Source organism: Rhinoraja longicauda, chromosome 16 (genome assembly GCF_053455715.1).
Source record: "Rhinoraja longicauda isolate Sanriku21f chromosome 16, sRhiLon1.1, whole genome shotgun sequence".
NCBI classification, from domain to species: domain Eukaryota; kingdom Metazoa; phylum Chordata; class Chondrichthyes; order Rajiformes; family Arhynchobatidae; genus Rhinoraja; species Rhinoraja longicauda.
Genome location: NC_135968.1, coordinates 46,123,262 through 46,267,440, shown reverse-complemented (window position 1 = coordinate 46,267,440; position 144,179 = coordinate 46,123,262). Strand labels below are relative to the sequence as shown.

General features: G+C 44.2%; 2 protein-coding genes across 4 annotated transcripts; one reads left to right on the top strand and one right to left on the bottom strand.

Annotated features, from left to right (window-relative positions):
• Nucleotides 1-22,321: 22,321 nt before the first annotated feature.
• drd6b (dopamine receptor D6b) lies at nt 22,322-26,133 on the bottom strand. Of its 2 annotated transcripts, none has more exons than XM_078413737.1 (2): nt 25,658-26,133; nt 22,322-24,509 (listed from the first exon to the last, which is right to left on the bottom strand). In XM_078413737.1, exon 2 carries the CDS (start codon nt 24,314-24,316, stop codon nt 22,784-22,786), a length of 1,533 nt encoding a protein of 510 aa, XP_078269863.1. In that variant the 5' UTR covers nt 24,317-24,509; nt 25,658-26,133; the 3' UTR covers nt 22,322-22,783. The 2 variants fall into 2 exon arrangements, with proteins under 2 accessions (XP_078269863.1, XP_078269862.1); XM_078413736.1 differs by lacking the exon at nt 25,658-26,133 and adding an exon at nt 25,315-25,460.
• Nucleotides 26,134-59,653: 33,520 nt separating this feature from the next.
• Nucleotides 59,654-140,866, top strand: tbc1d12b (TBC1 domain family, member 12b). Of its 2 annotated transcripts, XM_078413734.1 has the most exons (14): nt 59,654-60,529; nt 90,694-90,817; nt 99,225-99,281; nt 107,587-107,702; nt 113,005-113,087; nt 113,968-114,085; nt 114,188-114,294; nt 117,168-117,248; nt 117,813-117,907; nt 120,290-120,361; nt 122,211-122,339; nt 124,433-124,542; nt 125,329-125,587; nt 139,035-140,866. In XM_078413734.1, exons 1-14 carry the CDS (start codon nt 59,856-59,858, stop codon nt 139,101-139,103), a joined length of 2,094 nt encoding a protein of 697 aa, XP_078269860.1. In that variant the 5' UTR covers nt 59,654-59,855; the 3' UTR covers nt 139,104-140,866. The 2 variants fall into 2 exon arrangements, with proteins under 2 accessions (XP_078269860.1, XP_078269861.1); XM_078413735.1 differs by lacking the exon at nt 99,225-99,281.
• The last annotated feature ends 3,313 nt before the right edge of the window (nt 140,867-144,179 follow it).

Below are 144,179 nucleotides of genomic sequence, written 5' to 3'. Positions count from 1 at the left end.
AATATGAAGGTAGTTGAGTGTGTAGTAACCAATGTGTCATGCCAATGATGAATCTTGAAGTGAGACAAGTGATAATTAATCATTAATGTATCTTGTTAGAATTCAGTAACATAATACCATTATACCTCTGCCTTTAATACCATTATACCATCCAAGCTCATCACCGAACAAGCGGGACTCAGCACTCATCTCTGCAACTGGATCCTCGACTTCCTGACCCTCAGACCCCAATCAGTGAGGATAGGGGACAAATCATCCTCCATGATAATCCTCAACACTAGTGCTCCACAAGGATGCGTTCTCAGCCCATTTCTATACTCCTTGTACACCCACCTCCAGATTCAGGGACATTCTTCCCAGATGTTATCAGGCAACTGAATCATCCTACCACAACCAGCGAGCAGTGTCGAACTACTATCTACCTCATTGGTGACCCTCGGACTATCCTTGATCGGACTTTGTTGGCTTTACCTCGCACTAAACGTTATTCCCTTATCGTGTATCTATACACTGTAAATGGCTCGATTGTAATCATGTTTTGTCTTTCTGCTGACTGGTTAGCACGCAACAAAAGCTTTTCACTGTACCTCGGTACACTTGACAATAAACTAAACTGAATAACAGAATCCCAAAAATTATTTTCCAATAAGATTGCAGAAATTCATTTTTTTGATAAAATCCTAACAAACATAAGAGCAAGCTTGGATAGTGTGGATGTGGATAAGATGATTCCATTAGTGGGAGATTCTAGGACTAGAGGTCATAGCCTTAGAATGAAAGGACATTCTTTTAGGAAGGGGATGAAGAGAAATTTCTTTAGTCAGAGGGTGGTGAATCTGTGGAATACTTTGCCACAGAGGGCTGTGGAGGCCAAGTCAGTGGATATTTTGAAGACAGAGATAGATAGATTTCTGATTACTACGGGTGTCAGAGGTTATGGGGAAAAGACATGAGAATGGGGTTAGGAGGGAGAGATAGATCAGCCATGATCGAATGGTGGAGTAGACTTGATGGGTCAAATGACCTAATTCTACTCTTCCCACTTATGACTTTATGACCTGAAACATCACCCATTCCTTTTCTCTAGAGATGTTGCTTGACCTGTTGAGATATTCGAGCTTTTGCATCTCAGCTGTGATCACTGGTTCCTTGGTTTAAGGTTGCTCATGGCACAGGCAAGATCAGGCCAGATGACCCAGCAACATCCAAATACAAAGAACCGTTCCCCTGAACAATCTCTTGTGTTCATGGCTGCCCCGTCTGCCACTGTCTGTACGGTGGCTGCCTTGGATTTATTCTTGGCAGTTTTTACTCTTTGACAATAGACAATAGACAATAGATAATAGACAATAGACAATAGACACAGGATGAGGCCACTTGTCCCTTCGAGCCAGCACCACCATTCTATGTGATCATGGCTGATCATCCACACACAATCAGTACCCCGTTCCTGCCTTCTCCCCATACCCTCTGACTCCGCTATCATTAAGATTATCAAACTCTCTCTTGAAAGCATCCAGAGAATCCCAGGGGTCAGGATGGCAATGATTTGGTTACCACTCAATGCATTTCCTCGTGGGAACATAACTTCTGTGTATAAATCGCCCTGCTACTGATTCTTATCCCATTTTGTGGATTTTTTTTAATAGGATCCAAATGGACCTTAGTGCTAGATGCAGCACAGCACGAGAGGGTACAATCTAATTTGAGGCATTTTAAGAAAATATACAAAAGAAAAGGTAAAAATTATTTTCTCACGACATTCTGTACAATCAATGTGATGATTCATTGTCTTATATGTTATGATGTAGTGAGTCCAAATCGAGCGATGTTATCAAAATACTTTATTCTTGGTAAAAACCGTGACAAAACGCAACGCACTTCCTCTGGACACACACTACTTAACTAGCTAATATAATCTAATCTAATCTCTCCAGTTTGGCGCCAGACACTCCTATACCTCGCGTTCCCGCACCACGTGCCCCTTTAGCCCAACCGAGGGTTCGAGACCCCCCCGCCAATCCGTATGTCCCTACATGACCCCCCCCCAGAACCCTCGAAACCATACCTCACGGGCGCCCGGACCTCCCTCCCGGAACGCGTACGGAGGGGGGAAACCGATACCGCCAATGTGACAGGAGGCGGGGAGGGCGACGCCGCTAGAGACGATGGAGGGGCCACGGGAGCGGGGGGTGTAGGTGACGGAGAGCGCTTGATCGGCAACGGCAGCCCGGGCCCAACCATAGGCGGCGGGGGGCCGAGAGGTGGCAAACAGGGCGCCGCTGGCGGGACCAGTGGGGCGGCCATAGGCCGGCCCCGGCGCGGAGGCTGGGCCACCGACACGGGGAGGTCCTGGTCCAAGTGGGCTGGCTTGAGCTGGGATGCCGAAACGAGCTCCTGGCGATTTCCCACCTGCAAGGTGAAGGTGACAGCCCCTCTTTTAAGCACCTGGAACGGGCCCTGATAAACCGGCCGAAGAGGGGGGCGGTGGGGATCTTTCCGAAGGAACTCGAAATCACAGCCCCGCAAGTCCGACGGAACGTGGACTTCCGTGCCTGGAGGTCGGGACTGGAGCCAGAGAACCCACCCGTGAACGGAGGGAGCCCAACACCGACGTGACGGGCGGCGGCAAGGCGGGGGCGGAAGGGAGAATGTCACCCGGCACCCGCAGGGGCGAACCGTAGACGAGCTCGGCCGAGGATGTGCCTAGCTCAGCCTTTGGGGCCGTACGAATGCCGAGGAGGACCCAAGGCAGCTGGTCAGCCCAATCGTGGCCGGTCAGTCGGGCACAGAGGGACGCCTTCAGCTGCCGATGGAAGCGCTCAACCATCCCGTTGGATTGGGGATGATAGGCGGTGGTCTGCTGTAAGCGAGACCCATACAGCTGTGCCAGCACGGCCCAGAGGGACGAGGTGAACTGGGCCCCCCGATCCGTGGTGATGATAGCCGGGACGCCGAAACGGGCCACCCAATGCAACGCCAGGGCCCGTGCACAGGAGGCCGCCGAGGTGTCCGACAACGGGAGCGCCTCCGGCCAATGCGTGAACCGATCAACCACCGTCAGCAGATGAGTATAAACCCTAGAATAGGGCAATGGACCCACCAAATCCACATGGATGTGGAAAAAACGGACGGGGGGAACCTCGAATCTCTGGTATGGGGGCTGAAGTCGCCCTGATGGACGGATGTGCCAGGCCATGAATGGCCTCAAAAACCTTACGCCGCAGGGCAGCAGGCACCACCGGGGGAGGGCGTGGAAGGGAAACGTCACACCACAACTTGGTACCTGTGGGGCCTCACGCCACCTGTTCCAAACGCAGTCCCGAGGCTGTGGAGGCGTACAACCCGGCAGTTCCTTCCAGGCGCTGAGCCTCTGCTAGCTCCTGGAAATCCACCTGTCCGCCTACGGAGGGAATGGCCGGCCGGGACAGGGCATCAGCAACGGCTTTAAGCCTACCCGCAATATGACGGACATCGGTGGTAAACTCCGAAATCAGGGTAAGGTGCCGCTGCTGGCGAGCCGACCACGGATCAGAAACCTTAACAAAAGCGAATGTCAGAGGTTTGTGATCCGTGTAGGCCACAAAAGAGCGGCCCTCCAAAAAATAACGGAAGTGGCGGACCGCTAAATAGAGGGCCAGGAGCTCCCTATCAAACGCACTATATTTGAGCTCGGCTCGCGAGAGCTGCTGGCTGAAAAACGCCAGGGGCTGCCAACGACCTTCGACCTGCTGCTCCAAAACCCCACCCACCGCCACGTCTGAGGCGTCCACCGTCAGAGCCGTGGGGGCGGAGGAGCGCGGGTGCACCAGCGAGGTGGCGTTGGCGCCAATCCGTATGTCCCTACAATGATTTATTTAATGCTTTTTGCAACTTTGCTTTGCAGCAGTTTGGGGAACATACAGATTGACCAAATATTGGCACTAATTCTACTTGGGCTGGGATAAGTAAAATGAGAGCAAGTTATTGGTATAAATCCCTTGGCCTTCACTTGTGCATAGGGGTGCCAACTTCCTCACTCCCAAATAAGGCATAAGATGACGCCACCGTCCCGCGCCCCACGTGACCTCACCCAGCCAGAGGCCACGTGCTTCCACTCCACCAATGGCGGCCGCCCGGGCCGGGAGGCGGGATGCAACACAACCTCCATTAGGCGGCGCCCAGGCCACCGGGCCCACACTGTCAATAGACAATAGGTGCAGGAGTAGGCCATTCATCCCTTCGAGCCAGCACCGCCATTTAATGTGATCATGGCTGATCATTCACAATCAGTACCCCGTTCCTGCCCTCTCCCCACACCCCCTGACTCCGCTATCATTAGGAGCTCTATCTAGCTCTCTCTTGAAAGCATCCAGAGAATTGGCCTCCACTGCCTTCTGAGGCAGAGAATTCCACAGATTTACAACTCTGAGTGAAAAAGTTTTTCATCATCTCCGTTCTAAATGGCCTACTCCTTATTCTTAAACTGTGGCCCCTGATTTTGGACTCCCCCAACATTGGGAACATGTTTCCTGCCTCAAGCATATCCAATCCCTTAATAATCTTACATGTTTCAATAAGATCCCTTCTCATCCTTCTAAATTCCAGTGTATACAAGCCTAGTCGCTTCAGACTTTCAACATACGACAGTCCCGCCATTCCGGGAATTAACCTAGTGAACCTATGCTGCACTCCCTCAATAGCAAGAATGTCCTTCATCAAATTTGGAGACCAAAATTGCACACAGTACTCCAGGTGCAGTCTCACTAGGGCCCTGTACAACTGCAGAAGGACCTCTTTGCTCCAATACTCAACTCCTCTTGTCATAAATGCCAACGTGCCATTAGCTTTCTTCACTGCCTGGTGTACCTGCATGCTAACTTTAAGTGACTGATGAACAAGGACACCCAGATCTCTTTGTACTTCCCCATTTCCAGCTTGACACCATTCAGATAATAATCTGCCTTCCTGTTCTTACCACCAAAGTAACCTCACATTTATCCACATTAAACTGCATCTGCCATGCATCTGCTCACTCACACAACCTGTCCAAGTCACCCTGCAACTTCACAGCATCTTCCTCACAGTTCACACTGCTGCCCAGCTTTGTGTCATCCACAAATTTGCTAATGTTCGTTTTAATCCCTTCATCCAAGTCATTAATGTATATTGTATATAGCTGCGGTCCCAGCACCGAGCCTTGCACTACCACACTAATCACCACCTGCCATTCTGAAAGGGACCCGTTAATCCCTACTCTTTGTTTCCTGTCCGCCAACCAATTTTCTATCCATGTCAGCACCCTACCCCCAATACCACGTGCTCTAATTTTGCCCACTAATCTTCTATGTGGGACCTTATCAGCTTTCTGAAAGTCCAAGTACACTACATCCACTGGCTCTCCCTTGTCCATTTTCCTAATTACATCCTCAAAAAATTACAGAAGATTAGTCAAGCATGATTTCCCCTTCGCAAATCCATGCTGACTCGGAACGATCCTGTTGCTGCTATCCAAATGCTCCGCAATTTCTTCTTTTATAATTGACACCAGCATCTTCCCCACCACTGATATCAGACCAACTGGTCTATAATTTCCCGTTTTCTCTCTCCCCCCTTTCTTAAAAAGTGGGATAACATTAGCTACCCTCCAATCCAAGGGAACTGATCCTGAATCTATAGAACATTGGAGAATTATCACCAATGCGTCCATGATTTCTAGAGCCACTCCCTTAAGTACCCTGGGATGCAGACCATCAGGCCCTGGGGATTTATCAGCCTTCAGTCCCATCAGTCTACCCAACACCATTTGCTGCCTAATGTGAATTTCCTTCAGTTCCTCCGTCACCCTAGGATCTCTGGCCACTAGAACATCTGGGAGATTGTTTGTGTCTTCCTTAGTGAAGATAGATCCAAAGTACCGGTTCAACTCATCTGCCATTTCCTTGTTCCCCATAATAAATTCCCCCGCTTCTGCCTTCAAGGGACCCACATTTGCCTTGACTATTTTATTCCTCTTTACATACCTAAAGAAGCCTTTACTATCCTCCTTTATATTATTGGCTAGCTTACCTTCGTACCTCATATTTTCTCCCCGTATTGCCTTTTTAGTTTTCTTCTGTTGCTCTTTAAAAGAGTCCCAATCCTCTGGCTTCCCACTCATCTTTGCTATGTTATACTTCTTCTCTTTTATTTTTATGCTGTCCTTGACTTCCCTTGTCAGCCACTGGTGCCTCTAACTCCCCTCAGAATCTTTCTTCCTCTTTGGAATGAGCTGATCCTGCACCTTCTGTATTATTCCCAGAAATACCTGCCATTGTTGTTCCATCATCTTCCCTGCTAGGGTCTCTTTCCAGTCAACTCTGGCCAGCTCCTCCCTCATGCCTCCATAGTCCCCCTTGCTCAACTGCAATACTGACACTTCTGATTTTCCCTTCTCCCTCTCAAATTGTAGATTAAAACTGATCATATTATGATTACCTCCTAATGGCTCTTTTACCTTCGAGTTCCCTTATCAAATCCGGTTCATTACACACTAATCCAGAATTGCCTTCACCCTGGTAGGCTCCAGTACAAGCTGCTCTAAGAATCCATCTCGGAGGCACTCCACAAACTTCCTTTCTTGGGGTTCATTACCAAGCTGATTTTCCCAGTCTACATGCATGTTGAAATCTCCCAAAACCACCGTAACATTACATTTGCGACATGCCAATTTTAGCTCCTGATTCAACTTGCACCCTATATCCAGGCTACTGTTTGGGGGCCTGTAGATAAGTCTCATTAGGGTCTTTTTACCCTTACAATTCCTCAGTTCTGTCCATACTGATTCTACATCTCCTGATTCTATGACACCCCTTTGAAGGGAGTGAATATCATTCCTTACCAACAGAGCGACCCCACCCCCTCAACCCATCTGTCTGTCTTTTTGATAGGTCGTATACCCCTGAATATTCAGCTCCCAGCCCTGGTCCTCTTGTAGCTCTTTTGCAACTTTTCCTGTAATCACTTCCCCTTTAACTCCATCTTTATACTCCTAATTTGTCAACCCCTCCCGCCCACTATTTAGTTTAAACCCACACGTGTAGCACTAGCAAACCTGCCTGCCAGAACACTGGTCCCCCTCTAATTAAGGTGTAACCCGTCCCTTTTGTGTAGGTCACCCCTACCCCAGAAGAGATCCCAATGGTCTATAAATCTAATCCCTGCTCCCTGTAAACCAGCATCTGCAGTTCCTTCCTACACAAGTTACATCAGTGTTAGACTGGTGGAGAAAGGCAGAATACAGCTTTTTCCTGTATTACAGTAATAACTACATTACCACAGAACCTAATTACTTATAAGACACTTTAATGCATTTTGAGATTTTAATGAATGCTCTTTTTTCATTCACAACAGATATTTGTTTAAAATTGAATCACAAGAGAATAGGTTCTGATTAGGACAGGAGCATGTTTAGTTTAGTTCAGTTTAGTTTAGAGATACAGCACGGAAACAGGCCCTTTCGGCCCACCGGGTCCGCGCCGACCAGCGATCCCGGCACACTTACACCATCCTACATCCACGAGGGACAATTTTTACATTTACCAAGCCAATTTGGAGTGTGGGAGGAAACCGAAGATCTCGGTGAAAACTCATGCAGGTCACGGGGAGAACGTACAAACTCCGTACACACAGCACCCGTAGTCAGGATGGAACCCGGGTCTCAGGCGCTGCATTCGCTGCAAGGCAGCAACTCTACCGCTGCGCCACCGTGACTGCCCCAGGTTCTCCAGGTTCAACAGGAACTTGTAAGAAACTCTTCATGAATATTGATAAGTTATATATCTATCTTATCTTATCTTATTTATATTACTAAAACTCTGTGTCCGTGTGTATGTGTGTCTGTGTGCAGCATAACTTTTGTCGCTCGCAGTCAAAACGGTACACCATAGCGCTACAATTTTTGCACCACCATACTCACCATTATCCTGGCCATATATTAAAACCACTCTCATTCAAATTGAAGCTACATTTTTAAATCTAGAGAGATTTTAAAGTTAAAAATGTTCATTTCTAACCCATTTCTTGAAGGTCTTCAGCGTGTGACGTCACAATGGCACCCGTGCGCCAATGAGATCAGCTCGCTCTCCACCCCCCCCCCCCCCCCCCCCGACCTTTCACTAATGCGCCCCCCCCCCCGACCTTTCACTAATGCGCCCCCCCGACCTTTCATTAATGCGACCCCCCCCCCCCGACCATTCACTAATACGCCCCCCCCACCCGGACCTTTCACTAATGCGCCCCCCCCCCCCCCGAACCTTTCACTAATGCGCCCCCCCCCGACCTTTCACTAATGCGCCCCCCCCGACCTTTCACTAATGCCCCCCCCCCCACCTTTCACTAATGCGCTCCCCCCCCCGACCTTTCACTAATGCGCCCCCCCCCGACCTTTCACTAATGCGCCCCCCCCCCGACCTTTCACTAATGCGCCCCCCCCCCCCGACCTTTCACTAATGCGCCCCCCCCCGACCTTTCACTAATGCGCCCCCGACCTTTCACTAATGCGCCCCCCCCCCGACCATTCACTAATACGCCCCCCCCACCCGGACCTTTCACTAATGCGCCCCCCCCCCCCCCCGACCTTTCACTAATACGCCCCCCCCCCCGGACCTTTCACTAATGCGCCTCTCCCACCCCGGACCGTTCACTAATGCGCCCCCCCCCCCCCCCTCCGAGCATCGCCGCCCGTCCCGGCATGCCTCGCGCCGGACATTCCTCAGGCCGGGCCGCGCTGCCCGCCGGGAGGTGTAGTCACATTCCCGCTAACCGCCGCCCGCGCGCCCGACTGACGGCAGCGCCGCGCTCAGTGCCTTCCTCTGCCCTTTCCTCTCCCCCCCCCTCACACGGTGGATCTTTAAGCGGCGTTGCCGGGCCCGCAGGAGGGGTGGGTCGAGTGGGTGGAGGGGAGGGTGGGGGGGAAGGTGGAGGGGAGGGTGGGGGGGAAGGAGGGGAGTGGGGGAGGAGAGGTGTGGGGAAGGGGGACAGTGGGTGTGGGGGGCAGGGGAGGGTGAGGAGGTTGGGTGAGAGAGAGTGGGGGGGAAGGGGACTGCGCGGCAAGGGAGAGTGGGGGTGGGGAAGAGGGGAGAAAGGGGAAGGGGTGGAGGGAGGAGAGGGGGGGGAGGAGGGCAGATTGGGGGTGGGGGAAGAGTGGGGTGCGGGCAAAGAGGTGGGGAGGAGGGCAGGGTGGGGAAAGGGAAGAGTGGGGGTGGGGAGGAGGGAAGATTGGGGTGTGGGGAGAGTGGTGGAGGTAGGGGAGGGAGGGAGGTGGGGGGGTGGGGTGGAGGCAGGGCCGGGGGGTAGGGGAGGGGAAAGTGAGGGTGGGGGCAGGGGAGGGGCAAGTGGGGGTGGGTAGGGGGGATGAAGTGGGTCAGTGGGGGATAAGGGGGGTTGAGGGTGCTACAATACAGGAGAGGCTTTGGGTCCAGGGCTCACTCAATCACACCCTCTTCCCTGTCCCCCCTCTACGAGGAATGGGCCCAACACTTGGTCTAGTAATTTATAAAATTCTGGAAATTTATCAGTGGAAATAATGTACAGATGCAAATGTTTAATTTTTGACATTTAAACTCATCAAAGCAGAACAGGTAAGTGGTTAAAAGAAAATATTTTCCCTAGTGTTTTATACCAGGTAAACTATTGAATATTCTAAACTTAACACAATGTTTAGAACATGACTGTTTTATTTTGACCATTCTCTCCTCCATTGCTTACTATAAAAAAAAACACAAAGTACATCAATGATTTGGATGAGAACATACATGGCAAGATCAGCAAGTTTGCAGATGATACAAAGTGGGTGTTTTTGCCAATAATGAAGATGGTTGTGAAAAATTGCAGCAGGATCTTGATCGATTGGCCAGGTAGGCTGAGGAATGGTTGATGGAATTTAATACCGAGAAATGTGAGGTGTTGCATTTAGGGAAGTCTAACATGGGCAGGACCTACACAGTGAATAATAATAATAATATGCCTTTATTGTTATTGTATGCAAGGTACACAAAATTAGAAGTGCTACAGCTGATAACAGTGCGACAGTGCATATCCTTCAAAGACAATTGCACAGACATACGAACCGACACAACAAATGCCAGTATCAAATAAAAACCAATTTAAAAACCTAATAAATAATGAATGGGTTATACACTTAAAATTCTAAAAAAAAGTTCAAAAATGAGAGTAGTCAAGTCATGTGCTTCCGTTCACTTCTTATTGCCCAGGGAAAGAAACTGTTTTTGAGTCGATTTGTCCTGGCCCTTAGGCTCCTGTAGCGCCTCCTAGAGGGCAGGAGAGCAAACAATTTGTGTCCTGGATGAGTGCTGTCCTTGATTATGACTCTGGCCCTGTTCAGACAGCGCGAGCTGGTGATGTTCTTCAGAGAAGGTAGTGGACAGCTGATGATTTTCTCTGCTGTCCTGATGACCTTCTGGAGGGCCTTCTGGTCTGCAGCCGAGCAGCCAGCATACCACACAATGGTGCAGTATGCCAGTACGCTCTCGATGGTGGAGCGGTAGAAGGTCACCAGCAGATTCTCCTTCAGTCTCAGAATGGTAGGGCTATGGGGAGTGTTGTTGAGAAGAGGGGTATAGGAAGCAGGTGCATGGTTCCCTGAAGGTCGAGTCGTTGGTAGATAAGGTGGTCAAAAAGGCATTTGGCACATTGGCCTTCATCAGTTAGAGTATTGAGTGTAGAAGTTGGGAGGTCATGTTGCAGTTGTACAAGACGTTGGTGAGTCCGCATTTAGAGTATTGTGTTCAGTTCAGTGCACCAAGTTATAGGAAAGATGTTCTCAAGCTGGAAAGGGTATAGGGAAGATTTACAAGAATGTTGCCAGGACTGAAGGGTGTGAGCTATAGGGAGAGGTTAAGTAGGCTGGGACTGTATTCCTTGGAGCACATAAGGATGAGGGGTAATCATATAGAGGTGTATAAAATCACGAGAGGAATAGATTGGGTAGATGCAGAGTCTCTTGCCCAGAGTAGGTAAATTGAGGACCAGAGGACATAGGTTTAAGGGGAAAAGATTTAATAGGAATCTGAGGGGTAACCATTTCACAAAAAGGGTGGTGGGTGTATGGAACAAGCTGCCAGAGGAGGTAGTTGAGGCTGGGAATATCCCATCGTTTAAGAAACAGTTAGACAGGTCCATGGATAGGACATGTTTGGAGGGATATGGACCAAACGCAGGCAGATGGGACTAGCGTAGCTGGGACATGGTGGCCTGTGTGGACAAGTTGGGCCGAAGGGCCTGTTTCCGCTCTGTATGACTAGATTTGCATAAAATTAAATCACCAGAGAATAGGTTGTGATTTGGACACGAGCATGTTCTCCAAGTTTTAGTTTAGTTTAGTTTAGTTTGGAGATACTGCGCAGAAACAGGCCCTTTCGACCCACTGGGTCCGCGCCGACCAGCGATCCCCGCACATGTATAAGAAAATAACTGCAGATGCTGGAACAAATCGAAGGTATTACAAAATGCTGGAGTAACTCAGCAGGTCAGGCAGCATCTAGGAGAGAGGGAATGGGTGACGTTTTGGGTCGAGACCCTTCTTCAATTTCTATGTGCTTGTTAACTAGTAAATAACTTATTTTTGCATATGAAGTTAGTTATTGTCCTTAGCGTAAGTATAAAATTATAAAAAGGACTGGACAGGCTAGATGCAGAAAAAATGTTCCCAATGTTGGGCGAGTCCAGAACCACGGGCCACAGTCTTAGAATAAAGGGGAGGTCATTTAAAACTGAGGTGAGAAGGAACTTTTTCACCCAGAGTTGTGAATTTGTGGAATTCTCTGCCACAGAGGGCAGTGGAAGCCAAATCACTGGATGGATTTAAGAGAGAGCTAGATAGACTCTCGGGGCTAGTGGAATCAAGGGGTATGGGGAGAAGGCAGGCATGGGTTACTGATTGTGGATGATCAGCCATGATCACAATGAATGGCGGTGCTGGCTCGAAGGGCCAAATGGCCTCCTCCTGCATCTATTTTCTGTGTTTCTAATCAGTAACCCGTGCCTGCGGGGGAGGGGAGGATGGAGGGGGGAGGAGAGAGGGAGGGGGAGGAGGGGTTGGGGGAGGGGAGGGTGGTGCACCAATGCAGGAGAGGTTTGGGCCCAACGGGTCCACTTGGTCTCGTATTGTGGTAAAAATGTGGTGCAATCTCCAATCTAACAGATTTGATTTTAACGGTATGAACAGATATTAAATATTCTGTGCATGAGTCCTATATCTTTCAGTACCAGTAAGTAGTGCAATATTTTTGCCATATAAAATAATAGTTTTTGATCCCACACCTCCTATGATAAAAGCAATAGCAAATTTACAGATAGTCGCAAGGAACAGGTAGTCAAATAAATGAGGAGTATTTAGATTTTCTGGATTATTATTCAGTGAATACAATATACCAAGACCGAATGGTTTAATAGATTTGAATTTGTAAAGGTCATACTTGATAACCTGCTGCAGAAGTGCTGATTACAAACAACCTCCACGAAAATTATAGACTGAAGAGATCCTTATTTTTAAAAGCAGCACGAGCAATATATCAGAGGTTTAGAATGCGGACAATGTACAGAGTGAGATGTTTGACTAATCCTCATCTCAGTGTTTCACTTTACAAAGATTGTGGCCATCCACTCTGCATTATGTATACTTGATGTGAATGACTGACAATTGTTCAGCTATCTTAGGTGTCTCATCACCGATTCACTGATTCTGGTTTTGTCACAACCCTATCATAATGTTTCTTTGGGTTAAAGAGCAAAAGCTCAGGCCCTGTAAAGGTGAAGTCTTTAAAAAGGAATGTTCTTGTGAGGTTTTTCACAGCAGGTTCTGAGATAGAAAATTAATGCTTACCTGCACGTCTTAATTAATTCTTTAAACCATTAACCACTGTCGTTGAATGCAATTACCATTTGACTATTATATTAATTACGACACCATGATGCTTGAGAATGATCAGCCTTTTCCTCTGGAAATACTGAGCGTAGCATATTCCTTTTCACCCAGCTCTGTACTGTGCACATATATTGATGTCAGCCATGATCATATTGAATGGCGGTGCAGGCTCGAAGGGCCGAATGGCCTACTCCTGCACCTATTTTCTATGTTTCTATGTTATAAGATTGATTGTCCCGATATCGTTAAAAGATGAGAAGTATTGCAACATGCATGTTATCAAGGCAGTAAATATTTACAGACATGCTCTATGTATTCTAAATGGTCAGACCAACACTCTTAATTTAGTGTAGGGAGGAACTGCAGATGCCGGTTTAAACCGCACAGACTCAGAAAGATGGAGTAACTCAGCGGGTCTGAAGAAAAGGAATAGGTGACGTTTCGGGTCAAGACCCTCAACCAGACTAAGGGGAAAGGGAAAAGAGATATACAGACGGTAATATAGAGAGATATAGAACAAATTAGTGAAAGATATGCAAAAAAAGTGATGATGATAAAGGAGACAGGCTGATAAAGGAGTTAGCTGTGGGCTAGGTGAAAACGGGTTACAGACAATGAGACTCAACAGGACGACTTTAAAGCTGGTACAACGACGGGTGGGAGAGGAACGGAGAGAGGGTTACAAGCGTTATTTGAAGTTAGAGACATCAATATGGGATGTAAGCTGCCCAAGCGAAAAATTCTCTTTATACCGTACCACTAGGAATTGAACATAGTGAGTGAAATTTTGCCACCAAATTTGTTCCAAAGGGCAAAAATAACTCCAGCAGACACTTGAGGAAATAGTTTCAGTGCTAATGCTCTAGCACTTCCAGCCCATCTACTGTAAGTACAGCATCCTGTGCCAACCATGTTTGGTGCTGATGGAGTATGGACTGATGTTAATAATCAATTAACTCGGTATCTGGAACTACTTCTGCAAAGTGGTTTCAAATTGCACAGCACATGTAATGCCATGCTCACCCCACCCGCCGCTTCTCTGCCACTCCCTTTTAGTTTAGTTTAGAGATACAGTGCGGAAACAGGCCCTTCGGCCCACCGAGTCTGCACCGACCAGCGATCCCTGCACATTAACACTATCCCACACGCACTGGGAACAACTTACATTTATACCAAGCCCATTAACCTACAAACCTGCACATCTTTGGAGTGTGGGAGGAAACCCAAGCAGGTCACGGGGAGAAGGTACAAACTCCGTACAGACAGCACCCGTATTCAGGATCGAACCTGGGTCTCCGGCACTGCAAAGCACCAACTCTACCGCTGCGCCACCGTGCCACCCTTGTGAGTGGATCACCTGGAGGGCAGACCTGCAAAAATGAAGTACATGATACTGTAGACGGCCACACCGAGAATCTCACCAGTATTTGTGAGAGACTGGTTCCCCATTACAACAAACATTACCCCCATTCTTCAATGTGAAATATCCACCTCTCATTTCTCCTTTAACTTGGACAAATTTACAGATAATGCTGATCAGCCCCTGGAGGGTGAAATGTTCTCCTTTCCTTTTTCCTTTTAATTGAAAGAACAAATGTTAATCCTCACCAAATAAAAATGTGCATCCTTTCTTTACATATTCACTATATTCAATTAACTTATATTTAGCCTTATTGACTTTTCAACAATCTGGAACCTGTTTCTGGGCTGCTGCAAAACTGCAGAAAAGTAAGGCCGCAGAGCGTTGCCAATCCATGTCTTCAGGCTGGGCCCACACAGCCCAGTGAGATCATCAATTTAAAATATCAGACTCATTTTTGTTGAAAGGTATTATACCATGTGATACCTCTGCTTACAATAACAGAGGACCCGGCGTGGGGGGGAACAACACGAGGGGGAGAACTAAAGAGGACCTGGCATGGGGGGACCGCTGTGATGTGGGGGGAAATGAAAGAGAACCCGGCGTGGGGGAACCAACACGAGGGGGAGAACTAAAGAGGACTCAGTGTGGGGGACCGCCATGATGTGGGGGGGGGGGGGAGAACAAGGGTAGACCTGGCGCAGAATTCTTTATAACTTTGTCATCGTCCTTTATGTGGTAGCTATTTGCATACCTTGGGTATGCACGCCAAGAATGTCACCGTAACTTGTCGCATGTGACAATCCAACGTCCAATTCAATTTAATTCAACCAATTCAATTCAAGTAAGGAAACAGATTACGATGATAGGGGTAGTGGGGGTGGGTAGTTGGATATGGTGAAATTGTAGAACCAGGAAACTGGAATCCATTCGGCCACCATGTCGGTGAAGATCCTAAAAGAGCTGCCCAGTTTACTTTCACCTTCCGGCACTGGGTCCAGAGCCTTCAGATCATGGCTCTTCAACATTACGTCAGTGTATAAATGGGATGCAGCTTTCTGGCTCCACCATACATTCAGATCCCAACCATTCTCTCCTCCAATCCTTCCAGCACTTCGTTTAGACTTTGATCCCTCTACTAATGCGTCTACCTCTACTAATGAAAATAGGTCCTTCCTGCTTACTCAATCTAGGCCTCTCAGAAGTTCATACGCCTCAATTAAATCTCCCTTCGACCTTCCCTTTTGTAAAGAAAATAGCTGTAGCCTATGCAATCTTTTTTTCCTTGCTACAATTTTCTCGGCTTGGCAGCATCCACGCTGATTTGGCTTGTGTCTTGTCCAATGCAAATGCATTTCCTGTAATGTGCAACCAGAATTATTTGCAGCACTGAAGCTTTGATCTCGTTCTATTTATTGCAGTTCTGGCACAAAGTTCTTGGCCTAATATTCTTTGCCTCAGTTACGAAGGGAAAACATTTTTAATTAACTTGTTGATCAGACCTTGCTACCTTTAACATTTTGTGACATCGACTCCAGGGATCCATTGCTTCTCTGTACAGTCAATGCCTCCCCATTCATTGTACATTCTCTTGCCTTCTTGCACCTTTCCAAATACACTTAGTGCCAAGTTGCCAGCAGCCTAAAGAAAACGCGAACATATGAAATGCATTGATATTGCATAAAATAAATTAAGCACAGAAGGCGAAGACATTCCCCTTAAGCACCTTCGCTCAGTCCGCCTTAACCAACCTGATCTCCCGGTGGCTCAGCACTTCAACTCCCCCTCCCACTCCCAGTCTGACCTTTCTGTCATGGGCCTCCTCCAGTGCCATAGTGAGGCCCACCACAAATTGGAGGAACAGCACCTCATATTTCGCTTGGGCAGCTTGCATCCCAGCGGTTTGAACATTGATTTCTCTAACTTCAGATAATTCCTCTGTCCCTCCCTTTCCCCTCCCCCTTCCCAGTTCTCCCACTGTCTTCCTGTCTCCTACTACATCCTATCTTTGTCCCAACCCCTCCCCTGACATCAGTCTGAAGATAGGTCTCGACCCGAAACGACACCCATTCCTTCTCTCCTGAGATGCTGCCTGGACCGCTGAGTTACTCCAGCATTTTGTGATACCTTCGATTTGAACCAACATCTGCAGTTATTTTTCTACATAAAAGAAATTGGGAGTATTCTTAAAATTACAATCCTGTTGTCACATCTCTTCAAATAGGATGCCAAAGAGTCATACAGCCACACAGCAAGGAAAACAGGCCCTCTTGTGCATGCTGCCTAAGATGTCCCATTTGGTCCATACCTCTCTAACCCTTTACTACCCGTGTACTTGTCCGAATGCTTTTTAAATACTGTGATAGTACCTGTCTCAACTACTCCTCTGACAGCTTATTCAATATCCCCCACCACTCTGACGTGTTGATGCTTTGTACAATGCGAGAAAATAAACTCAGGCTTAAAATGTGCAAAAATGTTAATATTTTTTCCGATTTTGTAATATTGGAATGGGGTGGAGACAGCAGACACATAATGTTGACAAATTTACAATAACGCATAGCCGTAATTGACCTGGGAACTGAGTGAGACCATATGCCACAGAGTGGATGTGTAGCTCTCTTAACTCAAAAGGCAAGGTTAGTTGTTAATTGACTCCAGACTTCACTGCGACTGCACATCTACATCTTGTAGACAGGAACGTGTTGATGCTCTGAGCCTCTTGCTCCTGCAACAGTTTTTGATTTACGACAAACTTACTCCATGAGCCAAGGAAATGTGTTTGAGTATGTTTGTGTGTGTGAGTGTGTGTGTGCGAGCTTGCACACGTGCGAGTCTGCTAATAGGAAAATATATACACAGGAGACCAAAAGCCCACAGTATTTCTGCTATACAGCGCGGAAGCAGGCCCTTCGGCCCACCGAGTCCGTGGCTACCAGCGATCCCCACACATTAACACACAAGGGGACAATTTACATTTATACCAAGCCAACGAACCTACAAACCTGTACGTCCTTGTAGTGGGGGAGGAAACCGAAGATCTCGGAGAAAACCTACGCAGGTCACGGAGAACGTACAAACTCCGTACAGACAACACCTGTAGTCGGGATCGAACCCGAGTCTCCGGTGCTGTAGGGCAGTAACTCTACCACTGCGCCTTTTCAATTAGTCCTTCACTCCTGTTCTCCCTTAATTGCCCTGCACACGTGTATTCAGTGTTGAGAGTGTTGATTTGAAATAAAAGGAAGGCGTCACAATTAATTGAAAATGTAATGAGGAAATTTATAGTTAAGTTTCTGAATTCCAGTGGGAACGCTGAAGAATAGACGGCGGAAAAGAAAACACAGCTAAGAAGGAAACATAAAACAGATGAACATTTCACACTGGAGATAGACACAAAATGCTGGAGTAACTCAGCGGGACAGGCAGTATCTCTGGAGAGAGGGAATGGATGACATCTCGACCCACAACGTCACCCATTCCTTCGCTCCAGAGATGCTGCCTGTCCCACTGAGTTACTCCAGCATTTGGTGTCTATCTTCGGTTTAAACCAGCATCTGCAGTTCCTTCCTACACATTTCACACCACATTGCAATCATGACTCTGTTTGATACAGTTATGATGTACACAGTGTCACCAACACAAGGGATAAAAGGTTAGTTTTGAAATCCTACCGCCAGGCTACATTGCCAGTTATTGTTTCTGAGAACATCTTCTAAATATTAATACATTTGCAAATACAGATGATGTGAGAGTATTATGTGAATTACAATAGCTACCAAGGGGTTAGTTTAACGGCATCATGTTCAGCAAGGACATGTGATGCACAGTTTAATGGTTTAACGACACCGAGAAGCCAAAACATTATGACCACTGACAGGCGAAGTGACAAACATTGATTATCTTGTTACAATGGCACTTGTCAAGGGGTGGGAAATATTAGACAGCAAGTGAACAGTCAGTTCTTGAAGTTGATGTGTTGGATGCAGGAGAAAAGGGCAGGAGTAATAGATAATAGACGATAGGTGCAGGAGTAGGCTATTCGGCCCTTTGAGCCAGCACCACCATTCAATGTGATCATGGCTGATCATTCTCAATCAGTACCCCGTTCCTGCTTTCTCCCCATACCCCCTGACTCCGCTATCCTTAAGAGCTCTATCTAGTTCTCTCTTGAATGCATTCAGAGACTTGGCCTCTACTGTCTTCTGAGGCAGTGAATTCTACAGATTTACAACTCTCTGACTGAAAATGATTTTCCTCATCTCCGTTCTAAATGGCCTACCCCTTATTCTTAAACTGTGACCCGTTGTTCTGGACTCCCTCAACATTGTGAACATGTTTCCTGCCTCTAACGTGTCCAACCCCTTAATAATCTTATATGTTTCGATAAGATCCCCTCTCATCCTTCTAATTTCCAGTGTTTACAAGCCTAGCCACTCCAGTCTTCCATTCCGGGAGTTAACCTAGTAAACCTACGCTGCACGCCCTCAATAGCAAGAATATCCTTCCTCAAATTTGGAGACCAAAACTGCACACAGTACTCCAGGTGCAGTCTCACTAGGGCCCTATACAACTGCAGAAGGACCTCTTTGCTCCGATACTCAACTCCTCGTGTTATGAAGGCCAACATTCCATTGGCTTTCTTCACTGCCTGCTGTACCTGCAAGCTTCCTTTCAGTGACCGATGCACCAGGACACCAAGATCTCGCTGTACGTCCCCTTTTCCTAACTTGACACCATTCAGATAATAATCTGCCTTCTTATTCTTACCACCAAAGTGGATAACCTCACACTTATCCACATTAAACTGCATCTGCCATGCATCCGCCCACTCACACAACCTATCCAAGTCACCCTGCAACCTCATAGCATCTTCCTCACAGCTCACACTACCACCCAGCATTGTATCATCTGCAAATTTGCTAATGTTACTTTTAATCCCTTCATCCAAGTCATTAATGTATATTGTAAATAGCTGCGGTCGCAGCACCGAGCCTTGCGGTACCCCACTAGTTACTGCCTGCCATTCTGAAAGGGACCCATTTATCCCCACTCTTTGCTTTCTATCTGTCAACCAATTTTCTATCCATGTCAGTACCCTACCACCAATACCATGTGCTCTAATTTTGCCCACTAATCTCCTATGTGGGACCTTGTCGAAGGCTTTCTGAAAGTCGAGGTACACCACATCCACTGGGTCTCCCCTGTCAATTTTCCTAGTTACATCCTCAAACAATTCCAGTAGATTAGTCAAGCATGATTTCCCCTTCGTAAATCCATGCTGGCTCGGAACGATCCTGTTACTGCTATCCAAATGCTCCGCAATTTTGTCTTTTATAATTGACTCCAGCATCTTCCCCAGCACTGATGTCAGACTAACTGGTTTATAATTTCCCATTTTCTCTCTCCCTCCTTTCTTAAAAAGTGGGATAACATTAGCTTCCCTCCAATCCACAGGAACTGATCCTGAATCTATAGAACATTGGAAAATGATCACCACTGCGTCCACAATTTCTAGAGCCACCTCCTTAAGTACCGTGGGATGCAGACCATCAGGCCCTGGGGAATTATCAGCCTTCAGTCCCATCAGTCTACCCAACACCATTTCCTGCCTAATGTGAATCTCCTTCAGTTCCTCTGTCACCCTAGGATCTCTGGCCACTAGAACATCTGGGAGATTGTTTGTTTTCTTAGTGAAGACAGATCCAAAGTACCGGTTCAACTCGTCTGCCATTTCCTTGTTCCCCATAATAAATTCCCCTGCTTCTGACTTCAACGGACCCACATTTGTCTTGACTATTTTTTTTCTCTTCACATACCTAAAAAAGCTTTTACTATCCTCCATTATATTATTGGCTAGCTTACTCTCATACCTCATCTTTTCTCCCCGTATTGCCTTTTTAGTTATCTTCTGTTGCTCTTTAAAAGAGTCCCAATCCTCTGCCTTCCCACTCTTTGCTATGATATACTTCTTCTCTTTTGTTTTTATGCTGTCCTTGACTTCCCTTGTCAGCCACGGTTGCCTCTTACTCCCCTTGGAATCTTTCCTCCTCTATGGGATAAATTGATCCTGCAACTTCTGCATTGTTCCCAGGAATACCTGCCATTGCTGTTCCACCGTCTTCCCTGCTAGGGCCTCCTTCCAGTCAAATCTGGCCAGCTCCTGCCTCATGCCTCTGTAATCCCCTTTGCTATACTGTAATACCGACACTTCAGATTTTCCCTTCTCCCTCTCAATTTGCAGAGTAAAACTTATCATATTGTGATCACTGCATCCTAATGGCTCTTTTACCTTGAGTCCCCTTATCAGATCAGGTTCATTGCACAACACTAAATCCAGAATTGTCTTCTCCCTGGTAGGCTCCAGTACAAGCTGTTCTAAGAATCCATCTCGGAGACACTCCACAAACTTTCTTTCCTGGGGTCCATTACCAACCTGATTTTCCCAGTCTACCTGCATGTTGAAATCTCCCATAATCACCATAGCATTACATTTGCGACATGCCAATTTTAGCTCTTGACTCAACTTGCACCCTATGTCGAGGCTACTGTTTGGGGGCCTGTAGATAAGTTCCATTAGGGTATTTTTACCCTTACAATTCCTCATTTCCATCCATACTGATTCTACATCTCCTGATTCTATGTCCCCCCTTGCAAGGGAGTGAATATCATTCCTTACCAACAGAGCGACCCCACCCCCCTCTCCCCACCTGTCTGTCTTTTCTATACGTTGTGTACCCATGAATATTCAGTTCCCAGCCCTGGTTCTCTTGTAGCAATGTCTCAGTGATTCCCACAACATCATACTTGCCAATGTCTAACTGAGACTCAAGCTCATCCACTTTATTTTTCATACTTCGCGCATTTAAATACAACACTTTAACTCCGTTATTCACCTCCCCTCTCACGCCGGTCGGTCACAATTGGCCCTGACCTTACTCTCTTATCCCATCCAGAACTTCTCTTCCCATTTATTCGAGAGTCCTTTGCAATTTCTCCTGTATTCGCTTCCCCTTTAACTCCATCTCCATATTCCCAGTTTGTCAACCCCTCCCCCCCACTACTTAGTTTAAAGCCACACATGTAGCACTAGCAAACCTACCTGCCAGAATGTTGGTCCCCCTGCTGTTAAGGTGCAACCTGCCCCTCTTGTACAGGTCACCCTTACCCCACAAGAGATCCCAGTGGTCTAGAAATCTAAATGCCCGCTCCCTGCACCAGCCCCTCAGCCATACATTCATATCCCCGATCTCTCTGTTCCTGCCCTCACCAGCACGAGGTACAGGTAGCAGTCCAGAGACAACCACCCTCGACGTCCTACTTCTCAGTCTTCTTCCTAACTCTGGGCAGGGTGGCACTGGCGGCATTGGCATTGGGCAGGGTGGTGTCATGGTGGTAGGACGCCAGCTCGTTGCTGAAGTTGACCTGAGCGACTTTGACAAGGGCCAAATTGTTATGGATAGACGACTGGGTCAGAGCTTCTCTGAAACGGCGAGGCTTGTGGGGTGCTCCCGGTCAGCAGTGGTGAGTACCTACCGACAGTGGTCCGTGGAGGGACAAACCACAAACCGGCGACAGGGTGTTGGGCGCCCAAGGCTCATCGATGCGCGAGGACAACGAAGGCTATCCCGTCTGGTCCGAACCGACAGAAGGTCGACTGTGGCACAAGTCACAGAAAATGTAAATGGTGGTCACGGGAGGAATGTGTCACAATACACAGTGCATCGCACCCTGCTGCGTATGGGGCTGCACACGGAGGACCAACAGCATATTAGGCAGGTGGTCATAATGTTTTGGCTCATCAGGTCACAATGTTTTGGCTGATCAGTGTATTTTCTCTACTAAACAGTAACGGTTCGGACCAGACGGGATAGCCTTCGTTGCCCTCGCGCATCGATGAGCCTTGGGTGCCCAACACCCTGTCGCCGGTTTGTGGTTTGTCCCTCCTCGGACCACTGTCGGTAGGTACTCACCACTGCTGACCGGGAGCACCCTACAAGCCTTGCCGTTTCAGAGATGCTCTGACCCAGTCGTCTGGCCATAACAATTTGGCCCTTGTCAAAGTCGCTCAGGTCTTTACTCCTGCCCATTCCTCCTGCATCCAACACATCAACTTCAAGAACTGACTGTTCACTTGCTGCCTAATATATCCCACCCCTTGACAGGTGCCAATGTAACAAGATAATCAATGTTTTATTCACAAAAAGCTGGAGTAACTCAGCAGGTCAGGCAGCATCTCGGGAGAGAAGGAATGGGTGACGTTTCGGGTCGAGGCCCTTCTTCAGATAATCGAGATAATCAATGTTATTCACTTTGCCTGTCAGTGGTCATAATGTTTTGGCTGATCGGAGTATGTGGCATTCCCGTTAATAACGTCAGGATGGGTGTGTTTGCGGTTCATCCGTCTGTGGTTTTCAGCGAGATGGTCATTGCCAGGCGATGACTGCGGCCGGTGGGTGCCGGGCACATGCGCCAGTGGACGCGTGGATCGGGCGGCTGGTTGCGCGGCCGAGTTGACATCAGCGGTACAGGGTGGTGATGGTGTCCAGGCTGATCTCTGCCTCGCACTCGTAGTGCACACCGCCGGGGAGGTGCTCCATGCTGCCGCCCTGCTCCCCGGGGCTGTGGGCCGAGGAGATGTTGGAGATGTGGTGGAAGGCTTGCTGCTGGGACTGGGGCAGGTGGTTGGGCAGGTGGCCGGGCAGGTGGTTGGGCAGGTGGCCGGGCAGGTGGGCGTTGGGCAGGTGGCCGGGCAGGGCGTTGGGCAGGTGGCCGGGCAGGGCGGCGTTGGGCAAGGCGCTGGCGTTGGGCAGGTGGCTGGGCAAGGTGCTGGCGTTGGGCAGGTGGCTGGGCAAGGCGCTGGCGCTGGGCAGGGCGGCGTTGGGCAAGACGCTGGCACTGGGCACTGTAGTGGTGGCGGCGCCGTTGGGCAAGGTGGTGTCGTGGTGGTAGGACGCCAGCTCGTTGCTGAAGTTGACCGCCTCCACCGCGTTGCCGGGGCACAGGCGGCCGCAGCCCAGGATGGTGGCGAAGGCCTTCCTGAAGTCGGCGTTGAAGGCGTAGATGACCGGGTTGAGGGACGAGTTGGCCCAGCCGAACCAGACGAAGATGTTGAAGGTGGCGTCGCCCACGCACGGCGGCGGCGATGGAGGTGGCGGTGGCTGCGGTGCGGCACAGAAGGGCACCACACAGTTGAGCACGAAGAACGGGAGCCAGCAGCACACGAACACCCCCATGATGATGGAGAGGGTCTTCAGCACCTTGGTCTCCTTCTTGAAGGAGGTAGTGAGCGCCGCCTGGTGCGGGCAGCCGGCTGTCTGGGGCTGGGGCTGGCAGTGGTGAGCGTGTCCCGCCGCCCTCTCCAGTGACCAGATACTGCGGATCTGTGTCTGGGCGATACGGTATATCCGCGTGTAGGTGGCCAGCATGATCGCCACCGGGATGTAGAAGCTGATGAGCGACGACGAGACGGCGTAGGTGCGGTTGAGCCTGGAGTCGCAGTCGTGGTCGCTGCTGGTGTTGTCCGGCCGGGGCAGTAGGTCACCCTCCGCCTTGTGCCAGTTGAGCTGCACCGGGATGAAGGAGATGAGGAGAGACAGAGTCCAGGCCACCGCGATCATGGTGAAGGCCACCCGCTGGGTCATCTTGCGCTCGTACCTGAAGGGGCTTGCGATGGCCCAGTAGCGGTCCAGGCTGATGATGCACAGGTTGAGGATGGACGCGGTCGAGCACATGATGTCGAAGGCGATCCAGGTGTCGCAGAAGGGGCCGAAGAGCCAGTGCCCGGCCACCTGGCTCAGCGCCTTCCACGGCATCACCAGCACGGCCACGAACAGGTCAGACACGGCCAGCGAGATGACGAACGAGTTGGTCACCTTGGAGCGCAGGTGCCTGAACTTAATGACAGCCACACACACCAGCGTGTTGCCCAGCAATGTGGACAGAATCAGCAGGAACAGCAAGCAGCCGGTCACTGCCCGAAGGGTCAGCTCCGGCCCCACCGCCCCGGGGATGCTGGTGTGGTTAGTGGCCTTCCCCATGGACATCCACATTCCGTGCGCAAGCCGCCGCTTGTGTCTGAGATCTTACAGTAGCCCGACCCGCAGAGACATTGTACCGCTCCTCCTAATGTACAGCTGGGGTTCTGTAGAGGGGGGCTCCCGTCTCGCCTGTTCCATCAGCGCTTCAGCAAAATGGAGTCAGTCTGACCGCAGCCCATCTCGTGTTGTGGTTCGTGAAGCACTTCTACAACGGACACAAAATTATTAGTTTTAGCAAAACGGAGATACTGGAGTTATTGAAACAAGTAACTAGTGGAATCAAGGGATATGGGGAGAAGGCAGGCACGGGTTACTGATTGTGGATGATCAGCCATGATCACAATGAATGGCGGTGCTGGCCCGAAGGGCCGAATAACCTCCTCCTGCACCTATTTTCTATGTTTAAAGGTTGAAACTCTCCAACTGATGCACTACCCGCCGATTCGGGCAAAATCACCAACTACAATAAAATAGCCACCTTAAGTGACCTGAGCGTTTTACATTCGACATTAACCACGTTAGAATAGACAATAGGCAATAGACGATAGGTGCAGGAGGAGGCCTTTCGGACCTTCGAGCCAGCACCGCCATTCAAAGTGATCATCCACAATCAGTACCCCGTTCCTGCCTTCTCCCCATACCCCCTGACTCCGCTATCCTTAAGAGCTCTATCCAGCTCTCTCTTGAATGCATTCAGAGAATTGGCCTCCACTGCCTTCTGAGGCAGAGAATTCCACAGATTCACAACTCTCTGGGTGAAAAAGTTTTTCCTCATCTCCGTTCTATTTGGAACCGTAATACTAGAATACCTTACATTATATGTGTCTTTGTGCATGGTTTGAAACCACATTAACCGCACAATACACGTTGTATAAAGAAAACATACAGCGCATCAACTCATATACTAACATAGTAACTATTCAAATGAATTTATAACACGTGTATATAGTTTACACCTCGTATTGCATCTTAATCACATTCGAGACACTTCTTCAGACCCGAAACATCACCTATTTCTTCTCTCCAGCGATGCTGCCTGACCCGCTGAGTTACTCCAGCTTTTTGTGTCTGTCTTCAGTTTAAACCAGCGTCTGCAGTTCCTACACCTTTAGGACACTGAATAATAACGACGGAGTGGCATCTTCTATTAACTATTCTAACGTCCGAGTCTGAAGAAGGGTCTCGACCCGAAACGTCACCAATTCGTTCTCTCCAGAGATGCTGCCTGTCCCGCTGAGTTACTCCAGCACTCTGTGTCTGCCTTCGACTATTCTAAAAGCTCGATGCATCAATACTGCGAACATCGCAGATATTAACAGCGCAGGTGCAGGCGATCTGGTGTGGCTGTCTTACCTTTGAAGGGCAATTCTGCGAATTAAGATTGAGAGGTTGAATGCAGGAGCGTGGATTGCCATAGCCGTCTCTGGAAGAGACCATGCCGATGAAGCGCCCACCTCGAAACGCCACAGCACCTTTGCTCTCCTTCAACTGGTGCGCCAATGGAAACCCAATTTTAACAAATAACGCTTTGATCAGTCCAGTTAAACAGCTTCAGTCTGAGGAAGGGTCTCGGCCCGAAACGTCGCCCATTCCTTCTCTCCAGAGATGTTGCCTGTCCTGCTGAGTTACTCCAGCATCTTGTGTTTACCTTCAGTTAAACAGCTCCATCGAATAAGTCAGCTGTTTGCAGAGGCAAACTCTATAAGTAAACACATTCTCTTTACTATCACAGGTTAGATAACAAATAGCAGGATTGGAATAATCAGCGATAGAGCAACTAGCTAAAATGCATCCTCCTGTGAAACTGAATCCTCTGAACTCAACGAGCTGAAGAAGGGTCTTGACCCGAAAGCCCAGCCGGTCCCGCTGAGTTACTCCAGCATTTTGTGTCTATCTTCGGTGCAAACAAACCTGCGCCCGCAGTTCCTCCCTACTCTCCAGAGATGCTGTGTGTCCCGCTGTGTCCCAGCGTGTTTTCGAGCTGAGGTGAGTTTGGACAGGCCAGCCTCTCCAGGTGAAGGAGGCTTGGGCTCGATCACAGTTTGATGCCAGGCGGTCGGTCAGTCAGTCAGTCGGGAGCCGGGAGCAGGTACACGGTCCTGTGTGCAGATGCTGCAGTGAAGTAAAGCCGGGCTTCACCGTGTACACCTGGGTCCGTCACTCCAAGCACGGCACGGCACGGCAGCCCCGGTGTGTCAAGAAACAAGCCGCAAATCGGTAACCTTTATGGTCGGAGGAATCACAGACATCAGTCTGAAGAAGGGTCTCGACCCGAAACGTCACCCATTCCTTCTCTCCAGAGATGCTGCATGTCCCGCTGAGTTACTCCAGCATTTTGTGTCTATCTTTGAGTTAGGCTCGTCTGGTTGACCTCTGCCTTCCCGGTGGGACCGACAGCGGCGGTGACCGGCTGTGTGGTGTCAGTCTACCACGGCTGCGTTGAGTGTAGGTCCATGCGAGCACGGACACGCACTGGTTAGATAGTAAGGAACGACCTGCAGATAGATGCTGGTTTAAACCGAAGACAGACACCAACTGCTGGAGTAACTCAGCGGGTCAGGCAGCATCTCTGGAGAGAAGGAATGGGTGACGTTTCGGGTAGAGACCCTTCTTCAGACTGCCTACCTTCGTCTACCTACTTTGTGTCTACCTACTTTGTGTCTACCTACCTTGTGTCTACCTACCTTGTGTCTACCTACTTTGTGTCCATCTACTTTGTGTCTACCTACCTTGTGTCTACCTACTTTGTGTCTACCTACCTTGTGTCTACCTACCTTGTGTCTACCTACTTTGTGTCTACCTACTTTGTGTCCATCTACTTTGTGTCTACCTACCTTGTGTCTACCTACTTTGTGTCTACCTACCTTGTGTCTACCTACCTTGTGTCTACCTACCTTGTGTCTACCTACTTTGTGTCTACCTACCTTGTGTCTACCTACCTTGTGTCTACCTACTTTGTGTCTACCTACTTTGTGTCCATCTACTTTGTGTCTACCTACCTTGTGTCTACCTACTTTGTGTCTACCTACCTTGTGTCTACCTACCTTGTGTCTACCTACTTTGTGTCTACCTACCTTGTGTCTACCTACTTTGTGTCCATCTACTTTGTGTCTACCTACCTTGTGTCTACCTACCTTGTGTCTACCTACTTTGTGTCTACCTACTTTGTGTCTACCTACCTTGTGTCTACCTACCTTGTGTCTACCTACTTTGTGTCTACCTACCTTGTGTCTACCTACCTTGTGTCTACCTACCTTGTGTCTACCTACTTTGTGTCTACCTACCTTGTGTCTACCTACTTTGTGTCCATCTACTTTGTGTCTACCTACCTTGTGTCTACCTACTTTGTGTCTACCTACCTTGTGTCTACCTACCTTGTGTCTACCTACTTTGTGTCTACCTACTTTGTGTCCATCTACCTTGTGTCTACCTACTTTGTGTCTACCTACTTTGTGTCTACCTACCTTGTGTCTACCTACCTTGTGTCTACCTACTTTGTGTCCATCTACCTTGTGTCTACCTACTTTGTGTCCATCCACTTTGTGTCCACCTACCTTGTGTCCACCTACCTTGTGTCTACCTACTTTGTGACTTTCGATTTAAACCAGCATCTGCAGTTTTCTTTCCTGCACACATTAATTGTACGATATCTGACCCCAAGCGGAAAGTCGTGGTAGAACAGTGTTCTAGCAACTCTTCCCTTGTTTGGACACCGTTGCTTTCAGAAGCTAATGTGCGCTAACAGCGTGGCTGGAACTGATGTTGAAACGGACTGGGTTACCGGAGCCGAAAGGATACGATTGATTGAAGAACAAGACGATATCCGCACAATCCCGGACCATAGGACTTTTTTCCCCTTTAAATCACAAAAAAAGGCAACTTTAGCCAATCCTTGGCCATGTAGGACGACTGTGTTAAAGAAAACGGAGTTGATAATTGTATAAAGAAGGTACTCTTTATCTGAATATGGAAGTACGCTTGCTCAAAGCTGCATTATTCGAATCTGTCGGGGAACTACCTTCGACAATAAAGCCGGAGTATAAAGTATATCATAGAATCATAGAAACATAGAAAATAGGTGCAGGAGGAGGCCATTTCGCTATTCATTGTGATCATGGCTGATCATCCACAATCAGTAACCCGTGCCTGCCTTCTCCCCATATCCCTTGATTCCACTAGCCCCAAGAGCTCTATCTAACTCTCTTTTAAATTCATCCAGTGAATTGGCCTCCACTGCCCTCTGTGGCAGAGAATTCCACAAATTCACAACTCTGGGTGAAAAAGTTTCTTCTCACCTCAGTTTTAAATGGCCTCCCCTGTGGCCCCTGGTTCTGGACTCCCCCAACATTGGGAACATTTTTCCTGCATCTGGCTTGTCCAGTCCTTTTATGTCTCTGTAGGATCCCCTCTCATCCTTCTAAACTCCAGTGAATATAAGCCCAGTCTTTCCAATCTCTCCTCATATGACAGTCCCACCATCCCGGGGATTAACATCCCAGGCATATGAACTTGTCAAATAGATGGAGCAATCGTTTATTTGTTTTCATTTACTAAAATGGTGTGGCAAATTGGATTAGTAAGTATGCAGATGATACTAAGATAGGTGGTGTAGTTAATAATGAAGTAGATTTTCAAAGTCTACAGAGAGACTTGGGCCTTTTGGAAGGGTGGGCTGAGAGATGGCAGATGGAGTTTAATGCTGATAAGTGTGAGGTGCTGCATTTTGGTAGGACAAATCAAAATAGGATGTACAGGGTAAATGGTAGGGAATTGAGGAATGCATTGGAACAGAGGGATCTGGGAATAACTGTGCATTGTTCCCTGAAGGTGGAATCTCATGTGGATAGGGTGGTGAAGAAGGCGTTTGGTATGCTTGCCTTTATAAATCAGAGCATCGAGTATAGAAGTTGGGATGTAATGTTGAAATTGTACAGGGCATTGGCGAGGCCGAATCTGGAGTATGGTGTGCAGTTCTGGTCGCCAAATTATAGGAAGGATGTCGACAAAATGGAGAGGGTACAGAGGAGATTTACTAGAATGTTGCCAGGGTTTCAGCACTTAAGCGACAGAGAGAGGTTGAACAGGTTGGGTCTTTATTCTTTGGAGCGTAGAAAGTTGAGGGGGGACTTGATAGAGGTTTTTTAAATTTTAAGAGGGACGGACAGAGTTGATGTGGGTAGGCTTTTCCCTTTGAGAGTGGGGAAGATTCCAACAAGGGGACATAACTTCAGAATTAAGGGACAAAAGTTTAGGGGTAACATGAGGGGTAACTTCTTTACTCAGAGGGTGGTGGCTGTATGGAATGAGCTTCCGGTGGAAGTGGTGGAGGCAGGCTCGATTTTATTATTTAAGAGTAAATTGGATAGGTATATGGATGGGAGGGGATTGGAGGGTTATGGTCTGAGAGCAGGTAGATGAGACTAGGTCAGAGAAAGTGGTCGGCGTGGATTGGTAGGGCCGAACGGGCCTGTTTCCATGCTGTAATTGTTATATGGTTATATGGTTAAAATGTCCTTCCGGCTTTAAGAACATAGAAGGTGCTCTCTTAAAAAGGAGGTGAGGAGGAACTTCTTTAGTCAAAGGGTAGTTAATCTGCAGAATTCATTGCCACAGAAGGTTGTGGAGGCCAAGTCAGTGGATATTGTTAAGGCAGAGATAGATAGATTCTTGATTAAAACGGGTGTCTGGGGTTATGGGGAGAAGGCAGGAGAATGGGGTTAGGAGGGAGAGATCGGCCATGATTGAATGGTGGGATGGACTCGATGGGCCAAATGGCCTAATTCTATTCCTATAACTTGTGAACTTGTGGGAACAGGCCCTTTGGCCCACAATGTCCGGGCAAGGTTAAACTAATCTCCTTTGTCTGATCCACTTCTCTCCAAACCCCGTATATCCGTGTGCAATCCCAAACTCTCTGAAACGCCACTGTGGCATCTGCCTCCACCACCACCCCTGGCAGCGCGTTGCAGAAACCCACCACCCTCGGTGTAAACAACCTGCCCCGCACATCTCGTTTAAACGTTACCACTCTTACTTTAAGGCTATGCCCTCTGGCCTTTGACATTTATTTTAAGAGATAGGAGCGAGACGGATTTGGGTAGCATGGTGGCGCAGCGGTAGAGTTGCTGCCTTACAGCGAATGCAGCGCCGGAGATCCGGGTTCCATCCCGACTACGGGTGCTGTCTGTACGGAGTTTGTACGTTCTCCCCGTGACCTGCGTGGGTTTTTGTCCGAGATCTTCGGTTTCCTCCCACACTCCAAAGACGTACAGGTTTGTAGGTTAATTGGCTTGGTAAATGTAAAAATTGGCCCTAGTGGGTATAGGATAGTGTTACTTTGTGGGGATCGCTGGTTGGCGCGGACCCGGTGGGCCGAAAGGGTCTGTTTCCGCGCTGTATCTCTAAACTAAACTAAACTAAACTACACTATACTATAGATGGGTAATGGTGGGAGATGCCAGCGGTGCAAGAATGAGAGAAAAGTGATGTAATTTAGTCTTGGGTCTGCTTGGGTCGCCTAAAGACCAATGGTGTGAACCTTGAATTCTCTAACGTCAAGTAATACTCCTCCTAATTCTCTATCTTCCTGGGCAGCTCAATTCAACTCTGGTGCCACCCTATAACATGTTTTTAACTGCCGTTTAAAAAAGTCAACGGAGTGGGCGTCTCTCATGGCCATAGGTAGGGTATTCCACAGCGTGGGGGCGTCTCTCATGGCCCTGGGTGGGATATTCCACAGCTTGGGGAAGTTCTGCCTCATCTTTGCATACCACTATCATTGCATGACCACTATCATTGAGGATGGGTCATGCCACCTCTGCAGAGAGTGTTTAATTGTACACTATTACAAAGAATTGGACACCTCAGGATTGCAAAAATGTGATATTCGGGATCATTTAGTGCTGTTACTACCATGTTCCTTTTGCTGTTTCAGCTTGCATGTACTTGTGGATTTTGAAGCTGTGTAACCTGGGGGGGAATCTGCAGGGGGAATCTTGTTGATAAAGGTCCCATGTTTGGAAGGTGTTGTCGGTGTGGCCAAGGTGAGTGACGACAGTATTTTTTGTAGATGGCATAGGGGTTGCCAACTTCCTCACTCCCAAATACAGGACAAGGTGACGTCACCGCCACGTGCCCCACGTGACCTCACCCGGCCAGCGGCCACATGCTCCTGCTCCACCAATGGCAGCCACCCGGGCAGGGAGGCGGGTTGCTACGCAACCTCCGTTATGCAGTGCCCGGCCTCCTATACTGTCTGGAGCTAAAATGTCGGAAACTTAGAGTGTCGGGACCTAAACTGTCGGGACCTACGGTGTCAGGGCCTACAGTGTCCGGGCCTACAGTGCCCTCCGGGCCTAATACGGGACAAAGGTACAGGACAAACCAATTTAGCCCAAAATACGGGATGTCCCTGCTAATACGGGACAGTTGGCAACCCTAGATGGCATAGCCATGAGTCTAGGTGTGAAAATGTGTGTAATACTATTAAATATGGAGTAAATGTGAAGCTGCTTTTGCTTACAATTTAATATTTAACTCTTTGATAAAATTTAGCGGTAGGGTATTTGAAAGGTGATAATCCTGAAGAAAGAAATGTGGCTCTAGATGACGTGCATGTGTTCCAATTCATTGAAGTTGACATTGAAGTGGTTTCAGTTGAAGGCAAATGATTAATTATATACTTAACTGTCTGAGCCACAAGGGAACCTTTATTTCAAAAGATTGGTTTATGATTTGTTCAAAGGTTGAAACAAATGTGAGAAATGTATCAGAAATAATATACAAATCACTCACAGATATCATTGGGTAAATGGGAAATTAAGACACTCTTCAAAGACAAAACGGTCAAAGCAACTTATGATCCCATCTGCGATGGTCCTATTGCGCTGTGATCTTCTACCTTAATCTTCAAGTGGATTAAGGGAATTCACCGACTTGCCTCCTCACACAATGCTCATTGGTCTGTAAAGGGTGGCGCTACCACAGTGGCTGCCTCACCATCAGTCCGTCTGTCCTTTCTACTGTTTTTTATTATGTTAAGTATATGTTAAAAGTATGTTTTAGTGTTCCTTGGTTTGTTTTATGTGGACAGTCGGCAGCGGCGACTGCAGACGGTTCAACAGCCCCGACCGCGGGTGAACAAAGAGGAAGTTTATTACCTTCCATCACAGTGAGGAATGTGGAATCCGCTGTGGTGGATGTTTATGCTAAATTTTACTTTATGTGGCTGTGTGTCTTGTTGCTTTTCACTTAGTGTGGCTGTATGGTAACTCAAATTTCACTGTAATTGGAACATGGGACAATAAATTGACCTTGAAATCTTGAAATCTAAAGATAGAATGCTAGATCTTTGTTTTGTAACATTTTGCAGACTTCATGATTCGCTTGATGGGTCCTCTTACCCTTATAGATGCCGTGGTTTATAAAAAAAAACATTTGAATACATTCATGCTGTGCCTTTGTGGTAATGAACTCATTTTAACAAAGCATAGGAGATATAATTTCACAAAATGCTGGAGTAACTCAGCAGGTCAGGCAGCATCTCAGGAGAGAAGGAATGGGTGACGTTTCGGGTCGAGGCCCTTCTTCAGACTGATGTCAGGGAGGCAGGAAAAAAGGAAGGATATAGGTGGAGACAGGAAGATAGAGGGAGAACTGGGAAGGGGGAGGGGAAAAGAGGGACAGAGGAACTATCTAAAGTTGGAGAAGTCAATGTTCATACCGCTGGGCTGCAAGCTGCCCAAGCGAAATATGAGGTGCTGTTCCTCCAATTTCCGGTGGGCCTCACTATGGCACTGGAGGAGGCCCATGACAGAAAGGTCAGACTGGGAGTGGGAGGGGGAGTTGAAGTGCTCAGCCACTGGGAGATCAGGTTGGTTAAGGCAGACTGAGCGAAGGTGTTGAGCGAAACGATCGCCGAGCCTGCGTTTGGTTTCGCCGATGTAAAGAAGTTGACATCTAGAGCAGATCTAGACATCTATAGGAGATATCATACTGGCCATGCTAGTCAGTATGATACTTTCTTTATTAAGGGATAATTTTCAGTTCTACTGCTATCAACAAGTTCAAAAGATGTAGTTTTGTTTAATAATTTTCTGCTGGAAATGTAGTGAGGTTAGCATTAAGGGGAGAAAACCTGAATTATGACATTGAAATGACCATCTACTATTGAAAGGTAAAAGGTAAAAATTACTCTGCCATACTTGGAATGTCCTTGACATTAATCGATGTTTTATTTTGTTACTTTGTTGATCTTAAAAATACATTGAGCCAAGATAATTATTGCAGGAAACACAGGATTTCTTAAAGGTATCTATCTCTAACTGAGACTAATATTCAATATAAAGTCAACATGCAACAACAATATATTTGATGAGGTTAACATAGAACATGTTAATATAGTGCGGCACGGTGGCGCAGCGGTAGAGTTGCTGCCTGACAGTGCCAGAGATCCGGGTTCAATCCCGACTATGGGTGCTGTCTGTACGGAGTTTGTACGTTCTCCCCGTGACCTGCGTGGGTTTCCTCTGGGAGCTCCCGTTTCCTCCCACACTCCAAAAACGTACAGGTTTGTAGGTTGATTGGCTTGGTATAATTGTAAATTGTCCCAAGCGTGTGTAGGATAATGTTAGTGTGCGGGGATCGCTGGTCGGCGCAGACTCGATGGGCTGAAGGGCCTGTTTCCGCGCTGTATCTCTAAAACCAAACATAGAACATATAAAAGTACAGTCCAACGTCTGTGGCTGAACTTAATGCCAAGACAAACTAATCACAGATGGCTGCACATGATTCATATCCCTCCAGTCCCTGCAGACCCACGTGTCTATCTAAAAGGCTCTTAAAGCCTCTATGCCAGATTAAAGGATAATTGTCAGTTATATTGCCATGAACAAAAGATGTAAAATTTGCGGAGGTGGAGAGGCTATTCAGGAAACAGAAAAGCCGGAAATCTCCAGGACCGGACAATGTTTCCACCTCGACCCTCAAGCCGAACAACTGGCATCAATTTACACAGACATTTTCAACCTGTCCCTGCAAACCTGCACTGTCCCTGCCTGCTTCAAGGTCTCCACTATTGTCCCTGTACCCAAAAAGACAAAGATCACTGGTCTTAATGACTACAGGCCTGTCGCACTGACCTCTGTAGTCATGAAGACCTTTGAAAGACGTGCTGGCCCAGCTGAAAAACATCACAAACCCCCTGCTGGACCCCCTGCAGTTTGCATACAGGGCCAATAGATCAGTGGATGACGCAGTCAACCTAGGCCTGCACTTTATCCTCCAGCACCTAGACCACAAGGGGACCTATGCCAGGATTCTGTTGGTGGACTTTAGCTCTGCATTTAACACCATTGTGCCAGAGCTACTACACTACAAACTCTCCCAGCTGACTGTGCCTGAACCCCTCTGTCAGTGGATCATCAACTTCCTGACAGACAGGAAGCAGCATGTGAGGCTGGGAAAGCACATCTCAGACCCGCAGACCCTCAGCATAGGAGCACCGCAAGGCTGCGTACTCTCCCCTCTACTTTACACTCTCTACACCAACGACTGCACCTCCACAGACTCCTCTGTCAAGCTCCGCAAGTTTGCGGATGACACTACCCTGATTGGACTGATCCAGGATGGGGAGGAATCTGCCTACAGATGGGAAGTGACACAGCTGGCGTCCTGGTGCCATCGCAACAACCTGGAGCTCAATGGTCCTAAGACAGTGGAACTAATTGTAGACTTTCGAGGAGCTCCCCCTCCCCTCCCCCCACTCACCATCAACAACACCACAGTCACATCTGTGGAGTCATTTAAGTTCCTTGGAACCATCGTCTCCAGGGACCTTAAATGGGGGGCCACCATCGACTCCACAGTCAAAAAGGCCCAACAGAGGATGTACTTCCTGCGGCAACTGATGAAACACAACCTGCCCCAGGCAATGATGGTCCAATTCTATACTGCTATCATTGAGTCCGTCCTCACCTTCTCCATCATGGTCTGGTTTGGCTCAGCCACCAAGCACGACATCCGGAGGCTGCAACGGATCGTTCGATCACCTGAGAAGGTTGTTGGCTGCAACCTTCCCCCCACTGACGAACTGTACACTGCAAGGGCCAGGAAGCGAGCGGGCAAGATCATCTCTGACCCCTCTCACCCTGGCCACAAACTCTTTGAAGCACTTCCCTCTGGAAGGCGACTCCGGACTGTCAAAGCAGCCACAGCCAGACATAAAAACAGATTTTTTTCACGAGTGATAGTTCTACTCAATAACCAAAGTCTGTAGTCTCTTTTTTGCTCTGGTTTATTTTCACCCACATGTTTAGATTGTAATGGTGTATCCTTATTGTTTTGATGTGTTTATGCTTTATTCTTAATTGTTAACTGTATGTTTGTGTTGTCATTTGCGAGCGGAGCACCAAGGCACATTCCTTGTATGTGCACATACTTGGCCAATAAACTTATTCATTCATTCATTCATTCATTCCTTCAATAACCTGCCCCAGAACTTCAACTTTCCTCCTACACTGGGTGACCAGAACTGCCCATATTGCTCAAATGCAGCCGAACCAAAATCTTATTGGGTTTTTGTCAGATTGAGGCCCAGCGCAAATTGGAGGAACAGCACCTCATATTTCGCTTGGGCAGTTTACACCCCAGCGGTATGAACATTGACTTCTCTAACTTCAGATAGTTCCTCTGTCCCTCTCTATCCCCTCCACCTTCCCAGTTCTCCCACTGTCTTCCTGTCTCCGACTACATCCTATCTTTGTCCCGCCCCCTCCCCTGACATCAGTCTGAAGAAGGGTCTCGATCCGAAATGTCACCCATTCCTTCTCTCCAGAGATGCTGCCTGACCCGCTGAGTTACTCCAGCATTTTGTGTCTGTCTTATATTCAATGCACTAAGCAATGAGGGTGAGCATACTGTACGCCCTCTTTACCACTCCATCTAAGTTTCAGTCCTCGTTAATATATTTTGCATTCGTACAATGAATTTCTATTAAACTCTCCGTGACACTTAATTAGATGAATAATATAAATGCTGATGTGAAGGATACATACAAAAGTATAGAAATGTGAATCTATTGCTAAATACATAAAGCATATTTTCAAGGTTTCAAGGTCAGTTTATTGTCACGTGTACCAATTAACGTACAGTGAAATTCAAATTACCAGAAAAAAAAGGCAACAAGACATAAAGGTTAACATGAACATCCACCACAGCAGATTCCCCACATTCCTCACTGTGATGGAAGGCAATAAAATCTAAGCCGCTTCCTCATTTATTCTCCCGTGTCGGAGCGGTTGAAGCTCCCGTGTTGGGGCAGTGAAGCTCCTGCAGCTTGGAGTTCCCCCAAGTCGGTCTCTAACCAGAGACCGCGAGCTCCGCGATGTTAAAGTCCGCAGGCTCCCGCGGTTGGAGCCCCAAAGTCGACCCCCGACAGGGGTCACCAGCTCCGCGATGTTAAGTCCTGCAGGCTTCTGCGGTGGAGTTCTCGAAGTCGGTCCCCAACAGAGGCCGCCAACTACTCGGTGTAAGGCCGCAGTGTGGACAAAGATACGATACAGAAAATAATGCATCTCCATCGAGGTAAGAGGTTAGAAAAAGTTTCCCCCAACTCCCACCCCCCCCCCCCCCCCCCCCCACATAAAACAAGCTAAAGAACACTAAAAACATACACTTAACACATACAAACAGACAACAAAGAAGGAAGGGACAGACAGACTATTGGCAAGGCAGCCATTGCTGGCACCACCCGGTGGTAGTATTTTATAATGCATGTTATCAGTTATAGTTTATAAAACACCTAAAAAATGAAGACATTTTTGAATTATTATTTCTATTAGCCTTCTTAATAACAATACTTCTAATGTTTTCTAATGATTTAGAGAGTGACCATTCACTCCATTAAGTCTCTGAGAAATTCCATAAATACTATTCCCTCACGTATGTTCCTGTGTTCTCTTCCCCGCCACATCCTGTAAAGTCCCACCTGACCTCTCTGCCACTCATTTGCCTGAGGAGCAATTTAAAATAGCTAATTATCAGGCACATCTTGGAGTGTATGGAACGAGCTGCTGGATGAGTAAGAAGGGTCTCGACTCAAAATCTCGCCCATTCCTTCTCTCCCGAGGTGCTGCCTGACCCACTGAGTCACTCCAGCATTTTGTGTCTACCTTCGAGCTGCTGGATGAGGTCATTGAGGCAGTTACAATTGCAACATTCGACAAACAGACAGGTACATGGACAGGACAGGTTTAGAGGGATTGGGGCCAAATACAGGCAGGGGGGACGACTAGTGCAGCTGGGACATGTGTGGGCAAGTTGGGCCAAAGGGCCTGTATCACACTATCATCCTATGATGCTATGTTCAGGACATTAGGAAGAAAGCAAAGCACCTTGTCAAAATACATGTATTCACAGGAGGATTATGCAAACTCCACAATGGAGAGCTAAAATTCCAAGTAAATTATATAGAATCAGTATAACTTTGTCTTTGTGGCCCTTCAAAGCTTTAAGTAAAATGCTAGTCATTTTAAATATGACAATGATAATCATATTAAAAGTTTTCAAATGTTCTACTGATCATACTCTCAAGATACTGAGTTTATTTGAAAGGTTTCAATATCTGTTTGGTTGCATCGTTAAGTGTAACATAATCTCGGCATATTTATAGTAAGAATGGGCAATGGAAATGTTTTGCAACATGGGAAATATAGACTGGAGTAATATGGCACCGTACTTTGTATAGTTATTGGAATTTATAATTGCTTTGTTTTTGCTAATTGATAAAATAATAATCCTTTAAAAAAGATCAAGTCAAGTCAATTTTATTTGTATAGCACATTTAAAAACAACCCACGTTGACCAAAGTGCTGTACATCAGTTCAGGTACTAAGAACGAACATACAATGGCACACAAACATAACAGCACATACATAAACAGTTCACAGCACCCCCTCAGAGGGCTTCAAACACTAGGGAGTAGAAATAGGTTTTGAACCTGGACTTAAAGGAGTCGATTGAGGGGGGAGTTCTGATGGGGAGAGGGATGCTGTTCCACAGTCTAGGAGCTGCAACCGCAAAAGCGCGGTCACCCCTGAGCTTAAGCCTAGACCGCGGGATAGTCAGTAGCCCCAAGTCGGCCGACCTGAGAGACCTGGAGATAGAGTGGTGGGTTAGAATTTTTTTGATATGGGGGGGCAAGCCTGTTTAGGGCTTTGTATGTGAATAGGAGGAGCTTGAAGTTGATTCTGTACCGTACTGGGAGCCAGTGGAGAGAGGCCAGAATCGGGGTGATGTGGTCCCTTTTACGGGTACCCGTCAGGAGTCTCGCTGTGGCGTTTTGGACCAATTGCAGGCGGGACAGGAATGATTGGCTGATCCCAGTGTATAGGGAGTTGCAGTAGTCTAGGCGGGAGGAAATGAATGCGTGGATGATTTTTGCAAGGTCGTCAAATTGGAGGAATGGTTTGTTTTTAGCTGTGGTACGAAGCTGGAAGAAGCTGGCTTTTACCACAGCGTTGACTTGCTTGTCAAACTTTAATGCAGAGTCAAATATCACGCCAAGGTTTTTGACGTGCGGTTTGACTAGGCAGGATAGGCTTCCAAGGCTGCCTGTTATCGATTTGATGGAGTTGGAGGGGGGGGGGGGGGGGGGGGGCGTCCGAATAGGATGACCTCAGACTTGCTCTCGTTTAGTTGAAGGAAGTTCTGTGCCATCCAACATTTTATGTCCTCAAGGCAGTTCATGAGGCTGATTAAATTTGACCGGTTGTTGGGTTTCAGGGGGAGATAAAGCTGTGTGTCATCCGCATAGCAGTGGAAAGAAATGCCGTGCCTTTGAATGATTTGGCCGAGGGGGAGCATGTATAGAGAGAAGAGAATGGGGCCTAGGATGGAGCCTTGTGGAACCCCACAGGAGAAGCTAGCTGGAGAAGAGGAATAACTGCCTATGTTGATGGCGAAACTCCTATCTTTGAGGTAGGAAACGAACCAGCTCAGGGCAGTGCCATCAATGCCAACCGCATACCGGAGACGGTCAATAAGGATGGTGTGGTCCACTGTATCGAACGCTGCGCTGAGGTCGAGAAGGAGCAGGATTGCACAGTCGCCGGTGTCGATGGCGAGAAGCAGGTCGTTGTGTACCTTCAACAAGGCAGACTCTGTGCTGTGGTGGGCCCTGAAACCTGACTGGAAATTTTCAAGGATGGTATTTTGGTGTAGGTAAGACAGTAGTTGATTTAGAATTGCCTTTTCAAGGACTTTTGACAGGAATGGCAGTTTGGAAATGGGTCTGTAGTTGCTAGGCAAGGTGGGGTCTAGGTTAGGTTTTTTCAGTAGGGGCTGGACCACTGCGTGCTTGAAACAGGTTGGAACAGTGCCAGTGGCCAGAGAACTGTTGATGATAGAGAGGATGCTGGGACCGGCTATTGCAATGACATCCTTCAGAAGGTCAGTGGGGACAGTGTCAAGGGGGCAGGTTGCAGGTTTCATAGTGGAGACAAGCTTTGCAAGGGAGGATAGAGTGACGGGTTGGAAACAGTCCAATTTAGATGAACAGACCAGTGAGACAGCTAGCTCACGGGTGGGAGGGGAAATGTTCATTCTAATGTTCTCAACTTTGCTAGTGAAAAATGTAGAGAATTCTTCGCACTTAGCAGGGAATCCAACTAAGCTGGTACTGGGGGCGGGACATATGACAGAGGTAATAGTGACCTTGGAGTTATGAGAGTTTTTGGAAATAAGGTGGGAAAAGTATTGTGCTCTCACAGACTTTACTGCTTCCTGGTATTTGAGAAGATTGTTTCTCAGAATTTCGAAGGAAATTTGAAGCTTATCACATTTCCACCTCCGTTCTGATTTTCTGCACACCCTTCTTAGGGCTCTGGTGGTGTCATTAAGCCAAGGCCGACCTTTAGGCTTTGGCTTTTTCATTTTAAGAGGAGCAACAGAATCCAGGATGGAAGAGTAAGTGGTATTAAATAAAGAGATGAGATCAGTGCTGAGATGGGGGGGAGAAGCCTCAATAGTGCAGATGTTGGGGGCAGCTATGAGAGCCTCAGCGAACTTACTGGCAGTCGATGAGTTTATGTAGCGGGAGTAACGAACAGGGAGATGAGATTTGGTGGGAGAGAAAGGCAGAGATACGTCAAATATAATAGCGCTATGATCCGACATATATTGCAGATTGGGAAAGCGGACTCAAGGACTCAACCAGGTGCATAAATTCACTCACAAGAGGCTTAGTAAGACAGCAAACATGAATGTTGATCGGTCGGAGAGAGGCATACCTGAGCTCGAGGGAGCGCTGGTGGATGGAGCGGTAAGGCCGACCAGGTCCGCCTTCGCAGCGCTGGGCGAGGTAGGCCGATGTTGGGTGAGCACGGGCGAGGTTCTTCAGCTATTCCGAGGCACCCGCGCGTTAACTCCGCCTCCTAGTGCGGTTCGTAAGGCGATGGCTGTATGACCGGGCCCGCACACCTACCGGGAGTTGAGCGAGGAGCGATCGTTGGGATAAGCTTTGTCCGGGACCTCGAATTAAGAAATTGACGACGGAGGCTCGGATGTTCAGGAGTGTTTGGCGTTCATAGGCCAAGGTGGCTTGCAGAACACACGGATGTCCAGGTGAGCGACGATGGGCAGCCGGACACAACGGCGCGGCCATCTTGAAAGATCAGTATTTATGCCTGTAAAATTATATTTTATATTTTATTATGTTAAAGCCGCCCACGCTCTGAAATAACAAACACCGTCAGACACTGATAGTAAAGACACAACTTTATGACGCTAGAGGGAGTGGGAGAATCACTGCGAGTATGGTCACATGGAATATAACCAAGTGACTCGTGGGAATTAGCAATAAAGAATGGGAAGTGATTTATTCACTTAAGAGGGCCAATAATGATCAATGATACTGGACTGGTATATGTAATACCAAGTATATTCTGCATCTGAAGATGCACATAATAAAATGAAAATTATTCTATTGTGAGATTACATTTTTGATGTACATATACTGCAAGCTCATATCTCAGGCCATTTGTTTCATACATTGATTTCGATTAGAATATCCATTGATTTTCATCTAATTTCCTTCAGATACAAAATCTAAAATGACTTATGTACTTTTAACAAAGCACCATAGTGACACCTTGTGGCATGAAGATAATATTACGGACCTGTAAGTACAAACTATCAGGCAAAGAGCTTGTTTCCCTCTCCCCTGATTCTCAGTCTGAAGAAGGGTCTCGACCTGAATTGTCCTCTATTCCTCTTCTCCAGAGATGCTGCCTGACCCGCTGAGTTACTCCAGCTTTTTGTCTCAATCAGGCAAACTATATTGCCTATAAATATTGAATAAGCATGCATTTTAAAACAAGTTGTGGATTGTGTAGTCATTGTATAGTTTTATTATTTCGTGTCATCACACAACTGTTTGCCAATAGCGAGCAAATTTTAGTGGGCTCTGCAAGATCCTTTACAGTGCATGTGTCATGCAGCATGTCACAGCTCAGGAGATGTTCCATAGTCTGGAGGCCCCGTCCACACTCACAGTCTGCCGCATCTTCAGTATATCCCCACTTCAGCATTGTATAGTCAAACATATAAAGAGATAAATGCTCAGATAATACATTTAATAGTTTAGATTGAAGGACATCAAGAGAGTTTTTCTGTTCTCCTTCAGTGTCATTAATGTATTATTCAACCAAAATGAAAGATATCTCTTGGTCTAACAATTTATGCAAAACTCTGACAAATGTAGCATTCACTTTGTACTACATCAATATGTCAGCCGAGATTAATGAATGGGGCAGCATACAATTGTGACATTTTGAATCTGAAGCACGAAGCCCACTGTAAGAAATTGTTGTTCAACTGTGATCAGATGTGATAGCAGTACCCCGAGCGTGAGAGGTGGCCGGACTTTACACCTTGAATAATGGTATTCAACACAACGATAAAACTACATTCATCCCTGGAAGGAACTTGGTCTGCCAACAGTCACAACACACAACAAAGCACACGAAGACGAAATTAAAAGTGGAAGCAAAAAGAAATGGACAAGCGACTGTTGTCTGGCTGCCGTGTGCACAGCGCCTTCACCGGAACAAACAAACAAACAAACACAGACTTATCCGCTGGGCATAGGATTCTAAACTAGAGGGCCCCCTCCCCTCCCCTCCCCCACACCGGGACCCGTTTGTTCTCCCACCGTCCCTCACGGCGGTCCCCCCCCTCGCCGGGTCAACATTGTCATCCTCTCCCCCACTCACGCTCACCGAACGCTGTTCGCGGGTCGATTGCGGGGCCCTGCCACCACCGTGGGCCCACCGATGCCATCACCGAGGCTCCCACTTGCCGCCGAGGCCCCACCACCGCCGAGGCTTACGCTGCCGCCGCTGAGCTCCCATCATCAGGCTCCTCCGACCCAGGCAGGCCTCACCACCCGGCTTCACCGCAGTCCCCTGGGAGGCCTGTGGGGTGAGTTGGGCCTACCGGGGCACGTTCCGGTCAGCACCGCGGTTTTATGGAGGGTGGATCGGGCCTGCACTGTTCTACATGACATATTACATATCTTGAATATAATATGAGGAAAACGTGATTGCGGGTCGATTGCACGGATATTTTCACTAGTGTGAGAGTCTATGACTAGAGGTCACAGCCTCAGAATTAAAGGATGTTCCTTTAGGATGGAGATGAGGAGGAATTTCTCTAGTCAGAGGGTGGTGAATCTGTGAAATTATTTGCCACAGAAGGCAGTGGAGGCCAAGTCCATGTATATTTCAAAGGCAGAGATAGATAGATTCTTGATTAGTGCGGGTGTCAAGGGTTATGGGGAGAAGGCAGGAGAATGTGGTTAGGAGGGAGAGATAGATCAGCCATGATTGAATGGTGGAGTAGACTTGATGGCCCAAATGGCCTAATTCTGCTCCTATCACCTATGACCTTATGACCATACTTAAGTAAAGAAATATTATTCTTAGAATTAAACCTGTTAGATTAGTTCTCTTTAATTTGACAGAACCATGGTTGATTTAATTGCCTGTAGTAAGTAGTGATTGGAAATGGTTAAGTGAAACGTTGACAATTTAAGGCATCAGGCCAAGGAAAGTGACTCACCAGCCTGAAACCAAAACAATAATGAATTACTCCAACATTTTGTGTCTACCTTCGATTTAAACCAGCAAAATTTTGCTTGGGCAGTTTACACCCCAGCGCTATGAACATTGACTTCTCTAACTTCAGGTAGTCCCTACTTCCCCTCTCTATCCCCTCCCCCTTCCCAGTTCTCCCACCAGTCTTCCTGTCTCCGACCTCATCATATCTTTGTCCTGCCCCATCCCCTAACATCAGTCTTGAAAGAAGGGTCTCGACCCGAAACGTCACCCATTCCTTCTCTCCAGAGATGCTGCCTGACCCGCTGAGTTACTCCAGCATTTTGTGTCTACCTTCCATTTAAACCAGCATCTGCAGTTTTTTCCTGCACAACAATGGATCTATTCTCTAGATGTGAACAATTTCTTTTTTTTTTCACCACTCCCCTTCCAGAGGCAGATTTATCTTGTTCCATGAACGCCAGTCCAATTAAGTATTTAGTTAAATTGGCTGCTTTAGATGTGCAAGCATGGATTTTAAAATTTGCCTGTGTTGCATTTGAAATTCTCCAAGATTGATTGATGCATTTCAGTGGAGATACACATAAAATGTTGAAGTAAGTCATCTCTGGAGAGAAGGAATGGGTGATGTTTCCCATAGGTCACCCAGTCTTTCTCTCCCGAGATGCTGCCTGTCCCACTGAGTTACTCCAGCATTTGTTGTCTATCTTCGGTGTGAATCAGCATCTGCAGTCAGTTTCGAAATACAGCGCGGAAACAGGTCCTTCAGCCCACCAAGTCCGCACCGACCAGCAATCCACGCATATTAACACTGTCCTACACACACTAGGCACAATTTTTATAATTACCATAGACAATAGGTGCAGGAGTAGGCCATTCGGCCCTTCGAGCCAGCACTGCCATTCAATGTGATCATGGCTGATCATTCAGTCAGTACCCCGTTCCTGCCTTCTCCCCATACCCCCTGACTCCGCTATCTTTAAGAGTATCTAGCTCTCTCTTGAAAGCATCCAGAGAATTGGCCTCCACGGCCTTCCGAGGCAGAGAATTCCACAGATTTACAACTCACCAACTGAAAAGGTTTTTCCTCATCTCCGTTCTAATGGCCTTCCCCTTGTTCTTAAACTGTAGCCCCTGGTTCTGGAAGCCAAGTTCTGGAAGCCTGGTTCTGGATTACCAAGCCAATTAACCTACAAACCTGTACATCTTTGGAGTGTGGGAGGAAACCGAAGATCTCGGAGAAAACCCACGTAGGTCATGGGGAGAACGTACAAACTCCGTACAGACAGCACCCGTAGTCGGGATGGAACTCGGGTCTCCGGCGCTGCATTCGCTGTAAGGCAGCAACTCTACCGCTGTGCCACCGTGACGCTCTAACATAGTTCCTTCCTACATATCTATTTTCAGTGGGAAGGATTTCCAGAGGTTTAAAGTGCTATTGCAACCAATAAGTTTGATAGGATATTTGATTCTGAGATCACAGCCTCAAGAGCAGAAAAACTCATTTGGAGTTAACAACATATGTCTGGTGAGTTGCTCTGACTATGATTTGCACAGCATCTGTGGGAAGGGGTGAAGGAGATGGGGAGGGGTGAGGGGGAGTGGTCAAGGGGAGGAGGGGTGCTGCACCAATGCAGTAGAGGTTTGGACCCACTTGGTCTTGTCTTTCCTTATAACTACAGCCATTCAGGCAACGTGGTGGAAGTGGCGGCGCCTAACGGCTGCGGCTCGCTAGCAGTCTGTTCGTCTTTTTTCCCTTTTTTTTGTTGTGTGTCGGTGTTGGGATGGGTTTTTTTTTTTTTGGTTGTGTATGTGTGGGGGGGGGGCGTGGTGGTGTGGGTGTGGGTGTGGGTGGGGGGGGTGGGGGAAACCTTTCTCTTTTAGGTCTCTTCCTCACGGCGCGGGGTGCGGCTCGGCCGCGGGGCCTTCCATCGCCCGGTGCGGCTCGGCCGCTGGACTTAACATCGCCCGGTGCGGCTCGGCCGCGGGACTTAACATCGCCCGGCGCGGCTTGGCCGCTGGACTTAGCTGCGCACGGCTCGGTCGCGGGGCCTTCCATCGCCCGGTGCGGCTTGGCCGCGGGGCCTAACATCGCCCGGTGCGGCTCGGCCGCGGGACTTAGCTGCGCACGGCTCGGTCGCGGGGCCTTCCATCGCCCAGCTCGGCAGCGAGACGTTTCAGCGCCCGGTGCGACTCGGCCGCGGGGACTTCCATCCCCTTGCGGGGACTGTGCGGGTCGGTTGGGGACGAGCTGTCTGTCCGTGGGCGTGGGGAAGAGAGTGGAAGTTTTGTTGCCTCCATCACAGTGAGGGGGTGTTTGGAGTCACTGTGATGGACGTTTGTGTTGGGGTTATGTGTCTTGTGGTTTTTTTTTGTGTGACTGCTATGTAGTTTCGTTTGGTACCTTGGTACCGAATGACAAATAAAGCTCTGTTGAACTGTTGAACTGTGTGGCAATCTGAACTATGCACAATATTTTAATTGCAGTCATACACCGATTAGCCAAAACATTATGACGTGAATAACATTGATTATCTTGAAGTGACGTGAATAACATTGATTATCTTGTTACAATGGCACCTGTCAAGGGGTGGGATATATGATGATTATGATTATGATCTCCCGACAGCAACAGGTTTTCCGATTGTAAGGGAATCTCCGATGGCAGGGGAATTCCTAACCGCACGGAGGGTCGCACTGACAGTGAATACGGTGCCAGGAAACACCCAGGAGGCCTATGTGTCCCTAATGTGGTCGATGGGGAAGCCTGCAAGTAAGACTGAAGTGAGGGGACTACGCCACCACCTTCCTACCATTCCCCTTGCCAATGTACTCTCTATACTATGGAGCGTAGGAGGATGAGGGGAGATCTTATAGAGGTATACAAAATCATGAGAGGAATAGATCGGGTAAATGCACAGTCTTTTACCCAGACTAGGGGAATCAAGGACCAGAGGACATAGGTTCAAGGTGAAGGGGAAAAGATTTAATAGGAATCCGAGGGGTAACTTTTTCACACAGAGGGTGGTGGGTGCATGGAACAAGGAGGTAGTTGAGGCTGGGACTAACCCATCGTTTAAGAAACAGTTGGACAGGATGGATAGGGCAGGTTTGGAGGGTTATGGACCAAGTGCAGGCAAGTGGGACTAGTGTAGCTGGGACGTTGTTGGCCAGTGTGGGCGAGTTGGGCCGAAGGTCCTGTTTCCACACTGTATTACTCTATGACTCTTCGTGGTGCTCAGATGCAGCTGGCCTGTCCAACTCCTGCTCTCCGCACTGCAACATCTGGTGGTGAGGTGCCCTCCCTTCTTCCTCCCAAGGGAATTCAATCATCGTGACCAGGGTCTACGTACCACTCCAGGCAGATGCTCCTCAAGCACTGCAGGAGCTACATGTGGTGGTCAAAAAACATCAAACGGCATACCCAACACCTTTCCCATCATAGCCAGAGACCTCAACATGGTCAGCTTGAAGAAGTCACTCCCAAACTACCGCCAACCAGAGGATTAAACACCCTCGACCACTGCTACTCCATCATCAAAGATGCCCTATTGCTCCATCCATTGCCCTCACTCTGGGAAATGCGACCACCTGGTTGTGCTGCTTCTTCCTGCATGTAGGCAGCAACTGAAGAGCACTCCCCCAGCGGTGAGGACTGCACAGAGCTGGTCAGGGGAGGCAGGGACTCCGACTCTGGGACTGCTTGGAGTCAGTAGACTGGGCAACGTTCACGGCCACGGACCAATCTTTTCAGGACCAGATCTCAGGCATTCAAGTCTGGCGACGGGGATTCATACAAGAAGCCCAGATACAGCCTCGATAAGGTCATCAAAACATCAAGGCCATTAAGACTCTGTGCAGTCCTGACCACCGGGTGGCGCCAGCAATGGCTGCCTCGCCAACAGTCTGTCCTTCCTTTCCTTTGTATTTTATAGTATGTGTTAAATGTATGTCTTTAGTGTTCTTTAGCTTGTTTTATGTGGGGGGTGGGGGATTTTTTTTCTAATCTCTTACCTCGATGGAGATGCAATTTTTTTCCGTATCGTATCTCCATCCACACTGCAGCGTAACATCAAGGAGTTGGCAGCCTTTGTTGGAGACCGACTTTGGAAAGCTCCACCGCGGAGCCTGCGGACTTACCATCGCGGAGCTCGCGATCCCTTTGCCAGGGATCGACCTCGGGACTCCAACCATGGGTGCTTGTGGACTTTAACATCACGGAGTCTGCGGTCTCTGGTCAGAGACCGACTTCGGGGACTCCAAGCCACGACGCGACCGCCCCGACGCGGGAGTTCCGACTGGCTGGAGATTTTGCTGGTATTTTCCGCCTCTCACTATTTAGTCTGAAGTTCCCACTTGCTTAAAAAGGGCATCCGGTGCCCAGGAAGAGTACAGTGACGTGCCTCAATGACTACCGGTCGATGGCACTAACATCCGTGGTGATGTGTCAGCGGGCTCCGAAATGGAAAACACTCGAATGCCGGCTCACCGAGAAGTACTGAAGAAAACCCAAACTCCAAACGTAAATGGAACCGAAAAATATAGACCTGGGACCGACAGAACTCAGAATTGCTAACGAACCGACAGAATGCAGAACTGGTTATTCGGCACCCCATTGGTGATGATCTCAGGTATTTATACCAAGTGATACATTAGGGGAGCAGGTTAAATGTAGGTGCAACTCCTAATAGCTCTGGGGAAGAGTGTGGAAAGAGTCTCAAGTGTCTGGAGGCATGGCAAGTGTGACAGTGATGAGGTGCTTTGAGAGGTTATCGTAGAGGAGTATATCAACTCCTACCGGAGCAAGAACCCAGACCAACTACAATTTGTCTACCACCACAAAGATCAACAGGGGATGCGATCTCACTGGACGTCCACTCTGCACTGGACCACTTGGACAATTAAAACACGTACGTCAGGCTGTTGTTCATAGCCTACAGTTTGACGTTCAACACCATCATACCTTCCAAACTTGCTACCGACTTCAGAGAACTGGGTCTCTGCGCATTCCTTTGCAACTGAATCATTAACTTCCACGTCAAACGAACTATCGGTACGAATTGGCAACAACACTACCTCCTCGATAACCATCAGCACAGGGCCACCTCAAGTTTGTGTGTTCAGCCCCCTGATCTACTCACTATATACCCACCACTGTGTAGCCAGACTCCTCTTTAAATACACTGATGACACCACCTTTATTGGGCAAATTACAGATAATGATGAGTCAGAGTCTCGGAGGGAGATAGACTGTCTGAGTGAATGGTGCCAGAACAACAACCTTGCTCAAATAGACAGTAAAAATCGAGGAGCTGATTGTTGACTTTAGTAGAGGAAGGCCATGGATCTACAAACCTGCCTTAATTGACAGGTTGGCAGTCAAGAGAGTCGACAAATTCAAGTTGCTGCCCAAGCATATCTCTAAGAATCTGTCCTGGACATTGATGTAATTATCAAGAAAGCACATCAATGTCTCTACTTCTTTAGAAGATTGAAGCAATTCGGTATGGCAATGAATACTCTCTTGGACTTTGACAGGTATACAGTAGAGAGCATATTGACTGGTTCCATCACGGCCAGGGTCAGCAACTCAAACACCCAAGAACGGAGATTACAAAAAGTGCTGAACCCTGCCCGGTCCATCATGGGTACTTACCTCCACACCATCAAAGGGATCTATAGGAGATGCTGTTGCAAAAAGGCAGCCAGCATCATCGAGGGCCCACACCTCCCTGGCCACACTCTCGTTTCAATCCTGCCATTGGGAAGGAGGTATAGAAGTCTGAAAACTGTAACACCCAGGTTCAGGAATAGCTTCTTCACAACAATCAGGTTGGTGAACACTACGAACGGCAACTAAACTCTCGACTACAAACTGCCTTAGTTGCACTAGTGATTTTGGGCTTGGTTTTGTTTTACATTATACTGGATTCTTTATTTATTGATTTTTTTGGGTGGAAGGGGGGGTGGTTATTATGTTATCTATTGAGTCCTGTGTTTACAAATCTGTTGTGCTGCTGCAAGTTAGAATGTCATTGTTCTGTTTTGGTACATATGGCAATAGAACATTGTTAACATCAATGGTGCAAAGATTCTTGCTATTTATTCCATATGACCTACCAGAATTTGGCTTCTGAAATTGCATGATCTCATATTTGTTTGGATTAAATTCTATCTGCCACCGCTCTGCCCAGCTTTCCAGCTGTCCATGTCCCTCGTATCCTTAAACAACCTTCTTTGCTACTTACCACCCCATCTATTGTCACATCATATGCAAAGTAACTAATCAGACCATCTACATTCTTATCTAAAATTCCAAATCATTTATATTTATTATAAACTAAGATACCAGCACAGATGGCTGTGTAAACCACCTGCTTCAAGAATTCCACCACTACCTGCCTCAATTCAACAAGCCCATTTTGCAGACACAAGGAACTGCAGATGCTGATTTACCAATAAAGACACAAAGTGCTGGAGTAACGTATTCAGTTTGCCAACATACTTTGGACTCCGTCCACCTTAACCTTCTGGATTATATATAAGAAAATAACTGCAGATGCTGGTACAAATCGAAGGTATTTATTCACAAAATGCTGGAGTAACTCAGCAGGTCAGGCAGCATCTCAGGAGAGAAGGAATGGCTGACGTTTCGGGTCGAGACCCTTCTTCAGACTGAGTAAAACTCTTGATACTATATATGAGAAATACTGCATAGTAAAACTGACATTTAGAAATGTATCTGTTCAACATCACAAAGAAATTAACCTTCTGGATTAGTCTACCGTGTGATATCAAAATTTGATATTGTAATATCAAAATCTTTCAACTATTTTCCACTGCTTTTCAACACTGCTTAAAAACCATAAAAACATGCAACCATAGAAAATAGGTGCAGGAGGAGGCCATTTGGCCCTTCGAGCCATTCATTGTGATCATGGCTGATCATCTACAATCAGTCACCTGTGCCTGCCTTCTCCACATATCCCTTGATTCCACTAGCCCCTAGAGCTCTATCTAACTCTATTTTAAATTTATCCAGTGAATTGGCCTCCACTGTCTTCTGTGTCAGAGAATTCCACAAATTCACAACTCTCTGGGTGCAAAAGTTACTTCTCACCTCAGTTTTAAAAGGCCTCCCCTTTATTCTTAGATGGTGTCCCCTGGTTCTGGACTCCCCCAACATTGGGAACATTTTTCCTGCATTTAGCTTGTCTAGTCCTCCCAATTTAACCAATTAAATTGGGAGGACTAGCTGTGAACTAATTCAATTGCAACAATCTTTACCGGGGGAACTTTGGAGTAATATGCAGGCACCTTGATGATGAGACGCATAGATAATAAACTGTGAGGTTTAATAAGCAGAATTTTTCTTTGGTAATGACTTTGTTTCCCTGATCTTGTTTCTTGTCTGTTTTTTGGTGGTAGGGATTGTGGAGCTGGGTGGGGTTGCTGAAATAATCTTGGTGAGTTGCTCCATTGCTGTAATAGATGATAACCACAACACTCTTAGGGGTTGATATATAGCCTATAGCTTCAAGGCTGACAGTTACCAAATAGCCCACGTGTATGAACGTGTACAAATAGCTGTTTAGAAAGTGCACACTGAGTCAGGGGAACTACAAATTACCATCTACAGAAGAGAGGAAAGAGTGAAACTCACAAAGCAAAACTCTTGATACGATATATGAGAAATACTGCATAGTAAAACTGACATTTAGAAATGTATCTGTTCAACATCACAAAGAAACAGCATTGTTAGATGAATATTGTGGTAATAAATTTTGCATTAGAAACATAGAAACTAGATGCAGGAGGAGGCCATTTGAGCCACCACCGCCATTCATTATGATAATCCACAATCAGCAACCCGTGCCTGCCTTCTCCCCATATCCCTTGATTCCACTAGCCCCTAGAGCTCAATCTAACTCTCTTTTAAATTAATCCAGTAAATTGGCCTCCACTGCCTTCTATGGCAGAGAATTCCACAAATTCACAACTCTCTGGGTGAAAAAGTTTTTTCTCATCTGTTTTAAATGGCCTCCCTTTTATTCTTAGACTGTGGTCCCTGGTTCTGGACTCCCCCAACATTGGGAACATTTTTCCTGCATCTAGCTTGTCCAGTCCTTTCAGTTTTATACGTTTCTATAAGATCCCCTCTCATCCTTCTAAACTCCAGTTGATGGACCAAATGGCCTGAATAAATTTTCAATGGAAATACCCAGTTGACATGGATTATTTTTTGGTGAGCGAATTTCACATATCATAATGTGCAGGAAAAAAACTGCAGATGCTGGTTTAAATCGAAGGTAGACACCAAATGCTGGGGTAACTCAGCGGGTCAGGCAGCATCTCAAGAGAGAAGGAATGGGTGACGTTTCAGGTCAAGACCCTTCTTCAGTCACCCATTCCTTCTCTCCAGTGATGCTGTCTGACCCGCTGAGTTACTCCAGCATTTGGTGTCTGCCTTCGATTCACACATCATAATGCAGATTTTCTGACATGCATCAAGATCAGATGGCATCAATAGTAGAAAGCCCAAAGTCTGTTTCTGGCAAGATTTTCGACTTCATTAACGTTAATAAAATTGAACCTTTTCTTTCACAGGAAAATGTTTTTTTTATTTTTTTATTAGTAGGACTAGATGTTACAATCCCTAAGTTTTGCACTACAATTGACTGGTGTTGTTCTTGGGGGTGACCACTAGGTGATGTTGCTACCATTCCGACACATCTTCAGTTGTGTACTGAAATGTATTCAGTACTTTCAGAGGTGCACCGGTAGAGTTGATGTCTTACAGCGCTTGCAGCGCCGGAGACCGGGTTTAATCCTGATTACGGGTGCTGTTTTTACGGAGTTTGTATGTTCTCCCCGTGACCGCATGGGTTTTTTCAAGATCTTTGGTTTCCTCCCACACTCCAAAGACATACAGGTTTGTAGGTTAATTGGCTTGGTATAAATGTAAATTGCCCCTAGTGTGTGTAGGGTAGTGTTAATGTGCGGGGATCACTGGTCAGCGCGGAAAAGGCCTATTTCCAAACTGTATCTCTGTATCTCTGAACTAAAACTACAGAAGACTCCAGCTGAACATGACTTTAAATCACCTGACACATTTCCATTACGTACAAGTGGCAGTACAACTAATCCAAGGTGGGAGCTTCACACGTTCAAGTGGTTAGAAAAGGTTCCTTTGAAAATGTCAATGGCCAAAAATGCCGGAAGAAATGCAAAATGTTCAAAGTAATTCCCTTCCACATATCAGAAATGACAACATTATTTGCTAGCATTTATTTAGAGAGGGCTTGTATACAAAAACAGGGATGTAATGCTGAGGCTCTATAAGGAACAGGTTTACGCATTTGGAATATTGTGAGCAATTTTGGGCACCATATCTGAGAAAGGATGTGCTGGCTCTGGAGAGGGCTTGGATGAGTTAATGTGGAGAGGATGTTTCCACTAGTGGGAGTCTGGGACTAGAGGTCATAGCCTCAGAATTAAAGGACATTCTTTTTGGAAAGAGATGAGGAATTTCTTTCGTCAGAGGGTGGTGATTCCGTGGAATTCTTTGCCACAGAAGGCTGTGGAGGGCAAGTCAGTGAATATATTTAAGGCAGAGATAGATATATTCTTGATTAGTTTGGGTGTCAGAGGTTGTGGGGAGAAGGCAGGAGAATGGGGTTAGGACGGAGAGATAGATCAGCCATGATTGAATGGCAGAGTAGACTTGATGGACCAAATGGCCTAATTCTACTCCTATCACTTATGACATGACATAACCGGGGAGAGGATAAAGCGGTGGCATCAACAAACCAGGCTTCGTACACATGGAGCAGCAACAAATTCAAGGACTTTCACGGTCCAAAAATCCCATTTTCTAGGACCAAAATCAGCAAACATTGTTTTTTCCCCAGTTTTTCTGCATATAGGTAAGAAAATATTATTTTCAAAACTGTTAATTTGGTGTATATCTGGTTAATTAGTAAAAACTACGATGATTTTGTCGGGTTTTTTGCTTTAGGCGGCGATTTTCCCCATAACTCTCCCCGACTATTTAACTTGTCCCAGAGTCGTGGAAACGCGACGGTGGGGACTGGAGGCAGAAGCTGCCGGCGAAGGTTCACCGGAGAGCGGATCACCACCGACCCAGAGCCGGGGCAAGGCGAAAGATCGCAGCGCCCCCTCGCAAACAACAAACCCAAGTAAACTTCCCTCCTCGCCGCCACCGCGGCGCAGATCTTGCTGGCGCTGGGAGAGGGGGGAGACAGAGAGAGGAGGGAGAGAGAGAGGGGAGAGAGAGTCGGGGTAGAGGGAGCAGCAGGTGAGCGCGGGGAGGGGTTGTCAGAGGGTCCGGTGAAGGAGCGCCGCCACTTGTGGTGGCTGCTCCCTCCCCCTCTCTCTCCCTTCTCTCTCGCAGCGTGAGCGAGATCTGCACCGCTCCTCCACGGTTCCCCGGCCCCATCTCCCTCTAACGCAATGAAATAAGAACAAACACAAGCGTTGTATTGTTGTTCAGAAGCCCCGGGGTGAAGGCAGCGGCGAGGAGGGAAGTTTCCTTGAGTTTGTTGTTTGCGAGGGGGCGCTGCGATCTCTCACCTTGTCCCGGCTCTGGGTCATAAATAAATACCAGACAAGACACATATTCCTGCTTCTTCAATGTCTTTATTCTCAATGACAAAACAGGTAAGCGAATATGTAATAAAAATACGCATTATAAACGATGAAAAAACGCCACATTACTCTGCATGAATGAATACTTTTATCCTAAAAAATGAATTTTCAAGGACATAATAAATCCAAGGACTTTTAAGGCATTGAAAAACAGAGTTTCAAATTCCAGGACTTTCAAGGACCTTACGAGCCCTGACAAACATGGAGTTATAGTTACAAGCGTGGAAACAGACCCTTCGCCAACTTGCCAATGCCGACCAACATGCCCCATCTACACTCGCTCCACCTTCCCACATTTGGCCCATATCCCCCTATTCCTATCATATCCATGCACCTGTCTAAATGTTTCTTAAATGTTGTGATAGTACCTTCCTCAACTACCGCCTCTGGCATCTCGTTCCGTACACCTTCCACACTTTGTGTAAAAAAGTTGCCCCCCTAGTTCCTATTAAATCGTTCCCCCTCATCTTAAATCTATATCCTCTGGTTCTCGATTCCTCTGGTTCTCGATTCCTCTATTCTGGGTAAAAGACTCTGTGCGTGTACCCTATCTATTCCTCTCATGATCTTGTACACCTTTATAAGATCACTGCTCATCCTCCTGCGCTCCATGGAGTAAAGTCCTAGCCTACTCAACCTCTCCCTATAGCTAAGGCTGTCTGGTCCTGGCAACATCCTCGTAAATCTTTTCTGCACCCCTTCCATCTTAACATCTTTCCTATGACTGGACGACCATATCTGAACACAATACTCTAAATGTGGCTTCACCAATGCACAACTGTAACATGGCCTCCCAAATTGTATATTCAATATTTTGTCTGATGAAGCCCTCTTGACCACCCTATCTACTTGTCAGATCATTGATATAGATGACAAACACCATTGGAACCAGCACCAAATCCTGAGGCACACCACTAGTCACAGGTCTCCAGTCCGAAAAACACCCTTCTACCATCATTGCCTGCTTCCTTCAATGAGGCCAATTTTCTATCCAGTCGGCTGGCTCTCCCTGGATCCCATGTGATCTGACTTCCAGAGCAGCCTACCGCTCGGAACCTTGTCAAATGCCTTGCTGAAATCCATATTATGATAGAATGTGCTTTTGCCATTTACCCTGGGTGTCCCACATCATTCCAACTCATGGACAAGGTTCTCAGTGTAATCATGAATGGTCCTTCTTCACTTAGTGATCAATCATGACCAGAGATTGTGAGGAATCTGTGAAAATGCTGCAGCTTTTCAAGGTAATCCCTTTATGTGGGAGTTTTGAATAGTGTTTCTGTTTTGGGAGTGCAGTGTCAGGTACGCCAAGTACGTGCCTTGGAGCCCATTGTGTGTAATTAGGATTGCTGTACTATGAATGTTGTTTGGGGTAGAATAGTGGAAAATTGATTCTCTTATCTTTTATGGAGATAGTATTGAGGTATCTCTCCTGTGCTTTGATGTACATGCTCTTGGTCAGTGCTGAATTTCATTATTGCTTTCAGTACAACCGCACGTTTGCCTGACAGCTGTACAAGATGTTTTGTGAGATCGCCCATGGAGTACCCTGTTCAGTTTTGGTCATCCTGCTTTCGGATGGATGTCATTAAGCTAGAAAGAGTGCAGAGAAGATTTACGAGAATTGGAAAGACTGGGCTTGTATTCACTGGAATTTAGAAGGATGAGAGGGGCTCTTATAGAAACATATAAAATTATAAAAAGGACTGGACAAGCTAGATGCAGGAAAAATGTTCCCAATGTTGGGGGAGTCCAAAACCAGGGGCAACAGTCTAAGAATAAAGGGGAGGCCATTTAAAACGTTTTCACCCAGAGAGTTGTGAATTAGTGGAATTCTCTGCCACAGAAGGCAGTGGAGGCCAATTCACTGGATGAATTTAAAAGAGAGTTAGATAGAGCTCTAGGGGCTAGTGGAATCAAGGGATATGGGGAGAAGGCAGGCACAGGTTACTGATTGTGGATGATCAGCCATGATCACAATGAATGGCAGTGCTGGCTCGAAGAGCCAAATGGTCTCCTCCTACACCTATTTTCTATGTTTCTATGTAATATTGCCAGGACTAGAGGGGCTGAGCTATAGGAAGAGGCTATGTAGATTATGACTCTATTTCTTGGAGTTCAACAGGCTGGGGGGTGATATTATAGGGGTGCATAAAATTATGAGGGGAATAGTTTGCGTCGATGCCTATCACCAGGGTGGGGGATTCAACAAGAGGCCATTTGTTTAGGGTGAGAGGGGCAAAATTTAATATGAACCTGAAGGGCAACCTTTTTACTCAAAGGGTGGTGGGTATATGGAATGAGCAGCCAGAGGAGTAGTTGAAGCAACTACTACAACTGCATTTAAAATAGACTGGAACAGGTACATGGATAGGAAAGGTTTAGAGGGATATGGCCTAAACAGGGATAAATGGGACTAGCTTAGATGGGGCATTTTGGTTGGCATGACGATTTGGGGCGAAGGGCCTCCTATTTCCGTGCTGTATAACTCTACAACTATGGCTCTAAAAATGGGTGATTGAAGATTGTGACCCCAATCCTGGTACAAAATGTAAATGGTCAGCAGTGTCTCCCTACCTTCCTACATGCTTCTGAGACAACATAGAAAATAGGTGCAGGAGCAGGGCATTCGGCCCTTCGAGCCATTCATTGTGATCATGGCTGATCATCCACAATTGGTAATCCGTGCCTGCCTTCTCCCCATATCCCTTGATTCCGCTCGCCCCTAGAGCTCTATCTAACTCTCTTTTACATTTATCCAATGGATTGGCCTCCACTGCTTTCTGTGGCAAAGAATTCCACAAATTCTCAACTCTCTGGGTGAAAAGTTTTTTTTTCTAATCTCAGTTTTAAATGGCCTCCCTTTTATTCTTATGACTGTGTCCCCTGGTTCTGGTCTCCCCCAACATTGGGAACATTTTTCTTGCATCTAACAGCCACCATGTTTTTCCTCCAAAAGCAACTTTCAAAGTTCCTGGGCAAGGTGCCAGAGAGGATGGTTACCCTGACATTGAGAGCATGACAGACAGTTGTGTGATCTTGCACTTGTGTGTTTTTCCAGAGCTCATAGAAAAATCTCCAGTCAATTGACACAAACAGATCTCAGTTACAAAACCCCAATATCTTCAGCAGGTCTTCCCCTCAAAAATCAGTGGCTTAAAATAATACTGCAAGATCAGTGGTTCCATTTTCATTTGGTCAAAAGTGACTACAAGGAATAACATTCAATATAAGAAGTGGTTTCAATAACTTCTCTGCCTAAACTTCACAGGGAGGCACCCTCCTATCAGCATTTTCTGCAGGGAGAATATCTCTGCAGACTACCCTCTCACAGGGATGTCTTCACTGACATCTGTGACCGCTAAACCACAAGTACAATCCCCTCAAGTGCCTGTGCTACTCTGAAAGTCAACCATGGTCAGCTTCTCTACGAAATCTTTCCACCACATCTTGATAATGTGTTTGTAAAGCAAGGTCATGCATGATGACAGTGCTGCTTTTCTGTTGCAGTGAACTGTGTCGCCCCATAGCAGAAGCGTCCACGTGTTGGGGCTGGAAACTGGAAGTGTCCTGAGCTAATTCTGCTGCCACCATCATCTATTGTACAAGTGATGGCTCCCACTGCGCCTCTTTCAGGACGGACAAAGGCAGTGATGTAACATTTGAAACATAGATGATGGACACGAAGGAAGAAGTGAACTTTGTTGAATTCATGACTACAGAAATGTTCGACCGGAGCCATAAATTTGTCCAGAATGCCCAGTGCTCCTGACACAGTTCCCTTCACACGAGTGAGTTTGCAACGTGGTTTTCAAATGAACGGCTAAAAATGTTACGATTCCCCCCCCGCCAAAATAGCTTTAGGGAAAGTTGCCAACGCATTCTTAACCCCGATTAATCAGCACACACTGATATCCTTATTATTATTGCATTAACTTTGATGACTTTCAATTGTAAAGGTCAATTTTGAAATGAATGACGCAAGACTGCAGGTATTGGAATCAGGGACAAAAAAGACTCGAGAGGAACTCAGCAGGACAGGCAGCGTGGGATTGTCGTTGTTTTGGGTTGAGGACCTAACAACAAGACTTGCTGCAAACAATTCATTTTCCCCTCTCTCGACCCGCTGGAGAAAGAAATGCCCAATTGATGCGCTCTAGTGAATACATTTTGGCCACGGGGAGTCAACCACATTGGCTATTACTTCCCCCTGATGATGGGAGGCGAGGAAGTCTCTGCCTCCCAGCGTGGTCCAGATCCACCCGAGCCACAGCTGCCTCTCGGTCAACTGACACATCTCCTCTGCCCAAGAGAGACACGAAATGCTGGAGTAACTCAGCAGGTCAGGCAGCATCTCTGGAGAGAAGGAATGGGTGACGCTTCGGGTCGAGACCCTTCTTCAGATTCTGGAATGAGTGATTGGCAAAACTACTGCCCATCCCTCTTCCCTTCCTCCCCTCCTCCCCTTTCCATCTTCCTCTTCCCTCCTCCACCACTCCTTGCTCCTCCTCTCCACCTCCCTCTTCCCTCCTTCCCCTTCCTCCACCCCCCCTCTCCCCTCCTCCACTTCCCCCCTTCTACTTCCCTCCTCCCTCTTTCCCCATCCTCCCCTTTCCATCTTCCTCTTCCCTCCTCCAACACTCCTTGCTCCTCTCCTCCCTCCTCTCCCTCTCTCTCCACCTCCCTCTTCCCTTCCCCACTTCCCCACCCCTCCCCCACCCCTCCCTCTCCCTCCTTCCCCTTCCCTCCTCCACCCCCTTCCACTTCCCTCCTCCACTTCCATCCTCCCTCTTTCCCCCTCCTCGCTCCACCTCCCTCTTCCACTTCCCTCCTCCCACTATCCCTCTTCCCCTTCCCTCCTCCCACTCTCCCTCTTCCCCCTTCCCTCCTCCCTCTTCCCCCTTCCCTCTTCCCTCTTTCCCCCTCCTTCCCTCTTCCTCTTTTCACTCCTCTCCCCTCCCCCACTTCCCCCTCCCCTCCTCTCCCCCATTTCCCCCTCCTCTTCCCCTCCCTCTTTCCCCTCCTCTTTCTTCCCCCACTTCCCCCTCCCTCTTTCCCCTCCTCTTTCTTCCCCCACTTCCCCCTCCCTCTTTCCCCTCCTCTTTCTTCCCCCACGTCCCCCTCCCTCTTTCCCCTCCTCTCCCCCACTTCCCTCCACCTTCCTACATAGAAACATAGAAAACAGGTGCAGGAGGAGGCCATTTGGCCCTTCGAGCCAGCACCGCCATTCATTGTGATCATGGCTGATCATCCACAATCAGTAACCCGCCTTCTCAGCCTTCTCCCCATAACCCTTGATTCCACTAGCCCCTAGAGCTCTATCTAACTCCTCTGTCCTCATCCATCCATCCCTCTCACATCCCTCGTGCCCTTCCACCCACATTCATCCCTCCCTCCGGCTTTACTTCTCACTCACTGCTGCTCTGCTCCTCCCGCCCGCAGGTAATGGAGCGGTTGTGTTCACAGATAACGGTTGTGTTTGCTCGCGTCCGCACGTCCATCCGTCCCCAGTTCCTTTCCGGTTCCTGCGGAGCGCGGCGACAGTTCCGGGGCAGAGGGGAGGAGCGACGGACGGACGGGAGGGAGGGACAGCGGGACGCGGCTGTCGGAGGCTGGGAGGAGAGAAGCTGTCTGAGAGGAGAGGATCGGAGCGGCGCTGAGCCGAGCCGAGCCGAGCCGACCGGAGAGGAGAGGACCGGAGAGGAGAGGATCGGAGCGGCGCTGAGCCGAGCCGACCGGAGAGGAGCGGACCGGAGCGGAGCGGCCGCTTGATGTCGGGAATGATCTACCGCCAGAGTCACCATGAGAGCTGCCTGCGGGACCCCGCTGCCCACCGAGCGGCCCCGGCCCCCGCCCCATCCCCGGCCCCGCCGCGCCTCGCCGCCCGCTCCGAGCCCGCCCTGAGGGACCTCGTCAACGGCTGTTGCGAGGCGGGCGAGGCGGCGGCGACGGCGGCAGTGTCCAGGCCGCGGGACCCCGGCCTCCCGCTCCCTCCCGCCGGCTCGCTGCGGACGGGCGGCTCCTCCTCCTCCTCGCCGGCCTCGTCTCTCTCCTCGTCTCCGGGAGAGGCGAGCACCGGCCTGGGGATGGAGCCGGAGTCCGGAGCCTCCAGCCCGGCATCGCCAGGCGGGCCCGCAGAGACGGAGCCGGGCGACTCCGCTCCTTGCCCGCGGCTCCAGGACGGCGACGGCAGCAGCGGGCATGAGGACAGCCCCAGCCCCAGCACCAGCCCGGCTGACAGCCACAACAAGCCGCCACACTTCACCATGGACGGCAACCTCCACCCCGGCAACTCCCTGGAAGCGAGTCGGTCGCAGAGCGCACCCGAGCAGCTAGAGGACGGGCTGGAGCTGCAGCCCACTACTACAACTACTACTGCTACTACACTACCCAACGGCGAGACAGCCAAGCCCAAGAAACTGGCCATCGCCGACTACATCAGCAGGTAACCCAGCTCCCTGTCACCTCCACAGCCCCATTGCCCAGGGACACAGCCGCTGCGAGCATAGAAAAAACATAGGTGCAGGAGAAGGCCCTTTGAGCCAGCACCGCCATTCATTGTGATCATGGCTTATCATCCACAATCAGTAACCCGTGCCTGCCTTCGCCCCATATCTCTTGATTCCACTAGCCCCAAGAGCTCTATCTAACTCTCTTTTAAATTCATCCAGTGAATTGGCCTCCACTGCCTTCTGTGGCAGAGAATTCCACAAATTCACAACTTTCTGGGTGAAAAAGATTTTTCTCACCTCAGTTTTAAATAGCCTCCCCTTTATTCTTTGACTGCGGCCCCTGGTTCTGGATTCCCAAACATTGGGAACATTTTTCCAGCATCCAACTTGTCCACTGTAGCTAGCACTATTCACCTTCAGAAATGATAGGTAGACACAATATGTTGGAGTAACTCAGCGGGACAAGCAGCATCTCTGGAGAGAAGGAATGGGTGACTTTTCGGGTCGAGACCCTTCTTCAGAAATGATGGGTTGAGAGTGCTGAGATTCAAGCATTTTGTAGCTGAAGGCACTTCCGTCAGGAGCAGAATGCTTAAATTCTGATCAAGAGACCAGAAACAAAAACACGTGTACGGTTAAAGTTCATAAGTGGTAGTTCATAAGAATTAGGCCATTTAGTCCATCAGGTCTACTCTGCCATTCAATCGTGGCTGATCTATCTCTCCCCCCGCAACCCCATTCTCCTGCCTTCTCCTCATAACCCCTGACACCCGTACTGATCAAGAATCTATCTCTGCCTTAAAAATATCCATTGACTTGACCTCCACCGTGTCCTGTGACAATTAACTCCACAGATTCACCACCCTCTGACTAAATAAATTCCTCCTCATCTCCTTCCTAAAGGAACGTCCTTTAATTCTGAGGAATCTTCTGGTCATGTACAAGTTATTTCCTCAATCACCAGCCCCGTTGGGTTAGATAACAATGAGTTAAGAGTCATTGCCAACTCATAAGTTGAGTTAACAATGTCGCTATTAGAAATTTACCATGTCTTTCAAAAAAACAAAACGAGCAGTATTTGGAAATGGACATAATTGTGAAAATATCTTGTTTTAGATTATTTCAAATATCAAACTGCCTCTTTGCTTTTATCAATGAAACCATTCCTTGCTGGTTAAGGCGTGGCATAAACGCTTTTGAACATCTGGTGTGAATGGCGGTTCCATTACAAGACCACTCATTTCAAGTTTGCGTATTCCATTCTTTCAAGTTGCGGTTGGACATTTGGAGTCCCCTAATCCCAAATGTAGTTTGACTCTTCGGATGAAGGTTGTCTTTGTCCCACGTTTTTTTATCGACTCCTTTTTCCGAAAAACAAAACTTGTAGTTTAAGTGTAATGCATATCTTATAACAGCGTTTCCATTAATCCCGATGTTTTAAACATATTAGCGAATTCATAGAACAATGAATTGAATTGAATAAGTCTATTGGCCAAGTATGTACACATACAAGGAACGTGCCTTGGTGCTCTGCTCACAAGTAGCAACACGAACATACAGTAAACAATTAAGAATAAAGCATAAAACATTAAAACATTAAGAATAAAACATAGTAGTTTAAACATGTGAATTAAATAAACCAGAGCAAAAAAAGAGGCTACAGATGTGCAGTACAACTGTGTATAGTCTATTCAGTCAATTTTCTAAAATGTTTAAATGTTTTTACGACTTTTTATTTTAGAATAAAGTCTAGGAAGTAAGATGATGCACGACAGTATATATTCAGTATACTTCTAAAGGGGCGAAAGAAACTAAGGCTTTTGGGTGTGGCTTTGGAACAGGGAGATTAATAATGGCTCGTTGGGTTTCTTTAAATCGGGAGGGTTTGATAAAGATGAGGCGAAATTGTTTGTCAATGCCACAGACAAATCAGTAGTAGTTATGATCTGGAAACCAATGTCTGGATAGGCTCTGAAAGTAGATTCAGAAATTACTTTCAAAAGTGAATTTAAAGTGAAAAGTCGCTTTTGAGCAAAATTATAGGGAAGAGAAAGAGAAGTGTAGGGCCATTTCATAGCTTTCAGATCCAGCAAAGAACAAAACACAAAGTGCTGGAGTAACTCAGCATGTCATGTCTGAAATGTTACCTATCCATGCTCTCCAGAGATGCTGCCTGACCCCCTGAGTTACTCCAGCACTTTGTCTTTTTTGCTTATCCATTCCTCTCTGAACGGCTGAGTTACTCTAGTATTTAGTGTTTTGTTCAATTCCAGCATCTGTAGTTGCTGTATCTCCAGATGCATTACATTACCTGTTCTATCATATGATTCTGAAACATTTCCTTCATTTCAGTAAACAGCTGATTGCATTTCTAACAGACAATCTTTTGCAAAAAAAAAATCTTGCCAGCCGTTTTACACAATCAAATTCTGACATTTCTTGGATGGACTGTTGGAATGAAATGTTGTAAGACCATTTCATGGTAGGAAAACTGAGCCAACGGAATTTACCTAGTATCGCATATGGTATGAAGCAGGCAGTGAAGAAAGCCAATGGAATGTTGGCCTTCATAACAAGAGGAGTTGAGTATAGGAGCAAAGAGGTCCTTCTGCAGTTGTACAGGGCCCTAATGAGACCGCACCTGGAGTACTGTGTGCAGTTTTGGTCTCCAAATTTGAGGAAGGAAATTCTTGCAATTGAGGGCGTGCAGCGTAGGTTTACTAGGTTAATTCCCGGAAAGGCGGGACTATCATATGTTGAAAGACTGGAGCGACTAGGCTTGTATACACTGGAATTTAGAAGGATGGGAGGAGATCTTGTCGAAACGTATAAGGTTATTAAGGGGTTGGACACGTTAGAGGCAGGAAACATGTTCCCAATGTTGGGGGAGTCCAGAACAAGGGGCCACAGTTTAAGAATAAGGGGTAGGCCATTTAGAACTGAGATGAGGAAAAACATTTTCAGTCAGAGAGTTGTGAATCTGTGGAATTCTCTGCCTCAGAAGGCAGTGGAGGCCAATTCTCTGAATGCATTCAAGAGAGAGCTGGATAGAACTCTTAAGGATAGCGGAGTCAGGGGGTATGGGGAGAAGGCAGGAACGGGGTACTGATTGAGAATGATCAGCCATGATCACATTGAATGGTGGTGCTGGCTCGAAGGGCCGAATGGCCTCCTCCTGCACCTATTGTCTAAAATGGGTGTTGCCACCCAATATGGACCTATAGGACATTTAAAGCTAACTGGCAGTTCTGCAGTTGCTTGTCTGTGTCAGTGCTTTCCAGACTTCTAGGCCTAGAAGTTCACTGATTCTTGATTCCCCGACTCTGGACATTTACCTGCTCTATTCCTCTCATAATTTTGTACACCTCTATAAGACCACCTCTCATCCTCCCACACTCCAAGGAATAACGTCCTAGCCTGCTCAACCTCTGCGTATCGCTCAGGCCCTCGAGTCCTGGCAAAATCCTCGTAATCTCTGCACCCTTTCCAGCTTGACGACATATTTTCTATAACATGACACCCAGAGCTGAACACAATACTCTAAATGTGGCCTCACCAACGTCTTGTACAACTGTAACATGACCTCCCAACTCAGCCTCACAATGTGCCAGAAGCCTTTTGGACTACCCTATTTGCCTCTTTCAAGGAACTATGTATCTGCACTCATAGATCCCTCTGCTCCACAACACTCCCCAGAGCCCCACCATTCACTGTGTAGGGCCTGCCCATGTTAGACGTGCCAAAATGCAAACCTCACATTTGAGTATTAAATTCTATCAATCATTCCTCGGCCTACCTGATCAACCAATTAAGATCCTGCTACAATTTTTGACAACCATCTTCATTTTCTACAATACCACCTACTTTAGTGTCATCTGCAAACTTGCTGAACATGCATATTATTTATATAAATGACAAACAGCAATGGGGCCCAGCACCAAACCCTGAGATACACCATTAGCCACAGGCCACCAGTCCAAAAAGCAACCTTCCACCATCACCCTCTGCTTCCTTCCATGAAGCCAATTTTCTATCTATTCAGCTATCTTTCCTTGGATCCCATGCGATCTAACCTTCCAGAGCAGCCTACCATACGGAACCCTGTCAAATGCCTTGCCGAAGTGCATATATATGTCTACAGGTCTGCCGTAATCAACCTTTTTGGTCACATCTGATTTGTGAGAAATTTATCCAATTTGCATTTGGACAAGCAAGATGCAGGAAAAACGTTCCCAATGTTGGTGGAGTCCAGAATCAGGAGCTTCAGTCTAAGATTAAAGGGGAAGCCATTTAAAACTGTGAGAAGGAACTTTTTCATCCAGAGAGTTGTGAATTTGTGGAATTCTCTGCCACGGAAGGCAGTGGAGGCCAATTTACTGGTTGAATTTAAGAGAGTTAGATAGAGCTCTAGGGGCTAGTGGAATCAAGGGATATGGGGAGAAGTTGGGGACAGGTTACTGAATGTGGATGATCAGCCATGATCACAATGAATGGCGGTGCTGCTGGCTCAAAGGGCCAAATGGCCTCCTCCTGCACCTTTTTTTCTATATTTCGATGCATTTGTTTTTTCTTGACAAAATCACATTATGAGCACTGAATCCAATACACTAAAATTCTAGTGGATTTCTGCTTTAACTGGAGTCTTTGCATGTTGTGATGAGGTAAAGAGATGGAGTTGCACGCGGAAAAATGTTGTGCGTCATTGGTGGAGATGGAAGAGCAAACAAGAGAGTTGTAGATGGTGCAAATAAATATTTTGGCTATAATCCAATGTCTTGAGATCTGTATTTTCTGTACTTCTGTTTTTGTTTGCAGTACAATACTTAATTTATTTTCATTGATATTGGTTCATGCAAAGCCGGTGGTCCTTGTACAAGCCATTGTGTATTTTCTTTGTAATATTAGTAATCAAAATCAGTCTGTTTTGGAAATTTTGCATAGGCTTCAATGTTAATCCATTTTCAAAGTTATTCTCACTAAGGAGCTCACAAATCTGATCCTTTCCTCAGCAGGACACACTAGAGATATTTTTGGGGGGGAACACTATTTCATCCTGTACAGAAGCATACTTGGGTAAAGTATGTGGCCTTATTAACCGCATTATAACAAGTGATGAACATCTTGCATGTGGCATAACAAAGTTCTATTATTGTTGTTCAGTCTTTTTTGAAATGCTCCTATAAATAGAAGGGAACTCCTATTCTCTCACGGTTCAGTGGAGGACAATATTAACGCAGGGTGCGCAGTCGCTAAGACAAGATGTACTGGCCAACAGTAGGCACCAAATTTCTCATAGATGTGTGTTCTATTATCTCTATTGAATTACTGAGAAAATCATCATCTGCTAGATATTGATATTGGTTTATTATGATTATGTGTATCAGAATACATTGAAAAGCTTTGCAAGTTATCCAAATCATACTGTACATACGTAGAGGCAAATCATACACAATTACAACTGGTAGTGCAAAGCGGAAAATAGCAGCGTGAAAAATATAGTGATAGCATTATGGTGTTGGTTACAGAGCAAAATTCCAAGATCTGCAGTAAGGTAGTTTGGAAGATTGGGATTACACCCTATTTTATGAGAGGACCATTCAATAGTTTGATAACGACAGGGAAACAGTTGTTTCTGCATTCGGTTGCATGTGCTTTCAAGCTTTTACATCTTCAACCTGCCGGGAGAGGGAAGAAGAGGGAATGATCAGGTAAGAAAGGTCCTTGAAGATATTGGCGATTTTCTAAAGGAAGCACGATGTGTAGATAGTTATTACTTGGGCAGAGCTGTTGCCAAACCTAGCTGTTATGCATCCCAATAGAATGCTTTCTACAGTGCATCTGTAACAGTTAGTAAGAATTGTTGGAGACATTCATAGTGTTTTCCGAGAGAACCCATGATAGAAATTGATATATAACAATTGCGGCATCAACCTCCAAGCATGGAAGAGATACCCCATGCTGTCCCCACAAAATCCTCCTAATTCACTGGAAGGAAAAGTGAAGCAATGACATATCCTTTCCCAAGATGGTAATTTCATTTGATTAGCAATTGTTGAGGCCACATTATGCAAGTATCCAACACCAGCTGGAGTTATAGTGTACACCTCTTGTCACCGTGCTATAGGATGGATATCATTACACAAGAGGATCTTTACCAAGATGTGGCCTGGAATGGAACATTCTAGTCATGAAAAGAGACCAGAAAGGTTGGAGAGTTGTATTGAATTAAATTGAGTAAGTTTATTGGCCAAGTATGTACACATACAAGGAATGTGCCTTGGTGCTCCGCTCGCAAGTAACACCACAAACATACAGTAAACAATTAAGAATAAAGCATAAAACATTAAGAATAAAACATTATAGTTTAAACATGTGAATGAAATAAAATACCAGAGCAAAAGGAGGGAGGCTACAGACTTTTGGTTGTTGAGTAGAGCTACTACTCGCGGAAAAAAAGCTGTTTTTATGTCTGGCTGTGGCTGCTTTGACAGTCCGGAGTCGCCTTCCAGAGGGAAGTGCTTCAAAGAGTTTGTGGCCAGGGTGCAAGGGGTCTTCTTTGGAGTGGAGGAGATTGAAGAGAGTCCCCCCCCCCCCCCCCCCCCACATGAATACATAATTACTATAGGAACAGATAGGGTAGATAGTGAGAAGAAGTATAACATAGCAAAGAAGAGTGGGAAGCCAGAGGATTGAGAATCTTTTAAAGAGTAACAGAAGATAACTAAAAAAGTAACAGATCCCAACATGACTTCAAGTGGATCGGTGATGCTTCAAGTCGAGACCCTTCTTCAGGACTGATCCTTGGTAAACCAGCATCTAAAGATCCTTGTTTCTGCATCTTGAATAATTTTAGTTTGTGTTTATGAAGAGCAATGAGTTATGGACTTTGGACTTCATTTTATTGCAACAATATTCCTTTTTGCAGTTTGTTTCTTAATTTTCAGCATGTCATTTTAATTGATTATGAAGATGCAATGCAATTTTAGCTTGAGTATTCATTTACTTGGTGTGGCTTCAAATACAGTTTTCGTGGTAGCCCACTCTTCTTTCACAAACAAGACAAATTCAATAATTTATGTTGTTTATAGCACAGTACGTGTGACTTGCCCATAACTGTAATAATGATACAGAACTACTTTCTTTTCCTGAATTTCTCTCTGTCCCCGTGTCATTCTTACCTTTGAATATTTATTTAATTTTTGCAAAAGAAAATTGCAAAGGGTGTTTTGACTTCAGGCTCAGATGACATAAAACGTATTTTGTAACGTCTACTTAGTGCTACTTTGTGACTGAGGGAATAATCGCTAATGCTTTAGTTAAATTATGTTTTCTCTTTAAAGCTCACTCTTTTTCTGTAGAATCTCAAATTTGTTCCCCATTTATGAGTGCATGCATTGATGTTATGCAGTCTCTAACATTTTAATTTTTCATAATGTTTGGGTGTACAATAGTTCTATTATTTTTGTACAAATACATTTCTGAATGCTGTTCATTTTTTGTCCTTATTGCCTTGTGTTTCCATGGGCATTAGTACAATTTATTAACACTGGCTTTTCTGCTATGTTGATTTCCCCATACCTCATTTACATTTTTGAAATATAAGACATTACATTTATTCTTGTTAGACTTCATTGTATGCCCATTGCTCACAATTCTAGTCTTCTGTCTTTCTGCAATTCTTGTACTTGTTCCAGCAACTAATAGGATTTCAGCTTGTTGTCATTAGCGAGTATAATTACAAATACCTGGGTTAATACCTTAATATCTGGCGACATGGTGGCACAGCGGTGGAGTTGCAGTCTTACAGCGCTTGCAGCACCCGAGAGCCGGGTTCAATCCCGACTACGGGTGCTGTCTGTACAGAGACCACGTGGGTTTTCTCCAAGATATTCGGTTTCCTCCCACACTCCAAAGATGTACAGGTTTATAGGTTAATTGGCTTGGTATAAGTGTAAATTGACCCTAGTGTTTGTAGGATAGTGTTAATGTGCGGGGATTGCTGGTCGGTGTGGACTCGGTCGGCCGAAAGGCCTGTTTCCACGCTATATCTCTAAACTAAACTAACAAAGGGCAATCAATACGAACTTTGACATTTTGCTCCCTTTATCCATTTGAAAGATGATGCAGAACTGACCCTTGAGTATAACACCCACAGTTCTTTGACAGTCCAACAAATCATTCTTGTGGATTTAAATGTCAATTTTTTTCCCCAGACCTTTTAATACTCTAATTGAAATGGTTACTCTAGCTGGAGTATTGCCACCAACAATACTGGATTACATGCATATATCCACCTTGACCTATGACTCAAGGCAACTAGCTTACCTCTAATCTTCTAATATCATGCCTAATATTAGATACACAAAAATGCTGGAGTTACTCAGTGGGTTAGGGAGTATCTCTCGTGAAAAGGAATAGTTGATGTTCTAGGTCGAGACTCTTATTGACTCTTATTGACTTTAATATCGATTTGTTTTAAACAAAATAGAGGACTCTGAATCTTTTGCAAACAGTTAAAGCCGAATTTGAGGTTTCCAGTTTTCAGGTTGTTCCTGTTGTCCAACCCCTGGTAAGGATAGATGCCTTTGCCTTCTTTCACACATGGTAAAGAAATCAGCAGCAGCTGGAAATTGCCTCTCCCTGGTATGCAGCTTCTTGGTAGGGAGGCATCTTGTTGGACTTTTTGTTTGCAGCCAATGTTAATCCTTCATTTGATGCCTCCAAAGCAAATTCACAGACACCTCATATCATTGTTATGTGTGGAACTTCTGCTTTGCTGGAATTTACTGGTGCAATTGCCTAAATTATAACAGGCTCAAACTACTTTTGAGAATGCTGAGGATATGGGAAGTACTACAAAATAAAGGCTTTCTCTATTTTACTACGTCGACAATTGGACCCATCATTTTGGTAACTTTGGTAAATATAAAACAAATATTAAGAATATTTTTTAAAAATCTTGAATATACTTAGCCTTGTATAAATATACTGGAGCAGCCATTGCCCTCGGGGTCCAGGTTATCTCATGGTACCAAAACAGCAAGTGTGTATGTGAATCTGACCAGCCCAGTCACCTGGCACATCTAAACAAACTGTTTAGCCAAAGTAAAAGGCTTAATTTATGAATTAATCTATTGAATTTTAATTTTGTTTGTGATGGAAAAATAAATCTTTTGATCTACTTTAGTAATTTGATATTTTAATGGATTAATGTAATGAAATGTGTTTTTTTTGGCAACAGTTTTATTGAAGATTTTAGTATTAGAATTGTAGAACGGATGAATAATTTTCCTGTGTAGGGAGGAACTGCAGAACTTTAAACTGAAGACACACAAAAGGCTGGAGTAACTCAGCGGGTCAGGCAGCATCTCTGGGATAAAGAAACGGGTGACGTTTCAGGCAAGACCCTTCTTCAGACTGATTCATTAATCATTTTCATGAGCTGTATTTCATGATTATGCCATATTTGTGGTAAATAACCTGCACATTTATATGAATTGTTCATATTTCAGCAGTAACGGCACTGTGATTACTATTTTGAATTTTTACATGCAGTTTAAATTTAATTTTGCTTCATCGATAACATCTCATTTTAAAATGCTACAAGTGCTACAAATGCTAAAAGCAGCAAGAATATTTTGAAAGTGACAGCCACACTCAGCCCGTGCATTTTTGCTCTTGCGATCTGGCTTGCAGCTGTTGGCACTCCAGTTGTGATGGTCTCAGTTATCCAAGTTTGGTTTTCAGCACTCATGACAGAATGTTTGGTCACTTTGAGTTTTCTTCTCGCTCCAGAGCTGGTGATTTTCAGTGATGTCTATCTGTTGCTTTGTACACAAATTTGGATAGTTTTTATTGCTAGGAAACCGTTACTAGTTTGTGTGATTTCACACTTTAGTAAATGCTGTTGTTTCCATAAAACTAAGTTAAGTCTGAATTTTATTTTGATCTATATCTTAATGAATGCCTTCAGTACTGAATGTTCATTATATTGCAGACATTTTATGTATGAATAGATTTTTATGCACAATTGAAGCAATAATAAAATAATGAGCTGCATTTTTCCTGGAATTATTTTGGATTTTTTTCATGTGTATTTTCTCTTTGTAGTTTCATTGTTTTGTTCCCATGTAAACAAACATGTGATTTGGTATGGCAGGCAACTTGTCTCTTCAAGACAAGCAAAATTAATTGACAGCCTTCTTTTAAACTAGTTTTCTGGCTTCTGGGTATTATGACTGGTTGAAGTATGTTTTTCTAAGGTCTGGTTTTCATTTTCTTTGAACAAGAAAAAAAATTTTGGGCCTAGCCATCTGAAACAATTATGAATAAACCCACTGGTTTTAAAACCAGTCGCATGACCGTTGAATGTAAAACAGCAAGAAATAATTTCAGGTGTGTAAATTTATGTGAACAACTGTGTGTGCATGTTCGTAAATACGTGATGAAGTAATCAATCCATGTTAAATAAGCAATGGCTTGAGACCCAAAAGCTGTCTAGCACCAAGGACGGCTGGATCTCCCAGTTCTTAATCATTTTACTCTCCTTATCATTCCCGACCGAATAGGATGGAGAGTTAAAATGGTTAGCAACTGGGCGATCTATCCTTGGCCTCCTCCATGCCCCCTGAACTGCACACATTTCTTCAACCGTCTCCCACTTCTCCAGTCACCCTGCTCCTTTCCTTCCCACACTCCCTCCTTCCCACATCATCCCTGAGTCTTCCTGTCCCCTTCCACCTGCGTTCCGTCGTCTAGCTTTATATTTCATTCCTTCTCTCTTTACTTTTGTCCCTTTTTACCTCTAGCCTCTGTCACGTACTCCACCCATTTGCCAGATTTGTAAGTGTTTTACCTACCAGTTGACAAGCTTTGTCCTGCCCCCCACCTCTCTTCCAGCTTTCTCACCATACTCTGAAGAATGGCCCCGAACTGAAACATTCTCTAACTATTCCCTGACCTGCTGAGTGCCTGCAGCACTTAATTTAGTTTAGTTTAGAGATACAGCATGGAAACAGGCCTATCGGCCCACCGGGTCCGCGCCAACCAGCGATCCCCGCACATTAACACTATCCTGCACCCACTGGGGCTAATTTTTACATTTACCAAGCCAATTAACCTACATACCTGTATGTCTTTGGAGTGTGGGAGGAAACCGAATTGGAGAAAACCCACGCAGGTCACGGGGAGAACGTACAAACAGACAGTATTCGGGATCGAACCCCTGTCCCTGGCGCTTTATTCGCTGTACGGTAGCAACTCTACCACTGCGCCACCATGCCACCCTGTTTTGCACATGAAGAGCATCTGGCAGGCAAGACATCCTGCAGTTAGATTAAGAGTAATGGGATAGCTAGAGAAAGAATAGGTCCCCTTAAAGATCATCTTGGCAGTCTTTGTGTATAATCATAGAGATGGGGAGATATTAAATGATTATTTATCATCAGTGTTTACTGAAAAAAAATCCCAGAAGCTTAGAAATTGAGGCGTATATGAGTTGTGATGTTTTAGGCCATATACAAATTGCCAAAGAGGAGATATTGGTGGTTTGAAAGTGCATTAAGGTGGACAAATCCCCAGTGACAAAGTGCATTTTCTGACTTTGTATGACTTTGGCTTGTTGCTTTTCACTTAGTATGGCTGTATGGTAGCTCAAATTTCACTGCACCTTAATTGGTACATGTGACAAGAAACTGACCTTGAAACCTTGAAATTAAAATATATATATTGTGAAGGCCTTGCAGCAATATTTGCATCATCATGAGGCACTGGAGAAATTCCAGAAGACTGGAAGGTGGCTAATGGTGTACCATTATTTAAGAAGGGAAGCAAGGACACGCCAGGGAACTACAGACCAGTGAGCCTGAGGTCTGTGTTGGGAAGGTAAACAAACAAAATGCTGGAGTAACACATCGGGTCAGGCAGCATCACTGGGGAAAAGGTGGTGGGAAAGTTGTTAGAGGGGATTCTGAGGGATAAGATCTCCCATCATTTGGACCAGGATGGACTGATTGCAGATAGTCAGCTGAGCTTTGTGTGTGGGAAATCATACCTCCCGAGCCTGACAGCTTTTGTAAGAGGTCACCAAGCGGATTGAAGAAGGATGGGCAGTGGACATTGTCCAAGTGGAGTTTTGCAAGGCCTTTTACTGCCCCACATGGGAAGTTAGTCTTGAAGGTTAGGTTACATGGAATCCAAGGTGGACAAGCCAATTGGATTCAAAATTGGCTTGATGGAAGGAGTCAAAAGGTCACCAGGCTTGGAGGCCTGTGACCAGTGGTGTGCCACAGGGATCGGTGATGGGTCCACTGTTATCTACATTGTCATCTAAATTGTTGATGTAATTGACATTATCAGTAAATTTGCAGATGGCGCCAAAATTGAGGAAGGATGTAACTTTACAACGGGATCTAGATCAGCTAGAAAGGTAGGCCAAAGAATGACCCAATGGAATTTAACTCTGACAAGTATGAGGTGTTGCACTTTGATATGTCAATCGAGGGCAGGACTTGCACAGTAAATAGTAGAGTGAAATGGAACAAAGAGATCTGGGAGTGCTGATGCATGGTTCCCTAAAAATGGTGATTCGGATGGACGGGGTGATACAGTGGAATAGGCGTTTGTCACACTTGCCTTTAATGTGAAGGGTATTGAGTACAAAATTTGGGACATCATGATGCATCTGTGCAAGTCATTGTTGAGACCACACTTGGAGTTCTGGAGGGGGGAGAGGGGGAGTTCTGGGGAGGGGGGAGGAGAGGGTGCTGCAGGAGAGGTTTGGGCCCAACAGGTCCACTTGGTCTAGTCTTACAAAAATCTCAAGTTGTGTAGCGGCCTAAATTCTAGCATTTTAAATGACTGCAATTCAACAATGTTTTTTGTAGATGATGCACCATGCAGTTATTAGACAGAATGGATGTTTAAGGTAGGAATGGGGTGCCCATAACAAATGAGGAGGTGCATTAAAACTTTTGAGCCTGCTCCACTATCAAAACAAAATCACAGTTATGTCTTCTGTCACAATACAGCTTTCTTGGCCTTTCTCCACATCCTTTGATTCCTCGATATCCTGAAATCTATTGATCTGTTTTGAATGTTAATCAATTATTCACACAGTCCTCAGGGATGGAGATTTCCAATGCTTCTCCAGCACTTGAGGGAAGAAATTTCTAATTTCAGTCCTAGATGGTTTATCCCTGGTTCTAATCTTCTCAGCCATGGATAACATGCCTGCAGCTATCTTATGTACAATTTCATTGAAGTCTTTTTGATTCTCTTAACTCTAGAATATAGAGACTCAGCCTACTCAATCTATGATGGACTATCTCAGGAACTAATGGGATGATCTTTTTTTTTCTATAACAAGTGTGAAGACCAAAAATGCACAGAATACCCCTGATGTGGTCTTATCATTTTACTTAGCGAGGTGACTTTCATCCTGGCACTCTCATCCTGTTGCAAAAATGGGCCATCATATTATTTGCCTTTTGAATTAAGTGCAGAATTTGCAGCATTGTTGAGGATCTGGATTTTATGCACTGCTTGTTTCTGTTAGTTGTTCAGTTGTCCATCACCTTTCATGAGTAGTTTTGACAGACTTTAAAAGCTGTAAATTCATTAGTGAGGTTAATTAATGTTGCCTTTCATCTTCAGTTCACATGCAGACATCTGCTGCTTTGATGCTTTTGCCATGAGTTTTAGTAACATTTGATGGTGCTGCCAACGTACCCTTCTGTGTTAAACACAAAATGCTGGAGTAACTCAGCGGGTTATGCTGCCTGACCCGCTGAGTTACTCCAGCATTTTGTGTCTCCCTTTGATTTAAACCAGCATCTGCAGTTATTTTCCTACCCTTCTGTGTTTCGTTGAAACCAGGATAGCAGTGGAGCTTAGTGATAAGGGTAGGGGGAGGAGGGGATGGGATGAGTTTTTAGATTATAGTTGAACATGTTTTTATTGTTGTTCCTAGTCATGACCATCCAGATCTATCACATCTGGCATAATGGAGGGAGGGCGTGTGGAATGTCCAGGTGGCACTTTGTATTAATGAGAATTGATGTCACGTGCTAACTACCTGCTGTAGACTCTTTTTCTTAATCCTCTCTTTCTGGACTTGGCTAGCTCAGTTAGTGGTGGTACTCCCAAGCAGTCTATCGTGAGATAGAAATTCCACATTCGGGTGGTGGTGCTGGTGCTAGTGTGTAACCATGACCGTCTACCTTGAGCAAGCTCATTGATGACTGCCAGGGTCACTTCTGCCTATGACATCCCATTTTACCGCTGCATCTGTACGATGGTGCAGTGGTAGAGTTACTGCCTTGCAGCGCCAGAGACCAGGGTTCGATCCTGACTATGAGTGCTGTGTGTACTGAGTTTGTATGTTCTACCTGTGACCCGCACGGGTTTTTTCCAGGAGCTCCCACACTCCAAAGACGTTCAGGTTGTAGGTTAATTGGCATGGTAGAATTGGAAATTGTCCCTAGTGTGTAGGATAATCTGAATGTACGGGATTGCTGGTTGGCGTGGACTCTGTGGGCGGAAAGGCCAGTTTGTGTGCTGTATCTCTGGGGACAATAATGCTGGCGGGGTAAAGTGTACTTGAGAACTGGGGCTGAATTTGAGGCATTGGCTGTAAGATAGTTGAGCACAGCTATGTTTGTCTCAAGGAACGCAAGCAGAATTTAATACAGATCTCAAGGCATATAAGGTTTTACCAATTAGGTGACATTATAGAAAATTTGGGGCAGTTTGGAACTCAGCCCCTTTCTTTGCCTGTTTTACAATTCTGCATGGAAAAATGACATGAATAGTACATTGGATGTACCTACATCCTTAAATGTGTATACATTTGCAAGTTAAAATAGGTTAGTTTCTGTATTTTGCTAGCTTACATGTTATATTTTTAAACAGATATGTCAATAGAAATTTCTGAGTTTTATGTTCTCAATTTCATGATGCCTTTTGAGCGAGGATCAGATTCTTGTTGCAGGAAATGCCAACAGCACAATGCACTAATGTTGGCATTTCTTTACGTAGGCAATTCTATGTTAAGTATTGTGTGTGAATGGACAATATGTGGGCGGTGAAAGCTGATGTGAGCACGCTGCCTCCATTCATTGAATGGCGAGGAGAACTTATTAAGTATTTCTTTAATTGAATTTTGTTCGACAGAGTCATACAGCATGGAAACAGGCCCTTCGGCCCAACTTGCTCATTCCAACCAAAACGCTCCATCTACACTAGTCTCACCTGCCCTCAAATATCCCCCTAAACCTCTCCTATCCATGTACCTGTCCAAATGTCTTTTAAATGTTGAAACAAGAAACTGCAGATGCTGGTTTATAGAAGTGCTGGAGTAGCTCAATGGGTTAGGCAGCATCTCAGGAGAACATGAATGGGCAATGTTTCACGTCAGGACCCTTCTGATGTTATTGGGTGAGGGGATTGGTGAAGAAGGGGAAGAAAGCTGGAAGAGGGGAGGGTTAGGGCAAAGCCTTGCATGTAATAGGCCGGCACAGGTGAGAGGGTTATTTGATAGATCAAGTGGGTCAGGTAACATCAAAGATCCTTCCTCACCTGTGTTGGCCTATCACCTGTCAGGCTTTGCCCTGTCCCTCCCCTCTACTCAAGCTTCTCCCTCCCCCCCGCCCCCCCCCCCCCCCCCCCCGGCACAGTCAGTGTGAAGAGGTGTCCTGATCCAAAATATCACATGTGCATGTTCTCCTGAGATGTTGCCTAAACCACTGAGATACTCTGTGCCATCTTTTAACTGTTGTTACAGTCCCTGCCTCAACTACCTCCTTTGGCTGCTTCTTCCACATACCCACCACCCTCTGTGTGGAAATGTTGCCCCCGCAACTTATTAAATCTTCTCCCCCCCCCAACTCACCCTAAACTCATGTCCTCCGGTTCTTGATTCCCCAACACTGGGTAAAAGACTCTGCGTTCACCCTCATGATATGCCTTTATATAATCACTCCTCATCCCCCTGCGCTCCAAATCCTAGCCTACCAAACCGCTCCCTAATAGCTAAAGCGGTGAAGTCCTGGCAACATCCTCGTAAATCTTCTCTGCACTCTCTCCAGCTTAACAACGTCTCTGCTGTAGCACGATGACCAAAACTGAACACAATAATCCAAATGCGTCCTCACAAGTCTTGTACAACTGTATCATAACAGCCCAACTTCTCTGCTCTATACCCTGATTGATGAAAGCCAATGTACCGATATCCACCTTGACCACCCTATCTATCTGTGAAGTCACCCTCAAAGAACTATGTACCTGCACTCCCAGATCCCTTGTTCCAAAAACACTCCACAGGGCCCTGCCATTCACAGTAGCAGTGTCCTGCCCTAGTTTGACTTCCTCAAATGCAATATCTCGCACTTATCTGCATTAAACTCCATTAACTGTTACTCAACCCACAAACCAACTGATGAAGATCCTGCTGTAATTTTAATAACCATCTTAGCGATCTACAATACCATCCACTTTAGTGTCATCTACAAACAGATTTTGAAGGCCTTTAAACACCAAGGTGAGCCTTAGCCAACCATGTAAGACCTTTTCATTGCTTCATTATAGAAACATTAAAACTAGGTGCAGGAGGAGGCCATTTGGCCCTTTGAGCCAGCACCACCATTCATTGTGATCATGGCTGATCATCCACAATCAGTAACCTGTGCCAGCCTTTTCCCCATATCCCTTGATTCCACTAGTCCCTAGAGCTCTATCTAACTCTCTTTTAAATTCATCCAGTGAATTGGCCTCCACTGCCTTCTGTGGCAGAGAATTCCACAAATTTACAACTCCCTGGGTGAAAACGTTTTTTCTCACCTCAGTTTTAAATGGCCTCCCCTTTCTTCTTAGACTGTGGCCCCTGGTTCTGGACTCCCCCAACATTTGGAACATTTTTTCTGCATCTAGCTTGTCCAGTCCTTTTATAATTTGATATGTTTCTATAAGATCCCCTCTCATCCTTCAACATTCCAGTGAATACAAGCCCAGCCTTTCCAATCTTTCCTCAAATGACAGTCCCGACATCCTGGGGATTAACCTCGTTAACCGACGCTGCACTGCCTCAAAAGCAAGGATGTCCTTCCTCAAATTAGGAGACCAAAACTGCACACAATACTCCAGATGTGGTCTCACCAGGGCCCTGTGCAACTGCAGAAGGACCTCTTTACTCCTATACTCAAATCCTCTCGTTAGGAAGGCCAACATGCCATTAGTTTTCTTCACTGCCTGCATGTTTATATATTCCTTTATTCGTCCCACACCAGGGAAATTTACAAATTTACTTTCAGTGGCTGGTGTACAAGGACTCCCAGGTCTCGTCGTTGCACTTCCCTTTTTCCTAATATGGCACCATTGAATAATAATCATTGACATTACTTTTGTTACTTGTTAAATTCAAACACATGCTGCCCTTTATGTGGTCAAAGCTTTTGTCATTCTGGTTCAGTTTGGCCTGAAAGTGCAAATTTCCAGTAGCCGATGCACAAGGGTATGTTCACACTCGCCACTTAGTTTGGCAGCAGACTAGGCTGCTAACTGCTGACATTAAATTCAAAATGTTTTTCCTCCCCTTTTCTCTTTTATAAAAAGAAAAGTCACATGCATAGTCAGAGTTTCAAAGTCGTTCATTCTTCTAGGTATAGTGCTTACTGTCTTCGTAGCCTCCTAATGCATAGACTTCTTATTTCATAGCAGTTTGTGCAGATAAATTGCAGTTGAATATTCTTCACGATCAACATATTGCTCAGACAATTGAAAGAACACAAAGAATTAAAATTGGGAACTCAGCTGGAAAAGGCCAGTCGAGAGATTTTTGTGGGGGAACGAATGCAGGCTAGGTTAAAATGATGGTCTGACGAAGCAGTTAGGATTTGAATTCCATTGTCACCAGAGACAAATATTTAGTTTAGTTTAAAGATACAGCGTGGAAACAGGCCCTTTCGGCCCACCGAGTCCGCGCCGACCAGCGATCCCGGCATATTAACACTATCCTATACCCACTAGGGCCAATTTTTACATTTACCAAGCCAATTAACCTACAAACCTGTACGTCTTTGGAGTGTGGGAGGAAACCAAAGATCTCAGAGAAAACCCACGCAGGTCACGGGGAGATCGTACAAACTCCGTACAGACAGCACCTGTAGTCGGGATTGAACCCGGGTCTCCGGCACTACATTCGCTGTAAGGCAGCAACTCTACCGCTGTGCCACTGTGCCGCCCATAAACTTGCATTTCTTTACAAGTTAATTGCCCAGAGGTAACTCATTAGGAATGCATATACTTTCAATTTTATGGCTTATTCCAGTAAGCAGACGCAAGTTCCATGCCACATGATGCCAGAGTTGAATCAACTGGTTGACTATTTTGTTATGTATCAGCTTAATGAGCAATCCCTCTTTGTAATTTGACACGCATCTGTGTCTTTTTCATGTGTCAACACATGCTTTTCCAATTTGGTTAAATGTAGGTGGTGAAAATATTTGAGGATAAAGCTATTTTATTGCGTAAGTGAGCAGGCAGTGAAACTGACAAGTTAGGACTTGCTTAAATAAATCAATATTTTTTTGATCAGCATGCAAAACATTTAATGTTGAAGGGTTGTCTTGTTTAGTTTGAGCATAATTTCTAATAGGCCTTCTATAATCTTACCTTGTGTATGGCGACAGCTTGCCTTTGGAGTTTTCTGATGAAGCACCTGACTGAGTGCATGTATTTGCTTATCTCATTTCAAAAAAAATCTCCCTGGATTCAGAACCTTGAGGAATTGTGCTTTACAACATTTCTCTCGTGCCTGGAACTTGGTTCTCCCATCACTTTTGAAGTGTTTTATTGATAGTGAGTGGCATCATTGTTAATTGCCATGTTCTAATACTCTGCTTCTTCATTTACCTATTTTATAATATGTATGTATGATTTATTAAAAAAAACAATTTTTGCAAATATTCTCAACATTGGAAGTTACTAGATTTTCTCTCTTGCCAAAACCTAGCAATCATTAAATGGATTTACTGTGATCACTTATTTCTTGTCTATAATGCCATGATAAAGGATGCAACATTCTAAACAAAATAACAAGGTAGACACATAGGAAACAAAACTGCAGACGCTGGTTTAAATCGAAGGTAGACACAAAATGCTGGAGTAACTCAGCAGGTCAGGCAGCATCTCGGGAGAGAAGGAATGAATGACGTTTCGGGTCGAGACCCTTCTTCAAACTGATGTCAGGGGAGGGGGCGGGACAAAGATAGGATGTAGTCGGAGACAGGATGACTAGTGGGAGAACTGGGAAGGTGGAGGGGATAGAGAGGGGAAGCAGGGACTACCTGAAGTTAGAGAAGCTAATGTTCATACCGCTGGGGTGTAAACAATTTAAACGGCCCAAGCAAAATAGAGGTGCTGTTCTTCCAATTTGCGCTGGGCCTCACTCTGACAATGGAGGAGGCCCAGGACAAAAAGGTCAGATTGGGAATGGGAGGGGGAGTTGAAGTGCTGAGCCACCGGGAGATCAGGTTGGTTAAGACGGACTGAGCGGAGGTGTTCAGCGAAACGATCGCCAAGCCTGCGCTTGTTTTTTTTCCTAAACAAAATGACAATACACTTTTGGCAAAGACAGTAATTTTTTTGAAGAGCTTTATTGCTGATAATTTTCCTGACCTTTGGAGTGCCAACATAATGCAGCTTTCGCAACTTTGTCAGTGTTGCACAGGAAATAAAATCCAACATTTTTTAAAAAGATATCAAATACTGTAACAGATTAGCAAATTGAAAAACAGAAGTGGATAGGTTAGCTTTTATTTTGAGTGTTCTCAAAATGCTTTTAAGTGCTGAACTTCCCTTTTTGCAATTAACTTCTGATTACATCAACATCAAGCTGTTAATGCTACTCTCTTTAACATAAATTGAAAAATATCTTACTGTAAAAGAGTGGTGGACTTTTGCCAATGAGAATCGACTGTTAAACGATATTAACTTATTGTGAAGCTAAACATTTGCAAACTGTTGCCTGGTTTTATTTTAAATTGTATATATGACAGTTTCTAAAAAGTGTTAGAGTTGCTATGCATTTTAATACATTTTATTTGTAGATTGTTTAGTCGGCGAACATGAATGCTGAACATACAGTGCCCTCCATAATGTTTGGAACAAAGACCCATCATTTATTTATTTGCCTCTGTACTCCACAATTTGAGATTTGTAATAGAAAAAATCACATATGGTCAAAGTGCACATTGTCAGATTTTAATAAAGGCCATTTTTATACATTTTGGTTTCACCATGTAGAAATTACAGCAATGTTTATACATAGTCCCCCCATTTCAGGGCACCATCATGTTTGGGACACAGCAATATCATGTAAATGAAAGTAGTCATGTTTAGTATTTTGTTGCAGATCCTTTGCATTCAATGACTGCTTGAAGTCTGCGATTCACGGACATCACCAGTTGCTTGGTGTATTCTCTGGTGATGCTCTGCCAGGCCTGTATTGCAGCCATCTTTAGCTTATGCTTGTTTTGGGGGCTTGTCCCCTTCCGTTTTCTCTTCAGCATATAGAAAGCATGCTCAATTGGGTTCAGATCGGGTGATTGACTTGGTCACTCAAGAATTGACCATGTTTTAGCTTTGAAAAACTCCTTTGTTGCTTTAGCAGTATGTTTGGGATCATTGTCTTGCTGTAGAATGTACTGCCGGCCAATGAGTTTTGAGGCATTTGTTTGAACTTGAGCAGATAGGATGTGTCTATACACTTCAGAATTCATTATGCTACTACCATCAGCAGTTGTATCATCAATGAAGATAAGTCCCCAGCAACGGATTGTTCCAGCTGCTACGGTCAGGCAAACGCCTCCGCTGTCACGCTGTGAAAACAGAGAGGATGAGACGGAGTTTCTTCCCACAGGTCATCTGGACTGTTAACTCTCATATCACCTGGGACTAATTTAATTTACTGTATTAATTTATTTTTTGTCTTAAAAAAAAAATTCTATTCTGTTTTGTAGTTTCAGCACAATCCGCAGGCGTTGCCACTTTCATTTCACTGCACATCTTGTATATGTATGTAACAAATAAAGTTGACTTGAGCCAGTACCTTCAGCAGCCATACATGCCCAGGCCATAACACCCCCACCACCGTGTTTCACAGATGAGGTGGTATACTTTGAATCTTGGACAGTTCCTTCTCTCCTCCATACTTTGCTCTTGCCATCACTCTGACATAAGTTAATCTTTGTCTCATCTGTCCACAAGACCTTTTTCCAGAACTGTGGTTGCTCTTTGAAGTACTTCTTGGCAAACTGTAACTTGGCCATCCTATTTTTGCGGCTAACCAGTGGTTTGCACCTTGCAGTGTAGCCTCTGTATTTCTGTTCATGAAGTCTTCTGCGGACAGTGGCCATTGACAAATCCACACCTGACTCCTGAAGAGTGTTTCTGATCTGTCGGACAGGTGTTTGGGGATTTTTCTTTATTATAGAGAGAATTCTTCTGTCATCAGCTGTGGAGGTCTTCCTTGGCCTGCCAGTCCCTTTGCGATTAGTAAGCTCACCAGTGCTCTCTTTCTTCTTAATGATGTTCCAAACAGTTGATTTTGGTAAGCCTAAGGTTTGGCTGATGTCTCTAACAGTTTTATTCTTGTTTCTCAGTCTCATAATGGCTTCTTTGACTTTCATTGGCATAACTTTTGTCCTCGTGTTGATAAACAGCAGTAAAAGTTTCTAAAGGTGATGGAAAGACTGGAGGAAAGACTATGTGCTGAGAGCTCTCTTACACCTGCATTAAGGAGGCATTTAAATATACCTGAGCAATGACTAACACCTGTGAAGCCATGTGTCCCAAACATTATGGTGCCCTGAAATGGGGAGACTGTATAAACACAGCTGTAATTTCTACATGGTGAAACCAAAATGTATAAAAAATACCCTTTAATAAAATCTGACAATGTGCACTTTAACTACATGTGATTTTTTTTTTCTATTGCAAATCTCAAATTGTGGAGTACAGAGGCAAATAAATAAATGATGGGTCTTTGTTCCAAACATTATGGAGAGCACTGTATACCTGAATCACAATTAAAGCACAAAGTCCTTGTGTTATAACACCAGGATAAGGGCTCAAGCATTTTAATAATCAGAGTATGCTAATAAAATTAAATGTTAAGCAATGATGTTATACATTATGATACTGATGGGGGCAAGTAGGGAAGGGCCTGTTTCCACACTGCATGATGCTGACTCTAGGACTTTTATCAAGGTTGTTCTCATTTTCAAATTTGAGGTCATGATTATTAGAAAGGAAAGAATATGGCTGTGCTTTCGATCTTGCTGAATTTTTGTTTAGATTTGCCTAGCGCCTTGTGTGAACTCCAAATATGAGAGTCTAATATTTTGCGAAATATGTGTTTTATGTTGAAGTGTCAACTTGTGTGGCTGTTATTTGTAAATATAAAAAATGCTACTAAGTTACTGAACATTTCTTAGATCTTCAAAAAAATTGATTAAAAATGTTACCAATTTCCAAATGCACAAGAGAAGATATTGATTTGGCTCCATTACTTGGCATGGATCAACCAGTATTATTACTTTCAACCTTCTTGTCTTGTCATGAAGTGTAGGAAAAAAAACTGCAGATGCTGGTTTAAATCGAAGGTAGACACGAAATGCTGGAGTAACTGAGCGGGTCAGGCAGCATCTCTGGAGAGAAGGAATAGGTGACGTTTCGGGTCGAGACCCTTCTTCAGACTGAAGAAGTGACCTGCGTGGGTTTTCTCAGATCTTCGATTTCCTCCCACACTCCAAAGACGTACAGGTTTGTAGGTTAATTGGCTTGGTATAACTGTAAATTGTAAAATGTAAATTGTCCCGCGTGTGTGTAGGATAGTGTTAGGGTGTGGGGATCATTGGTGGGCTGAAGGGCCTGATTCCGCACTGTATCTCTAAACTAGACTAAATCTAAAATAAAATAAACTCTTAAGTTCTCTTACTCGTGAATATTTCTCATACTCGTTCCAATAATTTTATTTCTCCAACTCTATCAAATCCACACGTGGCAACAATTAATGTTCAACTTTTCCAGTTGCAGAGTGTGAGCCAAAGTTTAAAGTTAATTGCTCACTCAGCAAAATGAGAGGTTCTCCAACTAATTTTAAACGACTACAAAGCTGTGTAAAAGCATGATTTTTTTTCAAAGAAAGAAAGCAAGGTCCTTGACTCTGCAAGTACTATTAATTAACAATTAGCCTTGATGTCTATTGACGTCTGTAATGGTTTTATTTAGATAAAGCAAATCTATTATGGCATCTGGCAATTTTTTTTGTAACCAATGTGGAGTAGAAATAGCTTGTCTCAGTTAACTGGATTATTGTGCATGGCGCTGATACAAATGTAACTCCCACTGGGAATTACGTGACCTTGTGTAGAATTTGTTTCATTTGGTAAAGCAGTACCTCAGTTGTATAAAGTATTATTGCTATTCAGTAAATGACATCATATAAATAGGAAACGAGTTACAGAAAGAATGGAAGTAGGCAAAGAATTTTGAATGGTTGGGAGCTTAAGAAGACGAGGCAGTAAAGTACTGATCATTAAAATGCTACAGAGCAAAAAAAAGTAATATAATGTGGGTATGATGAGTCGTGCACAGCTATTCAAAACATGAAAAGCCTATTTTCCATTTGAAAATTTAAGTGCTTCCATGCAACAACCATGAGTCAAGAGTCAAGTGTTTTATTGTCGTGTGTCCCAGATAGAACAATGACATTACTACTTGCTGCAGCACAACAGAACATGTAAACATAGTGCACTGTAAATAATAATAATAATAATAATAATAATAATAATAATAGTCTAATGCAGTTCAGAGCTTATTTGAGGTTGTGGTGTTTAATAGCCTGATGGCTGTAGGGAAGAAGCTGTTCCTGAACCTGGACGTTACACTTTTCAGGCTCCTGCACCTTCTCCCCAATGGCAGGGGTGAAATGAGTGCCAGGGTGGTGTGGGTCTCTGATGATGCTGGCTGCCTTTTTGAGACAGCGACTCTGGTAAATCCCTTCGATGGTGGGGAGGTCAGAGCCGGTGATGGACTGGGCAGTGTTCACAACTTTTTGCAGTCTTCGTTCCTGGATGTTCAAGTTGCTGAACCAGGCCGTGATGCAACCAGTCAATGTGCTCTCTACTGTACACCTGTAGACGTTCAAGAGAATCCTCTTTGACATACTGAATCTCCTTAATCTCAGGAAGTAGAGGCATCGATGTGTTTTATTTATAATTGTATAGTTTTTTGAGATACATCTCAAAGTTTGATTCCGGGAGTGTGTGCTGAAGATGACAATCCAGGTGTTCCCCTGCCAGAAACCATGGATGAACCATGTGGTCCATTCCCATGTGAAGGCCAAGACTGCTGCTTACAAATCAAATGATCCCGAGCGGTACAGACAAGCTCGCTACGATCTTCGCAAACCGATCACGAATGCCAAGAGGCATTACCAGGACAAACTTGAGATCCAGCATAATCACTAGGGCACCTGGCGACTGGCAGGGCCTGAATACTATAACTGGCTGTAAAGCAAAGTCAGGCTGCATCTCTGGTGATAGTGTGCCCTCCCTGATGAACTGATTGCATTACATGCTCGATTTGAGCAGATGGCCAACAGGGCGATCCTGTCCCGTCACGCTTAAGTGTGCCTTTTTCCTGGGTCACTGTTGCAGAAGTTTGATCTGCCTTCCTTCCATGGAAAGCAAGTGGCCCAGGTGGACTCCCTGGCCACATCAATAGGAACCGTGCAGACCAACTAATGGGAGTGTTCTCTCCCAACTCCATTCTGAGGTACCCGCCTGCTTCAAGAAGACCACTATCATCCTGGTGTCAAAGAAAATAAAGATCTCACTTGTTAAAAACTACCATCCACTGGCCCTAGCATCCACTATCATAGAACTTTGAGAGGCTGGTTATGAAACACATTAAACCCAGTTTATCAGGCAACCTTAATCCACAGCAGTTTGTCTCCCACCACAACAGGTCCACGGCCGATGCCACCTCCCTGGCCCTACACCCAACCCTGGAACACCAGGATAAGAAGGACACTTGCGTCAGACTCATATTCACTTTTTCACTTGGAGAGTTGTGAATCTGTTGAATTCTCTGCCTCAGAAGGCAGTGGAGGCCAATAAGATCTTGCTATTTAACCATGAAAAGAATCTGTCCTTGTTCTCATCACCATCTGTACATTTAGAGCAATGGATACAGTACAAAGATTATGGGCAAAACTCTCCTAATATTTTCCTTTTCCAGAGTGTACAAAGGCCTTAACCATTGGCATCATCTCAGTAAATTCAGCACTGATGAGAATCACATTGATCTGAATTATATTGCAAAGTCACAAAATTAAAGTACATGGTGCAGAAGCTGTCATGTGCAAATCTATGTAAACTTCACCAGCTGTTGTGGTGTGCTTATAGAAGCTGTCTTTGGTAAGTATATAAATTCTATTATGGGAGTGACTAAATATTGGGTGAGGTTGAAACATACCATGTAATTTGTGGTGTGTTTGTAATGTGATATTGTTGGGGAAGTGAAGTTGATTAAGCATATCATATAACTAATAGAACTGAAGAATGGACCTGGTGGGCCAAGTGGTGAACAGTTCAATTTGGTCTCAAATTGACCTGCTTTGTTATGGAATACATGGAGACCAAATCTTCATATAATGATTACAGTGCAATGGTTTTAGATGAGTTATCATTATTCATTTTTATGTAACAAATTAATCCTGGCTCTCCCTGGATCCAAAGCCTTGGAGTGTATATTAAATCTATATACTAAAACTCTTGTTTGTTTGTTCCTAAACTACAGCCAAAACGGTACACGATAGCGCGACAATTTTAGGCCCACCTTACTCACCGTCGTCCCTTTGGTGCTAATGGAAGGTTTCATTGAAATCGGTGTTATATTAATAAAGTTATTCACATTTTAAAGTTTAAATCTATTTCCTAGGCAGAGAGGGGGGGAGGACGGAGGATAAGGGGGGGGGGCGAGGGGGATGGAGTGGGGGGAGGAGGAGGGAGGAAAGGGGTGAGGGGGAAGGAGGGAAGAGGGGAGGGTGGGGGGTGGGGAGGAGGAGAGGGTGGTGCACCAATGCAGGAGAGGTTTGGGCCCAACGGGTCCACTTGGTCCAGTATACAATAAAAATGAGCTGACATGTACCAACATAGTTGTTTTCAATTGTCTTCACTCCACTATTTTGGAGAATAACATTGCATTGAATTTGCTAAATGTGGTTGCTGGACTAGGAAGAGAAAGCAATAAAAGAACAAAAATGAATTGCCCCTGATTTTTAAGAGATGGCGCAACGTAAAATGGTGGCAAATTGAGATTTATTAAATGGAAGGTTCAATTTGTTGTCTCAATAATGTTCAGATGTTTTCCCTTTATTCTTTCACATTGTTTCTCGAATGAGAGGAAAAGTGCTGTAACACCAGTGGGATTGTATGATTAGTCATACCACAGATATTTGTACTGATGTAGCACCTTTTCAATCTGAATATAAACAATCCAAGGTAATTTAAGAATTATATTAAAATACTCTGATATTGACTCATGTAAGATGATTGATCAGAAAATCAATAGTTTGCTTGAAAGTAGATTTTCAGGAGCAAGAGTTGAAAAGTTTGGGGGTGGAATATTAGAGCTTGTAGTCAAGGATGGCCATCAGTGGTGGAGCGATTACTTGAAGATGTCACCGATATATGGAGAAGTAAGACTGTGGAGGAAGGTGGAAACAAGATTTTAAAAAGTCAGGACATGGCTAGATCAATAGACAATGTGTGACAAAATCAGTGTATGTTATGATTGTGGAAGCAAGTTTTAAATGAACTCCAGTCTACTCAATAACTGGAATATGCTGAGTCCATTAGAGTTAACAAATATGTATTAGGAAATGAACACAGATGAAGCAATGCGCTGAGGAAGAAAAAGGGTTAAGAAGCGTGCAGTCAGATTCACCAATGGGAAATCGTAGGTGTACTCTCACGAGGTTGTACCTGTATTCATCATGTCTTTTCTTAGAATGTCTTTCTTATCACAACAAAGAACAATGTAAGATACCACTTCCATTAAGGATACCTTTAGTTTTTGTTTGCTGTATATTTAACTGAAACTCAGTGGGACATGCGCTGCCACCATGCCCTTGTGCACAAATGCTGAATTTCATGTTGAATTTAAGAAATATTTAAAGGTTACTAGACAAGTGGACCTGTTGGGCCCAAACCTCTCCTGCATTGGTGCAGCACCCCCTCCCCCACCCCTTTCCCCTCATCCCCCGCTCCCCCCTTCCTCCCCCTCCCCCCACCCTCCCTAGGAGATAGATTTAAACTTTAAAATGTGAATAACTTCGAAATCGGTGTTATATTTTTCATGAAACTTCCATTAGCACCTGGTGGGTAAGGTGGGCCTAAAATTGTCATGCGATCGTGTACCGTTTTGGCTGTAGTTCAAGAACAAACAAACAGACAAACGAGTTTTAGTATATAGGTGATTGCTGCTCTTTATTCGATGAACTAACTATATTTCCTTTTCTTTTGGAGGAGACTATTGGATAACTTTTGGCTTTACTAGGAATGTATTATGCAAGTTGCTGCTTGGATCTATCCTTTGCTGCTCCATTGCCTAATGCACTTGGGCCACTTGCTAAGGATTGCTGTTCACTAATACATGGCACTGAGGTACAGGCAATTGAGGGAAATAACTAAACTGTAAGTGACTTATTTGATAATGGAACTAATTCATATCCTGAAAAAAATTGTTTGGTTAATTGAGGTAACAGGTTTTTAATGACAAACATAGAAAATAGGTGCAGGAGGAGGCCATTTGGGCCTTCGAGCCAGCACCGCCATTCATTGTGATCATGGCTGATCATGTACAATCAGTAACCCGTGGTATTTATTTCACAAAATATTGGAGTAACTCAGCAGGTCAGGCAGCATCTCAGGAGAGAAGGAATGGGTGACGTTTCGGGCCGAGACCCTTCTTCAGACTGACATCAGTAACCCGTACCTGCCTTCTCCCCATATCCCTAGATTGCACTAGCCCCTAGAGCTCTAACTCTTTTAAATTCATCCAGTGAATTGGCTTCTACTGCCTTCTGTGGCAGAGAATTCCACAAATTCACAACTCTCTGGGTGAAAGATGTACTGATACAAATTTACAAATTAGTATAATACCTGGCCATATAATTGGAAGACACAAAAATAATTTTGAGTACGTTTCAAAATATAATGCATATTGTAATTTTAAATGTATTCAATATTTTTGTACTTTTTTCATGAATTTTATTCATAAGCATTATAAGGAGTGATAAATTTAAAAATGCTGCCTGTGATTAATTTTGTAATGTTGACTCGGGCAGATTAATGAAATCAGTGCTGGGTGCCAGGGATCTCCTTATTGAAAAAAGCAATTGTTTACATAGTTTTCTAGCTTTTCTTCAAGGTTATCCTTGTATCGTTACCTACACTAACTACTTTGTGACGGCACTCTTAAATCAGCCGTGCATGTGCCGCTTGTATCATTATATTCTTCCACATTCAACTAAATTTTTTTTTTTAATTCTTAAAAATATGAAGGCACTTAATCTTTTTTTTTAAACACCACCGCCATAGTAAAATAATTTGAAAAGAAATTCTACCCCATTCTGTAGTTTAGAGATACAGCGTAGAAACAGGCCCTTCGGCCCACTGGGTCCACGCCGACCAGCGATCCCCGCATATTAACACTACACCCATTAGGGACAATTTTTACATTTACCAAGCTAATTAACCTACATGCCTGTACGTCTTTGGAGTGTGGGAGGAAACCGAAGATCTCGGAGAAAACCCACACAGGTCACGGGGAGAACGTACAAACTCCGTACAGACGGCACCCGTAGTCGGGATGGAACCCTGGTCCCTGGCGCTGCATTCGTTGTAAGGCAGCAACTCTACCGCTGCACCACCGTGACCGCCCTTTCCACCCTAAGCCGTATCGGACCAGATGTAGGGTCTGGAAAATAATTTTGGAAATGGCATTTTGGCAAATCATAAATTCTGCGACAACTAGTCTTAAACTAAACTGCAAATAATCTTTCGTAGAGGGGTAACTTTCCTTGGTTCCGGCTGTCTAGAATTATTCTTCCTATTACATATCAGCCACCCAGTCTGTTAATTCTGAAAACAGAATAATAAAGGCTTATATTTAATGTTATCTCTATAAATGAATCCATATAAATACATGAACCACCAGAACTTTGGTCAAAATTTCCTTCCACCAGTGAGACCTCTGTATTTGCTGCTTATCTTCAAAAGTAGTCCAAGCTGATAAACCAGTAGGTGAACTTGTTGACGATTATCAAACACCAGGTGAAGTATTGGAAATCTGAGAAGAAGCTTCAAACCCTCAGTATGTCGGGCAGCATCTGTGGAAAGAGAAAGTTAACATTTTAGGTCGAAGATCCTTCTTCATTATCAGAATGTTTTTTTTAGGTGGACGAGTACTATTCAGATCCACGTTAATAAAGACCTTCAGCATATAAGTGCAATCACTTAGAAGGAGATTAGTACAAGTCTGCTATGAAACAACTGGATAAAAACCATTTGTGATGATCGTTTATGGGTTTGATAGATATCAAATCAGTCCAAAACTGTCAATGTTTCTCGATATCGACATTCAGAAACATTTAAAATCTACTAAAAATTAAATGACTGAAACATATTAAAATTTAAAAGGTATCACTGAACTATTGATGTATCAGAACAATTAAAACATATTGAACTGATTGCAGTTAATAAAAATGTGAATGACTTAACATTTACTTTGCTGCTGTTCCTTTGCTCCCTCTCTCTTATTCATTTGAATAATGTAACAGACCATGTGCCTTGATTATCCAGGCATAGGTTCAGTGAGCAAGTTGGGAGTTCCAATGTAAAATACAACCCAACATTTTAACTTTTCTTGAACTTTATAAAATCTGTGGTACAGGAAACAAGTTGGTTTTGCTTTTCCTTTAAGAGCATAATAGATCCATTAAATCTGAAATTATTTGCAATTTTTAAAGCATCTTCTGCATTTTGACTCGACTGATATCATTGACCAACATTTCTTCATTCTTGTTTTTTAGAAACTTTTTTACTAAGAAGACGAAAGAACCAATTTCTTCCACCTTTAGTGCTCCTGGCTGGAAGTTATTTGGGAAAATTCCTCCAAGGGAAAATTCACAGAAAGATTCCAAAACAATACAGCAGGTATACTTTGAAAAGAAAGTTCTATATTTTTGTTACCTAGTGTATTTCTACATTACAACAACGTGTATTTGTTTTGTATTTGTAAAAGACGTTGCTGCTTAATTGGCACCATCCATTTTGGTAGATTTTGATTAATGTTGGCTTGAGGCAATATTTTTTATTGTGACCCTTCTTGTGATCTGACAATGATCAATGTATGTTCAGAAGCTGTGATGTGGATTTTTAAAAAAAATTTGGATTGGTATGAAGTAAGAATTTTTCAGCGTAAAAAAAGTCCTGGAAGCACTCAGCAAGTAAGGCAGCATCTATGGAATTAGAAACAGTTATTGTTTTGGGTTGAAAACTCATTGTTAGACCTAACCTGTTAAGTATTTTTTAGCATTTTCTGTTTTACGTTTAGATTTCCAGCACCTGCAGTTTTTAATCTTTTAAATGTAGATGCTTTGACATTTGACGTGGATGTTGTTGATAATTTAACAATTCCAATGTTCTGTAACATAAATGATCTTGTTTTTAAAAAAAACTAGCTGGAGTATTATGTGGTTTGCAGACATGGCTCATCTGAAGAAAAAGGTATAGGATAAAGCAATTGATCTTTCTTTGTATAACAAGTCAGACTTGTGTAGTGTTAGGTGCACTTGACTTGATGCCAGATCGCATATCCTCATTCATAGTTCATTGAGGTGGAAAGGTTATTACTGTTTTATTAATACTTAATTTATTTGATGACTAGAAGTAGACAAGTTCAGAAGAATTGTTGCTTTGGCATCCAGGTACGAGTTTGACTCATTTTGGAACGTTTGTCGTGATCTTGTGGCTGCTTCTGCACCGAGTAGTTATAAGTTAAATTCTCAGGAGTCAGTGAAAATCTCATGGTTTGGAGAATATCCTTGAATCATTTCCTCTGTCACTGAGAAATCGTTTCCTGAGACAGGACTTGGAATAGAGGATCAAAGGGTATAGACTTGTTGACACCCAGGTATATACTCCGTTTAAAGGCAGGCTGGAGGGAGATTGTTCATGGGGTAAGATAGTGAGAACTCAGATTGTGATGTTATGACTCTGTTGCCTGAACATTGGCAACCATCACCACAGTTGATTGAGTGTTAAACCTGTACATTAACTGCAATGGGCATTGATAATGTTGTCAAATCCTTGGACTCTGATACAGCTGTGCTTCACAGCAATAAACCCACAGAGCTGTCCGTCATCAAAACTAGGCCAATAATGGCATTCCACATTGCCCACATTGCCTAATCAGGCCATGTGAAAGCATTGTGCATTGTCTGTACTGTGGGGAGTGTTAGGATTGGAAATTGTCTGAACCGTAAGTGATTGTGTCATTCTTGTAAAAGTGAATATCATTTTTTTAAAAGGTTTAATTGAATACAAAATGATTTGGGATGTCATGAAAGGAATGTGAAACGTGATTTTTTGAATGACAATCTATTAATAACTAATGCAGAACTGGAATGCTGTTCTTCATACCAGAAATCTATCAAACATTCCGAAGATTATTTTTTGTGCTGCCCCAACTGCTAATGATGAATCATATTTTTTGTTTGCTTCCGTTCTAAATTTCCATTCCATCTACTACATCTGGTAGAGAATAAACTCTTGAACTTTTCATTGAAATGAATGAAAGAACTCAGTCATAGAATTGTACAACACGGAAACAGGCTCTTCGGCCAAACTTGCCCATGCCTACCAAGATGCCCCATCTACACTAGTCCCACCTGCCTGCATTTGGTCCAGATCCCTCCAAATCTTTCCTAGTCATGAGAGAGGCTCTTGAATACTTCTGCCCTCTGGTCCAATTTAAAGCAGAAATGACCTGATAAGGATCCTTCCTTTATCTGCATTGGAAATATTTCTCTTATGATTTAAATTGAGCAATGCTCCATTCAACTTGAATGTATTAGTCATGGTTATACAGTTCAGGAATGGGCCTTTCAGCTCAACTCATCAATGCCAACCAAGATGCCCCCTCTTTTATTTGCGCTTGCACAATAATCACTAATCATGTTATAGATACTGTGGGAAGGAAAACTGCAGATGCTGGTTTAAATCGAAGGTAGACACAAAATGCTGGAGTAACACAGCAGGTCAGGCAGCATCTCTGGAGAGAAGGAATGGGTGATGTTTCGGGTCGAGACCCTTCTTCAGACTGATTGGTGACATTTCGGGTCGAGACCCTTCTTCAGACTGATCAGTCTGAAGAACTGATCAGTTCTTCTCCTTCTCTCCAGAGATGCTGCCTGACCCACTGAGTTACTCCAGCATTTTGTGTCTACATTCATGTTATAGATAGATACATTGGACAGGACCTTTAGTGATGTGGAGCAATCCTCTTCTATCAATTTAAAAAAAAGTGCATAATAGTTTATATTCTACAGCCAATTTTTGTCCATTTTAATTGCAGTGTTTTGCCTGTGCTTGTGGGAGAAAATTATAGGTTTAAGCGACTTTTTCCTTAGTCGTCACCAAGATGGAAATTTCCACTATTGCTGCCAGGAGTTATCTCATGCATTCCTTTAATTCTATTGTGGAAAGAAAGTTTATCTGTCCCCTGTTAGTGTAATGTACTCCTGCATTTAATATTACCATTCTTCAGTGAGGTTTCTGTACACCGATCCTCTCGCGTATCATGTGGCAGAATAACAGAGTGATACCTTGATTTAGAATGGATGCCTGCTTGATGCCTTAGCAAAGCTAACTAAACATTAAAACAAATAATGTTTCAGATATCTTTATACATATAGTCTTCCGTTACTTTAATTAAAATTCAGTTATGGCATTGAAGTTGAAAGCGTAAAATAAAGAATATTTTTATAAGTAATACTTAAATGCCGGAGAACTGCAATCCTTTGTAGAGGGAAGAGGCTGGACATTTGATCTATAAGACCGTGAAGTCTTTCACAGTGCTTAAATGTGACCTAAAATTGATGATGGGCTTCTAGCCATTGTTTGCGGTGACTTCATCTATGAGTGGAATAATCAGCAAAACTCTGGATAGTATTGCATGGCAGGTGGAGAAGAACAAAGGAACAATGGAAGAGTAATTAATATTCTTTGAAATTAAAGTTAGAATCATCGAGTCTGAGCGGGCTGTATCGTTCAGCCCTTAATGCTTACTTGCCATTCAAGACGATTGTGACTGATCCTTTATTTCACCATCATATTCCTCATACACCTTGATGCCTTTTGATTCTATAATCTGTCTCCAATTTAAATACAATCATAACTTGATCTTCGCAGCATTCTATGGTAAAGAATTCCACAGATTAGCAGTCTTCTGGATTTTTTTCCCAAATGAGGCCAGTCCTTGTATCCTGAGACGTGGCCTTGTTTCCTCCAGCCAGATGGAATGTCCAGCCTGCCAAGCCCTTCCAGAATGTTACATCTCAATAGGTTCCCTCATTGTTCCAACTTAACATTTGTGATAAGAATTGCTTGCTGAATCTGCTTTTAATGATTGGTGTAGAAAATGCCCCAGATTTCCTTGTTCATCAACATTTCCTAATCTACAACCATGTATAGTCCTACCCAGCTTTCCTGACTTCATACCAAAGCAGATAACTTTGCATTTATCTGCTACACTGCAGTTGCCATGTAGTTGCCCATTCTGTTTGTCAACGTCCAAAGCAAAGTCTAAAGTCAGTTATAGACAATAGGTGCAGGAGGAGGCCATTAGGCCCTTCAAGCCAGCACCGCCATTCACTGTGATCATGGCTGATCATCCACAATCAATACCGCATTCCTGCCTTCTCCCCATATCCCTTGACTCCGCTATCATCATATCATATCATATATATACAGCCGGAAACAGGCCTTTTCGGCCCTCCAAGCCCAGTGATCCCCGCACATTAACACTATCCTACACCCACTAGGGACAATTTTTACATTTACCCAGCCAATTAACCTACATACCTGTACGTCTTTGGAGTGTGGGAGGAAACCGAAGATCTCGGAGAAAACCCACGCAGGTCACGGGGAGAACGTACAAACTCCTTACAGTGCAGCACCCGTAGTCAGGATCGAACCTGAGTCTCCGGCGCTGCATTCGCTGTAAAGCAGCAACTCTACCGCTGCGCTACCGTGCCGCCCATCTTTAAGAGCTCTAACTCTCTTGAAAGCATCCAGAGAATTGGCCTCCACTGCCTTCTGAGGCAGAGAATTCCACAGATTCACAACTCTCTGAGTGACAAAGTTTTTCTTCATCTCCGTTCTAAATGGCCTCCCCCTTATTCTTAAACTGTGGCCCTGGTTCTGGACTTCCCCAACATCGGGAACATGTTTCCTGCCTCTAGCGTGTCCAAACCCTTAATAATCTTGTATGTTTCAAACATATAACACAGTTGTTAACGTGCCAGTGTGTGGACCCCACCCATGCGCACAGCAGGGCCAACTCCGCCCACACCAGGTGGTGGTCAGAGCTCAGCACCAGCCTCCACATGGAGGCCGCCGAGGCACAAGAAACGTACGCCTTTCAAATGTACAGGAGGTCAATCCGAGAGCCCCCACAACACCAGGTGAAGGCACTGGAGCCGGGATGGAGATTTCATATAGATATTCACCCACGTCAAAAGATCTTCACCGACGGCCAGCCTCACTGGATGCCAGAATGATACCCTCCTCTGGGGTACAGTTTAAGTGAGCCCCTCTCCCCCACTCTCCACGAGGATAATGCACTCACCAGGGTCGATGGAGCTCCAGAGTGTGGACATGTCCTGAGCAAGGCGGGCCTGCAATACGCTGGGCCTGGGGAGGATGTACAAATTCACAAACTGCAATGGCACGCTATCCCAGTGCACGCACGGCCAGGTGAAGCAAACGGCCAGGAACAAGATCCTGGGCTTCCAGGATCTGTGGCTGGAAAATCACAGCCAACAAAATATCCACCCCACTTGATAGGGTGCTGAGGTGACTGCCTAAACCCCCCCTCGCCATCAGATTAGTCTCTTGAAAGGGTATGGGATTTCTGCAAGAGGCTCATCGTGTACCTCCTGTCCTGGATGGCGGTGGGATGTTGACCCTACAGAGAAGCTTCCTGCTGCCATTGACGTTTAGAGTGACAATTGTGATCTTCATATTAGGAGTACACCTTATCCTGGTACCAGCACCACTATGGTGGCACGGTGGCGCAGCGGTAGAGTTGCTGCCTTATAGCGCCAGAGACGCAGGTTCTATCCTGACTACTATCCTGTCTGTACGGAGTTTGTACGTTCTCCCCGTGACCTGCGTGGGTTTTCTCCGAGATCTCTGGTTTCTTCTCATGGTTAATTGGCTTGGTATAATGGTAAATTGTCCATAGTGCATGTAGGATAGTGTTAATGTGTGATATTGCTGGTGGGCGCGGACTCGGTGGGCCGAAGGGCCTGTTTCCATGCTGTATCGTTGTATCTGTATCTGTTTGGAGCTGCTCAGTGCCCTGCACTACTTTGTGACGGCACTCTTAAATCAGCCGAGCATGTGCCGCTTGTTCCTCTCTTTCATTGTATCCATCCACATTCAACTAACGTTTATTTTTTTGATTCTTAAAAATATGAAGGCACTTAAAATCTTTTTTTTTAAACACCACCACCATCATAGTAAAATAATTACAAAAGAAATTCTACCCCATTCTGTAGTTTAGTTTTACTTTAGTTTAGAGATACAGTGCGGAAACAGGCCCTTCGGCCCACCGGGTCCGCGCCAACCAGCGATCCCCGCATGTTAACACTATCCTACACCCACTCGGGACAATTATTACATTTACCAAGCCAATGAACCTACACACCTGTACGTCTTTGGAGTGTGGGAGGAAACCGAAGATCTCGGAGAAAACCCACGCAGGTCACGGAGAGAACGTACAAACTTCGTACAGACAGCACCAGTGGTCGGGATGGAACCGGGCGCTGCATTCACTGCAAGGCAGCAACTCTACCGCTGCACCACCGTGACTGCCCTTTCCACCCTAAGCCATATCTGACCTGATGTAGGGTCTGGAAAGTAATTTCTCCAACGTATTACAGGAGAATTCCAACCTGATTGGATTCTGTCACAGACCCCTATGTGAAGTCGAGCAATAGTGTGAGGTGATACCTGTCATTGAGTCTAGTGTTCCTGCTACTTCTATCCAGGTCAACCACCAGCCAGAGCATGCAGAATTCATCCCTATGCTGGCTGTGCAAAGTATAAAAGGTGTTGCCTTTATTTGGGGGGGTGTGGGGGGAAGGAAAGGGGCGTGGGTGTGATATATGCTCTTGCGCAAGGATCAGTATTAGTATCTGAACTCGTTTGATTAAAACAAAGGAAGTACGGAAAAATACTCAGAATTCACAAGGCATGTTTATGCAATTACGCACAGTGCTATTAGTGGTAAAGTATCCTTGTCCACTTCATCGGACATTGACTAAGTGTAACAAAACAAAGTTGTTTCAGAAAGAAAATTCCAAATTCATAATTCAAACATGGATGAGGTGGAATGAAGAGAAGGAAGTATTAAAGTCAATTTGTTAAATGTTATTGGAGCTGGTCAAAATTGTGATAGCCCAATTAATTACATGGCAATAATTTCCATAGCCCATAGACATTTGTTCTATATTTATTAAGGTATATTGTTGCTTGTTCCAACATCAGCATATCTGAGAATCACTACTGACAGATTGGTGCATTTACCGAAATAATAAATAGCAATCGTACCCATCAGCAATTTCCAACTTAAGCAGATGAGACTAAGCGCAGGCGAGGCGATCGTTTCACTGAACACCTCCGCTCAGTCCATCTTAACCAACCTGATCTCCCGGTGGCTCAGCACTTCAACTGCCCCTCCCATTCCCAGTCTGACCTTTCTGTCCTGGGCCTCCTCCATTGTCAGAGTGAGGCCCAGCACAAATTGGAGGAACAGCACCTCATATTTCGCTTGGGTAGTTTACACCCCAGCGGTATCAACATTGACTTCTCTAACTTCAGATAGTCCCTGTTTTCCCTCTATCCCCTCCCCCTTCCCAGTTCTCCCACCAGTCCGTGTCTCTGACTACATCCCGACCTTTGTCCCGACCATCCCCTGACATCAGTCTAAAGAAGGGTCTCGACCCAAAACGTCACGCATTCCTTCTCTCCAGGGATGCTGCCTGACCCGCTGAGTTACTCCAGCATCTTGTGTCTACCCAGCACTACCTCAAATTTTGCTAAAATGTTTTCTATGGTACAGTGATTGTACTCTTTCAAATTATTATTTTTTGCTCCCATTGAAAGACTAAACTGGATAAGCTAAATTGGCCAAAGGATTTTTTTAAAAGAAGGATGAACCAACTAATGTAATCAAGGTTTTGGAGCCTAGCGATGATTTATGCTTTGTCCTCATGAAGTGAATGGTGTAAAATACATAAATTTGAGACCCAATATTTTTTCTTATAATTACAATTTTCGTTTGGTCGGATTCCACCTCACAATTTGACATCTCTTGCACCCAGAGAGCTTAGGACTGACTAATGCCAATCAAGGCACATGGTTTTCTGATTCCCTGACCCATGGGATTGGTATTGCTGGATATGCTGGAGCACTGGGTAGCAATAGAGCATGTTTTTTTCCCACTTGACAATTTTATGGGTCATAGGAGATAACCCCTCAGACCCTCGTTTGATAATTCTGGTTCCACGAATTGATATTTTCATTTGTTATGCATGAACAGTGGACACAATGAGAAAGGGATTTATTCAAACATACAGTGCCCTGCATAATGTTTGGGACAAAGACCATCATTTATTTATTTGCCTCTGTAATCCACAATTTGTAATTTGTAATAGAAAATAAATCACATGTGGTTAAAGTGCACATTGTCAGATTTTAATAGAGGCCATTATTAATTTTGGTTTCAACATGGCCTTTAATACAATCTGACAATGTGTACTTCAACCACATGTGATTTTTTTAAAATTACAAATCTCAAATTGCGGAGTACAGAGGCAAATAAATAAATGATGGATCTTTGTCCCAAACATTATGGAGGGCACTGTATTTTCATTTGCTGTTAATTGTAAATAAATGGAAATAATCAGTGTTATCATTCAGTGAGAGAATCAGCATGGATATGATTTAAAGAGTTTGTCAATAAGAGCTGACTAACTTAGTAAGTGTGTGTTTATTTGATTGGCTGACTTACTGGGATATTGGCGAGAACTCACGGCTAAAATATAAACAATGCAAATAAAACTGCAATTTACTTCTGTACGTGTTTTTTTACATAGTCCTTTTCTAGACACTGTATCATGCATTTCAAATTGTTTCGTAATGAATAATAAAACTACTTTTTCGACCTTGGAAGTTTTTATATCAAGGCTTTGTCTTAATTCTTTTCAATGTGATTGTGTGTCCTGTGCTTGTGTTGTTGATGACTAAAGTTGTATTATGTTTCTTTCATCAGGACAGCTATGGTTGCAGTCTTGCGTCAGTGTCTGCACCTAACCTGTTCAATACAGGGGTATGAAATTACTACATTTCCTTCCAGTCAGTTGTTCACCCATGCATGACGTGGCTGTTGGTTCATGTGTGTATTTTCACCTGTGCGTCATATTTATTCAAGCATGATGCTTACAACGCATAACACTGTACTGGCATTAAAACATTGAAGCATCCATTGGAATGGAGGAGCAGGATGCATTGACGTTCACCATTGTTTTTAGCACCCACAATACCATTTACGCAGTCATTTATGCACTCTTCATCAATAGTACAATGCTAGATAAAATATATTGGGAACCTAAAAAATAATAATAACTTGCCTTCAGATCTAACTTAACATTTGTTTTGAAGGTATGCACATTGACTTGGATTTAGTTTTGAAAGTGATTCAAACCTGTAGCATAAATAATTCAATTTGACCTGAAAATAAATTGGCACTAAATTTCCTGAAATATCTTGTGTAGCAGTTATTTAACCGTTGCAAAGAGTTTGCATGTATTTATATTTTATGTAATTGCTCAACTGTTCAAACACATTTGCATTCTAAAACACTGCAATTATGCTGAATAAAGAAGTATTCACTATTAACTATTACAGTATTAGGGTACATGGATCATAAAGCCATTTTGGAAATTGTTGTGGGGAAACAATTTTTTAATGAATGTGCAGAAATTGTAATTGTATTCTTGCCATTTTAATAGTTTTTGTTTTACTATCCTAATTATTTTGGCAGGATTTGGCCTATCAGTCAATTTCATATTTGATTCTACTGACTATTAACACAAGGACAACCTTTCTTTAGAGGTCATCAACAGTATTTTCTTCTATATATAACTGGTTCCAGATTCATTATCGTAAAGCACAGAACACAATAGATGTTTTCCTAGTGCAAATATATTTTAAGTCGTTCTTTCAAAGTTAAAGCAGAATACAGAGACAGAAAATTGCAGGAGTCCTCTGGGACAAATTGTTTTTGAAAATGTGTATCTTTGTTGATGTGTTTACACTATAACGATGACATTGTTATGCCTACATTGTTGGAATTTCATATCTAAGGTTACAGGAAAGCACAATACCTGGCACGATATGAGCTACATTGGAACCATTTCTGGCATTCAGTTGGTTTAACCGTCCATTGCCAGATTTGCCTGGACCGTATAAAGCAGTATATTGTTTTGCACTCCTTCAGTAGAAATCAAACTTTTAAAAAAGACATTCACCCTCAACCTACTTGACCAGATATTTTTTGATTTTTTCCCCCCTGCAGAACCATCAAGCTCCCAACAGTTTTGCAGTGATAGAAATCTCCTGGTCATTCAGATTGAGATGATTTGTTAGTTTTCCTTTCCTACTGTCTAACAAGCCAGACCTCAATTAAGATCCCATTTACCCTATTATTTTAACTCTAATCATTTTTGTTTTTCTTGAACCTTCCCCTTCGCGTTCTTGCAAGATGGCGCCCAACCCAGATTTGTGTGCTCGCCACAGAAGCAGATCTGCAATCACATAATACAATCACTCCATACTTTTAAATTTCTACTCCCATAGCAACATTTCTTACTTTTCCTTTATCATGTATCTGTACACTCTGAATGGCTCAATTGTAATCATGTATTGCCGTTCCGCTGACTGGTCAGCACGCAACAAAAGCTTTTCACTCTGCCTTGGTACACCTGACAATAAACTGAACTGAACTCATTTTGGCCAAGGTGCTTATTTATACTTGTGACCTTTATTCTATTGCACATTTGATACCCAACTATCATTCCTCAACTGCATTTTCATATTTTTTATATTTCAGATACAGCGCGGAAACAGGTCTTTTCGGCCCACCAAGTCCGCAACCGCCCAGTGATCCCCGCACACTAACACTATCCTACACACACTAGGGACAATTTTTACATATACCCAGTCAATTAACCTACATACCTGTATGTCTTTGGAGTGTGGGAGGAAACCGAAGATCTCGGAGAAAACCCACGCAGGTCACGGGGAGAACGTACAAACTCCTTACAGTGCAACACCCGTAGTCAGGATCGAACCTGAGTCTCCGGCGCTGCATTCGCTGTAAAGCAGCAACTCTACCGCTGCGCTACCGTGCCGCCCTGTATTCTAGTACACAATTCAAGATTTTCACAGGTTTTGAAAACAGCATGTCAGTACTTGCCTCACAAGTCCCACTCTTGAAATACGTGCTTAAAAATCAACCCACCGAACTGCAAGTTCCTTTTTCCCCTCAAGGCTTGGAATAATTTGTTAGCTTCCAAATCCACATCGTCATTCCTGCTGTTCTATCTCTGAATTTCAATGGTCTAGGAGGTAACAATGATCCATAAATCTCCTCTATTCTTTTGAGTTCTCCGCAGCCTCTGTTTTTCCACCAGTGCATTAACTCTGTTGTCCAGTCCAAGGGAAATACCTTTGCTTATTTCCATTATCCTGTCTCTCAGTCTGAAGAAGGGTCTCGACCTGAAATGTAACCCATTCCTTCTCTCCAGAGATGCTGCCTGTCCCGCTGAGTTACTCCAGCATTTTGTGTCTATCTTCATTATTAATCCAGTTCTGTTTATCTTCTTGTCCCTGTTCCTTTGCCCATGGAGGCTTGGTTAGGCTTTTTCATGCATCTTAGTATTACTTTCTTTTGGAAACTTTCACCTAATTATGCCTGTGTGTTGGGCATTGTTTTATGCTAACTATTTTTCTAAATATATTGTGCCATATTCACAAGAATTCAGAAACGTCCACTTTGTTTTTCCTGAACTTTACGATCAGTTGGCCATTTGGAGTATCTTCTGAGCTGGACGATATACTAATTTCTTTCAGAAGCAGAATGATCCCATTGTCTAGCAAGATCCAAGAATTGATTATTGTTTATCTGAACAATTTAGGCGTGCCATCTCTCTGGTCCTGAAATCTTTCCAGAATGCAAACAAGTTATTTCAGTTATCTCTGCAGATTATTGAGAGTGACTTTTTTCTATTTAATGCTTCAATTGAATAAGATGGTCTTTGAAATACTGCAGTACCAGCAGTCCATTGGCACGTTTAGTAGTTCATTATGAATAGGCTGCTGAAATGTAATGTAGGGGATACAGGAAGCAAATTGTTAAAAGCTCTGGTTTCTACTGATTGGATTTATATAATAGCTGCCACCTGTTGGAGTTGCTGACTGGAACGACTTATTCTTTGATTGACTGGGTATACGTGTCTTTGTTTAGAAATCCCATGTTTCTTTGGTTTCGATTATTTTAATATTGCTTTGTTTTAATTATTAATTTGAAATTGCTTCCATTTCATTTGAAATATAGCAAATATCGTTTGTGTAGGAAAAAAACTGCAGATGCTGGTTAAAATCGAAGATGGACACAAAATGCTGGAGTAAGTCAGCGGGTCAGGCAGCATATCGGGAGAGAAGGAATGGGTGACGTTTTGGTTCGAGACTCTTCAGACTGATGTCGGGAGGGAACGGGACAAAGATAGGATGTAGTCGGAGACAGGAAGACTAGTGGGAGAACTGAGAAGGGGAGGGGATAGAGAGGGAAAGAGGAACTATCTGATGTTGGAGAAGTCAATGTTCATACCACTGGGGTGTATTTCTCTTTTTCATTTTCTTTATTTGTGCTTCTTTTTCCAGTGAGCAACATTATGGATCTGTTACTGAACCATTTAACTTTTTAATGCTTGTTGGTCTTTAATACTTTTTTGATTCTTCCATGGACGAAAGGAGTTGCAGGCAAATTTAGCATTTCATGCCCACTCCTAAACGCTATTGAAAAACGGAGGTGCAGCATCTCGAGCTGCTGGAGCCTGTGGCAAAGTATCCGCCACGTTGCTTTAATATAGTGAGATCGAACATCTTTGCTGAGTAATGATGAAGGATCACGGATATTTGCATGCCAGGAAGGAGCATAATATGGAAAGAGCGCGCGTGAATGTTCCTATATGCTCATTGCAGAATTCACGCGATCCACGCATTATTGTGGGGTTGCATTCTGAGGTCAGCCTCATCACAAAGTCACATCGATTGTGCATGTGTCAAACAACAGTTGAAAGAAAAAGACATTTTGTATTGATCTATTTAGTTTTTTCGTATTCTGAGAGCAAATTTTATTCAGTTTCATAAATGCTTGGATAGTGATATGTGAATTCTGTGTAAAGGAAAATTTCTGCACCACAAACAGCTATAATGTGAGGGTCATCTGTACTCGGCTCCTGATGTTGTTATACCCATATGTTTCTATGAGTGTACCATGGAGGGAAAAGGAGCAGGGTGTATGGGGTTGCATAGTAGGAGAAATTACGGGAGCAGACACAGAAAAGAGAATGGGGATAGGGTCTTGTTACTTCAATTTGGAGAATATAATATTCCCATTGGGTAGTAAATGCCTTCTATTTCCTTTCCTCGGGCTTCACATTTCACTCCTTATCTGAGACACTTTTGTTTCCTTTTCACCTCTGCTTTTGTCATCCACCCTCACTTGTATCCACCTGTCCCATCCCCAAATTTGTTTTCCAGCTTTCTCTCCCCAACTGCAACGGTCAAAGAAGGGCCCTGACCTGAAATTAAATGTCTCCTGTCCATTTTCTCCTCAGATGTTGCCTGACCCATTGAGTTCCTCCAGCTCCAGCAGTTCCTGCCATCTCTTGCAATCACATGTTGGTAACTCAACCGGGTCAATGTAGAAGGATTAATTAACAATTTAATAGTAAAGTATCTTCTGAGAAAGAGTGATCACAATATGATAGAATTTCATATTTAGTTGGAGTAACAGATATAAATCCAAAACTGGAGTCCTCAACTGTTTGAATAACTTTGGTGAAATGACAGGATATAAGGTACCTGAATTTGCTCTTAATATCAAGGTGTGAGTGTAAATTATGTGAAACACACAGTGACTACAACTGAAAAGCAGAATGGTATTTAAATAGTGAGAGTGGTAACTGTTCTTAATAGAGATAAACTGCCTTTGAAAGGTATAGCCAGCATGAAGGAACAAAAAGTTATTAGGCCATATGGTGTGTTGGTCCTTGTTGGCAGGATTTGTGTGTTTGTCCTGCACCCTCAATCTTGCGTTCACGTGGGCCCCAGTCATTCTCTTAATTATGGCTCAGACTGGGACAGGACAACAAAGAAAATCTCTTACATCAGTGGTCCGTTTCTCAAGCAAGTCAGTTTATTCTGGCCTTGTCTCTGTGTCCACTAAAGAAGCACTCCAAGTGTGGGCTCGAAGATACTTAATTGACTCAGAAAACTTGCAGCAAATTGCAGTAGACAAGGTACAATGGTTACATGCAGATTTAACATTTTTACAATAATTCACCAGTAATCAACTTTTCTTTGTAAATGTTGTTCCCTCTATTTGTCTGACAAGTGAAACTTGTCTTCCTTTACTTAACAGCCATTTTCCCTATTTGATCTGTAAATTGGTGCTATTAATAATAACCAAGACCTCTTGTGTCACCTCTTGTGATCAATTTTCTTGCACTCAACCTAGTTTAAAAACACCCTATGTTTATTTTTGCTCCAGCCAGTTATGCCATACAATCTAATTACTGCCTCTTCTAAAATGACCTTTAAATTATCTTCACTTGTGTTAGCCTAATTTCCCGTCATCCTTTTCCAATGACCTTGGGTTAACCATATTCCAAACTTGCCTAAGCGTCTTATAATTTCCAGAGATTCCTTTAGTCCCTGTTACAAAAGGGTCAGAGTATGTGGGAATTTCATATTCGCCATACAGGGCTTTGCTTAGGCCACTGCCAGAATACGATGTACAGTTTTGATCTCATTTGATAAAGGACATACTTGCCTTGGAGATGATTCCATAATGATTTACTTGGTTCTTTCTGTGAGGTTGTCTTTTGAGGGAAAATTAAGCAGAATATGCCAGTCGATTAAAAGGAGGAAAGATTATCATCTTGGAAACAACATTCTGAGTGGATTTGCAACGTTAAATGCTGTGCTGGTGTTTCTCTGGCAATGATGTCAGAATTAGCCGTCGATACCTCGGGTAAATGGGCATTGTCTCGGTTTTAGCGGTCTACCACCTAAGATCGAGCAGATTTTGTTTTTCTCTGATGGTTGTGAATTGTCCAAACTAAGTGCTGTGTATGCCGAGTTATTGAGTACATTCAAGGCTACAATGCAAATACTTTTTGGTGATGAGAATTGGTTAAGGGAATCTGGCGAAAAAACAGAGTTGAAGTCAAATAGGAAATCAGCATGATCTTGCTGAACAATAGAAGAGACACGATGAGCAGAGTGGCCAATTTAGCAGTTATATGCCTTGTCCAAAATACTTTTTGTTTGGTACATTACATAAAATGCCACTTTTAAAAATCAAATCCTTTGGCACGTAACAAATCGCATCCTTTTCAGATAATCTTGAAATGCTGAATTATAGCAAATCTGGGGTATAAAAAATATGTAAATGTCATTTAACTAATTTAAGTTTTAGGGAAAAGTGCATTTTATATGTATGAAGATGCTCCATGGATTTTTAAAAAAATGGTTTGTGAATTACTCTTTTAGAAATGGAATGAATCATGTAAATTTAGATTTGCAATTGTATTTTACATTTTATAAATGGGGTAGAGGTTGGCATTTAAATCACATAACAAAATCAATGAAATATGCACGCAAAATCTCTGAGAAAATGTACCATTCAGTAGTCGTAATAGCACAAATTTTGCCATTGTTAGAACTGCTAACTTGCAGCCTTGCATGGTGCAAAGCGTTTCCTAAGATTCAGGACAATAGTTTTGGCGATTCCTGATAATATTTTAACAAAAGTAGGCAGTTTGCAGATAAATCTAATTTTTAGCTCAGTTATTCAGATAAAATACTTTGTGAAAACTATTATTAATATTATTATGCAAATCCGATTATGGACTGCTCAGGCTTTTAAATTAGTTTGTACTTAACTAATTCCATTCACACTAGTTTTTTTAAATTCAACGTAAATATGAGTTCTTACAGTTCAGGTTGGTAGGATTTGTCTTAGTACATTGCAATATGGCAAGACAATTAATGGTTCAATGGTTCTTTATTGTCACCTGTGCACAGCACAGGGAAATCCTGTTGCACAACCAACAAATGCACAGTTGCCATATTTTGGCTCCATTTACAAAGAAAAAGTCTAAAGTCCGGTGCACATGTTGGAAGACCAGGTCAGCTCCAGGCTGCTGCAGGCCTGCGACCCAACGTCCATCTCCTCGCCCAGCCACGTCTGTGTCCCGGGGGGCACCTCCTACAGCTGATCGTGAAGGCATGGAGGCAATACTCTGGTCCCTCTCCTACTCTTCCACTCCTCATGTCCATAATCACCAGCAGTAGGCACCCTCCTTCCTCCCGCAGGCAGCCACCCACCGGACCTTTCTTCGCAGTTGCGGACTGGCCAGCCGCCGCACGTAGCCGCGAGCGGCCCACCGGGTCTGCGTTCAACATGGCCGCTGGGTCCGTCCCTTGTATTACAGGTTCAAAAGAGAATAATGTGTAATCGGAGCACCGGGAAGCAGATCGAAGGTATTTATTCACAAAACGCTGGAGTAACTCAGCAGGTCAGGCAGCATCTCAGGAGAGAAGGAATGGGTGACGTTTTGGGTCGAGACCCTTCTTCAGACTGATGTCAGGGGGGCGGGACAAAGGAAGGATATAGGTGGAGACAGGAAGATAGAGGGAGATCTGGGAAGGAGGAGGGGAAGAGAGGGACAGAGGAACCATCTAAAGTTGGAATATGTCAGATTTATGTTTGAATTAGTCCTCAAATTATTGTTTTAAAATATCCCAAAGGCCATTATACATAGATGGTACATGGTTCACCGAAAGAGTTGTGGTGCTGCCGGTGATGTTTGACGTGATTTGCAGTTTTATTGTTCAGAACATCAAATAAGTAATCATTATCATGAAAAATATGAGGTGGGTAAGTAGGTGCGGAGAGGTTACTGTGACTGGTTTGTTACTATCTATTTCTTTTCCTTTACCATTCTAACATCTAAACTAGAATTTATTGCTGTGCTATAGTAAAATAGGTGATTTACATTTCAAATAAGTATACTTGTATGGATGATGACTATTAACTTCCAAGAAATATTATTATTCATGGTATAAAGGTGCTTTACCATTGGAAAATATGTGACCTTAAAACTGAGCTGTTGACTGTCAGAAACTATTCTTTGGACTGTTGCAGATTTATTCAATCCATCAGCTGTTCTTTTTATCTCCTTTTATGTTGATGGGGTGGGCGAATGCGTTCTAATTTGTCCAATTAGTCATTAATTGTTAGAAGTATGTTTGTGTTAATTTGTTCTTTTTGCTGAAAATAGGAATATGAAGCTCGAACTGGCCGAATGACTAAGATTCCACTCCAATCTGCAAGGCGACGTAATCTTGAATTTGAGCCACTCTCCACTACTGCATTGATCCTGGAAGATCGACCAGCGTAAGTTTGTTATAATGTACAGTGAGTGGTTGAGTTCACCAATTAATACCTTCTATTCCTTTTCATTCACACCATTAAAATATATTGCACCCATTACAGAATTCAATTCTGGTATCATTCAGACCAACTTTACAATGATGTGTTTCTGAGAATAGATGTAGACTTTAGCAGATCTTGCGAACATTTGGCAGTATTCGTAGCATTTGAACCTGATTTTTGTTTTTTCTCCTTCTCTCGATAGATGTGTATAATATGTGTAGGAAAGAAAACTGCAGATGCTGGTTTAAATCGAAGGTAGACACAAACTACACAGTGGTATGAACATTGACTGCTCTAACTTCAGATAGTTCCTCTGTCCCTCTCTTTCCCTCCCCCTTCCCAGTTCTCCCACTAGCTTTCTTGTCTCCTACTACATCCTATCTCTATCCCAACCTCTCCCCTGACATCAGTCTGAAGAAGGATCTCAACCTGAGAAGTCACTCATTCCTTCTCTCCTGAGATGCTGCCTGACCCGCTGAGTTACTCCAGCATTTTGTGTCTACCTTCGATGTGTATAATATGTTACTTTATTAGGTTTATAGAACATATTTTATACACCAGTATTGGTATACTTTGGAGGGGCAACAGTATTGAGGATCAGGGTGGAGGAAATGTTATTATCTATCATAACCAACTGAGGTCTGTCAGGAATTCCAGAAGCAGGTTGCAGATGGAGATCGTGAGGCCAAATTCCAGAAGTTAGAGTTGAGCTTATTCAGCATTATGGTGTTGAAGGCTGAACTGTAGTCAATGAATAGTATCCTGACATTGGTGTTCTTATTGGTAAGGTGAACCAGAGTTTAATGTAGTGGGGGTGACATGGTGTCCTCCGTAGACGGATTTTTCCTGTAGATTGTCCGTAAGACTGGGGTAGATGACTGGGGCCATTACTAATCTTTTAGGGCACTTTATTATAGTCAATATTAGAGCTACTAGGCAGTTTACTTTTCACTTTACTTTTCTCAGGAACTGGAATGATAGAGGTTTTCTCGTAGTGGATGTGGACAATAGATGCTGTCTGACCCACTGAGTTCCTCCAGCATTTTGTTTCTTATCTTTGGTGTAAACCAGCATCTGCAGTTCCTTACTACACAAATTGTTGAAGTGACAGGTTAAAGATGTCGGCAAAGATCTCGCGGCCTGGGTCCCGATGAACCGGGCCTGCTAGAGGGTTTGGCCACGCTCACCTGGGACGCTCCTGGCCGCGCTGCTCTCCGGGAACGTTCCCGGCCCCACCGCTCGCTGCCAGGAGGAATCCCACTTGCATGTTTGCATAAATTATATTGCATGGGAAAAAGTAGCTCAGTGAAGTGTTATTGCCTCACTTTAGCCATAGTTATGTTATGGTTATGTAAGAAGACAAAACAGCCTTGTTGCTGCGTCTGCCTTACTTGAGATCCACATTCTTGGTGATGTTCTTTTCTAGTCTCCACATGTCATCGGGAAGAAACTCAAAAACAATATTCGATTACTTTCATAGAGAGTCTAAACAGAAATTAAAGACACCGGGAGCAAGTTGACATTTGGCACTTTGGATTTTAACATCAAGTCCTGTGTATTTGAAAACAGTGGAACAGAATGCTTTAAATGAAGGCAGACGAGATTGAGGTATAAATGAACTTGCTGGAACTTTTATATATCATGTTTAATACTTCCCACAATATTTTTGCTTCTGTAAACTCTAATTGAAAATAATTTGAGATTCAAAGTACTGCAGATGCTGGTCTACCAAAAAAAATTCCGCTGGCTGCATAATTCACACCACTTCTGTCCTTGTCTGACATTATTTGTCTTTTAATCTCTGGCCTTTGTCCATCCAACTCCTCTGCCTGCACATGATCCATATCCCTCCCATGGGCTGAAAGGAAAATTAGTTGAAGGAGAAATGGTGTGAATCTGGAACAATCCGGAATGGTTAACATTTATTGCCTATCCCTAATTACCTTGAAACAAACCTTGATGAGCTTTATTCTCAAACTGCCTATATATTGGTAAGCTTAAAAATAACATGGAAGGAAGGTAGTTTAATTTAGACACACAGCGCAGAAACAGGTCCTTCGGCCCACCGGGTCCACGCCGACCAGCGATCCCCGCACATTAACACTATCCTACACCCACTAGAGACAATTATTACAGTTACCAAGCCAATTAACCTACACACCTGTACGCCTTTGGAGTGTGGGAGGAAACCGAAGATCTCGGAGAAAACCCACGCAGGTCACGGGGAGAACGTACAAACTCCGTACAGACAGCACCCGTAGTCGGGATGGAACCCGGGTCTCCGGCGCTGCTTTCGCTGTGAGCAGCAACTCTACCGCTGTGCCACCATGACCGCCCCGTGCCGACAATTAAGGAGTCTATGCCAGCCCATAGATTCAGGCTGCTGGTACCAGATGTTCTTATAGAACAGGTGTTAGTGGGAAGAGTAACTGGGGAGCTACCTGAAGGGAATGAATGGCAACGGTTTGCAGGTAGCCTTGTTTTCTGAGTATTTCCATCCTAAGCGTATAGTAGCCTCCATCACTATTCAGTCATAGGTTATGTGTACCTGGGGTGAAGTACACCCATCAGCCAAAACATTATGACCACCTGCCTAATATGCCGTTGGTCCTCCGCGTGCAGCCCCATACGCAGCAGGGTGCGATGCACTGTGTATTGTGACACATTCCTCCCGTGACCACCATTAACATTTTCTGTGACTTGTACCACAGTAGACCTTCTGTCGGTTCGGACCAGACGGGATAGCCTTCGTTGCCCTCGCGCATCGATGAGCCTTGGGCGCCCAACACCCTGTCGCCGGTTTGTGATTTGTCCCTCCTCGGACCACTGTCGGTCGGTACTCACCACTGCTGACCGGGTGCACCCCACAAGCCTTGCCGTTTCAGAGATGCTCTGACCCAGTCGTCTGGCCATAACAATTTGGCCCTTGTCAAAGTCGCTCAGGTCTTCACTCCCTGCCCATTTCAAGAACTGACTGTTCACTTGCTGCCTAATATATCCCACCCCTTGACAGGTGCCATTGTAACAAGATAATCAATGTTATTCACTTCACCTGTCAGTGGTCATAATGTTTTAGCTGATCGTTGTATGTGTACTTTTAAAAACTCTTTTCCATTTCTACTGTGTTCCCTGGATTTAAAAAAAACCTCTAATTCAATAATTGTGTAGGAAGGAACTGCAAATGCTGGTTTACACCGAAGATAGACCCAAAAAGCTGGAGTAACTCAGCGGGTTAGGCAGCATCTCTGGAGAAAAGTAATAGGTGATGTTTTGGGTCGAGACCCTTCTTCAGAGTGAGTCAGGGGAAAGGGAAATGACAGATATAGACAATAAGTGCAGGAGGAGTCCATTCGGCCCTTTGAGCCAGCACCGCCATTCAATGTGATCATGGCTGACGGTAAATAGAACAAATGAGTGAAAGATGTGCAAAAAGCAACGATCAAGGAAAGGTGGTGCTCCATTGTTGGCTGTGGAGTAGGTGATAATGAGTTATCCAGACAATGGAACTACAGGATGACAATGAAATGGTACAATGACTAGGGTGGGCAAGGGACGAAGAGAGAGGGGATGCAAGGGTTACTTGAAGGTAAGAAAGCAATATTCACACTGCTAAGGTTGCAAGCTGCCCAAGCAAAATATGTGGTGCTGTTCCTCCAAATTGCATTTGTCAATGGAGGAGGTCCAAGACAAAAACGTCAGTGTGGGAATGAGAAAGGTAGTTAAAGTGTTTGGCAGCCGGGAGATTGCAGAAGGCAAAGGCGCACTGAGCGAATGTGTTCAGAGAAATGATCGCCCAGTCTGCGCTTTATCTCGCTGATATGGATAAAGTAGATGCGGTTGGAGGAGGTGCAAGTGAACCTTGGCCTCACCTGAAAGGACTGTCAGCGTCCTTGGACAGAGTCGAAGGAGGAAGTATAGGGACTGGTGTTTCATCTCCTACAATTGCAGGGGAAGGTACCTGAGGAGGCGGTGGGTTGGGTGGGAAGGGATGAGTTAACCAGGGAGTTGCAGAGGGAATGGTCTCTGCGGAAAACGGAAAGGGGTGGAGATGGGAAGATGTGACTAGTGGTCACTCTTTGGAGGTGGCGAAAATGTTGAAGGATTATTCACTGTATGCGATGGCTGGTGGGGTGAAAGGAGAGGACTAGGGAGAATCTATCCCTGGTGCGACTGGGGGGGGAGGGGGGAGCAAGAGCGGAGCTGCAGGGTTCTGAGGATACATGCGAGGGCCTCATCTATGATGGATTCCGTTCCTTAAAGAATGTCCTGGTATAGAACACCTCATCCTGGGCGCAGATGCGGCATAGACGAAGAAATTGGGAGTAGGGGATAGAGTCTTTGCAAGAGGCAGGGTGGGAAGAAGTGTAGTCGAGATAGTTGTGGGTGTCGGTAGGTTTATAATAGATGAAAGTCGATAGTCTATTTCCTTTGATGGAGACTGTGAAATCTAGAAAGGGGAGGGAGGTGTCGGAGATGGTCCAAGTAAATTTGATAGCAGGATGGAAATTAGTAGTGAAGTTATTAAAGTTCATGAGCTCTGCATGGGGCAGGAGGTAGCAGCGATGCAGTCGTCAATGTAATGGAGATAGAGTTTGGGGATAGGGCCAGTGTATGTCTGGAACAGGGATTGTTCAATGTACCCCACAAAGAGGCAGGCATAACTGGAGCACATGCGGGTGCCCATAGCCACACCTTTTTTTTGAGGAAGTGAGATAAGTCAAAGGAGAAGGTATTAAGGACGAGGGCCAGCTCCACTAGATGGAGGAGAGTGTTGGTAGAGGGAAATCGGCTGGTTCTGCGGTGGAGGAAGAAACGGAGGGCTTTAAGGCTTTCCTGGTGGGGTTGGAGGTGTAGAGTGACTGAACGTCCACAGTAAAGATGAGGAAACGTGGACCTGGAAAATGGAAGTCATTGAAGAGACTAAGGGCATGTGAGGTGTCTTGGACATGGGTTGGGAGGGCAGTAGCAGGCAGAAACAATGGGTCTGCCAGGGCAGTTGTGTAAAACCAGGCTGTGCGGAGCTGGGGGAACTCAGTAATTCAATATTCAATAAATATGTTTGTTTAACATGATTACATGGATCCAAATGCCAGTTGGTACTTTTCTTGGGTAGATTTCTATTAGCAGAAACTATGCAAACATAATTTTGAAGGTATTTTAGCACACATAAATGGCAAAATTGATCGTCTTTCTGTGTTTTGATTTTACAATTCAATAATGAAGCTTTCACACCCATATTTACAATAATACCATCTTTTTACAGGCACTTACCTGCTAAATCGGCTGAGGAAGCTCAAAGGCACAGACACGAATATGATGAAATGGTGGCAGAAGCAAAGAAACGAGGTGCTCCAGTTAGTTACCTTATTTTGTAACTTTAGTTACCTTATTTTTGTATAACACTGCATGTACTGGTATTTGTGAAATAGTGAGATTTATCCCTTGTTCTTCAAACTAAATGTTTTGGGAGAACTGTTCTTGTGCTGAAAATTAACCTATTTTGTATATTTTTTTGCCGTGAGATTTCTAACTAGTCTTTTTTACAATCAATAAGTTTGGCTACACTTTGTTAACTATTATTAACATAGGGCGGTCACAGTGGCACAGCGGTAGAGTTGCTGCCTTACAGCGAATGCAGCGCCAGAGACCCGAGTTCGATCCTGACTGCGGGCGCTGTCTGTACGGAGTTTGTACGTTCTCCCCGTGACCTGCGTGGGTTTTCTCCGAGATCTTCGGTTTCCTCCCACACTCCAAAGACGTACAGGTTTGTAGGTTAATTGGCTTGGTAAATGTAAAAATTGTCCCTAGTGGGTGTAGGATAGTGTTAATGTGCGGGGATCGCTGGTCGGCGCGGACCCAGCGGGCCGAAGGGCCTGGTCCACGCTGTATCTCTAAACTAAACTAAAATTATTGTAACGAACAAATAAATATACAATATCACAAATTGAGTTTCACCAGCAAGTTCTGGGATACGAAATTAAAGTTTTATTGGGAGGCAGGGTTGGTGTGAGTGGTGGTAGGGGTGAGGAGAAGGTAAAATGTGGGAGGAGCCTTTCAAGGGCAGGAGCTATATTTCTATCTTGGGTGACCTTGGAAGCAATTGTCAAAGTTCTGAAAATAAATTACTTGTCTGTCACCTCAAAAATATGAATCCAGGCAGGTTTGATTGCTGGTCATTTGTAGCTTGTGAACTGTAACTGAAATATATTTTTGGAATCTTGATTAGAGGTAAAAGAAGCACAGAGAAGGAAAAAAATAATGAAGGAGCGATTTCGGCAGGAAGAAAATATTGCTCATGCCATGATAATTTGGAACACAGATATTCTTCCCAACTGGGAGACTATGTAAGTCTAGCATCTGTCAAGCTGATGGTTCACTCAAACAATAATTAGCTTTAAATTGTGATAGTTACATATCTTTTTCTTTTTGTTTCTCTATATACTTAGTCGAAATACACGGAAGGTGCGGGAACTGTGGTGGCAGGGTATTCCCCCGAGTGTTCGAGGGAAAGTGTGGAGTTTGGCAGTCGGCAATGAACTAAATATCACTCATGGTACGTATGCTGTATTTCTGCTTGTCCTCTTGAGACATAAAGGGAAAATGTTCTGCTTTAGAAGAATTCTAACAAATACCTCTGACTGTATTTAGTTGCATTTGTGCTTGCATGAACTTGGCTGGTGACATTGGTAGTGAGTTGGCCTGTGTGACTACGGTGGTCTAACTGACGTTTTTGCCCTCATTCCAGCAAATTGGGGAGTTGAGCTTCATAGGAAAAAAGATAAGGCAATGGAATTTCTTTGTGGAACTTTCTGAATGGATTTGTTCGTGGTGAATTTATTAATTTAATGAACTATTTTATCAGTGGATAACTGAAGTGTCCCTATTCTGATAATCTTTTATCTTGTTCCATTCTTATTAATATTACAGCTGGTAAGTGGGCAGTGAAACTGTTAATAGAGTTTAATGCAGACAACTGCGAGGTGTTGAATTTTGGGAAGTCAAACCAGGGCAGGACCTTCACAGTTAATGGCAGGGCCCCGGGGAGTGTTGTAGAGCAGAGGGATCATCAATGAAAGTGGCATCACAGGTCGATAGTGTGGTCAAGGAAGCTTTCGGTTTATTAATCTTCATCAGTCAGGGTCATGAGTACAGAAGTTGGGATATTATGTTTCAATAGACAATAGGTGCAGGAGGAGGTCATTCGGCCCTTCGAGCCAGCACCGCCATTCAATGTGATCATGGCTGATCATCCTCAATCAGTACCCCGTTCCTGCCTTCTCCCCATACCCCCTGACTCCGCTATCGTTAAGAGCTCTATCTAGCTCTCTCTTGAATGCATTCAGAGAATTGGCCTCCGCTGCCTTCTGAGGCAGAAAATACCACAGATTCACAACTCTCTGACTGAAAAGTTTTTCCTCATCTCAGTTCTAAATGGCCTACCCCTTATTCTTAAACTGTGGCCCCTTGTTCTGGACTCCCCCAACATTGGGAACATGTTTCCTGCCTCTAATGTGTCCAACCCCTTAATAATCTTATACGTTTCGATAAGAACGTATAAAATTGGGCTACAAATAGGTGAGGCCACATTTGGGGTTTGTGTTCAGTTTTGGTCGCCCTGCTATAGGAAGGATGTTGTTAAGCTGGAAACCAGGCAGATACACTTGAGGATGTTGCCAGGACTAGAGGGCCGAAGCAAGGAATATAGTCCTTGCTTGCCCGACTCTAGCTTGAGGGTCTGGGCTATAGGTCGCCAAGCTCAGACTATATTCCTTTAAGTGCAGGGGATGAGGGATGATCTTTTACAGGTATATGGGATCATCAGGGGAATGTACACTGATCAGCCAAAACATTATGACCACTGACATGTAAAATGAATCACATTGATTATCTTGTTACAATGGCACCTGTCAAGGGATGGGATATATTAGGCAGCAAGTGAACAGTCAGTTCTTGAAGTTGTTGTGTTGGATGCACGAGAAATGGGCAGGAGTAAAGACCTGAGCGATTTTGACAAGGGCCAAATTGTTATGGCCAGAGGACTGGGTCAGAGCATCTCTGAAACAGCAAGGCTTGTGGGGTGCTCCCGGTCAGCAGTGGTGAGTACCTACCGACTGGTCCGAGGAGGGACAAACCACAAACCGGCGACAGGGTGTTGGGCACCCAAGGCTCAGCGATGCGCGAGGGCAACGAAGGCTATCCCGTCTGGTCCGAACCGACAGAAGGTCTACTGTGGCACAAGTCACAGAAAATGTTAATGGTGGTCACGGGAGGAATGTGTCACAATACACAGTGCATCGCACCCTGCTGCGTATGGGGCTGCACACGGAGGACCAACAGCATATTAGGCAGGTGGTCTTAATGTTTTGGCTCTTTGGGTCAAAATGTTTTGACTGATTGGTGCATAGGGGTGAATGTACAGTCTTATACCCAGAGTAGGGGAATCAAGAACAAGGCTCATAGGTTTGAGGTGGGAGGGAAAAGTTTTAATAGGAACCTGAGCGGCAACGTTTTCACACAGAGAGGGCTGGGTATGGAATGAGTTGCCAGAGGAGGTAGTTGAGGCAGGTACTATAACAACATTTTAAATGACATTTGGACAGGTTCATGGGCAAAGATGGTTAAAAGGGATACAAGCCAAACACAGCAGGTGTGACTAGTGTAGATGGGGCATCTTTGTCAGCACGGCCGGCCGAAGTGGGCCCAAGGGCCTATTTCCATGCTGTATGACCCTATGACAACATCTATTCTTGATGAAACTTTCCAAGAGTGAATGGAAGAATTGGGTGCAGTTAAGTGTTTGGATTCCTTCACATTGAACTAGGCCTGGGAGTGAACTTACAATTTCCTCAACATAATCAATCTTTCAATCAAAAGTGGCGAGCAAAAAGGGTGGTCACGGTGACACAGCAGTAGAGTTGCTGCCTTACAGTGAATGCAGCGCCATCCCGACTACGGGTGACGGGTACTGTCTGTACGGAGTTTGTACGTTCTCCCCGTGACTTGCGTAGGTTTTCTCCGAGATCTTCAGTTTCCTCCCACACTCCAAAGACGTGCAGGTTTGTAGGTTAATTGGCTTGGTAAATGTAAAAATTGTCACCTAGTGGTGTTTATGTGCGGGGATCGGTGGTCGGTGCGGACCCGGTGGGCCGAAGGGCCAGTTTCCACGCTGTATCTCTAAACTAAACAAATCTGCTATGAATTTGAAGTCACATATTCTTCAGACGAGATTCAGTTTGTGGCTTGGTTAATGCTGCTGATGGGAATGCTGTGTTGCCCAAGGAGAGAGCTAACCATTCTGGGTCACGGTCGCACACCCTGCCGTGGGAACTGGATTGTCACGTAGCTCAAATGGACTCGAATGAAACTGGTAGAAATCAACTTATTTTGAAATTGCCTTCATTTTTTAATATTGTTTTCATCTGACAGAGCTTTATGAAATCTTCCTGTCCAGAGCTAAGGAGCGATGGAAAAACTTCAGTGAGGTTGGATCTGAGAATGAGACTGAAGGTAAATTTGGATTTTAAGCGCCCCATTTGGGCAAATCAGTAAACCATCAATGCAGAAAAGCATTCACTGGCGCCTTGTGTTACACGTCTGTTTTTATACCTCTGCTCCATGCTAAACTAGCGATTCTGCTTCTCTGATATTTATAACTTACTCTTTCTCTACTTACCCATTCTACTCCTCCCCTCCCCCCCAATTTAGCATTTGCCACCTTAAAAATGCAACAATCATTCTTTGGTTAATGTACCAGTAGACTAATATGCATAGTCCCCTCACGCTCACGCTCTTAACAAATTGGATTGTGAAAAGCATCCATTGTCTATTCAGCCAAGTGTGGAATGAACTGAAAATGATGGAGATGTTTATCAGGTCAGGAGGCATTTGTGGAGAAATCATACGTCTCTATCCCCACAGATGCTGCAAGAACTGGTTAGCATCTCCAGATTTTTCTACTTATCTTTCTGGTTTCCTGTATCGGTAGGTTTTATTTTGCTTTCGAAAGCGACAATGAAGATGCACTTTCCACATTTCATTTTCAGTCATACTTTTACGGTCATTTATTTCTAGAACCTGGAGCATCAGGAGCTGACAGGGAAGCAAGTCTTGAATTGATAAAGCTGGATATTTCCCGTACATTCCCATCTTTCTTCATTTTCCAGAAGGTTTGAGATTTAACCTAAAAGTTTAATTAATAACATACAATTTTAAGTCAGAAATATTGCATGCTTGTTTATAGAATGTGGCAACTGACTGAAAATATTTGGTTTACTGAGCAATAGGGATGAGCTAGATGCACGATGTGAAGCCACGTTGACTTGAATTTTGAAACAACTTAGTCATAGAGTGATAGAATTATACAGCATGGTCCTTCAGCCCTATTTGACCATGCTGTCCCATCTACACGAATCCCACCTGCCCAAGTTTGGTTCATATCCCTCTAAGCCTTTAGTCAAACTCAGTAGTCAAATTTAGTCCCCAAAAAATTGAATAATAAGAACAAAATATTTTGAGATAAGTAAATCTGAAGGAATGCATTCAAAGGTAACTAACATATTACTTGAACAGGAATTTGTTTTGTTAAATTTAGTTTATTTTAAATGAAACCAAGGAGAAATGGCACTTTAATGCCTACTTTTGTAACTATTATGACCTACCTTTGATGCATAAAGAGGTTAAAATTAGGAGAGTTGGTACATTGAGAAAAGTTCAATGGAATTTACAGATAATGATTTAATTATGTCTGCGAATGCATTAAGAGAATTCCTCAGAGGAAGTACTAGAACATTTAGTCAGTAATACATTTGGCATGTTTTAAACAACCAGATTATATCGTTTTTAAACAATGTCTCCTTAAACCTCTGTCTTTAGAGTATGCTTAACCACCATCTGTGTAATATTTTAAAAATAATAAGTTTCTGTAATTTAGACTACATTTTTCCCTATTTATGGTACAAGACTAGCAATTATACATTCCTTTCCCTTGGTAAATGAGAGTGAAATACCTCCCTGTTCATTTGGTTCATTCAGATACTTCACTAAAACAATATTGATTTAAACTCTTTTAAATAAATCTTATTGTATTGGTATTGTCAAATTTTAAGCAGGGTGCATTTCTGCTGAAATATAAAATGGCAAAGTTAACCTACTTTTAAAAAGATGATTAACAATGGTGAATTCAACAAATAATTTATGAAATTTATCTCCCTATTGAAAGTCCAAATGTAGCATCAATGACTTATCTCAGCACTGAAATGAATTATTTGATCCATCAATTTTCTGCAAGTGTATTTTCTATGTGAGACTCTGTTTTTTCGTTTTTGGAGATACAGTGCAGGAACAGGCCCTTCGGCCTACCGGCTCCACACCAACCAGCGATCCCCGCACAATAACACTATCCTATACACACACACTAGGACAATTTACATTGTATAATTTACATTTATACCAAGCTAATTAACCTACAAACCTGTGCATCTTTGGAGTGTGCGAGGAAGCAGAAGATCTCGGAGAAAACCCACGCAGGTCACGGGGAGAACGTGCAAACTCCATACAGACAGCATCCGTAGTCAGGATCGAACCCGGGTCTCTGGCACTAAGGCAGTAGCTCTACCGCTGCGCCACCGTCCTGGGCAAAACCCAATCACCTACTCAATATCATTGAAGGTTTGTGTTGGTCGAATCATTGCCTTCAGATTTGCTGTGTTTTATCCAGTTATTAGGCTGGATTTTTTCTGGATTTTTCAACATATTTAAGAAATAAATTTTGGGTATGTAGGTGAAATCAAGAGAGCAATTTGAGTTATTTAGTTCAAGCACTAATATCAGTGAGGGTGGGGTGATATAGGAAGAACAGTTGAAAGTGAGATTATGGTCGAGGAGGAAAAATTACATAGAAACATAGAAAATAGGTGCAGGAGGAGGCCATTCAGCCCTTTGAGCCAGCACCGCCATTCATTGTGATCATGGCTGATCGTCCCCAATCAATACCCCGTGCCTGCCTTCTGCCCATATCCCTTGATTCCACTGGCCCGTAGAGCTCTAATAACTCTCTCTTAAATCCATCCAGTGATTTGGCTTCCACTGCCCTCTGTGGCAGAGAATTCCACAAATTCACAACGCTCTGGGTGAAAACGTTTTTTCTCACCTCAGTTTTAAATGGCCTCCCCTTTATTCTAAGACTGGCCCCTGGTTCTGGACTCGCCCAACATTGGGAACATTTTTCCTGCATCTAGCTTGTCCAGTCCTTTTATAATTTTATATGTCTCTTTAGGATCCCTTCTCATCCTTCTAAATTCCAGTGAATACAAGGCTGGTCTTTTCAATCTTTCCTCATATTACAGTCCCGCCATCCCAGTAATCAATCTCGTGAACCTAAGCTGCACTGCCTCAATTACAAGGATGTCCTTCCTCAAATTAGGAGACCAAAACTGCACACAATACTCCAGATGTGGTCTTACCATGGCCCTATATTGAGAAAGGAATTGTTCATTTGCTTTTCTGCTATTCATATTAATAGATCTGACAGTCATATGTTAATTTTGAAGGGTGGACCATATCATGACCTTCTTCACAGTGTTCTTGGGGCATACACCTGCTACAGGCCCGATGTTGGATATGTAAGTATTTTATGTTGTCTCAAAATGAACTTTTATGTTGTGTTAAAATTTCTCATGATGGTATTGGTGTACATATTTATTTTATATCGTGAGTACAGCACGGAGCTTTGTAATATCAGAATTCGGTCCCATTGAACATTTCAGGTCTTTGGTCCATTTATTTTAGAAACTTTTGTGCCATGTGGTAAACATAAACACAGAATTCTAGACATACTCAGCAGTTCAGAGTGCATATGGAATGAGAAATACAATAAGTCAGGCATGTGAATTTTCTGCGGATTTCCACGTTTTTAAAATCCATTTTCCGTGATTTTTGCATGATTTCCGCGTTTTTCACTTTGCCAAAATCGAGTTTACCAATGGAGAAATCGGATCGAAAAAAAGAAAGGGAAAAAAAGAAAATAAACGATGTATAGCAGCGTTTCTCAACCGGGGTTCCCCGGAACACTAGGGTTCCGCTAGAGGTCGCTAGTGGTTCCGCGAGAAATAGTGGCTAATCATTGAAATCTGGACAAAATTACGAGAGCCCACTTAAAATCTGGAAGTCTCCCCGAAAATGTAACACCTAGGCTGGGCAAGGCAGCCAATGTTGACCTCAATGGGACTTCCACGGCCGATCAGTGGGTTGAATTTGCAACCTGCGGTTGGGGCTCTGGAACTCCAACCCAGCTGGAGCCAGCACATCTATCCCCATAGCTTGAAACTGGTAATTTTGTGTGTACATTTTCAAAATTTTCCTTTTTTTTAACCCCGCTGTATGCACAAACGCTCAGCTCCTTTCCTCTTTTTTTACCTCGCTCACGTGCCTGATAAATATAACAACTCAATTATCTTTTGGACTTGATGTTTCTCGCATTTTCTGGGAGGTTTTCAGATTTGCACCATTTGCAGGTTTCTGCTTTTTAATTACTTGCCAGATTATTATAGGTCTTTTATTTATTACAGCTAGAATTTTGACAGTGCACCAGCGAGGCTGCTTATTACCTGATTTATTTCTCTCTTTTCAACCTCAGAGGTGCAAGCTCCTCTACTTCAGAGGCATCAGCTGCTCCATTAAGTGTTTCTGTTCAGCTGCTTTATAATATATCAAGTGGCTGTCGCATTCTAGAGCTAACTCGCATGTGCCGTTATGAAAATCTTCTCCAGGGAATCTCAAATATTTCCCCTTTGATATAAAGTATAAATATTACATATTTCTGTAGTTCTTTAATCTTTTAACAGGCTGAACCTTTTTTAGAAAGTATTTTTTTGCTATTGAATGTTGTATAGTCATTACCATTTCTGTTTGCCCGAGGCATTTGGAGGTAACCAAATAATAAACTGATTAGTGTTTGAGGAAATGTGACATTGCCTCAAATTCTGAATAATGTCATTGAGTAGAAGTCACATTTTATACACCGATCAGTCAAAACATTATGACCGCTGACCGGTGAAGTGAATAACATTGAAAATCTTGTTACAATGGCACCTGTCAAGGGGTGGGATATATTAGGCAGCAAGTGAACAGTCAGTTCTTGAAGTTGATGTGTTGGATGCAGGAGAAATGAGCAGGAGTAAAGACCTGAGCGACTTTGACAAGGGCCAAATTGTCATGGCCAGACGACTGGGTCAGAGCATCTCTGAAACGGCAAGGCTTCTGGGGAGCTGCTAAAGGATCTGCTGGTAATGTTTTGGTGCCAGATACCACAGGGCCTCTTCAGGGGTCTTGTAAAGTACATGCCTCTGCGGGTCAATGCTGTTTTGGCGGCACACAGAGGACCAACAGCATATTAGGCGGGTGGTCATAATGTATTGGCTCATCAGTGTAAAGTCACAAGGCAATCAGTAATAAGTGTACTATTTTCTGCAGGTCCAAGGAATGTCTTTCGTTGCTGCTGTCCTCATCCTTAATTTGGAAGAAGCCGATGCTTTCATCGCCTTTGCCAACCTGTTGAACAAACCCTGTCAGCTGGCATTTTTCCGTGTGGATCATGACATGGTAAGGACATTGTAGTATGAGTCGTGAAACACATTACACGCCACTATGATTAAATTTCCAGTGGAATGTGAACCGTCTGGTATGCAAGAAGTTTAAAAACATGACTGAAGTCCTTTGACCAAAATACACTCTCTGAATGTTATTTCCCCTTTATTTTATAATAATAATAATAATAATACATTTTATTTATATAGCGCTTTTCATATACTCAAAGACGCTTTACAGAGATTTTGAGAACATAGGGAAATGAATAAATAGATAAATAAGTAAATAAATAAATGAACAGAGAAAGGAGACAGAAGGTGAGGTGACCTTCAGTGGTTGAAGGCAGTACTGAACAGGTGAGACTTCAGCGATGTTTTGAATGTGGTGAGTGTGGGGGAGTCTCTAACGGTTTGGGGTAGTGAGTTCCATAGGGTGGGAGCAGCGATGGAGAAAGCCCTGTCCCCCCAGGATCTGAGTTTAGTCCGGATGTGGGGGGATAGGAGATTGGCAGCGGCAGAGCGGAGGGTGCAGGTGGGAGTGTGCCTGTGGAGGAGGTCGGTCAGGTAGGATGGGGCCAGGTTATGGAGGGCTTTGTAGGTTATGAGGAGGATTTTGTACTGGATTCTCTGGGGGATGGGGAGCCAGTGGAGTTTATAAAGGACGCGGGTGATATGGTCACGGATCGAGGTGTGTGTGAGTAGACGGGCAGCGGAGTTTTGAATGTATTGAAGTTTATTGATGATTTTTGAGGGTGCGCCATAGAGGAGGCTGTTGCAGTAGTCCAGACGGGAGGTGATGAAGGCGTGGATGAGGGTTTCTGCAGCTGTGGAGGAGAGGGATGGACGGAGACGGGCAATGTTTTTGAGGTGGAAGAAGGCTGTCTTTGTGATGTGTTTGATGTGTTTGTCGAAGGAGAGGGTTTGATCAAGGATGATTCCAAGATTCCGGATGTAAGAAGTGATGATACTACCAGAGGACTCCCCAACATTGGTCTTTGACATCAGTTTTGGGTTTGTTTCAGTTTTCTATAGGAAAAACAACCATTTATGTCAATAGACAACAGGTGCAGGATTGGGCCATTCGGCCCTTCGAGCCAGCACCGCCATTCACTGTGATCATGGCTGATCATCCACAATCAGTACCCCGTTCCTGCCTTCTCCCCATATCCCTTGACTCTGCTAGCCCCTAGAGCTCTATCTAACCCTCTCTTGAAAGCATCCAGAGAATTGGCCTCCACTGCCTTCTGAGGCAGAGATTTCCACAGATTCACAACTCTCTGAGTGAAAAAAAAAATCCTCATCTCCATTCTAAATGGCCTACCTCTTATTCGTAAACTGTGGCCCCTGGTTCTGGACTCCCCCAACATCGGGAAACAATGTCAACATTGGTTTATTTTTCCCAGATTAAACTTACATTTTATCCTTTCTCAAAGTTATGTTCCTTCTTTTCGTGCAAGGTGAAAGAACACTAATTCAGGAAAACCTATTATATCTGGCATTCATACCATAAATATTTAGAAAAGCTTGCCGTGGAAGTACAATACAACTTGTCTTTTCTCCTTCTGGTTTTGTTCTGTACTTGTGGTAGATGGAATGTTGACCTATGACTCACTGCTCTTGCTCAGTACAAATGCCACATACAAAACTGTGTCACGCTCTCCCTTGGAAAAGCATTGAATGTGTTGTCCACATTTTAAAGAATAGTCGTTTTAAATTTTTAATTTATCTGAGGTCAAATATCATTTGCATAGTTTGAAAGAATAGCTGTGAAAACTGGATAATGTAATATATCTAACAGTACCTGGAGAATTAATGATGACACGATTGGGCAGTAGTGTGCTGCACAACTTCCCCATTAGATATTCTTGAGGTGAACTAGCCACAGGAATTACAAAATGTTATTGAAATAACTTTGTGACAAATGAAATTCGTAGCCAGCATTCTTTTTGGGCCATTTTCTATCTGGTACGTTGACTTATTATTCTAAATGTAATTGATTTCAAAGTCAAAGTAGAAATGTTGATGCTTTTACTTTGAAAACCAATGCCAACATTCCTTGGGAGCATTTTAGATATAGTATTTAATCATGAAAATGTTGATTTTCCTCAGATGTTGAAATATTTTGCATCATTTGAAGTGTTTTTTGAGGAAAATCTTCCAAAGCTTTTTGAGCACTTCACGAAAAATAGTTTGACTCCTGATATCTACCTTATAGACTGGTAAGTGCATTAAAAAATGTTTATGTTAGATTCATTTTATGACACTGTTTTTTTATGATATGACTGATAGCCGTCATAACCAATCTCATTGTATTTCACTTTTGTTGCATGAGGATGTACCAAAGTATTAACCAAAGTATTATGACCTGATGAGCCAAAACATGACCACCTGCCTAATATGCTGTTGGTCCTCCGTGTGCAGCCCCATACGCAGCAGGGTGAGATGCACTGTGTATTATGACACATTCCTCCTGTGACCACCATTCAAATTTTCAGTGACTTGTGCCACAGTCGACCTTCTGTCGGTTCAGACCGGACGGGATAGCCTTGTTGCCCTCGCACATCGATGAGCCTTGGGCGCCCAACACCCTGTCACCGGTTTGTGGTTTGTCCCTCCTCGGACCACTGTCGGTAGGTACTCACCACTGCTGACCGGAAGCACCCCACAAGCCTTGCCATTTCAGAGATGCTCTGACCCAGTCATCTGGCCATAACAATTTGGCCCTTGTCAAAGTTGCTCAGGTCTTTACTCCTGCCCATTTCTCCTGCATCCAATACATCAACTTCAAGAACTGACTGTTCACTTGCTGCCTAATATATCCCACCCCTTGATAGGTGTCATTGTAACAAGATAATTAATGTTATTCACTTTACCTGTCAGAGGTCATGTTTTGGCTATAATTTGTAATCTGTAGTGCATACTGTATTACTACTTGTTTTAATACCGCATGTCTACATCAGCCACTATGATGCAATTCACTAAAAAGTTGTATTCTTTAATTGCAGGATATTTACACTCTATAGTAAGTCGCTCCCCCTGGACCTGGCTTGTCGAGTCTGGGATGTCTTTTGTCGTGACGGGGAAGAGTTTCTTTTTCGGACAGCACTGGGCATTCTCAAGTTGTATGAGGATATTTTAGTGCAAATGGATTTTATTCACATAGCTCAATTTCTTACCAAACTGCCTGAAGACATCACATCAGAAAAACTCTTTGCTTGCATCACTACTGTTCAAATGCACAGTAGTAACAAAAAATGGACACAGGTGAGGAAATGCACATGTAGATGAATAAGTATTGTGTTTCATTCACAACTATTAGTAGCACTAAATATATATTGTGGAATATGCCTTTAGTTTAAGAACAATATAGACCTTGTTATACCTCAAAGTAATCAGAGGTCAGTTGTAACATCTTGTCATCTAAATATTCGAAAGTACATGGTGCATTAATACTTTGAAATTTTAGTTTGCTGAGAGTTTAAGAAATTATTACATGTGTGACTTTTGTATATGATTTTTGAAAATGGCTATCTTTTGTTGCATGGATAAGAACCTCCTGATTATCAACAGGTAATAGACATGTTTTTAGCTTTTATCTGTTGCCAACTATTACACATTTCCTGTTGGGTTAAATGTTGAGCGTTATTTTTGACAATAAGACTTTTCCGATTGCAGATAGACACAAAAAGCTCAGCGGGTCACGCAGCATCTCAGGAGAAAAAGAATAGGTGATGTTTCGGGTCGAGACTATTCTTCAGACTCTGAAGAAAGGTCATGACCCGAAACATCATCTATTTCTTTTCTCCAGAGATGCTGTCTGACCCACTGAGTTACTCCAGCTTTTTGTGTCTACCTTTGGTTTAAACCAGCATCTGCAGTTCCTTCCTGCACATCTGTTCTGATTGTGTAACTTGTGTTGATACTGACTGTAACCCTGTATCAATGGCTACTGAAATTATTTGGAGGCCTTCTCAAGATTTCATGCAAGGTAAGGTAAGGAATTTCCTATCTCAAATTACTGGGTTTAATTACTACTAAAGACTGGGAGGTCTGGGAGTGAGATCACTTTGCTTGATTAAAAGTTTCTCATTACATTGTTAAAGGATCAAATGACTGACATGACTGATATATTTAGTTTCTCGTGCCAAAATGCACTCAGAACACAAACATTACGAAGATGCACAAAATTAAGTGAATAAAATATCATTCTCAACACTGTTTACTCATGAGATTCATAAGGCATACATGTTCCCCGCAGTATTCAATAGGCCAGCTATGTTAATCCATGTTGGCACTAGCCAGATTGCTGGTGCAAAAGCTGGGAAACACTTCTGGCCTGCTGAGCTGTAAAGAGAGCTGGATGTGTCATGAATAAAGAATGAATTAATTGATAAGCACCAGACAATTTTACCCTATTTTTTAGTTTAGTTTAGAGATACAGCGTGGAAGCAGGCCCTTCCGGCCCACAGGGTCCGCGCCGACCCACACATTAACACTATCCTACACCCACTAGGGACACTTTAAAAAAAACACATTTACCAAGCCAATTAACCTACAAATCTTTGGAGTGTGGGAGGAAACCGAAGATCTCGGAGAAAACCCACACAGGTCACGGGGAGAACGTACAAAACTCCGTACAGACAGCACACCTAGTCAGGATCGAACCCGGGTTTCTGGCGCTGCATTCGCTGTAAGGCGGCAACTCTACCGCTGCGCCACCGATAATTTTTGTTATCAAAGCAAAAGTTGTTGCAGGTGATCCTGCTTCCAAGATGGCACCCAACTCAGGTAGGTATTTGCGTGCTCGCCACAGAATCAGATCTACAATCACACATTACAATTGCCCCACACTCTTAAATACACTGTAAATGGCTCGATTGTATTCATGTATTGTCTCCCCGCTGACTGGATAGCACGCAACAAAAGCTTTTCACTGTACCTCGGTACACGTGATAATAAACTAAACTGGAACAGGGTGTAACTTAAGTTGTTGATGCCGAACCTAGCCTTCGTGCTGAACAACTTTTCTGACCTTGGACATCTTATGGAGTTTAATTAGTGCGGATTATTTTGAAAAAAGCATGGATTTAAAGCATGGAGTAAAGATGAATCCATGTATTGTCTTACATTTTTGCCTTCTGATCTCTGCAAATTGTGCATGGTTAGATGTCTGATCAACAGATGCCTGTGTTATTCAAACATCTGACCTGTTAAAAAGGCTTTAGTACTACCAACCCTGGGATACTTTTGACATGTCCAGTAACACGGTAGTCACAAAGTAAAATTAGAAATGATGTTTCACCTTTTGAGCCTTTGGGTTAAACCAAAAGGAAAAGATGAAAGTTTAGAGAATAAGCAGCAGTGGGTTTATGTTGGGAAGTAATGGAAGAGTGACGGTACTGTGTGAATAACAAATAATGAGGTCATTGAAAGGCAATTAAGAGGAAGTCAGCCGGCAATAGGTTTTGTGGCTTGGATTTTCCCTTTCCAAACCTGTTTCTGTCAGGTGGGCGAGTTTCTAGAAACTGTGTTTTTGTTCTATTTATGGAGTCACTCAGATTGAAGATTAAGGCAAACCAGGATGTAAACATTCTAAAATAAGGATGGGGATAAAAGCACAAGTTTGTTTTAATATCATTATATTTTAAACTTATTCTGGGGAAAATACAATTAGTGTTTTGGACTAATTTGATATTATTTTGGGCTTAGTATGCCATTAGCAATTCAATTATACCTCATTGAGCAAAGTACAAAGTATGTGTTTTGGTAGCAAAAGTAGAGCAGAAAATGATTGAAATTTGTGTTAGTTAATTTATTATTTTTTGATTTGTCAGCTGAGGAGGAATAGTGAATCACAGATGGCAATTTCTAGAATTACACGTATTGTGTGGACTATGGACATTGTTATCAAGTTTTCTCTATTTCCTTGTGAGTGCTGACGGTTATTGTATTCTCGACACAAATTGCATTGCCAGTGGAAGAAGGCATTAATACAATACAATACAATATATCTTTATTGTAACAGGTAATGGAGTTTAAAAAAAAGTGGTATGAATGACCCCAGTTAGAGATTTATTTAGAGGATATTTAATATCATGGGATAAGAAGAAGTGAACTAGGAATCCTCAGCATTAGTGATGTTATGGGACACTTGAGGGTTCTGACCACTGACCGTGAAGATCATGTGGAGAAGGATGAGGCTCGCTGGTCATTGCCACCGCCATCCAGAAATACCAGCAAAACAGGGTTGTGCTGTGGGAACCCACCCATGGAAGATGGAACCAGGGACGACCAAACAAGACCATGCTGAAGACGTTGATGGAAGACGCAGATGTAGAGACAACAGAGGAGCTGGCCGGCTGTATGGAGGACAGAGATGTGTGGGGCGTCCATCACCGTGCCCGTCAGAAACCAGCACCACTGCGTCGCTAATGTTTTCAACGATTTTTATTAAATTAATGAGGGATGATGAAGTTCTAATTTTTTTGAAGTGGGAGGAAGGAGGTCTGGGGATTTTGTCTGTCCAGTCTGAGTTGTTCTTTTTCATTTTTCTTTGACAACCAAAGCATAGTTACAGCAATTAGGATCTGATATAGAACCTTAAAGTTTATAGTTTTTTCGTTTAGTTTATTGTCACGCGTACCGAGGTACAGTGAAAAGCTTTTGTCGCGTGCTAACTAGTCAGCGGAAAGACGATACATGATTCCAATTGAGCCATCCACAGTGTACAGATATATGATAACGGGAATATCATTTAGTGCAAGGAAAAGTGTGATTAGAGATAGTCTGAGAATCTTCCTGAGCTCACGACCGCTTTCTAGTTGTTGATAGGAAGGTTCAGTTGCCTGACAGAAGCTGGAAAGAAACTGTCCTGAGTCTAGAGGTATGCCTTTTCACACTTCTGCACCTCTCGCCTGAGAGAAGAAGAGGGAGTGGCCTGGGCGAGACTCGTCATGCTGGCGGCCTTGATGGTGGTGAAGTATTGATGGAGTCAATGGAAGGGAGTTTGGGTAATGGTCTGGGCTGCGTCCACAATTTTCTGCAATTTCTTGAGTGGAGCTGTACCCAAACCATGCTGTGATGCATCCTGATAACATGCTTTCTATGGTGCATCTGTAGAAGTTGGTGAGAGTTAGGGACATGCCAAATTTCCTAAGCCTTCTAAGGAAGTAGAGGAGTCGGTGTGCTTTCTTGGCCATTGCTTCGATTTGGGTTGTCCAGGACAAGTGGGGAAACATTTGAAAGCACTTCAGTGGATTCAAGCAAAAACTGACATGCTGTCATATTTTCTCATCCTTTGAACCGATATTCGAAGATAGGGCGGTCACGGTGGTGCAGCGGTAGAATTGCTGCCTTACAGCGAATGCAGCGCCAGAGACCCGGGTTCCATCCCAACTACGGGTGCTGTCTGTACGGAGTTTGTACGTTGTCCCTGTGACCTGCGTGGGTTTTCTCCAAGATCTTGGGTTTCCTCCCACACTCCAAAGATGTACAGGTTTGTAGGTTAATTGGCTTGGTAAATATAAAAATTGGCCCTAGTTGGTGTAGGAAAGTGTTAATGTGTGGGGATCGCTGGTCGGCGCGGGCCTGTTTCCGCGCTGTATCTCTAAACTAAAAACTAAACTTTACAGTTAGAACTCTAAAGCTTGAGACCTACCAAGTTAAATGCATCTCTGCCACTGGTGAAGCAAAGTATGTGGAGATAAAGTTGAAAGAGAATGCAGAAATAAAGGGAGGTATCTGAAAACAAGAAGTATTTTTAAATAGTATTGACCTGGAAGCTAACATGAGCCAACAAACACAAGTGATGATAGAACAATACTTAGGGAGCAGCAGAATTTGGGATAATTTAGTTCAAGGAGGGTGGGGAAATGGCAGGCTGGCGAGAAAAGCATTGGACAGGTTGTGTGAGTGGGCGGATGCTTGGCAGATGCAGTTTAATGTGGATAAGTGTGAGGTTATCCACTTTGGTGGTAAGAATAGGAAGGCAGATTATTATCTGAATGGTGTCAAGTTGGGAAAAGGGGACGTACAACGTGATCTGGGTGTCCTAGTGCATCAGTCACTGAAAGGAAGCATGCAGGTACAGCAGGCAGTGAAGAAAGCCAATGGAATGTTGGCCTTCATAACAAGAGGAGTTGAGTATAGGAGCAAAGAGGTCCTTCTGCAGTTGTACAGGGCCTTAGTGAGACCGCACCTGGAGTACAGTGCAGTTTTGGTCTCCAAATTTGAGGAAGGATATTCTTGCTATTGAGGGCGTGCAGCGTAGGTTTACTAGGTTAATTCCCGGAATGGCGGGACTGTCATATGTTGAAAGACTGGAGCGACTAGGCTTGTATACACTGGAATTTAGAAGGATGAGAGGGGATCTTATCGAAACGTATAAGATTATTAAGGGGTTGGACACATTAGAGGCAGGAAACATGTTCCCAATGTTGGGGGAGTCCAGAACCAGGGGCCACAGTTTAAGAATAAGGGGTAGGCCATTTAGAACAGAGATGAGGAAAAACTTTTTCAGTCAGAGAGTTGTGAATCTGTGGAATTCTCTGCCTCCGAAGGCAGTGGAGACCAATTCTCTGAATACATTCAAGAGAGAGCTAGATAGAGCTCTGAAGGATAGCGGAGTCAGGGGGTATGGGGAGAAAGCAGGAACGGTGTACTGATTGAGAATGATCAGCCATGATCGCATTGAATGGCGGTGCTGGCTCGAAGGGCCGAATGGCCTACTCCTGCATCTATTGTCTATTGAGGCAGGAGGACACTGAAGCATGGAAGATGCTAAATCAGCAATGGATGATGGAATGATTTCTTCTTGAAGACGAAAGTAGGTCTGGGAAGCTGCTGAGTTGGAATGGAATAGCAACTTGCCATGACCGTTGGCTTGATTTCATTGCCTACAGAAGCTCAGAATCCTAACACACAAAACTGATAACCCTAAATGAGTTTCTCAGCCAATTATTTCTATGCCAGTCATCATCATCATCATCGGCGGTCACTCAAAGTGAGTATGACTGTCCTCTCTTGGAGAACGCCTATGCATGACATTGTTTAACGCGGGGAGACTGGTGCACAGACAGCCACCACACTGTCCTTGACAGATCTGGGTCAGGATCCAGTGGCGTGGAGTCCAAGACGACCGGGGACCCTTTTCTGCTGCAGCCTTCATCCGCCTTCCCAGCCATTGTGACGCTCCACTAAAGTCAACCATCATCTGTTCCACCGTTGAGGTCTTGGTTGGATTGCTCTTTGTCAGGGACCTCCCCCTCGACCTTACCGCCATGGGTGACCCTACCAGGAGCGTAGCTCCAGACGGCATCGCTCTCAGGATCTCAGGACCACACAAGCTTCTCCACCACCACAAGGTGACAATCCACGGATAAGCCATGCCAGTAGAAATAGAAATACCCAACTCAATGGCATTTTCCATTACTTAATCTTTAACAACACTGTTGGTGGCTTTTCAAGTGCGTGCCGAGGCACATTTTGAATCTAGTGAGGGATTCCACCTCTTCCAGTCTCGCAGCCATCCTCTTAAAATTGTGTTTCCACGTCTCATCTCTCCTATTCTGTAATCCTACCAATTACTGCAAATCTATACCCTTTGGTTTGTGACCCTTCTGCTTTGGGGAAATGGGTCCTTTTTACTCTTATCACAATCCCACCTTTCAGCTTCTCTGTTCGAGAGAAATCAACCCCATTCTTCTAATCTCAGGTATAATTTTTTAAATTCTTGTAAATCTTCATTTCATCCTCTTCAGTACCAACACGTCTTTCCGGTAAAGTTATGACAAGAACTGTGCACAGTTCTCAAATTTCAAATTTCAAAAATCTCAAATAACAAAGATTAATGGAATCACAAAATGCTGGAGTAACTCAGCAGGTCAGGCTGCATCTAGGAGGGAGGGAATGGGTGACGTTTCGGGACGAGACCCTTCTTCAGACTTCTGAAGAAGTGTGGAGTCTGAAGAAGGGTCTCGACCCGAAACGTCACCCATTCCCTCTCTCCTCGATGCTGCCTGACCCGCTGAGTTACTTCAGCATTTTGTGATACCTTCGATTTGTCCCAGAATCTGCAGTTATTTTCCTGCACAAAATACAAGTCACGATGATAGTATAGCTGGCAGTCCATCGATGATCTGGTCTTTATTCTGTATCACAGAAAATTCTAGCAAACTCCTCTGCCCATAAATGTTGTGCCTCTGTTAATAAAATATAGCTTTCTGTTGGCTTTTTCAACCTTATTTATCTTTTTGGCTATTGTTAAGAATCTACTAGATCAAGTGGACCCGTTGGTCCCAAACCTCTCCTGCATTGGTGCAACACCCTCTCCTCCCCCCCTCCCCCCCTCCCTCCACCCCCCTTCCCACCTCCCCCTCTCTCCCTTCTCCCCTCCCCCTTCCTCCATCCTCCTCCCCCCTTCCTCCTCCCCCCCTCTCTCCCTCCTCCCCCCCTCCCTCCCCCTCCGTCCTCCCCGTCCCTCCTCCCCCCTCTCTCCCTCCCTCCTCCCCCTCCGTCCTCCCCTCTCCCTCCCTCCCCCCTTTCCCTCCCTCCCCCCTTTCCCTCCCTCCTCCTCTTCCCTCACCCTCCCTCCACCCCCCTTCCCCTCACCCCCTCAACCCCCCTTATCCACAACTGTTTTCTCTTTTTTTTATTAAAAGAGGATCAGTTGTTAGTTATTTTTAATGATTTTCAATTATGAGAAAATTTGTGAATGTTGCAAGTTTAATATATGAAGAGAGTTAATTAAATGTGCATTATTTGGAGAATGGAAAGCCAAAGCTTTTACTTGTGTAAGAAGATATTCATCTTTTCTAGTAGCTGTGCAAATTATTTTCCCTGAAGTACCTATTTAGTTCCGTTTTGAAAGTCCTAAGTGACTGTTTCAATTATGCAGGAAGCACATTCCAGAGAATCACTATTGTGTGTGTTATTTAGAAAAGTTTCCATTCACTGTACTGGATCTTTTGCTTATCATATTGATCAGTACCAGTCAAGCCCCTAACTATTTGCTAATGGGAATAAACTCACTTTACTTAATCTACTCCCCATTATGATCTTATTCTTGTACACCTCTACCTCGTGTAAATCTCTTCTTAACATTCTTTACTGCAAGAAGTTTCTTGTGTGTAACCTTGTAGCAGAAGTTCCTTATCGGTGCAAACATTTTAGTAAATCTTTGCCGCACATTGTCTATCACCTTGATGGTCTTCCTTAAGTGGGATGGCTAGCACTTTCCAATTGTGGCCTAACTAGTTTTGTAAAGATTTGATGTAACCTCTTTGCTTTTGCATCCCTTACATTTACAAACCACTTTCTTGATGTGTTACTTTGAAAGATTTATATATACAAATCCAGTGCTCTGTCCCTGAACATCCTTTACAACTGCGCTGTTTATTCTGTTGCCTTTCCTGGTTTCTCTTTCCGACATTTACATGCTTCTCTCGTTTAAATGTCATCTGTTATTTATCTGCCCTTTCTGCTAGTGTATTTATAACCTTTGGAATGTTTAATAATGGCCTTGGAAAATTAATGGCAAATTTTGAATTATTAGTCTATATACCGATATAAAAGTCATTAGTATATAGTAAAGATAATCTGGTCCTCGTACTGACTGCTGGGAACTTTGCTGTCCCACATCCTCCCCTCAAAATGTTGTCCAATGTTTTTCCATCCATGTTGCTGCTGAACATTTATATTTCATTGGCCTCCATTTTAATAGACAGTCATTGAGATCTGAAGAAGGGTCTCAGCCCAAAACATCAACTATTCCTTTTCTCCAGAGTTACTCCAGCTTTTTGAGTCTATCGTCGTTTATGTGTGATGCTTGTCAAAGGCCTACTGAGAATCCATATGTATGACACCTGCAGTACACGGCAATTCAGTAGTTATTGGACAGTATGTGCATCAACCATCTCATTAATAATTTCATTCCGGCTGGTCAATCATTTGCCATCAAATCGCTGCTGGCTCTCCTTTACTTTATCAAGCTTGATTATATCAAACAGTACCTATATTTTTCCACAGATATTTGTTGCTAAAAGCATCCTCGCCAATTAGCTAACATTGATTGGCTTGAAGTTGCTGGACATGACATTTGCTATTTTCCTGTCACTTCTGTGTTCCATTACTGGGAAAGATTATAATATTTAGTTATCCTCCCTGTATTGTCCATCTGCACTTTACTATTAAAGCTAAGATGAGTCCCATTCAAAGCAGTTAGTTATACGTGGTGGTGAACAAAGACTGTGGTCAGGTCATTGAGTACAGGGGTTGGAATGTAATATTACAACTTACGTAATCTTTGTTGTAATGTGTGCAGTTCTGGTTCAATAGACAATAGACAATAGGTGCAGGAGGAGGCCATTCGGCCCTTCGATCAAGCACCGCCATTCAATGTGATCATGGCTGATCATTCTCAATCAGTACCCCGTTCCTGCCTTCTCCCCATACCCCCTGACTCCGCTATCCTTAAGAGCTCTATCTAGCTCTCTCTTGAATGCATTCAGAGAATTGGTCTCCACTGCCTTCGGAGGCAGAGAATTCCACAGATTCACAACTCTGACTGAAAATGTTTTTCCTCATCTCAGTTTTAAATGGCCTAACCCTTATTCTCAAACTGTGGCCCCTTGTTCTGGACTCCCCCAACATTGGGAACATGTTTCCTGTCTCTAACGTGTCCAACCTCTTAATAATCTTATACGTTTGGATAAGATCTCCTCTCATCCTTCTAAATTCCAGTGTATACAAGCCTAGTCGCTCCAGTCTTTCAACATATGACAGTCCCGCCATTCCGGGAATTAACCTAGTAAACCTACGCTGCACGCCCTCAATAGCAAGAATATCCTTCCTCAAATTTCCCCAGCTATAGGAAGGACTCATTAAGCTAGAAAGGGTACAGAAAAGATTCATGGGGATGTTACCAGGACTGGAGAGGCTTGAGTTATAACAATAGACTGGATAGACTTCGTTTTTTTCCCTCTGGAACAAGGAAGTCCGTGCGGGATGATCTTTGAGAGGTAATTCAAAATCATGAGGGTGTAATGAAGGTCACATTCCATTTTCCCAGGGTGGGGGAGTATAAATCTAGAGTGTAGGTTTGAGGTGAGAGTGGAATGATTTGAAAGGGACAAGAGGGGCGATATTTTTTACACAGAGGGTAGTGGATATATGGAATTAGCTGCCAATGAAAAGTGTGGAGGCCATTGCAATTAATTTTAAAAGGCATTCAGACTGGTACATAGATAGGAAAGGTTTAGAGAAAAATGCGGCAAATGGGACAAATTCAGGTAGCATAGACCAAGAGCCTTTTTCTGTGCAGTACAATCAGTTTTATCCCATACATTATCTCTATTGTATCCCCTTCCACAATCTTAGCTGTGTACTCTCCTTGCCAAAGACCTATGGAAAGGGCTCATTAGGCCAGTACCAGATTGTACCAGTCCTCATTCAGTGGCTCCACAGAGACATCAGCTAATAACCATGTGCAGGTCAGCTTTTTCCTAACTATCATTGGTGTACATAGAAACACCCAAGCCTGCAGTGAGGTAGATGTTAGCTGATGACACATTGGATCTCCCACTCTGCTGCTGGACTCACCGATGTTTTTACTTCACTTTAATACTTTTAGTTCATTTTATTCACTTAAGGGTGCATTTAAGTCATGTTTTTAATTGTTCAACAATTAGGGTTGCCAACTGACCCGTATTAGCCGGCACATCCCGTATTTTGGGCTAAATTGGTTTCTCCCGTACGGGACCGCCTTTGTCCCATATTAGGCCCTGTGGACGCTGTCGGCCCAGACAGTGTAGGCCCGGAGGTCTGGGCACCGCCTAGTGGAGGTTGCATGGCAACCCGCCTCCCGGCCCGGGCGGCTGCCATTGGTGGAACGGGAGCATGTGGCTGCTGGCTGGGTGAGGTCACGTGGGGCACGGGGCGGTGACGTCACCTTGTCCCCTTATTTGGGAGTGAGATAGTTGGCACCCCTAGCGACAATAAACATTTAAAAAGTATAAAAACGACTTGAATGCTGGCAAACTGTGAGAAGACCATCAGTGTTAACTGGGAGTGGGGTCTCATTCTCGCTTGTCAGTCTTATTTTACTTGAAATTTCCCTGTTCTAGACATATTCCCATTAGGGTTATTCACCAGAGATGTGCTACATTCATCATATCATATCATATCATATATATACAGCGCGGAAACAGGCCTTTTCGGCCCACCAAGTCCGCGCCGCCCAGCGATCCCCGTACATTAACACTATCCTACACCCACTAGGGACAATTTTTACATTTACCCAGCCAATTAACCTACATACCTGTACGTCTTTGTAGTGTGGGAGGAAACCGAAGATCTCGGAGAAAACCCAAGCAGGTCACGGGGAGAACGTACAAACTCCTTACAGTGCAGCACCCATAGTCAGGATCGAGCCTGAGTCTCTGGCGCTGCATTCGCTGTAAAGCAGCAACTCTACCGCTGCGCTACCGTGCCGCCTTTTTATTTTTTATTCCTTTTTATTTTAAATTTGTCATATTTTATAACACCATTTTTAACATATTTTATATCACCTTTGGTGTACAGAGAGGTCTGGATTTGATTCCATTACTTTTCTCTTATAACAATGGCTTTTATCTGAAACAGATCTTTAAAGAAGATCTATGTTACAGTTTTACTAATGTATTTTGGTTGCATACTACCAAGTTGCACCCTAGTTTTGTCAAACTAAATCTGAAGCTTTGCTGCCACTAATAAATAGCTTGCTGCTGCTCTTTTTCAGTAATCTAAAGCATCTCATAGGATGCTGAAGATAGACAGCTGGAGTTGGCTGGAGTAACTCAGTGGGACAGGCAGTATCTCTGGAGAATAGAAATAGGTGACATTTTGGGTTGAGAATCCTGCATCAGCACGCCCAAGCCCCTTTGCACCTCCGATTTCTGGATTCTCTCCCCATTTAGAAAATAGTCTACCCCTTTATTCCTACTGCCAAAATGCATGACTCCACACTTTGCTACACTACATTCCATCTGCCACCTCTCTGCCCACTCTCCCAACCTGTCCAAGTCCTACTGCATTCATACCCATTGCTTTTTTTAAATTCCTGGGCATCCTTTTTTCCAGCTTCCACATGTTCATGTTCCTACTGTGTACTCTTCATTTAATACAGTCTGTCCTATTCAAGCCAGTAATTATCATAGAATCATAGAGTGATACAGTGTTGAAACAGGCCCTTCAGCCGAACTCACCCACACCGACCAACAATGTCCCAGCTACACTAGTCCCACTTGCCTGTGCTTGGTCCATAACCCCCCCAAACCTGTCCTATCCATGTACCTGTTTCTTAAACGATGGGATAGTCCCAGCCTCAACTACCTCCTCTGGCAGCTTGTTCCATACACCCACCACTGTCTGTGTGAAAAAGTTACCCCCTCGGATTCCTATTAAATCTTTTCCCCTTCACCTTGAACCTATGTCCTCTGGTCCTTGATTCCCCTACTCTGTGCATCTACCCGATCTATTCCTCTTGTGATTTTATACACCTCCATAAGATCTCCCCTCATCCTCCTGCGCTCCATGGAATAGAGACCCAGCCTACTCAACCTCTCCCTGTAGCTCACACCCTCTAGTCCTGGCAACATCCTTGTGAATCTTTTCTGAACCCTTTCAAGCTTGACAATATCTTTCCTGTAACATGGTGCCCAGAACTGAACACAATATTCTCAATGCGATCTCACCAACTTATACAACTGCAACATGACCTCCCAACTTCGATACACTACTCAATACTCTGACTGATGAAGATCACTTCTAATGAATGAGCATGTCAACCACTAGGGGGCTCCTACTACCAGGAGATGAATATAAATCCTACCTGTAGTATAAGAAAATAACTGCAGATGCTGTGAATAAATCCTACCTCCTCATCTCCAATAATTCAATTCAGGGAGTAATAAATGTGAACATTTGGTTCTCTCCTAGGATTATGGAATAATACAAAATGTTAAAGTGCAGCTAGTAACAGTCAATGTGTAGGAAGGAACTGCAGATGCTGGTTTACACCAACGATAGACACAAAATGTTGGAGTAACTCAGGCAGCATCTGTGGAGAGAAGGAATGGGTGGACGTTTCGGGTCGAGACCCTTCTTCAGACTTCAGTAACAGTCAATGCCTGGTTAAAGCACTGAGTTATGGTGCTGTGTGGAGTTATAAGCCAGTCTCAACAGACTGCGGACAGGCATGGGGAGGAGCAAATCGAACGGTGCTGATGTAGGGATACACTGATGATGCGGCAGACTGCGAGTGTGGATGGGGCCTCCAGACTATGGAACATCTCCTGAGCTGTGACGTGCTGCATGACACACGCACTGTAAAGGATCTTGCAGAGGCCAACCACGTGGCACTAAAATTTGCTCACTATTGGCAAACAGTTGTGCGATGACACGAAATAATAAAATGGTGCTCTAGCAATGATAATGCAGCTGTGTGGAGTTCACCTCTGTGATGTCTGGAAAAGCAACTGTAATTAAATGTATTGTTGTTTGTAAATCTGCTAGCTTCAGCACCTGCAGAGGCATTTCCTTGTAATTTGATTTAAAGTACATAATTACCTTCATGACAAATGCTGCCATGCAGCCCCATTCTTAAATCAATTTATGAACCAGTTTGTTTGAATCATTTGTACACGAGATCTAATTCTTCCCCTTTTATAACCTGCAGGTGTTTGCTTCACTGATGAAGGAATACAAAGAGATTGAGAAGAATCACAGTCCTGCCCTGAAAAGTTAATATTCCTTTAATGGGACTTTTGATGTTTGCAGGAGTTTGTTAGAATTAATGGTGTAGCAATACTACATGGGAATTTCTTCAGTTCATCTATTTAAAAATTGTTGTCAGTTTTGGGGGTTAAAGAACTGAATGTTTTGGACTATTGATGACCCAAAGATCTGTGTACGTTGCACGCATTGATGGGAAGAGGTTAAAGGGGCAGTTGAGCTTCTTGTGGCTTTGCCCAGCAAAAAAGAATTGTTTACACTAGTGTCAGTATTAAAAGAAAAAGTGGAGTCCTGTGCAAAGTAGTTTATTCTGCATTTATTAGCTGACTGAAAACTGAGATGTAAAATTTTGGAGCACTTCTAGACCAACCATCTTTGCTATACCATGTTTCTGTGGCACAGCATACCTCCAAAGCCAGCTGATTCCCAGAAACTACCTGATGTGGACCAAAAGGATTTTGAATTGCTATCCTCTTATGTGTAGCTTTTTAGCGATGATCATATTTGGGAATTTTTTTAACCTTTTTAATACAGTCATTTTGCTTTCAAAGATTCTGAAATAAAAAGCCAAGGAAGGGAGAGCATTCTAACCAGTACTCTTCTGTTTTGCAAGAACGCGTTTGTCAACCTGTGAGTGCACGGTTTCAAAATATTACACAACATTCTCTTTAATATTTTCATGTATTTCCTGTTTTCTGGAAACCTGATGATTTTTTTTCATTCAAATACAGAACTGTGGCATTTAGTGATTACTGAACTGTACTACAACTATTTTTAAAGACTGTCGTTTCAGTAATATCTGTTTATTCTGGTGCTTTCAACAATGGAAATATGGGTGTTGTATAATCTCCAAGCCTACAGGTGAATTACAAACAGAATGGTAGAACTGTGTTAATGTCCAAGTTCAGAAAATTCCAAATATGATACTACTACAGTTAAGTCGGTGTCTCTCAGCTGATAATTCTTTGTGATTGTCCTCAGACAGGTGCTATGGACTTGACATGAGCAACTGTGTGTATGTTTTATAATGTGCAATACAGAAAACTCCCAAAAAGGCAGTTCTTTGCACAAGTTTTGGAATGTAAACCATGATAACATTAAGTAACATTTATTTCAAATCAGGTGATGAAATTTGAGAACTCTGAGAAGTACAACAGTGTGGCAGTGTATTATATTACATTGCTCAGGAAGGACTGTTGTCTGCTCACATTGTGGAAAAAGGAGGTGAAATTATTTGTTGGTAATCACGAAAATGCAGAGGGCTAAACTATCAGGCTTTTTTTTCTAACTTGATGTAATTTCTGCTGTGAAAAGTGACAGATGTTTGTGTAAATTTGAGATTTGTCTCGTGTGCAAATTATAAAGTATACTTTCTTACAATTTTCTTTTTTTTATTTTGAAAGGATTTGTACTTTATTTTGTATTTTTAGCAAAACCAGCTCTTGTATTCTCATGTGGCAAGTTAATATTGAAGTAAAAAAAATGAATTCTGTAGGAATTTTTACTTTTGAGATTGTTTTGAAGTCTATCTTAAAGGAATTGGCATGTTCTATAAGCATTAATGTTCGACAGATGGAGTGCAAAATATGTTAAAATGTAAGATTTTTTATTTATATATCCTTTCATTTAGTTCAATGAATTTCTTTATCTTGCTTTCTATTGTACAGATTTCATATTGAATACAAATATAATGTATATGCAAATTGTATATAGGAGAGAGACAGTCCACAAATAATACCACTAGACACCAGTTTCATATGTAAATAAAGTATGAAGTCAAGTGCCTTCAAATGTGTGCTTTTTGTTCAATTTTGCAAACTTTAAATGGGTTTAAATTGGCTGGTGTCGTTGAAACAAAATACAAGAATGGTTCAGTGTTCAGTACTTAGTTTAGTGAAGAAATAACCAAAAATGTCTGTTAACCAGGCATGTGAATTTTCCGCGTTTCCGTGGAATTCTGCGTTTTTAAAATCCATTTTCCGCGCTTTTTGCACGATTTCCGCATTTTTCACTTTGCCAAATAAACGGAGAAATCGGATTGAAAAAATGAAAGAAGAAAAAAAGATGTACAGACGTATAATGAACACTAGGTTCCGCTAGAGGTCGCTAGGGACTCCGTGAGAAATAACCCGCCATGGAAGTCTGCCCGAAAATGTGTCACCTCGGCTGGGCAACGCATTGGGACTCATCGGGACTTCCACGGCCGATCGGTGGGTTGAATTTGCAACCTGAGGCCGGGGCTCTGGAACTCCAGCCCAGCTGGAGCCAGCACATCTATCCCCATAGCCGACTTCCTTGGCCTGCTGGATAAACCAGCAAAGCTCTGAACCAAGAGTGCCAGAAAATTAGTGGTGGAACTGTAATGAGTAAATATTAAATTTAAGTGCAAGATTTTACAACTAAATTAATTAAGACAGGGTTAAAACATAAAACACAGCAGAAAAGCCAATTACCACCTTTTTGGGCTGATTATCAATTAATGTGCGAATTTACTTCAAAATGTTATTAGTGTGCAGTGACATATTCACATTATTTTGTAATGTCTGTTTTTACTTTGAAATGCACTAAAAGAGGCTTGAAACTGGTAATTTTGTGTGTACATTTTCAAAAATCCCCTTTTTTTTTACCCCTGCTGTACGCACAAACACTCAGCTCTTTTCACGAGAATCAAGTTCAATTGTCAAATGTACCAAACTGGAACAATGAAATTATTTTCTACAGCAGCATCAGATCTGTAAACACCTGTAAACTCAATATATAACATGATAAACAAACAAAAAATTAAATTAAAATAAATACATTATTAATGCAAAACAAATACAAAAAAGCACAAAGTCTCTCGTGCAACCACAGACAGTTTGTTATTTAGTTGTAATGTTCAATAGCCCGATGATTTTGGCAAGAGGCTGTTCCTGCACCTGGAGTTCATGATTTTCAGACTCCTATACCTTCTTTCCAATGGCAGGAGTGAAATCAGTGTGTGGCGAAGATGGTGTGGCTCCTCTTTGAGGCAATGTCTCCTATAGATCCCTCTCTGATGACAGGGAAGTCAGTACCTGTGATGAACCAGGCAGTGTCCACCACTTTTTGTCATCTTCATTCCTGGCCATTCGAGTTACTCAACCAGGCTGTGATGCAACCAGTCAATATGTTCTCTAGCATAGTCCTGTAGAAGTTCAAGAGAGTATTTGTCCACATACCAAATTGCCTCAGTCTTTTAAGGAAGTAGAAGCAGACCTCCCAACCCTTCCAAATTTGGCAGAAACTTTCCGCTTGCTTATTTCATTTCCGCCATTCCGATTTTGCCTCACATTTTTCCACAAAACACACGCCTTGCCCCTTGCCCTGGGGGTGGCCTGTCCTCGCCGCTCACCCGGGGGGGGAATGGAGGTGGAGGTGGGGGAAAGAGGGGGGAGGGGTGGAGGTAGAGTGGGAGTGGGGTGGGGTGGGGGGGAGGGTAGTGGGGGGGGGGGAGGGTAGTGGGGGGGGGGGGAGGGTAGTGGGGGGGGGGGGGGGACATGGACCGTTGTGATTTGCTGTTGAAGACCACTGGAGCAAGTATGTCTTCAATGAGGTATGTGCAGTTTTACATGAAACTCTTCATAACTTAAGAGAATTGGGATGTGTACGGAAAAAGCAAAATAGAAAAACAAAACAAAACAATTTTTTCTTTGTGTTGTAAAAAGCATGATAGGCCTGACATTGTATATGTAGTCCAAGAACTACAGACTGTTGGAAATAATAGTCGTTTGTCACACATGAATGCAGCAAGAAAGCTGGAAGAGAGGAGGTGCAGGACAGCCTGGCAAGTAATAGGTGGATGAAGGTGAGGGGAGGTTTTCACAGGCAAATGATTGGGTAAAGGCCAGAGACAAAAAGACAAGGTGAGACAAAAGGATTGAAGATTTGTAAGTTTCTCTTTTTAGTTTAGAGATGCAGTGCAGAAATAGGCCCAGTGAGTCTGCATTGACCAGGAATCCTAGCACACCAACGCTATCCTACACACACTAGGGACAATTTTACATGTATACCAAGCCAATTAACCTACAAACCTGTACTCCTTTGGAGTGTGGGATGAAACCGGATATCCTGTAGAAAACCCACACAGGTCACAGGGAGAACGTACCAACTCTGTGCAGACAAGCACCCGTAGTCGGGATGGAACGCGGGTCTCTGGCGCTGTAAGGCAGCAACTATACCACTACGCCACTATGTTGTGAAGCTAGCGAAAGGAATGCGGGTGGAGGGGGAGAGAAGACACAGGTGTGAGTCGAGGTGGGGCAATGTGAGTGGTGCAGGAGGGAAGAACTAAGTGTGAGAAATCGATGTTCCATTGGGTTGTAAGCTACCCAAGCTTATGCGATATGAGGCACTGTTCCTTCAATTTGCGTGTGGGCCTCACTCTGGCTATGCAGGAGGACCAGGACAGAAAGGTCAGTATGTGAATGGGAAGAGGTAGATCACACGGCCTCTGCTGATGGTTATTGAGGGGCGGCACAGTGGCGCAGCGGTAGAGCTGCTACCTTACAGCGAACGCAGCGCCGGAGACCCGGGTTCCATCCCGACTACGGGTGCTGTCTGTACGGAGTTTGTACGTTCTCCCCGTGACCTGCATGGGTTTTCTCCAAGATCTTCGGTTTCCTCCCACACTCCAAAGACATACAGGTTTGTAGGTTTATTGGCTTGGTAAATGTAAACAATTGTCCCTAGTGGGTATAGGATGGTGTTAATGTGCGGGGATCGCTGGTCGGCGCGGACCCGGTGGGCCGAAAGGGCCTGTTTCTGCGCTGTATCTCTAAATTAAAACTAAACTAAAGTGTTGCCAATTCGTACCAAATGTGTTCTGTTGATGAGGAGGTTGAGGATCCAGTTGCAAAGCCAGTTTCCCAAGCTTGCTAAGAGGTTTAGTTGTATCAACTCTTGTTTAAGTGGTTGACCAGGTATTTCTGAAAGTATTCCCTCAAGTTGTGTAGTTGTGCACAAGGATGATCATCCTTGCATCATCTAATCTGATAAGCCTACAGAAAGCTTCAAAAAGATGATATTCTTCAAACCTCTGTAATTAGTACAGTCCAACTTTCCTCACCAG

Excerpts from the sequence above, each read along its gene's own strand:
- drd6b (XM_078413737.1), bottom strand. The coding sequence starts at position 24,316 with ATGTGGATGTCCATGGGGAAGGCCACTAACCACACCAGCATCCCCGGG.
- tbc1d12b (XM_078413734.1), top strand. The coding sequence starts at position 59,856 with ATGTCGGGAATGATCTACCGCCAGAGTCACCATGAGAGCTGCCTGCGG. Across the intron at positions 107,703-113,004 it reads ATCCTGGAAGATCGACCAGC|GCACTTACCTGCTAAATCGG; the intron begins GTAAGTTTGTTA and ends ATCTTTTTACAG. Across the intron at positions 125,588-139,034 it reads GTAACAAAAAATGGACACAG|GTGTTTGCTTCACTGATGAA; the intron begins GTGAGGAAATGC and ends TATAACCTGCAG.